A 144,179-nucleotide genomic window follows, 5' to 3' on the forward strand; every position below is an offset into this window, starting at 1 on the left:
ACCCACAGTCCAAAGATGTGCAGGTTAAGTGCATTGACCATGTTAATTGCTCCTTAGTGTCTTATGATCAGACAGATCAACCATGGTGAATGTGTGGGGTTACAAGGTTAGAGCAGCGAAGAGGGCCTGGTTAAGATACTCTGTCAGAGAGTCAGTGCAGACTCAATAGGCTGAATGGCCTCCTCTGCACTGTAGGAATTCTATAGCTGTATGAACCACAGTGAAGGATTTCAATATCATGAAATTGGAGACATCTATATTTTGATCAACAGTATGAACAACAAACATTCCTACGACAGGTTAGCTGATGGTTAAGATTTTCTCTAGAGAAAAGACTCACACTGGTGGCAGCAATGAGCATAAGATTTTAATCTTACATTTCTAGGAGAATTATGGAACAGTGCTTTAAAATGATGCTGTCTGTGAGCTGAGCAGAAGTGCGGGCACTAACACGATACATTATCAATAGCCTGCAGCTCCTCCCAGTAAAGTCTACCATGATTTATTTTTCTACTCTACAAAGCTGCGTGTGATAGATTCCATTGTAACAAACGGACAAACTAACTCAGCTTTATAGCAATTTTCTAATATTAAAAGCCATAAAAGATTAATATGTTTTATTCCAGAGATGAGTTAATTTATTTTCTCGAAGGCGATGGAAGCAGGGTAATAGGAAGCCATTGATTTTGATTACTGCAAGCTGTTGAGAAGAATAATCTCCAACAGAGAAATAGGTTAATTATTGGGTGGTGTTTTTGTCATTACTGGCAGGAATCAGATTGCCTTCTTCATTTCTTTGGTAAAAAAAATGACTCAGAAAAAATGATTCAACAGTAACTATAGATTAGGGAATTAAATTATGAAAACAGGAAATGCCAGCAGCACTCAGCATGTTTTTATTAGTGACTATTTATTAGTGTCACAAGTAGGCCTACATTAACAACTAGGCCTAGTTGCCACTCCAGCACCTGTTTGGGTTCACTGAAGGAGAACTTAGCATAGCCAATGCACCGAACCAGCACGTCTTTCGGACTGTGGAAGGAAACCAGAGCATCTGGAGGAAACCCACAGGGAGCACTTGCATTTTCTGCACAGACAGTGCCTCAAGCCCGGTCTCTGGTGCTGTTAGGCAGCAGGACTATCCATTTGTGCCACTGTGCCGCCCTATGGAGACAGAAACAAAGTTAACAGGTGGAATTTTCTGGTTCCGTTTGTTGCAGGCGGAAGAGCAAAATTGGACCATAAGGCCATAAGACGTAGAAGCAGATTTAGACCACTCGGCCCATTGAGTCTGCTCTGCCATTCAGTCATGGCTGATATTTTCCTCATTCCCATTCCCTGCCCTGAAGCAAAAGGTCAGATATCTACCAGTGGGTGGCTGGAGGATTTCTTGGCCTGTTTCTGCTGGTGCATGAATTTATCCCTGAGTAGGCAGAATCTAACATTAGGCGTAACTCACTGTGAAGGTCATGACATTTTAAACTAATGAAAGCGTCATCGAGATTGGTTGTTGGGGGATCTTGACTTCAACACAGGAATGTCTCCCCTGCCAACTCAGCTGCCTCCTTCTCGAGTAGACTGAGTTCCTGAATCGTACCACTGGTCAGGGATTGTACCCTCTTGTTGCAGGTTAGCTTTCCCTGCATGAAGACGGACAGAATGGAATGTGAAGAGAATGGACAGAAAGGAAGTTGGGAAGAAAGCACACCTGCTGTGCCCTTCCCAGTATGGGCAGAGGATGTGCAGGATGACAGGTGAGATGGTGGTGATATTAAAGTGTGTGTGAAACAATCATGAATGCAGTTGTCCAATCTGCTTTTAGCATGTAAAATCCCTGTGGAGTATAACCCTTAGAGTATCTGATGCCTGTGTGAGAGTCTAGAGTGGAAGTTAGATTCACCCTGGAGGAGCAGATGAGATCAGTCATCCCCTTTCTGTACTGCAGAGTATTTTTTTGTGCCATGGGCACAAGACCAACCTGGTGACCTCTCTGATAGCCACCAAAGTCAAACTCCTGCTGTCATCCCTGGGGAAGAGTTGGCATGCTCAGATTTTTTTGCAAAAGTATACTTTATTTATAAAATCTCTGACAGAAACATTTCAAAGTATTATAACAGAAAAGTACAATGATATTCACATTTTCTCCAGTCAAGATGGACTCTGAGGAGCTTAAATTCCATAATGTGAACATTACATACATTTCAATATTTCTGACATAGAAAGTACAATTGTTTTCAAACTATATAGATTGGTCCTCTTGTCATGCCACTCCGCTTCACATACAGTTAGGATTAGGCACATAGTCTGAGGGATTTTGCATGTTTACCAGTTCATTGAGGTGTTCTCAGATGGCCTAGAGGAGAATTACTGGGGAGTCGAGGCTGATCATGGTACGGAGTACTTGCTTCTCTGGGAGAACAGTTCTTTACCAGCACTCATTGAGCCTGCAGAGTGTGTGTGTGTTTGGTGCCGTAGGAATTCAAATCCATGAATGAATAGCAAGTGGACAAATCAGTACCCCACTGCATGATTCAGCAAGCAGCTCCCTGACATATTTAATGAGTTGATCAACAGGAAACTCTGTCCCATCCACTGCCATACTTGGTCTGAAAAACTGAAATATTCCACCCAACGTTTCTGCATTAGGGCAAAACTCAGGGACTGTGAGCTGCAGCAGGAAAGGAATATATGGAAAGGGTTAAACAGGCAGCACTGTAGCACCCACACTCACTGCAGGCAGACAGGGCAAAATACAAATAATTACATCTCAGATGGCACTAAAACAGTCACACCCCAGGTGGTGTCAGTCCAAGGTTACAACAACCATATGAGAATTGATATCACTTATAGAGGCTCCAAAAGGTCTAAAGGAACAACTGTGCCTCTGAAAACTTAATGAAATATCCAGGAGATGGGACAAATAACACCACATTGAAATCAGTTTGACAAACACAACACTTTGATATTGTAAACAGGTAGACAGATATCCAGAAAACAATGAAAAACTAAAGCACACAAGACAATGGAACTGTATAACGTAATCAAAGAATTGTAACCAATTCAAAGTAACAATATGACAACCTAATGTGAATGTAATGCTTTGTATTGTAAAGAAAGGGGTATCAGAATATGTAAGAGCCAGTGCTCAGTAGAGTAGCTCGGAAGCAAGTTGTAATGACAGCCATGAGTTCTGCTTTCCCTCATGCATGTTGAATAAAGCTGTTTTTGTTGGAAGTTCTGCATGGTCTCGGAAGACTCAGTTCATTCATTCCTTCCTACGGTTTCTGATTGTGATCAGCATCCAGGCTATTTTGTTTACGGAGCTTAAGTGTTGGTCACTGGGGAAATAATGTTGTATACTTCATAAATCAGCCTGTGCCACTCACATGTAATGTGATATTGTGTAATTAGTCAGAAGATAATTTCCTATAGTGACAGGATTATAGCCAGTCTTAGTGATTAGATTTGTTGCTGTTGAACAAACAGTGATGCGGAGCATTTAGCATTGGGGAAATGTTTCACCGACATTTATAACCAACAATAATGACTCAGATTGCAGATCCTTTAATCATCAATTACAGCCATTATTTTAAAGCTCCACGCAATGCCCTGACAGTTCTTTTTGAATGCTTCTTTGAAAATCAGGTGCAGGCAACACATTTCATGTTTTAAGAAATTAGATAAATCTGAGTAGTTCCAGCTTGAATATTTATAAAGGTGAAGATGCAAGCAGCCAAGTAGAAAAGGAGCGAAGGGGGTAGTACATGTATCATAGAGTCTTTGATCCTAGTAGCAACGATTAAAAATCTAATGGGATAAGCAGAATTGACGGATTATTTCCCCTCGCCGTTGCTGCTGGATAGTTGTCTGATGTGGGTGACCTTCACAACATGGCGCTGGAGAGCGGCCCATTGCTGCTGACTGACCTCCCAACATGGCGGTGCTACGGCGGCCGACCGGCGCGAGTCAGTACGGTTCGCCCAGTCCAGAATTTCGAAAAGCTCTCGGGGGCCGGCCCCGGGGCGGGAGGTAGTGGAAGCTGTGAAAGCGGAGCTTAGTCCTTGTGGCCGGAGTTCCAAGGTAGTGATAGAAGAGAGTTAGGAATCTGCTGTCTGGCTTGCCAAGGGGGCTGTCAAGCGGGAAGGAGGAGCTTTTGGTTTGTGTGTGAGGGAACTCTTTCCCTCACAGAGAGAGAGCCCAGGCAAGAATTAAATTTAATACTGAGTGGAACTTTTAGACTTTCTTTCCTAACTTAGGTTTCTTTGTCTGATTTAATGGTTGTTTTCCCCTCTTCTTTTACTGGTTTGTGCTCAGTGTTTATAGCAGGGGGAGATTTTTTATGCTGAGTCCCTGAGAGAAAGCAAACTCCACTTTACATACAAGCTGTTCATCCGGCAGCTAAACTACTCAGTGGAGGAGGGATTCAGTACCATCATACCCTCTCATTTACAAATCCTCCTCTCTGATTTATAAATCCCTCTCTGATTTACATATACCCCTATGGTTTATAAATTCCCCCTCTGAGATCTATCCCCCTCTGATTTACAAATTCCTCCTCTAATTTACACCCCCCCCTCTGATTTATAAATCCCCCCCCTTCCCAGTGTAGCCCCATTCTATGTTGACCTGAAGCTGACACAGGATCTACCCTCTAAATCTTCCACGTCTGTGTGTATTTTTTTAATACTCCTCAAAACAAGCGTACTCAGCCCAGGAGACAGTGATGCCGACCCGTGCGGTGCTTCTTGTAGGAAACAGTTAACATTTCAAATCAAACCGGGAAATCGAGAGGTTATATTTAGTCTGTTGCAATGACTCCCGAGTGATGCAACTCACTGGGGCTGTTTCAACATCCAGTGAAGGAATGCATTCACTTGGCCACAGTCGAGTCGTTACTTCCTAGTCAAGGTTATTATAATCGGCACAGTCACTCGCAATGCTGCTTTTCAAATTTCACCCAGTCCAAAGCGCCTCTTCACAATGGAGCTGCCAGTGAGTGTAATCTCATTTTCATGGGAGTGCGTTACGGTATTTTAATTGGGTTTGTTTGAAACCTGTTTCAGTACTGGATCTGCCGGTGATAAAGTCCAAGGCGGGTGAAACTTTGTATCGCACCCAGAGGGTAAGTGGTTTGTAAATAACGTTTCGAGGACGTAAGTTCTGTTAAGCGGGATGTTAGGCGGAAAAAAAACCCAACACTGTGCTGATAGAATCCCTACAGTGGAGGCATTGAAATACTTAATGTGAAACAAACTGTCGGGACGCCGATCAAATATGCAATCCAACGAAAAGTGAACATAATTTTAAAAACAGCTAATTCAGAGGACGATAAAATATCCCGAACAATCTCTGAAGCCATGTAGTCGAGATGAAGAAAGCGGGGATGTTGAAAATATCCAAGGTTTATTTATACTACAACGCGCGACTTTGAGCTGCAGTTCAAGTTTCAGCCATGCCTGTATTTCTTGGCTTTTACTTGAACTCGTATTGTCTTGCCCACAAAAGAAGCCGGCGCCTGCACGGATGCGCGATTGTACAAAGATCCCTTTTAAAAGTTAACTATCGCAATATTCAGTCAAGTTGGTTCAGAACGTGTGTTCTGCTGTGCTCGTTGTGTGCCTCTGGAAGCTGGGCTTGTGCTGCAGTGCATAACACTTCTTGGAAATCTCGTCACCATTTAATTCCAGAATAAGGCTGAGCCTTATTTCTAACGCTAAATTTAGCTTCCTGCAAGATACAAATCACAATGCAGACAACAAGCTTATGTTATAGGGAGGGAGTACTTTTTGATTTCATTTATTGTTGTCAGATGTACTAATATACAATGAAAAGTATTGCTTTTTGCATGCTATATAGATATAGCTTACCGTTCATAGAGAAGAAAACGAGAGAGTGCAGAATATAGTATTATAGTCATAGCTAAGATGTAGAGAAAGATTAACTTAATGCATTCAAAAGTCTGATGGCTGTAGGGAAGAAGCTGTTCTTGAGTGGGTTGGTACGTGACTTCAGACTTCTGTATCTTTTTTCCGATGGAAGAAGGTGGAAGAGAGAATGTCCAGGGGTGTGTGGGGTCCTTAATTATGCTGGTTGTTTTGCCAAGGCAGTGGGAAGTGTAGACAGAGTCAATGGATGGGAGGCTGGTTTATGCTGGAGGGGTGAGCTTCAGTGGGTCAAATGTCATTTTCTTCTGGGGTGGCAAAGTGGTTAGCATTGCTGCCTCAAAGCGCCAGGGACTCAGGTTCAAAACTGGCCTCGGGTCACTGTGTGGAGTTTGCATTATTTTCCCTGTGTCTGCATGGGTTTCCTCCCACACTCCAGATGTGCAGTTTTGGTTGATTGGCCACGCTAAATTGCCGCATAGTATCAGAGGGACCAGCAGGGTAAATACGTGCGGTTATGGGGATTGTTGTTTGTGGAGGCTCGATGGGCCAAATGAGCTCCTCCTGCACTATAGAGACATTGAGGTTTTGTATTCTGCATCTTGCATGCATGCATGCAACTCTGTATTTTATTGCCCAATTAACAATTGAAATTTGTTGAGAGTCTTGTTTTTTCATTGCTAATAAAAATATAGGATAGATGTCTAATATGTAAAAAAGACATGTATTTATATGAACATTGAAACTGTTGTGCTTTGAATACAGAATACCTACAGTTCAGGAGGCCGTTTGGCCCATTGAGTCTGCACTGACCACAATATCATCCAATCTTATCCCTGTAACCCCAAACATTTACTCTGTTAATCCCCTTGACACTAGGGTCAATTTAGCATAGCCAATCAACCTAACCTGTACATGTTTGGACTGTGGGAGGTAACTGGAGTACGTGGAAGAAACCCAAGCAGACACAGGGAAAATGTGTCTGCTAATAGACATGAGCAGCAGCTAACTAAGTGGGGAAAGTGTTCTGTTCCAGCTTCCCCCACGTCCCCCCCCCCAACTCATCAGCAGTGGGATCGTGGAATTGTCAGCAATGCCAAGGAAATTTCTATTCCAAAATCCAACGCTCAGGTCAGAATTTATTTCAAACCATTATGAACTGCAGCCGGGATTACATACCCTACTTGTGAGCGGTCTTTTAAATCAATGGTACTCTCTCTGAGGGTATGGCAGATGACTCCAAGGAGAACTTGTGTAATGGCAGAATTTCAGGAGGAATGAGAAGTATTTTTCTGGCAACCACCGCCCCCCTCTTTGTAATCCAAGGATTCCCAAATGTAAGTGCCTCCGACTCCGATGTTGGGGCTCATGTGCCAGCACTTAGTGAGCTGCTGCCCACATGAGCGAGGAGTAATTGTGTCTATTAGCAGCAAACGCAGGAATGAAACAATCTGAGGAGGAAGAGTGAGCAGCAGGAAAGTAATTGGTGGCAAATGAACCTGAGTGTTGGCATATGTGGCAGCAGCAGCTGGCCAAGTGGGAGAGGTGGTTGTGGTGGGGGTTGGGGGGGAGCTTTGATGTCAGAGCGCTGATGAATGGTCATCCTGAGCCGAAACGTTGGCTTTATTCTCTCTATAGATGCTGTCAGACATGCTAAGTTTCTCCAATATTTTCTGTTTTTACAACCCTGCGGAGATGCGCGTAGTAAAAATGCTGGCTGATGCGGTGTTGGGTTTTACTTATACCGATATGCCCCGCCACCGGAAATTTGTGAAGTTGCTGCAGTAATTCCCTAACTTGCCGCAATATTCGCTGTGGTATCTCGGCAGCACTCCTGGTAGTTCAGTATTCACACATTACTTACAGGCCTGTGATGGAGTCTCCATTTCCTCAACAGCATCTCACTTCTAATGGAGTAGCATTTGAGGACTGCTTCTGCCTCAGCTTCAGTGTGTGCTGTTAGCGCTAATGTTTTTAACTGTGGGTCAGCTTGCTGGGCTGCTACCAAGGAACATCTATTTATTATCTCCTTTAGAGTCCCAAAACAGGTTTCAGATAACCAGACCAGAAAGTTTTCTGTCTGCAGTGCCACTTCAGCTTCCTCTGACTGAAGTTGTCTGGTCATAGACCTGGTTACTCCACAGTCAGGACAATGCCAGGCACTTTCCATTGCAGCTGTTCAGTCTTCCTGACCTCTATGGGCTTCTCAAAGATCTCTAGGGATGCTATTACCTCTGATCCTGCCAGGCCATTGCCGAGGAGCAGGTAACTGAGTCCGTCAGTCACTGGTCCTGACACAAGGCTACACTCCAGAAACACCTGTATAAAGGAATAGAATATAAAAGTAAGGATGTGTTGCTGCGAAGCATTGGTGAGACTGTACTTGTACCGTTTGGCCCCCTTATCTGAGGAAGGATTTTGTGGCATTAGAAACAGTTCAAAGGAGTTTCAATAGATTGATTCCAGAGATGAGAGTTTGTCTAATGAAGAAAGACCTGAGCAGTTTAAGCCGATGCTCTTTAGGGTTTAGGAGTATGAGAGGAGATCTAATACTCTGGAGTATGGTGGATGTCGGGACATTGAGTAATTTAAAGAGGAGATAGACAGATTTTAATTAGTAATGTTTTGAACAGTTATGGAAACGGGCAGGAAAGTGGAGTTGAATTCATGACAAGATCAGCCATGATTGTATTGAATGGCGGAGCAGGCTTGAGGGGCTAAATTGCCTACTCCTGCTCCTAGTTTAAAGTTAAAGTTTTTAATTATTAGTCACAAGTAGGCTTACGTTAACATTGCAATGAAGTTACTGTGAAAATTCCCTAGTCGCCACATGGCATTGGACTGGGGTGGGCACAGTAACAAATATCACAACACCAAGGTGAAGTCCAACAGATTTATTTGGAATCACAAGCTTTCAGAACGCTGTTCCTTCATCAGGGGAGTGAGGAGCAGCACTCTGAAAGCTCATGATTCCACATAAACCTGTTGGACTTTAACATGGTGTTGTGAGATTTCTTACTGCAGCTTGAACAAGACTGACTGATCCCAGCCAGTTGTAATGTTCTGAGGTTTTAATTTCAAGATTTGACAAGTCTGACAAACAACAGACAAAGATGTATAAGTTTATTCTGGGGTGGTGGAGGTGGTTGGTTTTCCCACATTGGCATAATAGCTGTACCATATGTACTGGTGTCAGAGGCAATTTGTTGTAGAATTGCATACAATCTCCTCAGTCTTCAGACATTAGACAGAGTAGGATGTAGGCTACTTAAATATTGCAACAGTCATTTTCTGATAGATCGGAACTACAATTTACAGTTCCATCTAATTCTGAATGTTAAACTACATGGCAGTACGTTTGTATGTCTGTGTGGAGAACATTTGGGTTTGAACATGTGCCCACGGCTTCAAACTACCCACTCCTAGGATCAAATCTGTCTGAAATATATTATTTTCCAACATGTAATAGAGCATGAAATGGTACATGTGTATGATTGAAGGAGGACATTTCCTCCCACTAATTTTCTTTTCTCTTGAAACTGTTAACGCTCCTTGCAGATGTGTGTGAGTCTCGATGGTGAGTGCAGATAGGCTATTTGATGCTGGGGAATCGCAGCTGAGCCTAATGTCAACCTCACCAGTCAGCAGGGGTTATTGGTGTCCAACCAGGAATGAGAATCCTCCTTGTGTATATTTCTCCCCACCCCCCAACTGATTGACATCAGCTAACTCAACACAGAATGGGGTTCAAATATAGGACATTACTGGGTGAGGTTTAGTGGGCCTATTTGCTATGGGCACAAACCTGGTCATGACCGCTAAATCTTGTGAGAGGGCCATAATGGGATTTGCGCCAGCAAGATCTCGGTTTGAGATCTTCCCACCTTCCTGTCAGCGACATTGAGGTTTATGCCCTAAAGGAAATCAACCTGATTAGCTAGAATTTAAATCTCATTAGAAGTCTTTAAGCCATTATGTCCAGCCACTTTGAATGCTACCCCCCCCTCCCCCACGCGTGCCAATGTGATGTCACGCCTGTGGGAATCTCTACTGGTTTTCAAAAACGAAGACCAGTCATGATAACCACACTGGGGCACAGAGGTGAGTATAACCTCTGCGTGATGAGGGACATGGCTGGGCAGTGGCACCTTGGCGGTAGACAGGTTGGTAGTGCCAGGGAGCCTGTTTGGGGAGGCTCCCCTTATGTGTAGAGTGAGGCCTGATGGTTTGATGGAAAGGTTATACCTACGTTGGGGTAGGAAAACAGAGTCTGTGAATGGAGGATGGACGTAGAGATTGTTGGGGGGTGGGTTTGCCCCGATGCGGCAGAGTGGGCGATCGGTCACCCTGATTCTTGCATGGTGTTGGGGAGGGTGGAATTGGAGGGGATGCCCCGATCTTTGAGTGGTGAGGGGGTTGCCTTCTGTGTGCAAAGGTTGGAGGTGTTTCTTTTATGTGTCGGAGACTTAATGTCCATGGGAGTGGGTTGGGGGAGCCTTCAACTTAACTTTGAGATCGGTGCATCCTTTAAAGTTGGTGCCCTGATCTCTGGAGCCCTGCCTTGCTGGCTCTATCAGGCCCTGCCTCACTAGAGTAACAGCGCAAACCGTGGTGCCTGATTTTTGATGGACAGTGTCTACAGATCTGGTGATAAAACCCGGGCTGTGTTTCTGGATGAAACACGCCAGTTTTCTGTCAGAACCTGACACTCTGCCGCCTTTTTGAAAATTCCACTCACTGTCATGTTCGGCCACTCTCCTGTATTGAGTTCTTGAGCGTAGCTGTGGGCGTGCCTTAGTAACAGCAGACCGGCACCAAGCTAATGAAGAAGGCTTTGGCACTGTGAATTTATGAAAAAGTCAGTTCACTGGTTGCTGTTGAGTCTTACAGTGGACAAAAATCTCCATGCAAGCTGATACTCTTTCATCTCTCACCATCAACTTCCCTACCTAATCTCCTGATTCAGCTCATCACATGATGAGCACAGTGTGAGAAAATGTCACAAAATGGATTAAGGGTAAGGTTGTCTTGTGACTCAGTATGCTGTTCACACCTGCTTACTTGTTTAAGAGATGTTCCTATTGAAGGATTACACCCATTTCTCAGTATTACATGAGTCAACCTCCTCTGCCTTTTTTTTAATTTGGATATTTTATTTGTACTGACTAGGGTGAAAAATAATAAGAACATAAGAAATAGGAAATAGGAGCAGGAGTAGGCCATCTAGCCCTTCGAGCCTGCCCCGCCATTCAATAAGATCATGGCTGATCTGTCGTGGCTCAGTTCCACCTTCCCGCCCTCTCCCCATAACCCTTAATCCCCTCTCTTATCAAAAACCCATCAACCCGCGTCTTAAAAATATTTAGCGAGGCAGCCTCCACCACTTCAATGGGCAGAGAATTCCAGAGATTCACCACCCTTTGAGTGAAGAAGTTCCTCCTCAACTCCGTTCTAAACCGCCCTCCCTTTATATTGAGGCTGTGCCCCCTAGTCCTACTGTCCTTTCTGAGCGGGAAGAGTCTCTCCACCTCTATCCTATCCATCCCATTCATCATCTTATACGTCTCAATGAGATCTCCCCTCATTCTTCTAAACTCCAACGAATACAAGCCTAGTTTATTCAGCCTCTCCTCATAGCTCAACCCCCTCAACTCCGGTATCAGCCTAGTAAACCTCCTCTGCACTCCCTCCAAGGCCAAAATATCTTTGCGCAGTTTCACAAGGGTGCGACAAATTGAATTCCTTTTGTGTAGCTCAAATGGTCAAAGTTGAGTGGACAGCTCAGGATGGCACACTTGAAAGAACTGAGGCTGTATATTTTAGTAAACGACTGAGAAAGGTCAATTTCTAAAGCCATTTTGTGACTCAAGTAGTTACAGCAGAAGAAAAAAATAATATTGCACGATGAACTATCAGGATTGTTGTAAATTTAAGGCATTAGGTTCTGGTAACAATCCTACAAATCTTATGTTTATCTGATTTTTCATCAATTAGATTTGTTTAGTGATTTTCTTTGTTATTATTTTATAATCCACCCAAACATCTGTTCAGGGTAAAAAATATCACTAAGCATCCATCACTATTCTCTATAACAGCTGTTTGAAGTCCCTCAGTAGAATGAATGCTGGTAATTCCGTAACAGATGTCATTATCCTATTACATAATTGAAACCTGGTTATTTTCTTTGTGAGGCTATTGATGACTTGGGAAATATCAGTGGTTAGAACACAGAACTGTAGAGATTGCTGGTGATGAGTTTTTGCAGTGTAGCTGATTTAATATTTTAAAAATTCCTTTGGAGGAAGGAGTAAGGAAGCAAACTAAGAATATCCTTGTTGAAATGTTAACTATTGTTGATAGTCTCTGCCTGGGGGTATACAGAGAATCGGGGCTTCTTGCTTCTGCTGTGAATAATGGTCTGCTGTCACCATATATTCAGTACTGTTGCTTCTTTTTTGATTAGTTCCACTAAAACGCAGCTAATTTTACTTCGTCGTTCAGTTGGCAGATATGGTGAGGCAGAGCAAGATAATAGAACTGAATAGCTTTCATTGCTCCCTTAAGGTAAGCATTACAGAGACAAATATTAATTTCCTTAGACAGAAACAGCTGATGGGGACATATTATTCAGAAGATTTATGCTACTGCCTAAGAATCAGGGAGTCACTGAAATGGTTGTGTGTCTGATATTTTGTGTAATTTGGAGGAAGAGCCAGTTGAGTGCTGTAGAAAGGAAGGTGATTAGGTACGTGCTCTGAATGCAGGGGTATATTGTTAGGCATTCACAGTTAGTGATCTTGCAGTCATGGGATTATGTTATTTTTGTTTATGCCTAAACTAAATGAATAAAAGGAACCAGAGATAAGCATGGGGAAATAATTAGATTTGAATTTCAATAGTGTTCACACTTACAATTCCGATTGTTTTGGAGTCAATTAGGCAACACTACGCGCCATGAAAAGTATGTCCATCACTCAGTAATGTGTTGGATATCAAACAATGAGACGGAGTACAGAAAAGAGATAGAGAATCTCGTAAATTGGTGTGATGATAATAATCTCTCCCTCAATGTCAGTAAAACGAAGGAGATTGTCATCGACTTCAGGCAGCATAGTGGAGGCCACACCCCTGTCTACATCAACTGGGGTGAGGTAGAAATAATCGAAAGCTTCAAACTTCTAGATGTCCAGATCACCAACAACCTGTACTGTGCCTCCATGTCGACACTGTAGTTAAAAAAAAAAAGCCTCTACTTTCTCAGGAGGTTAAAGAAATTTGGATGAAATTACGACTCTCACCAACTTTTACATATGCACCATAGAAAGCATCCTTTCTGGGTATATCACAGCCTGGTATGGTTCCGGCACTGATCAAGACTGCAAGAAACCACAAAGGATTGTGAACAAAACCCAGTCCATCACGCACACCAGCCTCCCATCCATTGATTCTGTCTACGCTTTCCGCTGCCTTAGAAAAGCAGTCAACATAATCAAGGGTCTCACGCGCCCCGGACCTACCGCCTTTGTCCGACTGAGGCCACATACCAGTCGAACCAAGAACGGCTTTTTCCCTGCTGTCATCAGACTTTTGAATGGACCTATCTTTCTTAAGTTGATTTTTCCTTATACCCTGGCTATGGCTGTAACACTACATTCTGCTTCATCTCCCTCTCTTCTGTATGAACAGTATGCTCTGTCTGTGTAGCACGCAAGAAACAATACTTTTCACTGTATCCCAATACGTACATACATAGAGTGGCACAGTGGTTAGCACTGCTGCCTCACAACGCCAGTAACTCAGGTTCAATCCCAGCTTGAGTCGCTGTCTGTGCAGTATCTGCACATTCTCCCCATGTCTGCATGGGTTTCCTCCAGTTTCCTCCTACAGTCCAAAAGACAGGCTGGTTAAGTGCATTGGCCATGCTAAATTCTCCCTCAGTGAACCCGAACAGACACCAGAGTGTAGCAACTAGGGGATTTTCACAGTAGCTTCATTGCAGTGTTAATGCAAGCTTACCTGTGACACTAATAAATAAACTTAAATCATTTGTTCTATAAATTTTTACAGGGTCAACAGCAGGGTTCTGAGGAATGTGGAGGCCAGAGAGATCTTGGGGTTCACATCCACAGATCTCTGAAGGTTACCACTCAAGTGGATAGAGCTGTGAAGAAGTCTTATAGAGTGTTAGCATTTATTAACAGAGGGTTTGAGTTTAAGAGCCATGGGGTTATGCTGCAACTATACTGGATGTTGGTGAGATCATGTTTGGAATATTGTGTTCAGTTCTAGTCACCTCACTTTAAGAAGGATGTGGAAGCATTGGAGAGAGCGCAGAGGAGATTTACCAGGATGCTGCCTGGTTTGGAGGGTAGGTCTTATGAAGAAAGGTTGAGGGAACTGGGGTTTTCCTCTTTAGAGCAGAGGAGGATGATAGGGTGACTTAATGGAGGTTTATAAGATGATGAGGGGGATAAATAGAGTGGACATTCAGAGACTATTTCCTCGGGTGGATGTAGCTGTTACTAGGGGGCATAACTCTAAGGTTCACAGTGGGAGAAATGGGAGGGGTGTCCGAGGTAGATTCTCCACTCAGAGTGGTTGGAGTGTGGAATGCACTGCCTGCTGTGATAGTGGAGTCAGACACTTTAGGAACTTTCAAGCAGTTCTTGGCATGTGGAGCACACCAGAATGATAGGGAGTGGGATAGCTTGATCTTGGGTTTGGACATAGCTCAGCACAACATTGAGGGCTGAAGGGCCTGTACTGTGCTGTACTGTTCTATGTTTTCTATGTGACAATAAATCAAATCAAATCATTTCACCAAGGACAATTCCCTCTACAGTGTGAGGGAAGTTGCAAACTGCAAAACACAGTCACAGTATTCAACAATAGCTGTGATGGTGATGTGATAGTACAGGACTTTATTTTTTGACTGGGAAAGGGCTTTGAATAAACATACCAGAGAGATTGTATGCTTGCTTTTTCAATCAGTTAGAAAAGTGCTGGAAAATTAATGTTTCATATAAGTATGCACTTTCTTTAGCATAATGAATACAGGAGTCAAATTCTAAAAAAAAAGTACTTTTTTTAACTGCTATAATCTTAAGATACAAGTATAGGCAGTAAAATGACTCAGAGAATCTCAAAGGCAATCTACTTGAAGAAAGTAGAGTTTGGGAAATCCTGGTTGAAGAGTGAAAGCATGAACTGCTGGATTTAATCCTGATAATTCTACTTTGTTTTAAAGGTGAGTTAAAGGGTTTCTTTCCCCCTATATTTAATTTCCTTCCTTTGGCTTGCACTTTGGAAAGGAACTAATTTTCTTCCTGGTCAGGGTCATTGGTTATAAGGTAAAAGAGTTCAAGAAGAAGCTCTATCCAGTTTGTTGAAATCCTAGCACATGTTGAACCCTATATAATGTGTATCTTTATGTGAAGGGAAGTCGCATACTGGTTTCTCCTCCTCCTATAGAAAAAATGCAGGATTGAAGATCCAGTTCTGACTTGCTGATAACTATATAACTGAGGCACTGAAGTGATGAACTTAGTAGGTTGTTTTGTCATAACACAAAACAATGGACATAAAATGACATCGCGAGAAGAGTGGGGCTGACATAATTTTACATCAGTGAAGCATTTAAACTGGATTTAATTCAGTTCCAAATCAAAGGAGGCTGTTGGTCATATTTGCATGTGCCAAGTCCAAGTGACTGAGTTTATGCAATCGGTACTGGATAGTAGAGATACAGTGACATCCATCCAACTTGTAAGATGATAGTTTGTGCCGTGGTGGTCAATTCTTGTGCTGAGCATGGCCTGGTGTGGTTCAGGAGCCCCACTCTGGCATGGCAGACTTTGCTGTATTATTTTCAGAAGAAGACAGTGGGCTGAAAAGTTGCATGATTCACTGGCCTCCATTTTCTCTGGGCCCACTTCTTTGCCAGCTGATCTTTTTGTTTCTGCTCATCTCTTCTGGTGCCCTTCCAGTCAACCTCGAAGGGTCATGGCTGTGAGTGACTGCCTCCCAGTTGTCAATTTCAATGTCTGCTATTTTCATATCTCATTGTATGGGTCCTTTATTGTGGACGTCCAGGTAGTCATGACCTCATGACTAATTCACTGGTCTTAGGGTGTACATCCATCATCCATTTGATGCACAACTTGGCAGTGAGTTTTTGCTAATGGAATTGGTACGCTCCAGGAACTCTGAGTTTGTGATCTCTTCTGCCCAGAGATGCTGACGATAAGTACGAGACTGCAAAGATGGAAACTGTTCAACCTTTTCTCCTGTCTAGCTTATGTTGGCCAGGTCTCGCCACTGAGGATGCAGGTTTGATTGACTCACAGTTTGGTGTTCTTGGTTAGTCAGCTGTTGCTCCACACTTTTTTCTTCAGCTTGGATATAACAGCTGTAACATTTACAATGCATTGATTTGTATTGATTTTCACATCAAGTGACAGATGGCTGCTGATTGCGGAGTTGAGATATGTAAAAGATCAACAACTTACACTGTCACATTGTCAATGCTAATTGATGGCAGCATGGCAACAACCTGAACATAGCATTAGCCTTCCTGATGGGCAAACCAATCCTTTACAAGTGAGAGAGAGTCTGTATATTTGCTATTGCAGGTTTTCGTCAGTAAAGAATGCGGGTGTGGTATCATCAGCATAGAGCAACTCTCTGTTGAGCGCTTGACGCACCTTTGCCTTGATCTCAAGTGAGCAAGGCTGACCAGCTTTCTATCGGTTCAGGTACGGAAATAGACAGCCTCTATAGATGTCCTGAAGGCATATGACAGCAGCAAACAGAAGAATATTTAATAGTGTCAGAATACAATCCTGTTTGTCTTCTCTGTGGATCTCATGTTAGCTAACCCTGTCCATATGTTGTCATGGAAAGAGGAGATCAGCTTTCTCCAGCAGCTTAAATAGAACGTCTCTGCTCACGTGGTCAAATGTCTTGGTGAGATTGATGTTTGTTTGTGGTATTTCCCTTGCAGCTACTGGGAGAAATCACATCAATTGTTGGTCTTCCATTTCTGAAACCACACTGGGATTCAGGGTAGAGTTCAGTCAGGATCTGCAATCCGACAAGAGACACTTGGGCAAATACTTTTTCCATGATTTACAGCAGGGAGATGTCTCAAGTTGTTGCAATCACTGCCAGCATCCTTGTCACCGGGTTACAGGATCATAATCTTTGCATCATGCATATCCTGGGGCACTGCCCCCTCTCAATCAGAGACTGAGAAGTTTGTGCAGATGCTGCAGGAAAGCTGATTTCCTGTGCTTGATGAATTCAGTATCATCACCAGGAACTTTGTCAACGGCAAAAGAGTCAATAGCTTTGCCGAGCTCTTCCATAGTTGATTAAATATCCAGCTCTTCCATGATAGAGAATGGTGTCTAGAGCTTCCTTGATGACACTGTTCTCTCTAAAGTACACCTTGAGGTAGTGTGTCACCCAACTCACCCATCTGTTTGCTGCAACCAACGATGATCTCTTCCACCTTTTGTTTACAGTGGTGCTGTTTTCTTGCTGATGAGCACATTGCCTTTTTGATCCCTTCATATATACCCCTCTAGTTCTTGAGTTGAAGGACATTTTGGAAATTCTGATAGTTTTAATGAGCAGTCACTGGCACACTGCCAGTAGTCAGACTTTACTTCAAGCAGCTCTTGGTGCATTCAGAGTCTTTTCAGTTGGATCTCTGTTGTAATTAATTGAGAATGGACTGCTTGTCTTCAATGACAGGTTCCATCACACTGGTGTTAGCCTTGAACCAGTCAGCATTTTACTGATCTTCCTTGTAAGATGTTGAGAGTGCAGTGTTGTAGATGGTGCCGCAAAGTACGTTTCATTTTCTACCTAAGAGTGCCTGTTCAATTCAGATGTAGAACTGTTTTTTATTATCTGGATATACTGTATTGATGACATAGATGACAGAATTTTTGCTTAGAATGGAAAAGCTTTAGGTGTACTTCCTAACCCTGGTGCACATCTGGGAGAGATGTGTGTTACAGTCAGCATTGTGGTAGCTGCATATATTGAGAATGCTGTTCAGAGAGTCACATCTGGTGATGATCAGATCCAGCTAGCACTAATGGCTGGATCCATGTGGCATGATTTGTTCTGAAAGAAGGAGTTCATTTCACAATGTTTGTGGTAGCAGTAAAAGTCAAATAGTCCCTGTCTGTTGTCATTTATCTTTCCCAAATCATGATGACTGAGATATAACAGGGCTATGCCTTCTGGTCTGCACACGCTTGAAATTCCCCCAATAAGTAAAGATGTTCTGTTTGGGGGATTCTGCTAAAAACAGTGTCCAGCTCTCCTCAGAACTGGTTTTTCACCCTGTAGTGGAGCACAGTGTTGGAGCATGAATATTAGTAGGTTAAGTGGACTTGAATTGGGAGGCAAATAGAGAGAAAATGTCCTGACTCATTTATGAGGGGTTCTATCATCAGCTAAAGAGTTCCTTACAGGGAACCTGCACCTTTCTCATACGCTTCCTTTGAATGTTTTAATCGAAACGTAGGAAATAGGAACATGTGAAGATCAATCAGCCCATGAAGATTGCTATGACTGATCCTTTATCTCAATGCCAATACCCCCTTGATGCTTTTAATATCCAGAAATCTAGCTATCTGTTTCTTTCTTGAGCAGCTCTGACAAGGCGTCATCTAGACTCGAAACGTTAGCTCTATTTTCTCCCCAGTGATGTTGTCAGACCTGCTAAGATTTTCCAGCATTTTCTGTTTTTGTTTCAGATTCCAACATCCGCAGTATTTTGCTTTTATTTTTATGACTCACCTTTGGGTCTAATACAATCCTTAATTTCTTTTATTAGCCACAGTTGGGCCATTTTACCTGTTGTGCTTTTGTGTCAGAAAAGAATATGTATATGGTCTGTTGCAATGCATGCATTCCTTCCTTAAATATTAGCTATTGCCTGTCCACCTTCATGCCTTTTAATGAAGTAGCCCAATCTATCTTGGCCAACTCACACCTTATACTTTAATACTTCCCATTGTTTGGGAGTCTAGTTTTGGATCAGACTACTTCACTTTCTATCCTAATAAAGAATTCTATTGTGTTATGGCTGCTGTTCTCTATGAACCCCTTACAACAAGATTATTAATTAAACCGTCCTCATTGCACAGTACCAAATCTAGGATAGCCTGCTTCCTCAGCATTCTGGTCCAAAAAGTCATTCAGTACTGACTGGCAAAGACTTTCATTCTTGGCTGTTTTTACTTGCACTGCTGCTGGCCAGTGGTGCAGGCTGAAACTGAGAAATACACAAAAGCAGAAAGCATACTGACTCATACACCGCACACATCACATCGACCTGTTGGACACACAGTGGAAACACGGGTAAATTGTTAGAGTGGGGGAGCTGGGATGGCACCTGTGTGAATGTTTTTGATTCCAGCTGTCATGGAAAAATCTAGACTGGAACGAAAGTGCCTCTCAAACCTAACCTTGAATCGAACGAAAAGTGGCTGAGCAAGAAGAAAAGGGCACAAGGGGAGGCCATTCTCTGTCCAACCCCAAAAATCTAACTTTGATTTCACTTGGAAGAATTACAGATGCAATTTTTTGTTGCAGAGCAGATACCATATGTGTCAGTATTCTAGTAGATTTCAATAATATTCCAGTAGATAGATCTGGGACCAATGGAAATACACTTTCCTGCTATTTGTAGATACCATGTATTTGTCTGACACTTTCTATTTTTTTGCTCTAGAATACTCATCTCCCATTATGGCTGTGCTGTATCTCTAAAGTGTGTTTTGTTCTCCGCCTCTCTCCATTGAACCATAGAAAAGTTTCAGCACAGAAGAGGCCATTCGGCCAACCTTGTTCGTTTTAGCCTGTGGACACTCAGGTGTCCTTTCTAATCCCATCTTCCCATATTGCTTACAGTGCTTAAGGTGTAGATCTGGGTAATTTTGAAGAGTACCTCCAATACCAACTCAGGCAGCAAATTCCAGACACTTACAACTTTCTCTGTTTAAAAAAAAAACTTCTTCATGTCCCTCTACACCTTCTGCCACTTATCTTGAATCTGTATCCCTTGATTCTAGAATTCCCCACCAAGGAAACCAATTTTATCCTGTCCATTCTGTATTTCTTCCCCTCATAATTTTGTACGCCTCATTCAAGTCACCACTCGGCCTTCTTTGTTCCAAGTAAAATAAACCCAATCTATCTATCCTCGTAGCTACACTTTTCTAGCCCAGGAAACATTCTTGTAAACCTCCTCTGCACTCTCTCTCTCCAGAGCAATTAGGCCTTTCCTGTAATGTGATGACCAGAACCCCACACAATATTCCAGTTGTGGCCTTACCAGCGTTCAGCTTCCTCCCTGAGAAGGTTTGTTCAGCTTGACAAAACTGCAACCTTGGCAACCCCTTGATGTGAATGGAATTGTAATTGCACGAAACCTTTATGATGCCAATTAGTATGCAAATAAAAACTGAATTACTTGAGTTTGAAAAGAAAACTGCTATAGATTCAGCTAACACTGAAAGAATGTTACACATATGGATTTGTTATTGTCACATGTATTATATACAGTGAAAGGCCTGGTTTTTTGTGCACTATACAGACAAAGCATACCGTTCATAGAGAAGGAAAGGAGAGAGTGCACACTGTAATGTTACAGTCATAGCTGGGATGTAGAGAAAGATCAATTTAATGCGAGGTAGGTCTATTCGAAAGTCTGATGATAGCAGGGAAGAAGCCGTTCTTGAGTCAGTTGATATGTGTCCTCAGACGTTTGTATCTTTTTCCTGACCAGAAGAAGGTGGAAGAGAGCATGTCTAGGGTGTGTGGTGACCTTAATTATGCTGGCTGCTTTTCTGTGGCAACAGGAAATGCAGACAGTATCAATGGGTGGGAGACTGGTTTAGGTGATGGACAGGGCTTTGTTCACAATCCTTTGTAGTTTATTGTGGCCTTGGGCAGAGCACCAGAAAGAATGCTTTCTATGGTGCATCGGTAAAAGCTGGTGAGATTTGTAATGGACATACCAAATTTCCTTAGTCTTCTGAGAAACTAGTATGGAATTAGTCATTTAAAAAGACATGTGCTTGATGGCACTCACTGCCTCCTGTGGTGCACCCTTGGTAATTACTTGGTCTTCTCTAACTGCTTCATTTTGAGAAACAATATTTACAGACCTCCAAGATGTATATTGTAAATGATACATTAACTGAGATAGAGGAGGAGAGCAGAGGGTGGAGTTGCTGGTTGGTAACAGGTGATGTCAAATGATTAGTCCTAGGATTAGGTATTCAATATTGTCAGTACCAAATGAATGGTGGCATGATCCTGTTACAGTAAATGAGTGAGAAATGGAAATATTTTTAAAAAAATCAGCCTGTACTGATGTTGCAAAATTAATCTCATTCCTTTCCCTGCACCTCATGCCTACCCTGGGTAAATGGGTGATTTTAGTTTTATGCTGATCCATACAGTCCAAGAAATCTTCAGCATTAGTCATAGGTTGATGAGCTAATTGAGACAGTATTATTAGCTCAAATTATTATTGTGGCTGTTGGGGAAATTGGCCTGGATTCCCATGACTGACTTTGCCAGTGACTCCCACTGAAAGAATGTTCTGTCGATGTTGGACAGGACCAGGTTGACCTGGTTGTGATGTATCCATGTCAGTTGGTCTTCCATCACATGCTTTACGAGTTCACTTATAGCTACAGTGCCTGTAGAAGGTATCTGGCAGAGAGGCGAAGGGCAAAGAGTAATGGATGCAGTCAGCTTTGACAGGAAATCTTTGTTGCTTTAAAATGACTAAAGTTACAGATACCCAGTTTTCAGTCCCATCCAAACTGTTTAATTCCATTGCGAAGTGGTGAATACTCTTGTAAAGATTGTATGTAGAAATAGGACCACCCTACTTTTTTTTGTTTAAACTGAATTTTCTGTTGGTCTATTTGGGCTTAATGAACTTTATCAGCGAACAGCTGAGGATTTTGTGATAAATCTGTCTCTGCAGAGGCAGCTAGGGCATTACTCAGCAGTGCAACTGGCTTCAATGCCTGTGCGAAAGGAGAGAGAGAAAATTGGTCAGGGATAAGCAGGGACTAGCTAGCTAAATATGTGGCAGTTAAGGGAATGGGGGCTGGATGGGATTGTGGCTGATGCCAATTCAATGAGCCAAGTGGCCTCCTGCATTGTAGGAATTCTATGATTCTATTCTAGGATCCTCCTATGGCCTTTGCTAGCAGGGAGTGTGTAGAGATGGGTGAGGGTAGGTTTTTGTTGCAATACTCTCACAATCAAATGGCCACTTGGGCAAGGGACCAGACGTAATTCTTGCAGATGGAACCATATTCCAGAAAAGAATGATTTCCCAAGGGAGGGTCAATGGATAGAATGGAAAAAAATAATTTCAGGAAGCTGCTATACAACAATTAATGAGTAATTTAGATTGTGAATGAAATGATGAGCATAAGGAATAGGAGAGATTATTGAATGATTTTCCATTTATACATATATATACATATATATTATATATATATATATATATATATATTCCATATAACTGTAGCCATAAACAATTTATGGGGGAGAAACAGCAGATGGCCAATTCTAACAAACTCTGCTGGGAAATATCTTATCTGCAGTTTCCCATCTGGTGGGTTTCTGATTTCTTTTCAGCTGTATTATTACAAAGATGGTGAAATAAGCATTTCCCTACAAAGGAGAAAAGGGAAAAAGTCAAATGGGTGAGCCAACGTGAATTTCTTCTTATGGCTGATTAGTGTTAATGCAAAGGACTGACGAATTAGCTACCTGAATGGGATTTCAGGGATCTTACATTGAGGGAAAGAAGGCAGTGTTTGAATGGAGAAACTTGTGCTAAAGTTATTTTTTTCCCCTTAAATATTACTGGGCAGGAAAGCTTCTTTGGCGGGTCATATATAGAACATTACAGCACCCTTCGGCCCTCACTGTTGCGTCAACATGTGAAACCAATCTAACCTACATTTTTCCAATATCCTCCATATGTATATCTAATCACCCTATAAATGCCCTTAATGTTGGTGAGTCCACTACTGTTGCAGGCAGGGCATTCCATGCCCTTACTACTCTGAGTAGTGTTGTGGGAAAATTACTACATTGGAGTCAGACTGGAGGTGCAACAATACAGTTTTATTTAACGAAGCTTCGTGGAAAAAAGGCACTAGCACTCTGCAGTGCTGGGCAGCACCTTCTCTCAACGATACAATAGCAGCAGTCCATCTATTTACCATTTTTATATAGATGACCTGGAGGAGGGGGCTGAGTGTAGGGTGTCAAAATTTGCTGATGACACAAAGATAAGTGGAAAAGCAAATTGTACGGAGGGTGTGGAAAGTCTGCAGAGGGATCTGGATAGGCTGAGCGAGTGGGCGAGGATCTGGCAGATGGAGTACAATGTTAGCAAGTGTGAGGTTATCCACTTTGGCAGGAATAATAGTAGGAGGGATTACTATTAAAAGGGTGAAAAGCTGCAGCATGCTACGGTGCAGAGGGACCTGGGGGTCCTTGTGCATGAGTCGCAAAAACCCAGTCTGCAGGTGCAGCAGGTGAATGGGATGCTGGCCTTTATAACGAGGGGGATAGAATATAAAAGCAGGGAGGTCTTGCTGCAACTGTACAGGGTACTGGTGAGGCCGTAGCTGGAGTGCTGTGTGCAGTTTTGGTCGCTGCACTTGCGCAAGGATATTTTGGCCTTGGAGGGAGTGCAGAGGAGGTTTACTAGGCTGATACCGGAGATGAGGGGGTTGGACTATGAAGAGAGACTAAATAGACTGGGTCTGTATTTGTTGGAGTTTAGAAGGATGAGGGGCGATCTTATAGAGACGTATAAGATAATGAAGGGGATGGATAGGGTAGAGGTAGAGCGATTCTTCCTGCTCAAAAAGGACAGCAGGACTAGAGGGCACAGCCTCAAGATAAGGGGGGGGGGGGCAGCAGTTTAGAATGGAGTTGAGGAGGAACTTCTTCACTCAAAGGGTGGTGAATCTCTGGAATTCTCTGCCCGTTGAAGTGGCGGAGGCTACCTCGCTAAATATACTTAAGTCACGGGTAAAGCGGGAAAGTGGAAATGAGCCACTTCAGATCAGCCATGATCTTATTGAATGGCGGGGTAGGCTCGAAGGGCTAGGTGGCCTACTCCTGCTCCTACTTCTTATGTTCTTATTATGTTCATCTTTATACCCTTTACACAATAGATGGACCGGACACTATTAACACATTGTTGTAATCAAATAGGTGAACATTGTTTAACACATCATTATGAACAGGTACAGACATGAGCATTTCAATATTGCAATGTTCGATGAATGAATGGATACATTCCCCTTTAACAATGACTTAGTTTTGGTCTATTCATATAGTAATTGGTTTTCCTGCATTTATGTATTCCTGTTCCTACTTGTGGCTGACCTCCCTATCAGACCCCATTGTCCCAGGACTATCTATCTTTTAAGGTGCCTGGCTTCCTGAAGTATTTGTTCCCTGTATGTTTAATTCAAATAACTGTCTGTCCTGTGGTTTAAATTTCAAGTAGTCGTCTGCATTGAAAGTCATGCCTGCTTAATGTCTATTAACCCTTCATATGCTGGGCTGCTATTTTTATGCCAGGTATCCATCCTTATGGGTTTTTTTCCTCTACAGTAGTAATATGGAGGGATATTTGAGCTGAACCCTCAATTTAAGCCTTTGTGTTTTGGACACAATATCAATTTTGGCAGTTCAGTATTCACAGACAGCATTATTGAAATTACTGTCTGTACTTGTTAGAGCAGGGAGAGGCAGGGAATTCCCCCCCCACCCCCAGCCCACCCAAAAAATACCATGTTGCAGTCCTGTTTGCTGCCTGAGATCTAACTCAGTTATTACAATCAAACTTTTTTTGTGCTTTAGTAATTCATTGCTGCTTACAGTTGCAGAGCATTCAACTCTCCCCAATCCCTCTGAGTGGTTTCAGCAACACCTGCAGTTCTAGTCATCCAGTGACCAACTACCCTGAAGAAATTACTCAGAGTTCACAAACAAGACCAGGTATCAAATACATTTTTCCTTTTTTTTAGACGGCTTTTTCAATAATTGGAAATTTGAGCTAAAACTAGCAAATGCTGGAAACATTTAGCAGATCAGACAGCATCTGTGGAGAGAAAAGAAAAGTACAGGTTCATGTTTCATGAGAAGCGTATATCTTACTATTGGCTCAAAGTATTACCTTGAGCCCAAATACACTCATACGATGAAAATATAACAGCAAGCATTTCAAATGCTTATCGACCTTTTGTGCATTTCTGTAAAGAATGTGCTGTCAGTGCTTTTATTTTTAACCAGCATTTTAAAATAATCTTGTGTACTTGGGTCTTCCCCACATTCTGTAATGGTGATGCATACAATACTTTAATTTTCATCATCTCATGTTCAGTGGTCCTTCCGGCATATGCACCTTGCTATCCAGTTACCCTGCTCTCACATGCAGCGCTCTGCACGTCGCCTTCCTGTTGATATAAACCATGAAGCAGTCATGACTACATGGGACTCTGCTATGGACCTGATTCTGTGCCCATGCAGCCTTGATGAGTATTGATGAAACTTGGCCGTGTAGAGTGGCTAGTTAAGAGCTTTAATTGAGTTGCAGATTCTGAATCGGAGTTATCAGGTTGCTATTTGTCACTTGTTCAAGTGACACAATGATAATTATATGCCATGTTATATTACATGAACTGATGCTCATGCATGAATATATTACTGAAAGGCATATCCATTCCCATATGACTGCTTGAATTTTCCAAAATATGATTGGAAAATTATTTTAAAATGCCTATTTTACATAATTTATCTGCAATGTTATCAGGACTTCCAGAGACATCAGACTGAAAATAACATGATTTATTTTTCACTGCATTAATGATTTAATTAAAATAATTTCCCTTCTTGGGCATGATGGCACTGTGGTTTAGAATAGTACATCATTGGTTTCTGTACACATTCCCTCTGCAGCTAACTCCTAATTTTGTGGCAGTGTTGCAATGAAGTTGTGAAGTAAAGCTGGACATTTCCTTCTTAAGGAGAACATGTGGGCCAAATTTTACTGTGACATGCTTCCATTTCTGTCACTGTCTTACCACAGGGAAATGCGACACTTATCTTCTGAGTAGTGAAGCAGCAGTATCACAAACAGCAGTGAGATAAGGGATGAAACAATCTATGCTTGGTTGAGGGACAGATATTGGTCAGGACTTCAGAAAAGTTTCTGGCACTTCTTCAGATAGTGCTATGGACCTTTTATGCTCGCCTGACAGAGAAGACAGGATCTTAGTTTAACGTGTTATCTGCAAAAATGTCTCTGACATTGCAACATTTTCCCAGTACTACACTGAAATGTCAACCTAAATTATACATCCAAATCTTTGGAGTGGAGCTTAAACCTACTACCGTCTGAATCGGGGACCTTCACACTAAGAATCAACCCCACTGCAGCTAATTCCTTGATGCCCCTATTGCAGCAAGAACTATGTGCTATAATTCATAGGCTGCTGTTTCTGGGTTGTTTAAATAACAACAGCAATTTACATTTATATAGCATCTTTAATGTGGTAAAATATTCCAAAATGTTTCACAAAATTTGACAAAGATCATATTGGGAGATATTAAGGTCAAAATTTTGGTCTAAGAGGTAGGCTTTAATGAGGAGAGAGATTAGAGAAGTGGAAAGGGAGCCCTAGAGGGGGATCAAAATTATTTTTCTTACCCCTCCGCTAGCTGATTCTATCTTTGCTCTTCTTTCCTTCTGTCTCACAGAAGTGTGGCTTTATCTGACTTGCAAACTCTTCTTAAAAACAAGTTGCTAAGATATACAGTGAGATTAAATCTTCTGATGATTGGAGAGTTGAAAGGCAGAAAACAAAATTACAAATAGCAAAAACTAGACTGGGCCACCCTCATTTGTCAGTACTTTATAAATTGTTATGGATAAGTGAGTTTATTGTCAGCTAATAATTTAAAAGAAAGGATGAAAGTAAGAACTTATGAAATTGTGCTGTATGTGAGAGAGACGGAGACTTTACCTTGTGACCTAATTTAGAGATCTGATTGTTTTTGAAATTATGAATTTGTTGCCACTTCTAGCACAAAGCATCTTACTAGAGAAAGAGAAACCAGACAGTGGAAGTTGTGTTAAGAACCCCACTGATGTTAAATGTGAGGGTATTCCCAATCTTGGAAGGGAAACTTGGAACATCGGTTCTTGATTGTTTACTTTGCAGTTTGGTGTAATGTGAGGAAAGAGACGAAACTCAGTGAAGAAAGCTCCAGTCTTCTTGTAATTATTCAAATAAAGCACATTTGTTAAACTATAAAGCACACAGAACAAAAATTGCACTTAACTGCAATAATGGCTACACACGCCATTCAAAATCTCCCTACTTCCCTAAAATCCAAAAATATGCCTCTCCCAAACAGCATCCCATAGTTCTTAGCACTATGAGCCAAATCCAACAATAAATACTGTACAGGTTCTGTATCTTACCTTTGGGAAATTTTCTTCTTCATAGTGGCAAATAGCTAGGGTTAAACTGCAATCTCCAGGCAACAGCTTGTTTTGGGAAAGAGCTCAGCTTCCAACCAGATGTGGCTGTGATTTTTTTTTTCCCCTGCTAGTTCTTCTTCTTTTACAAGACCATTGTGCTGAAGTACTATTTAATGCTTTTGATCTCGTCTTATCTGAACAACTTGCCTTAGAAGTCCCTCCTACTAACATTTATACATTAGCCCTCCATCTTACATTCCAAAGAAAATGAAGATGCAGTGTTTTTTATTGAAATTAGCCCAAGGAATGAATTATCTTTCTACCTTGTTTTAATTAAAACAAATCAAGAAGCTAGGATAAAATGAAGATTAAAAAATTGGATAAAAGGGAATTGATAAGGATTCAGCTGCAATGAGGGTTTTTGATAAAAGTCTCATAACAGGGTAAACAGATACTTACCACAGTTTTAGCATTTAAGTTCATTTTTTATTCGATTGTGGGACATGGGGCATCGTTGGCCAGCCAACATTTATTGCCAATCCCTAATTGCCCAAGGGCATTTGAAAGTCAACCACAATTCAGTGGCTCTGAAGTCATGTGTAGGCCAGACTGGGTAAGGATGGCAGATTTCCTTCCCTAAACAATATTAGTGAACCAGATCGAGTTTTCCAACAATCAGCAATAGTTTCACAGTCATCAGTAGATTCTTAATTCAAATTCGACCATCCACCACAGTGGGATTCGAACCTGGATTTCCAGAGCATTAGCTGAATTTTGGATTAATAATCTAGTGATAAACCACCTGGCCGTTGCCTTCCCATGCACCATTAATTCTTAGTTCTCCATTTGAAGTTCTACCCTCTTCATCTTTAACTCCTGTTATTCTATGCCATATTATTCTCCACTTCACTTTGGTAAGTATCTGTTTACCCTGTTATGAGACTTTTATCAAAAACCCTCATTGCAGCTGAATCCTTATCAATTCCCTTTTATCCAATTTTTTAATCTTCATTTTATCCTAGCTTCTTGATTTGTTTTAATTAAAACAAGGTAGAAAGATAATTCATTCCTTGGGCTAATTTCAATAAAAAACACTGCATCTTCATTTTCTTTGGAATGTAAGATGGAGGGCTGAGGTACACTGTGCAGAACAGCAATAAGGTTGAAAAGAAAATTTTGAGGATTTGAAGTCTAAAGGGGGGAAAACAAAAGATTTAAAATACAATAGTGTCTTCATTTCAACACAATGGAAGAGAGATTAGGAGTAAAATAAGGGAATTCGGAGTGAATGCTGAGTGACAAACGGTCTGTGAGCACCACCTCCGTGGCTTATAGATCATAAAAATGCACATTAAAGTATCGCACAGAATCATGGGGGTTAAATTGGATAGTCCCCAAACATTGGTATGGGGGATCATGATGTACAAACAGTTAACTCGCACTCGTTCAGTGCAATGCAGACAGCACGCCAACTTTGTTCGGCTCAGCTAACTATCCTGTTTATTAGCTGTGTGCATCAGCAGAGGCCACAAATGTATATAAATTGCTAGCACCAGTTCAAACCAGTCTGCATCTCTTAAACAGAATGTGCATTTTGGCTGGAACTTGTGGTGATGGCACTCATTTTGGAAGTAAATCTGATCTGGGAAACAATAAAGGCACACAGAGAATGGGTTCCCAGGTTTTCAAATACTGCACTGGAGCCTGAATTGAAGAAGGTGGAAACTGGAAGACATGTCTGAACTGCTTCTAATCCATTTTCATAATTCGTCAATAAAGAGCCAAATTCTGTTCACAATATTCCAGGTGTGGTCTCACCAATACCCTGTACAACTGAAGTATTAACCTCTCTACATTTGTAATCAATCCCCCAGAAGCAGTCCAATAGTTAGAGCTTGTTAACCTGATTATTCCATACTGTCTGCTTCCTGTGAGCTCACCAATCCTTTACCTGTGCTAAAATCCCTTGTGCTCTTGATATGGCACCTTATCAGATTCCTTCTGCATCTGCAGATTTCCCTTTACCCACCCCACTCATTACTTCCCAAACAACCTTTACTGTATTAGTTAAACAAAATTTCCCTTTCACAAAGCTGTGTTGGCTCTACCTGATCACATTATGATTTTCTAAGCATCCTGTTGTAACCTCCTGGATAAAGCATTTTAACAATTTCCTCATGACCAATGTTCAACTCATTGGCTTTTAGTATCCAGCTTTCTGTCTCTCTCTCAAATCAAGTTATTACATTGCTTATTTTCCTAACCAATGGAAGACTTCCAGAATCTAAAAAAAATTGGAAGTTTATAACCAATGCATCTACTACCTGCAGCCACTTTTTTTTTAAAGACTCTAGGGTGCTGGCCATCTGGCCCTGGGAATTTGTCAGCCTTTAGGTCGAATAGCTTTCCCAGTACCTTTTCCCTATGATGATTATTTTCCTCCCTGTTCTCACCTTTTTGATTTTTTAGTATCTTTGGTAAGTTTCAGTCTTCTAGATAAACACTAGACACAAAATACCTGGTCGATGCCTCCCTTGTTCCCTTGTTTTCATTATCAATTCCCCAGGCTCACTCTCCAGAGGACTAACTTAATTACTTGTTTAATAATTCTTCTTCTACTTACATACTTGTAGGAAGTCTAGCTGCTTGTTTTTATATTATTAGCTAGTTTTCCCTGTCACTCAGTGTTCTCCCTCTTTATTTTTTTAGTCAGTTTGCTGGTTCTTAAGATCTGACCAATCTCCTGACCTACCTTTGCAGATTTGTACAGTATTTCTTTCAATTTGGTGCAATTTATATAACCTTTTTATTAGTTACTGTATTAACTGTACTGTATTAGTTACTGTATTAACAGTAACTGTTAGTTGCTGAGAAGGATGCATTGTAATTGCAGCACATCCTTCACAGAGTCTTTCGTTTTTACTGGGATAAATCTTTGCTGGGAGCTATTAAAAATCTCCTTAAAAGACTGCCACTACTCTTCCACTTCCTCCCTTTTGAACTGACTTCCTAGCCAGTTTGCCTGAGGGTGATGTACCTGGGCAGAGATGACCTGTGACTAAGTGATGTGCATGCAGCTGATGATACCTGAACCATGGAAAAGCCTGAGATCTGTGAGAAGCTAATTTCACTTGCCTGTCTCTGGTAGCAGAGTGAGAAATATAATTAGCCGTCATTTAATAGGGAGCCTCAATGACTTTCTTTATTTTACAGTAGATGACACGCCTCAGGATATTGTAAATATATCCAGCTCCAGCTAAATTAATGTTGCCATAAAATGTGATCCTTGTCCCTTTCTGAGATGGCAGCTGTGGCAGATTTCAGTGAGAATGTCCTTGGAAAAGGAAACACTGTAGGGCATCTTAATACTTGACTATGGCAGAGCAATGCTAATTGAATGTTAGGAGTACATCGCCCAACCCTTGGTCACAGGTGTGGGCTGCAGAAATCTCCAAGAGGAAATAATGGAGACAGTGATAAAATTGTGTGATGTTATTTAATGGCAAATGATAGAACAAAGAAATGTCCACTAAAGGCAACCTTTCCAAGAAACATAGTACAATTTGTACTTGTGTATCATCTATAACATACTTAAGAGTATGTAGAGGTATGACTAATGACAGATAAAGCTTTTGATGGCACACGTTTCTCCTCGAGCCTCAAGAATAATTGATTGTCAGCCATCTGTGACTTCCTCATTTCCATAAATTATATTTCTATGTTTCAGCAGAATATAGTATTTTTTTTGTTTCCTGATTTCTTTTGTGACATTTTATTACTTTCCCAGCACTTTGTGGGGCGAAGGGTTTGGTGGTTGGAGGGGTGATAAGGGGAAATTCACTGCATCTAATTAATCATTTCAACAATAAATGTGCATTTGAGTGTTTTTCTTTGTTTTGGATTCTTGCAGAAATTATGTCCAGTCACCCAGTCAGTATTATTGACAATGGCAAACGCAACAAGAAGAAGAGAAGAGCAAGGGCCACAGACAGCTTTACTGGGAAGTTTAAAGGTCAGTGACTTTATTTTGATGACTTCTGATATCTGTTGGTGTGACATTTCAAAGTTTAACCTGCAGCATTTCCTTGAAGATAATATCACAAACCACTTCCCTGCGTGATATTAGGTCACTGAGAATTCCTGTATGATGTGTCATACTCAGTTGTAACTCACCATCTGAAATAATCTATTTGCTGAGGGGCAGACTCAACTTTTGTGTCACAGTCCTAAAAAAAGATATATAACATTGGAAAAGCTGTCAGCTGGATGTAAGTAGAATCCATTACTGTCAAATCTCACCTTAGACTTGCTAAATGTTTAAACCTCACTGAAAAAGACAAATTATTCAGACAGGAAAAGATGAATACTCAACAAGTAATTTATTCTCACTCCATTTGTGAAAGAAGTTTAAAAAGAAACTTCAAGTTAGCTAATGGAATGTTACATACAGTAAATAATATTTAATACTTAGTGATGTCTTGGGCATAAGAAGATCTTAGGTTAGTCTGACCAACCCTCTCAAGCCTCCAATTAGGATTCTGGAGTTAACAGCCCTAAGCAAAAATTCATCCGTTCCTTATCTTAAAATCTGTAACGGTTTTCTCCACCATCATTTCTAATAATAGCCTGTTCCATAACTTTATCAGTGTCTTATTATAAAAGGTTGTCTAAATTTCTTACTCTCCTTTGACTCTTTTTAACTGAAAGATTTTATTCTTTCCTTGAAATTCTATGCCTGATGATCTGCCCTGCATTCAATTTTTTCATGTCTTTGAAAATCTTCCTTTTTATTAAATTTATCCTTGTACTATTCTTCGAATGGCATTGCCCATAGTCCTGTGCAGAGAGTCAAATATCAGGATGGGTAATCCTTCCCTCATACTTTAGTCTTCTGATTTGGGGTGTCTCCAATAATTTTGCAACTTGGGGACTAAAACAGAGCAAATTGTCTCCCCTGAGTTTGATACCATTATAACATCATCTTCCCTGACTTGGTCATGTTCTTAGCTATACACCTCAATGGTTCACATCATTAACATCCCCCAATTCTTTTTTGCTTTGTTATGGGTTTGATTCCTGACTTGGATCACTGTCTGTGGGGAGTTTGCACATTCTGCTTGTGTCTGCATGGGTTTCCTCTGGGTGCTCTGGTTTCCTCCCACAGTTCAAAGATGTGCAGGTTAGGTGGATTGGCCATGCTATATTTCCCCTTAGTGTCAGGGTTAGCTAGGGTAAATGCATGGGGTTATGAGGATAGGGCGTGGATGTGATTGTGGTCAATGCAGACTTGATAGGCCGGATGGCCTCCTTCTGCACTGTAGGATTCAATGATTAATATCTCAGTACTCTGCAACATGCAGTCCCCTCTCTGCAAATCAGCTCATTTGATCCAGATCTCTAATAGTATTCTCTCCACTGTGTTAGTTTGATACCATCTTCAATTCTTGAACAACATTCTGTTCTATAACTCATTTGATCAAAATGATAAACAGCTGCCCCAGTGATAGACCCCATGGTACTCTACTTGCAACTGGTTTCTACCCTGTTAGCTGGAATATTGTTTACTTTTCTGCTATACTGCAATTCATCCCAATTTTGTCTTTTCTCTCAGTCAAGTGCACTTTGAGCAGTCTTTTTTTTTTGAAATACCAAGGAACTCCTGCAATCCAAGTAGATAATTCCTCCGTCTTCCCCTCATGTAAACGTAAAAAGACCTAGTCCTGCTGCTTTTGTATCCATGTTAACTTTCTCTAATCAGATCTTGTCTGTCCAGATAATTCAGTATCTCCCATTAAGGCCTTGAATATTTTCCCACCGGGAAGGCTTCTAAGCGAGCTCATTCCTTGCATCTCCGCTCTCCTTTTTATATGGAAAAAAAATAGAAATGGGATGCATTTGGCCACATTCCAATTGTACTGATCAGATTATAAGACATACAAGTACTTTGTGAAACACAACCACTGAGTGCCCTTTTACTGAAATGTGAAAGCACTGGAGATTTTGTATTATCTTTTAACTTCCAAATCTTTGGTATTACAAGAAATAATACAAAGGTTGACAGCCTCCCTCTTTCTCTCACATGCTCCCCTCAGATTCTCTTTCTTTCCCTTGTCCCCATAGTAAAACAGATACAATGAAGATTTCATACTTCTGCCACTTACTTGTCCTCAGACATTACCTCCTCACTGGGTCATTTTACTGGTGGCAATGTACTTCTGCAGACTTGCTTTACTTTCAACACGTTGTTATTGCCATTTTATATACATCCAGTATATTCTTACCATATTCCCTCCTGTAACTCAACAGTTTCAGATGCTCTGATGAAAGATCATTGACTTAAAATGCTAACTTGTATTTTTTCTCATCACAAATAGTACCTATCCTGTTGAGAGTTTACCAGCAAGTTGTTTTTAGTTCAGATTTCCAGCATCCACAGTATTTCGTGTTCCTTGTTTCTGATGTTTCATTGCACACTATCGTATGATTTTACCCTTGTCTTTAATTTGGGGAAAAACTGGCTCACTAACATTAAAAACATTTCTTTTGAAAACATCCTCACTTCATCTCCACATCTCCATCTTTCCTCTTCATTTTAATTGGGAGCAAATCCAATATTGCCTCCCTCACAATGGTTTCTTTAATTAAGAAAAGTGTCTTGAAATATTTCACAATAAGCTTCTCGCCGAAACTTCGACACTTTCTTCGACCTCCCAAAAAATTCTATGATGACCAGTTAAAAATTAATCCTGTTTTTGTTTTTCCTTCTTTGTCCTGAGCTTGTTTAAAGTGTCCCTATGCTATTTCTTATTTCCTTCTCTTTTGCAATATATCAGGTTGCCCCAACACTGTGTGATCCCATAGTTTATATTTCAGTCTTTACTGAAGTGTACATAGCCACTGCAGATTTATTCCCCCTTTCTTATAACCTGGGTCTCCTAATCTCTGGCTATTTACTTGTTCACTATTAATCATTGGTTCTAGCTCATTCATTTCATTTCTTGTACTCCTGGCATTTATGTAAGCATCTCATGGACCATTCCTTGCTCTCTTGTGAGGCTTGTCTGCTTCCTTCTTAATTGGTCCTCATTATTATCTTTCCTCCATGCCTCCCTAGTTTATTTATTTGATTGCCTGAGATCCAGCTGTCCAAAAATATGAACCTCTTCCTCTATGTCCACAGTGAAACATTGACCTACTTCCAATGACTCCCTTTCTAATAGGCCCAGTAAGTGGCATAGGGAGTAATTAACGGATATGTGAATAATGCAATAGTGATCTATTAACAATTGTATCATTCTTTTTTAATCTGGCTCAAGTAGGCAAAAAGTAAAATACTAGAATAATCTAAAACTTTATATAATAGCTCCTAAATGGAGTATTTTTCTGATCATACTACTGTAGCACTGCTGTCTCACAGCAGCAATGATCCAGGTTCGATTCTAGGCTTGAGCCATTGTCTGTGTGGAGCCTACGCATCCTCCCCGCGTCTGTGTGTGTTTCCTCTGGGTGCTTCGGCTTCCTCTCATAGTCCAAAAGATGTGCTGGTTAGGTGCATTGGTCATGTTAAATTCTCCCTTAGTGTACCTGAACAGATGCCGGAATGTGGCAACTAGGGGATTTTCATAGTAGCTTCATGGCAGTGTTAATGTAAACTTACTTGTGACAGTAATAAATGAACTTAAACTTAAAAACTCCTTTGGGTTTTCAGACATACTCTTAACTAATGATTGTGTATTTAACAGTACTTCTCAAAGGATCTTTCAGTTTCTAAGATTGCCTTATTTCATGACTTTGAATATTATGTCCCTCAAACCTGAAAAGATTGTGGATCCTTAATTGCAAAGGATCCTAAAATCCTAAAATCTGTGTATATATCATGCCAGTATTTCTTCAAACCTGACACCAGGGAGATCACAACGAAAAAAGACTTTGCAGTGCTACATCAGGTCAGGTCATGTGCACCATTTTGGTTTCAGTAGTGCCCAAACTGTCCACAATGAGCTTTAAAGAGGAAATCATGACAACAATACTAGACAAAACGCATTCACTGGAATTTTTTGCCAAGTGGCAATCGTCGTTGGATTGCTGCACTGCTCCAAATTTTCCACAGCTCAACATTGCTCCACATTTCTTGTTGGGTTGCGAACCTGGCTCTTTTAGAAATACAGAGTTCAGCATCCATTGATGGCACAGCAGTGGTTAATAATGCTGTCTCTCAGTACCAGGGACCTGGGTTCCATTCCAGTCTTGTGTTGCACGTTTTCCCCATGTGCTCCGGTTTCCTTCTACAGTCCAAAGATGTGTAGGTTAGGGGGATTAGCAGGGTAAATGTGTTGGGTTTTTGGGGTGGGCCTGGGTAAGACGCTTTTGGAGAGTTGATGTCAGATATAATGGGACAAATAGTTGCCTCCTGTAGCGTAGGGATTCTATGGTTGCAATGCAGCATTTTGTGTCCAGGGAAGACAAGACGCATCTCTTTACAGCACTAACTGCAGTATTGTAATCTTAAATTGCAGTGTGAATGTTCGTAATGGGAAGGTGAGGTGGGTAAGATGGCAGGGTGGTACCTGGTCGGGGGACCGCGAGCAGTCATCAAGTTGGAGATTAGTCAGATCAATGAGAGAGGTAGGGATGGGGGGGAGGTGGTTAGTTGAGTCAGGTTGAGGAATTCGACTAGGATATTTTTCGTCCAACATTTATAAGAAATAGGAGCAGGAGTAGGCCATCTGGCCCTTCGAGCCTGCCCCGCCATTCAATAAGATCATGGCTGATCTGTCATGGCTCAGTTCCACTTTCCCGCCCTCTCCCCATAACCCTTAATCCCCTCTCTTATCAAAAACCCATCAACCCGCGTCTTAAAAATATTTAGCGAGGCAGCCTCCACCACTTCAACGGGCAGAGAATTCCAGATATTCACCACCCTTTGAGTGAAGAAGTTCCTCCTCAACTCCGTTCTAAACCGCCCCCCCTTTATCTTGAGGCTGTGCCCCCTAGTCCTACTGTCTTTTTTGAGCGGGAAGAGTCTCTCCACCTCTATCCTATCCATCCCATTCATCATCTTATACGTCTCAATGAGATCTCCCCTCATTCTTCTAAACTCTAACGAGTACAAGCCTAGTTTATTCAGCCTCTCCTCATAGCTCAACCCCCTCAACTCCGGTATCAGCCTAGTAAACCTCCTCTGCACTCCCTCCAAGGCCAAAATATCTTTGCGCAGGTGCGGCGCCCAAAACTGCACACAGTACTCCAGCTGCGGCCTCACCAATGCCCTATACAGCTGCAGCAAGACCTCCCTACTTTTATATTCAATCCCCCTCGCTATGAAGGCTAGCATCCCATTCGCCTTCCTGACCACCTGCTGCACCTGCAAGCTGGGTTTTTGCGACTCATGCACAAGGACCCCGAGGTCCCTCTGCACCGTCGCCTGCTGCAGTTTTTCGCCCCGTAAGTAATAGTCCTTCCTACCATTCTTCCTACCAAAGTGGACCACCTCACACTTGCCAACATTAAATTCCATTTGCCATTTCCTGGCCCATTCGCCCAGCCTATCTAGATCCTTCTGCAGACTCTCCACACCCTCCGCACAATTTGCTGTTCCCCCAATCTTGGTGTCATCAGCAAATTTCGACACCCTACACTCGGTTCCCTCCTCCAGATCATCTATATAAATGGTAAATAGCTGAGGCCCCAGCACCGACCCCTGGGGCACTCCAGTAGTCACCATCCGCCAATCCGAATAGCACCCGTTGACCCCCACTCTCTGCCTCCTATTTGACAACCAATCCTCTATCCACGCTAACACCCTACCCCCAACTCCATGTCCCTTGACCTTCTGCAATAACCTCTTGTGAGGTACTTTGTCAAACGCCTTCTGAAAATCTAGAAAGACCACATCCACCGGCTCTCCTCTATCCACCGCCCTAGACACATCCTCATAGAACTCCAGTAAATTTGTCAGACACGACTTCCCTTTAATGAAACCGTGCTGCGTCTGCTCTATCAAGCAATTCCCTTCAAGATGCCTCGCAATTTCCTCCTTAATGACAGATTCTAACATTTTACCTACCACAGACGTTAAACTAACCGGCCTATAATTCCCTGCCTTTTGCCTGGCACCCTTCTTAAACAACGGCGTAACATTAGCCGTTTTCCAATCATCCGGCACTTCCCCGGAATCCAGCGACGTCTGGAAAATAACCACCAAGGCATCCACTATCACCTCCGCCATTTCTTTCAGAACTCTCGGATGCATTCCATCCGGTCCTGGGGACTTGTCCACAATCAGCCCCTCCAGTCTGTCGAGCACCGCCTCTCTAGTAACAGTAATGTCATTAAGACCCTCCAGTCCTACCACCTTTCCATCGCTAACACCCGGCAAATTATTCACGTCCTCCTCCGTGAAGACAAACAAAAAAGTTATTCAATACCTTAGCCATATCCCCATCCCCTACCACTAGGTCCCCTTTCTCATCCTCTAAAGGACCAACATTCACCCTAGCCAGCCTCTTCCTTTTTATATATTTATAAAAACTCTTGCTATCCTTTTTTATATTAAGCGCTAGCCCAGCTTCATAGTTTCTCCTACCCTTCTTTATCAACTTCTTTGTCAATCTTTGTTGACATTTAAACCTCTCCCAATCCTCTTCTCGCCCACTACTCTTAGCTACTCTAAATTCCTCCGCTTTTAATTTAACACTTTCCTTCACCTCCTTCGTTATCCACGGCTTATTACCTCTCCTCCTACTATCCTTTTTGACCATCGGAATAAATTTCTGCTGAGCACCAAGAAAGATCTCCTTAAAGATCCTCCACTGCTCCTCAACAGACCCTCCCTCCAACGCGCTCCCCCAGTCCACATTCGCCAATTCTTCTCTCATCCTACCGTACTCCCCTCTATTCAAACAAAGGATGCGTGTCCGGGAACCCACTTTCTCCTCCTCCATCTGCACCAGAAACTCCACCATACAATGATCACTCTCCCCAAGAGGATCCTTCACCGCAAGGTCCCTAATTCTACCCGCCTCATTACATAACACCAGATCCAAGATAGCTCACTCCCTCGTCGGCTCCAACACACAATGTTCGAGGAAACTATCCCGGCAGCATTCCAAGAACTCTTCCTCGAGCCCCCCGCGTCCAACATGGGTCGACCAATCAATATGCAGATTGAAATCCCCCATAACTACGGCCGTCCCATTCCTGCACGCCGCACTTATTTGCGCGTTAACAGCCCGCCCCACCTCCAGATCATTATTCGGGGCCTATAGACGACACCCACCAGCGTCTTCCTCCCTTTGCTGTTCCTAATCTCCACCCACAACGATTCCACCCTCTGCTCCTTGGCTACAATATCATCCCTTGCTACCACCCTGATGCTATCCTTAATCAGCAGAGCTACGCATCCCCCCCCTTTTCCCTCCTGCCTACCCTTCCTAAACACTTGATAGCCCTGTACATTCAGCTCCCAGTCCCTGTCACCCTGCAGCCACGTCTCTGTAATGGCCACCAGATCGTATCCATTTGTGTCGATCTGCGCCACCAGCTCATCCACTTTATTCCGAATGCTTCGTGCATTCAGATAAAGCGCTTTCATCCCAGCCTTCACCTGGACCCTATTTGCCGTAATGCCACCAACCATACTCACGCCCCCTACTCCCTCTATTATTGGGACATCCTCGGCCTCTTCCCTTACCTGTACCCTCTCCTTAACTTTAGACCTCGTAACATCACCTACCCTCGCACCCTCCCCCCCCCCCCCCCCCCCCTAATTAGTTTAAAGCCCTGTCTACAGTCCTCTTTACTTGATTCACCAGCACTCTGGTCCCAGCACGGTTCAGACCAACCCCATCCCGCCCGAACAGGTCCCACCTACCCCAATACTGGTGCCAGTGCCCCATAAATTCAAACCCATTCCTCCCACACCAATCCCTGAGCCACCCATTCACTTCCTTTATCCTGTCAACCCTACGCCCGTCTGCACTCGGTTCAGGCAGTAGCCCAGAGATAACCACCTTGTCGGTTCTACTTTTTAATTCCATTCCCAGCTTTTCATACTCCCTCCCCAGATCCTCAGTCTGCATTTTGCTTATGTCGCCGGCACCCACATGTACCACAATGACCGGATTCTCACCCTCCCACTCCAGGTTCCTCTGCAGCCCAGCTGCGACATCCCGTACCCGAGCACCAGGCAGACAACACACCCTTGTGTGCACTTTGTCATTGTGACAAAGGACAGTGTCAATACCCTTAACCCCACTATCCCCAATCACTACTACGTTCCTTTTCCCCCTCTCTTTGCCTATGTCCTGCTGCATCACTGTACCGTGTGCAGTTTGCTCACCAACCTCATCTGCCTCGTTCTCGTCCAGCCTGGAAGCAAGAACCTCAAACCTGTTATGCAGATTAAGAGGCTGAGGCCTCCGCTCCTCACCCCCCCCTTCCTCCTCCCAGCAGCCCCCTCTTGTCCCTGACCCTTAGAGTTAGCCAGTCTAGGGGGGGGTGGATGTCTCTTGCACCCCATTGACAATGGCACCCTCTCTCCCCTTGATGAGCCTCAGTGTCTGTAGCTCAGAGGCCAGCTCATCCACCTTGAGCTGGAGCTCCTCCAGCAACCTGCACTTACTACAGACATGGTCACTGGGATGGACCCTGGAGTCCACCAGTTCCCACATCATACAGAAACCACACATCACATGCCCCTCCATTATTCACTGTAGTAGTTTTGAAAAAAAATTTTTTTTGTTTTTTTTTGTCCTGGGTGTTATTCAGCTAAGTCCCTCGGAACTGTCTGAAATCTCCAACTCTAGCTTGGAGTCAGAGACATTCATGACAGGTCCCAGTGAGCAGGGGAATTGTTCGTCAGCATTCTCCCGGAATTGCCTTGGAAGATCAGTGTATTACCTCTGGTTGTACGTTCGATGTTTGAGGACCCAGAAGCTCTTTTCTTCAGTTTTTCTTAGACCTCCCAGGATTTTACTAGCTCCATCATTCTAGCCAACCTGTATTTATGGTTGCCCTGTCAGTCTCAGCCTCTAGTTTATCCCTTTCCCAACACAGAATCATATTTTCCCTTTCAGTTCCATTCTGAACTCTGGCACCTTGGAAGCAATGAATCACCCTGGCCTCTTGCAACTGAACATTGTATCAGCTCAACTTACTATAGAGTTCTCGAGGTTAGAGTGTTGTTTCTAGACCTACCTGTTCCTTGATCCCCTTCAAAACAATTATTAGCCGCCCACGATAGTTCCATTCTTTTCTACAACTTTCACAGGACCGCACTGTTCCTGTTTGTTTTTATATGTAAACAAGAATTTGGATCACAAGGTTTCAGAAATGTTGGACTGGCTTTATTGCCATCTATGCTGATATTTTTATCCAATTACCTAAACATTCCCACTGATTTTATCAAACATTGAAAACAAATAAACCTAGAAAATAAGTTCAAGCTGAGCGTGCAGATACAGTTTGAAAAACTACAGGCAGAATTCTCGCAAAAATGTTGAAGTGTTGTCCTCAGCGGGAAACCGTCTGATTCCTGCTGGGTGGTTTAGTGCAATTCAGTTTGCAATTCAAACTTTTGGGGCCTGGGGAGATTCTCACTGGTCTCACTCACACTTAGAATTGTTTCTGGAGTGAGGTCGTAATGACATCAGCAAGGCTGGCACCTTGAGGGATGCACCCAACCACCAACCACCGCCCCCCCCAAAAAAAAACTTGCTGGACCAAAAACCCCTCCCCTCACCCCCTTTAAGTGACACCCTGCTGTGGGGTCACCTCCCCACCCTTCAGAAGCACCCCCATAGCTGGCAGTCCCACATTAGCAGTACTAGGGCACTACCCAGCCATCCCCCAACTTGCTGAGGGCTTCAGTTTCCTTAGAGTCTCTCTGGTGTGGCTGTAATGACTCGTTTCCATTTGTGGAGACCAGTAGTGATTCGAGCCAGGTTCCAGCTGCGCTTGAGGATTGGGAGAATTGCGGAAGCCAAGAGAATGTGCCTCCAAACTGACACTCTGTATTTAAATGATTCTTTAAATATACAAGGGTGTGAACTGGATTATATTGGGCCATGGGGGTTCTGGGAGAATCCCAAAAGGTGTTCTCACCAGTGCTAACCATGCTATGACCCCTCCCCCACAATTATCCAGCCCTAGAGCGATTTGCGCATGAGCATGGTGGGGGGACGCGGTGTGCATGGTGAATGGAGCCGTATATGATTCTACAGTTAATGGCCTTTCATCTCGGCTGCTCTCTCTGCTACTTCTCAACCTAGCTAGAGGATGTTGATCCATCAAAATCCATGCTGAATCACAAGGCATGGCATACAACAAAAGTTAAATTAAAATTACTCAATTGAATCTCATTCAAACTATTAATTTACAAGATATTTATTTTCAATATTTGAAATGTTATTTTTGCTACTTTATTTAACTTCTACCAAATGTAGCAATATTAAACTGAACTTGGAGCAATGATTTCTGTATGTGAAAGGAGGGGGAGAAAAGTAAAATGTTGGACATTTGGGTGAGTACAAGGCAGCAATCCAGTCTTGGGTTTCGGATAACCAGTAAATCATTTTACAAGATCAGGAGATAAATGCAGGTAAGGCTATTTGACCCATCTGGTGCATCTGCGTAAAAACAATTTAGTTTTCCATCCTCCATTTTAGCATTAGCTATGTTCCAGGAATTTTTGCTTCTTCCTAAGAAGACAAGTAAAATTTGAAACCTGTGTAAAGAACTTAACCTACACAGACTGCCCCTATTGTCAGAGTTTAACCTCAAGTACTGTTTCAAGTTAACCTTTGCTATCTTGTAAACGTCTGACTTCCAAGACTGCAAAGCTAATTTTGTCCAGGCTTTATTCATAACTCAAATCCCCTGATACTAGGAATTGGCTATTTAAATTTGATTGCATTCCTTGAACTGAGTGACAAAAATTGGATGCAGTACTCGGTAGATGCTGATTAGAGCACAGTAATTTTCAGTGACTTGCACTCTACGGATTTATCTGTTAAGATTCAGTATTCTGCATGCTTTGTGAATTGCTGTTCTGCTAGCATAAACACATCTTTAACTGCCAAGCAAGTTGTCATGTGTCTTCCCTTTTCTAGTTCTGACAGTGAAAACGTTAACCTTTTTTTATCGATGTTGATGGGCCTCCTGTACTTTCCTGGTACTTTGAATTTTTCAGTTGCTCATATTTTCCTAATCTGGCATTCGGAGCACGTATCCTGTCTCTCCTTCTGTTTTCCCGTGGCATTATTCTCCAGGTTCTTGCTCACTCTTATTGCTTGCTGATTTCTTTTATTCTCTCAGCTTTGAGAAAGCACTTAACCTTGCTCATTGTGGAACTGAAAAGGTAACAAATAAATAACAGGACTAGCCGTATGAATACTCTGGTTACAAGAGAAGGTCAGAGGCTAGGAATCCTGTGGAGAGTAAATCACCTCTGACTCCCCAAACCCTGTCCATCATTTAGAAAGCACAAATCCAAACGCAATGGAATATTGTCCACTTGCCTGGATTAGTGCAGCTCCAACAGTACTCAAGAAGCTTAATACCACCCAGGACAAAGCAGTCTTCCACAAATATTCACTCAGTTCACCATCGACACAGTGATAGCCGTGTGTACCATTTACAAGATGCACTGCAGGAACTCACCGAGACTCTTTAAGCAGCACCTTCCAAACTCATGATCATTACCATGTAGAAGTTCAAGGGCAACAGACACGTGGTAACGTCGCCATCTGGAAGTTTCCTTCTAAATCATTCACCATCCTGACTTGGAAATATATCGCAGTTCCTTCACTATCACTGGATCAAAATCCTGGAACTCCCTCCCTAACAGCTCTTGGGTGTGCCTACACCACATAGACTACACTGGTTCAAGAAGGTAGTTCATCACCAACTGCTCAAGGGCATCTAAGGATGTCAATAAATGCTGACCTGGCTTGCAACACCTGCATCCTATAGATTATTTTTTTAAAAAATCATATCAATATGAGGGCCAAAGAGGGTGCTTGTGCCTCAGCCTTATTCTATAGAAAATGGCTTTCCATTTTGATAGGTGTGTTTCCAATGCATTGTGATGTTTTCATGATAGTTTTACTTAAGAAAAGCTTGGGATCAGAAAAGACTACTTGGCCTATCAATTTTTTGAAAGTTTACACTGGCCAATGACCAGACCAATTCCTGCATGTTCTGGTTGTTATTCTAAGCTGTACTTTTCCTTTACAATTATTTGTGGTTGGTTATGTTCTGATCTCATTTTGATCTGTTCACTTTGATTTTTCAATATAATGTCTTGTTAAAAGCACTGACAATATTGTGACTACTCTGAAATAATTGTGTATTAAATAATTTATTGCATTGGCAGATTTGTATAAGCTGACTGATGAACAACTAGGAGTAGGATCCTATGCCAAGGTCCAAGGCTGTGTCAATTTGCACAGTGGAAAAGAATGTGCTGTAAAGGTAAGGAACAAAATTACATCACTGTTTCTGATACATCATGAGCAATGGAGGATGTGGCTCCTGAAGAATAGCCTGTCAATGTATACTGTCATCTTTCCTACTATTCTTTAAATGGCTCTGGCTTGTTTGACACTTGAAAAAAAATTACATTTGAAACAAATCTTACCACCTGCTCTGATACATTGATTGACAAGCACTCTATTTTCAAATTAGCAACTTCTGTTCTTTCCTTCCCAGAAAGAGATCTGTTGTGTGGACAGCCGTGGCCATTCTGAATACTTGGTTGAATTTCAAGTACTTAATGGTTTTCAGCACAGTTGCTGCCCCACTGTCAAGCAGTCTGAAAGGGCTTGGCTGGCAGGCCAGTAGATTGGGTGGCATGAGGTTTAGGGACTCTTTTAAAGACTGTTCGGAGCTGGGATACTGTATGGGAGAATTGAGATGGGCTTTTTCATTGATCCACTTCCACAACGACATTGCTCACGTGCTCCTGTGCAGCTTGTAAACTGTATGGGGTGCTACGGAGATATAGTGCTTAGCACTGCTGCCTCACAGCGCCAGGGACCCGGGTTCAATTCCTGGCTTGGGTCACTGTCTGTGTGAAGTTTGCATATTCTCCCTGTGTCTGTGAGGGTTTCCTCCGGGTGGTCCGGTTTCCTCCCACAGCCCAAAGATGTGCAGGTTAGGTGCATTGGTCATGCTGAATTGTCCCTTCATGTAAATACACGGGGTTATGGGGATAGGGCCTGGGTGGGATTGTTTTTGATGCAGGCTTGATGGGCCAAATGGCCTCCTTCTGTATTGTAGGGATTCTATTTCAATCCCAACCCCAAAAGTGGCACGAAAAGTCATAGGTGTATAGTTTGCAAGCTGTGAAAGTGCATAGGTTGGATTTTCCTGAGTCCACTGTAGGATTTGGTCCTTGGTGTTTATAATACAAACTGGAAGCTTCCAGCATCTTGCTGCTTCTGTCTTGGGTTAGACTTTCCATACTCTGTGGCAGATGTGGTGTTTTGCCATAGTTAAAATCATAAGGGCTATAAGAACAACTTTAGCCTGTCTGTGAACGTAATACATCTCTGCATCGCTGTCTAAGTTTGAGGCCGAAACCCTACCATCTCGCCCACCCCTGAACTGGGGCAGGCAAGGTTCCCAGAACAGAAATCTCCATTGGCTTCGGGCAGGATGTTATGATCTTGCCTGAGCGAGGCTGTGAAATCTTGTCCTGAGTGTCTGATGTGGCTCAGTGCATAACACCTGTGTCCTCCTGAATTAGAAGATTGTGGATTAATGTCACACTTCAGAGAATTGAGCTCACAAGTTAAGTTTATTTTTTTTATTAGTCACAAGTAAGGCTTCCATTAACACTGCAATGAAGTTACTGTGAAAGTCCCCTAGTCTCCGCAGTCCAGTGCCTGTTCGGATCAATGCACTTAATCAGCACATTAGCAAAGGGGTAAACATTGTAGAACTACAGGCAAAAGAGTTGGTCCAATTGGATAGGCTTTTCAAAAAGTTGACATTAGCACAGTGGATCTATTGGTATGATTGGAAATCCTATAGAAAGGAGAACCTCCTTATATTTGCAAAGCCTATAGAATCACTTTTAATATTATGGGGCAAATTCAAGCATCAATAAATAGTTTCATCAATGGCAAATAGAAATTTACAAACCCAAGAATCCTCCTGCATTTTCTAATAAAGGCTTCAAAGAAAGCTCCCCCACTTATTAAAAGATTACCAAAGAGTAGAAAAATCAAGGCTGACAGTGCAGTTCTTGAGGGTAAACTGTTGGACTGCTTTTTGTTTTCTAATTTGTTTAGTTACTTTAAACACTGGAGCACGTATGTGTTGGATATAACAATTCATAATCAGCTCTTTATTGTGACATGACATTTCAGGATTTCATTGTGACTAAATCGGTCTTTTGAGCTGTTAGTCTGAGTACAACATCGAGGGGTCTCTCCGATCTCTAATATTAATTCTGCCATTGATTTTTTTAACTTCAATTTGAAGGTGGTATGCGTGCATATAATAGATACGTAAAAGTGTCATGAGCATGGAGTTAACGAAAGGAACATAGCTCTAAGCATTCTATTGGTATGGCCCACTTAACTATTTTGTTGCTATAAACCAGATGGAGTGGCATTATGTTTAGCACTGCTGCCTCAGTGCCAGAGACCAGGGTTTGATTCCAGCCTTGGGTGACTATCTGTGTTTGCACGTTCTCCCTGTGTCCTCCAGGTGCTCTGGTTTCCTCCCACAGTCCAAATATGTGCAGGTTAGGTGGATTGGCCATGATAAATGTGCTAGGTTACAGGGGTTGGATGAGGGGTGGGCTTGGGTAACATGCTCTTTTGGTGTAGGCTCAAATTGGCTGAATGGTCTCCTTCTGCACTGTAGGCATTCTATGATTCTTTGCACAGTCTCACCTAAACCAACAGGGCATGGATGAGTGAGTTTCATACATTCCATCAGCTCCTCATCCTTGCCTTAAGCTAACTTACACAATGCAACCCAAGCTCAGGAGAAAGCTGTTTTTACTTAGGCTGTACGTAGAATCAACGCACACTAAGACATCAAGTTATTCGGGCAATATGAACTCTCAATCATGCAGGCTGCACTATCAGAGATGCATTAAAGCCTATCTGCTTTGTGTGAGTGTGAAAGATTCCATTACTAATTTGAAAGCAATCCAGTAGTTATCCAGATCATATCGACCAATATATATCCCTAACACCCAAAATCAGATTGTTTGCCCATTATTAACTACATTGCTGTTTGTGGGACTAGCTGTCTGAAAAGTAGCTGTCAGTGTAGCTGACTGTACTTCATCATGTTGTTAATTGGTTGGAAAGTCCTTTGGGATGTGCTGAGGTTATGAAAGATCTGTACAAGTAAAGTCTGTCTGCTTTTCTGCATTCTGTACACTGCTGCTTTGTCATGTTTTATATTATTATTGTATAATAAATTAGGTAGAATGTGTCAAACTGTGGATAATTACCATGAATTAAGTAAACATTAATCTTGAAGTTCATCTTAAGATTTATGTTCCTCTTCAATCAAGCAGAGAAAATACAGGCCTATCTAAAAGGTGCAAAGCAGTCTTCTGTTTAGTTAATGTGATTTTCTGAATAAAGATTGTGGTAAATAAGATTGTTACCTAATACCATCCAAGAATGTATCCATTGAGACTTGATATGTGCTTACTGTGACTCTTGGATCTTCCAAAATCAAGAGTGTTAGTCCTGTTCCAACATATTGTTGTGATCCCAGCTGATGTTACTATTGGACAGTCAGGGGCCAGAATGTAACTCTGGCTTAATAGACCATAACCGTTACCTTTTTTTTTTGTTCAGAGGCATGGATGAACAGTTTCACAGGACTGCTAATTAACTTTTACTTAACTTAAAATGCATTAAACATGAAAAGATTGATTATAATTCAAGGTCCTTCACCCCATCTATATCTTCAAAGATGTATGCAGATTTTTAAGGGTAACACCAGTTACAAAATATATCTTGCACTATAATGTCCTTGGGAAGCACGCTGTCCATATAAATTAACAGGCCAACTGTGGTCAGATGCACCTCACTCTGAAACCAAGTTGCAGATGCCACTCAATATAACTTTTGTGGATACTATGTGAGCCAACTGGTTTCACTGATTTCCACATGAGTGTTTCCAAACTCCATTCTCAAAAAACTATGCCTTAGATTCTTCCCTCAAACAATGCTTTTTCTCGGATGCCTTTGCCAAGGATTTCAGTCTTTCCTTTCTGTATCCCTCTGCCTTGGATTGGTGTGTGCATTCAAGCTCCCACAAAACCAGCCCTCCCGCAAAAACACCACTGCTTCACAGTTTGTATTAAGATGTCACCAAACTTTTGATTTATCTCTGATGTCTGGTTTCTCACTTTAAATCTGGTTCTCGCAGCCCACTGTTTAATGCAGAGCACTTTCTCCGCTTTTTACTTTACCCAACAGGATCGTCATAAAAATCATAAGAATTAGGAGCTGGAGTAGATAATTTAGCCCCTCGGGAACATAGGCATTCGGAGCAGAAGTAGGGAAGTTCAGTCCTTCGAATCTGCTCCAGCATTAAGTCAGATCATGGCTGATCCCTTCCTGGTCTCAAATCCATCTCCCCATTTGTTCCCCATATCCCCTTATTCCTTTTCTCATTTGAGCCTGCTAGAGCCTGCTCCACCAATTAATATGACCATGACTGCTCTCATCTCCGCTTCACTTTCTTGTCCATTGCCCTTCAAACCCTTACTAATTAAAAATCTGTCACCCCTTCCTTAAATTTACTCTAAGCCCTGGCATCCACCACACTCCACAGAATTCCACAGACACATGACTTTTTGGGAGAAATAATTTCTCCTCATCTCTGTTTTAAATCTGCCCCCCCTTATCCTAAAACCATGACCTGTTCCAGATTGCTCCACAAGAGGAAACTCCTCTCCACATTTACTTTATCAGTGTACCTTGTGCACCTCCATTAGATCTACTTTCATTCTTCTAAACTCCAATAAGTATAAGCTTAAACTGCCAATCACTCTTTTTTAAGACAAGCTTTTCATTTCTGGATTCAATTCTGGAACCTCCTCTTAACTGTCTCTAATGCAACTACAGCCCTGCTCAAATAAGGGAAGAAAAACTGTGCACAACATCCTAAGTGTAATCTCAGTAATGCTTTGTACAGTAGCAGCAACACTTCACTACATTTATGTTCAATTCCTTTAGCAATAAGTACTAAAATCTGTTTGCCTGACATATTAGTTGCTGTACCTGCATACTAATTTTCAGCAACTCATGCGGAAGGACACCCAGGTCCCTCTGCACTGAAGCACTCAGAAGTTTTTTTCCACTAATAATAATTTGCCAATTTGCCTTTGTATTCTTCCTGCCAAGATGGATAACTCACATTTATCCGTGTTAAACTCCATCTGCCAATTTTGCCACATTCATGTGTAAATTTCTTATTTCATATCGCAGCTTACAATTCCACCTATTTTAGTCTCATCTGCAAATTTGGCTGTGGTACCTACTATCCTTGTATCCAACGAATATAGAGCTTGTTCAACTTCAACTTGTTGTTCATTCCTTCAACTTACCTGCTTTCCTGAGACATACTTTTTGTCCAACTCCCTGGTTTCTGGACTTACTTCTGTTCTTTTGGGAAGCTTGCTTCATTGTGTCCTCTCAGCTGTTTTTGGGTCTAGTTTAAAACTAAATTCAAAAATTATTTCTAACCTAGATGGCACTTGTTTGCCAAGCAATCATCCAGCCTTTCTTTAAGCTGTTTGTTTTCCCATTGTAAATCTTTTAATTACAATGCAAGCACAGATTAAAGTGGCCAAAGCCCACAGACATGCAGGCACCTATGGGTAATATGAAGTTAACTAAAGTTTCAACCCTTTTCTTGCACAGAAACACAGAATTAAACTTAAAGCCAAAGCTTATTTCTAATACTCTCAAATACAAATATAGATGACGCAAAACCACCTTTGTTTCCTGACAGTATACAAGATGCAGATTCAGAAAAAATGTTCCTGATGATGGGGGCATCCCGAGCTAGGGGTCATAGCTTGAGGATAAGGGCTAAATCTTTTAGAACTGAGGAGAGGAGAAATTTCTTCACCCAGAGAGTGGTGAATGTGTGGAATTCACAGACAACATTTTGGCCTCAACCACTTTCTGTGGCAGATTTCAAGAAAGAAGTCTCACAACACCAGGTTAAAGTCCAACAGGTTTCTTTGGTAGCAAATGCCACTAGCTTTCGGAGCACTGCCTCTTCGTCAGACGAGTGGGGAGTTCTGATCACAAACAGGGCATATAAGAAATAGGAGCAGGAGTAGGCCAACTAGCCCTTCGAGCCTGCCCCGCCATTCAATAAGATCATGGCTGATCTGTCGTGGCTCAGTTCCACATTCCCGCCCTCTTCCCATAACCCTTAATCCCCTCTCTTATCAAAAACCCATCAACCCTCTTCTTAAAAATATTTAGCGCAGTAGCCTCCACCACTTCAACGGGCAGAGAATTCCAGAGATTCACCACCCTTTGAGTGGAGAAGTTCCTCCTCAACTCTGTTCTAAACCGCACCCCCCTTTATCTTGAGGCTGTGCCCCCTAGTCCTGCTATCCTTTCTGAGCGGGAAGAGTCTTTCCACCTCTATCCTATCCATCCCATTCATCATCTTATATGTCTCAATGAGATCTCCCCTCATTCTTCTAAACTCTAACGTGTACAAGCCTAATTTATTCAGCCTCTCCTCATAGCTCAACCCCCTCAATTCCAGCATCAGCCTAGTAAACCTCCTCTGCACTCCCTCCAAGGCCAAAATATCCTTGCGTAAGTATGGCACCCAAAACTGCACACAGTACTCCAGCTGCGGCCTCACCAATGCCCTATACAGCCGCAGCAAGACCTCCCTACTTTTATATTCAATCCCCCTCGCGATGAAGGCATACACTCAGTTTACAGAACACCGATTAGAATGCGAGTCTTTACAGCTAATCAAGTCTTAAAGGTGCAGCCAATGTGAGTGGAGATAGCATTAAGCTTAGGTTAAAGAGACGTGTATTGTCTGTAAACTGAGACTTATTGTGTTTATCCCAGTCCAATGCCGGCATCTCCACATCATGAGTTCAAGAAGACAGATATGGCTTTTGTGGCTAAAGTGATCAAGGGATATGGGAGAAAGTGGGATCAAGACATTGAATTTGATGATCAGTCATGAATGGCGGAGCAGGCTCAAAGGGCTGAATGGCCTATTCCTGCTTCTACTTACTGTGTTTCCATGCAGAACAAGAATATTTTTGTTTTTCTTATTTTATCATGATAGAACAGTAATTGAAAGCACTTTGTCTTCTCCCCTGCAGGTTATTGAGAAGAAGGCCGATTTGAGCCGAAGTAGGGTCTTCCGTGAAGTTGAGACTTTATATCAGTGTCAGGGAAACCAGTAAGTTTCAAATCCTTAAATAAGGGAGCTGTGAACAATGATATTGTATGGAACTGATGCCCTATCATACCTGACAAACATTAGTACAATCTTAAATAATATTAACAATACCATTTTATTATAGATATTTCTCTATCCTCCCTTCTCCTTTAACTTTGTCTTTCCTTTCCTGGTTCAGTCTTTTCTCATTAACTTATTTTCTTGCTCGCCTATTTATTCTCTTCTGTTTGTTTATTTGCAAGGTAGGAAGAAACACTAGGCCAGACCATTAATGAGGGTGTAGGCCAGAGCTGCTCCATCAGTGCGAGGGTTTAAACTGGAATCAAGATGGCCAGTGACTAAGATGATCAAAGAGTTGTCAGAGTCAATGCTATGTTGAGATTATTGCCGTAGGAAAATCTTATGAAGCTTCCATTGGAACAGGAAGAAATACCAGTTATGCATAGCTGCCCAGAGAGGGGGAGATGCTTGCAGTCTGAGTTGATCAGAAGGAACCTAGATAAGCTCCTCCCCAGTACTAGATTCAAATTCACCTTGGGGATTTTTCCAACCCTCACCATATCACAGATTTGCATTTCAACATGCCAGTTTAGGAGAAATCACAAAAAGGTGTTCAACTAGGGACAGCATGTTGGCACAGTGGCTAGCCCTGCTGCCTCACAGCACCAGGGACCCATATTCAATTCCCGGCTTGGATCACTGTTTGTGCGGAGTTTGCAAATTCTCCCCGTATTTGGGTGGGATTCCCCTCCCCCACAATCTGAAAGACGTGCTGGTTAGGTGCATTGGCCATGCTAAATTCTCCCTCAGTGTACCTGAACAGGTGCCAGAGTGTGGCGACTTGGGGATTTTCACAGTAACTTCATTGCGGTGTTAGTTTAAACCTATTTGTGACGCTAATAAATAAAATAAATAAACAAACTTTTGTGGTGCTGTCCTGCATGTTTTTAGTAACTCTATATTTCTTGCCTTGCTGCTGCGTTGACATTTGTTAGCGCTTGGTCATGTCACACACCATTCTATCATTGCTATCCTCTACATTTTGAAGGGTACATAATTAAATAATTCTCCATTTTACCTTACTGAAGATGAGATGCTTTTTACCTTGACTACGGTAAGACATCGAGGAAGTATGTCAATTTTCTGAAAGCTAAAATGTATAATATTCGCAAGTTTTTATCAAGCTAAACCTGACAAACATGCCATCATATTATTTCCTGCTGAAAATGTGTGGCCATGTTCACATGCCTTTACAGCAGTAATGGAACTTGAGCAAGTATTCCACAATGGCACTGAGGAGAAGAGAAGAGAGAGAGCCTTGCATGGTTTTATTTGTGAATATGGACTGGGCCTTCACAATGGTGATTGTTTTTATAAAACTTACAGCATGCACCTCTGTCGCACTTACTAATCTGTGAGCAGTAAATGGGCACAACTGTTGTTGGAATTTCATTTTGCTTCCAAGCTTTACCTGAGTCCCAGCAAAATCAATTTTAGTTAAAACTGCATTATAACTTTTCTAATAGAGATGTATTGAGGGAGTTTGAAATTGGGAAATGGTTTGTAGCTAATGAGATAGAAAAAGTAATATAGGCTGCTGTTTTGATTGTCTAAACCTCTTATACAGGCCACACAGGAATGAAATGTATGTGGAAAGAGCCAGTTATATTTTCAAATATTATCATAGAAACTCCCTGGAGAAATATATACTGTATGAAGAAAGGAAATCAATACATGATAAAATGTTTTAATTTATTTCCTATTCAATTGGAGCAGGAAGCACTTTTTTTTTCCCCTGGTTTTATCATCTGTACTAAGAGCCCTTGAGATTTAAATTTATTTCTTTTTCTGTAGGAACATTCTAGAACTGATTGAATTTTTTGAGGATGAAGCACAGTTTTACCTGGTGTTTGAAAAAATGCGTGGAGGTAGGTCATATCCATTGCTTCAGCAACAAATAATGTGCTGCAAAATGTTGTTGCTTTTCGCTTGGTGGCAAAGCACGAGTGAGCTAATGCATTATTACACAGTAGGGCAAAATGAGGCTTTGCGACCTTTATTTTGCTTCCTCCCTTCCAGTTGTGAACCCCTTTAAAAGGAAAGATTAAACCCAGAGTTGAGAATGGGATGTTTTCTTACAGGAATGGGCAAATCATTCTCTTATATCCCATCCACCTATTTCAAAGTTTTAATAGTGTCTCTGTGTTAAATAAATGCAAATCTTACATCCATCCACTTCTCTTTCTGCCCTTCTGGCCTTCCACCCTCTCATAATTAATATTTGGCACAAGAGTTTGGGAACACAGCAGCTGGTTGTGTTTTTGTTACTGATTCAGGTTTGGACCCTGGGCAGATGGAGAAGAGGAGGATACGAATAATTGTTGAGTAAGGCTGAAAAGAGATCATTTGACTCCTCCAGCTCATCTTTCAACGAAAATATGCTCTCTACCTCTGCTCATCACTGCTTCTTATGATTGAATAATTCCAGAGATCTTGCCTCCACTAGCTAATCTGAAATATCTAAAGCAGTATTTATCATTTTGAGAGGCAAATTAGTAGCAGAAATTAGTTCCAAATGTTTGTTTTTGACTGGACACCTTTTATCTCCTTTTCCTGCAATATGTTTTGGTTGAAATTATGTCCGGTTTAATTTTTTTCTATTCCACTTAATCTTGTAGACAAAGCATGGCAACATAGAGATTATATTACTGTCTCAGCATCTTAGAGGTCAGGACTGATGAACTAGAGATGAATCTCCAAATCTCACCATACAAGCTGACAAATTTAAATTTGGTTAATGAAATAAATGAGCTGCTGGGTTCTTGAAAGAACCCATTTGGTCCACTGTTGTGTCCTTTAGAAAAAGAAATTTGCTAGCTTTACCTAGCCTGGCCTATACGACTTCAGATCCACAGCAATGTGGTTGACTTTTTAACTACCCAATGAAATGACTTAAAAAGCTCCTCAGTTTGATTTGATTTATTATTGTGAAATGTATTAGCATACAATGAAAGGTATTGTTTCTTGTGCGCTATACAGACAAAGCATGCTAATAGAGGAGGAAAGCAGAGAGTGCAGAATATAGTGTCACAGTCATAGCTAGGGTGTGGAGAAAGATCAACTTAATGCGAGGTAGGTCCATTCAAAAGTCTAATGGCAGCAAGGAAGAAGCTGTTCTTCAGTCAGTTGGTATGTGATCCCAGACTTTTGTATCTTTTTCCATCAAACCATGAGAACATAAGAACATAAGAAATAGGAGCAGGAGTAGGCCATCTAGCCCTTCGAGCCTGCCCCGCCATTCAATAAGATCATGGCTGATCTGTTGTGGCTCAGTTCCACTTTCCCGCCCTCTCCCCATAACCCTTAATCCCCTCTCTTATCAAGAACCCATCAACCCGCTTCTTAAAAATATTTAGCGAGGCAGCCTCCACCACTTCAACGGGCAGAGAATTCCAGAGATTCACCACCCTTTGAGTGAAGAAGTTCCTCCTCAACTCCGTTCTAAACCGCCTCCCCTTTATCTTGAGGCTGTGCCCCCTAGTCCTACTGTCTTTTTTGAGCGGGAAGAGTCTCTCCACCTCTATCCTATCCATCCCATTCATCATCTTATACGTCTCAATGAGATCTCCCCTCATTCTTCTAAACTCTAACGAGTACAAGCCTAGTTTATTCAGCCTCTCCTCATAGCTCAATCCCCTCAACTCCGGTATCAGCCTAGTAAACCTCCTCTGCACTCCCTCCAGGGCCAAAATATCCTTGCGCAGGTGCGGCGCCCAAAACTGCACACAGTACTCCAGCTGCGGCCTCACCAATGCCCTATACAGCTGCAGCAAGACCTCCCTACTTTTATATTCAATTTTATATTTTATAATATTTTTATATTATGAGGAATGCCAATGAAAATAAAACCAGACATGCCAACTGGTATTACCCCAGGGATGAGACACCACAAAGACACAAGCAACCCAATCAACCCTGCAAAGTTCTCCTCACTAACATTGTACCTGAATCAAATTGGGAGAGCTGCCCCAAAACTGGTTAACCAACAGCCTGGCATAGTCATAAACTCAGGCAATGCAGCAAACCCCTCTGTCACCATCCCGGGCTGTATCTCTGCTCAATAGTATACATTTATATAGGCAGGAAAGAGGAAGAGAGTGGCCCTGGGAGTCCTCAACATTGATTCTGGATCCTATGAAATCTCATGACATCAGATCAAATTTTGGCAAGGTAACCTCTTGCTAACCTATTGCCCTCCTTCAGGTAATGAATCAATTCTCCACCTTGTTGAGCACCACTTGAGTACTGAAAGTAGCAAAGACACAGAATTACTTTGGGTGGGAGACTTAAAAGTCTACTGTTAAGAGTGGCTCCATAGCATCACTTCTGACCAAGCTGGAAAAGTTCAGGAAGACATATCTGCCAAACTGGGCCTCCTGCAGTTGGTGAGAGAACCAAAGAGTGAAAACGTATTTGACCTCATCCTCCCCAACTTCCCATAAGAAATAGGAGCAGAATTAGGCCACTTGGCCCATCGAGTCTGCTGATCCTCATTCTCCTGCCTTTTCCCCATAACCCCTGATCCCCTTCTTAATCAAGAACCTATCTATCTGTCTTAAAGACACTCAACGACCTGGCCCCCACAGCCTTCTGTGGCAAAGAGTTCTCCCTATACAGATGTTTTTGTCCATGACAGTTTCTCCTACCAATACTCGTACTATGTTGTGTGCGTTATCGTTTTTTTTTAAATGCAATAAATTTAGAACAGATGTAACGACTCAAAACTGAGCATCCATGGGGCACTGTGGTGAGTGGTATCATACACCATGACAATCTGTAACCTCTGGACCTATCATGTTATTTCCTCTACCATGACCAGAAAATCAGGGAATCAACTCTAGTTCAATGAATGCAGAAAAACATGCCAGGAACAGCACAAAGCATATCTAACAATGAGGTGCCAACCAGGTTACTCTTGTCATATTCAGTAATCACCAAGCCAAGTAACAGCTTCCGCTGTTGAGACCTCCGCAGGAGACAGTCTGCAATGATGTGGTGTGAATCATTGATTGAGATGCATCACAATCGAGTGAAGCTATAATGCGGAAGTATATGATGCAGCCTGCTATAGATTGAGCTAAGCGATCCCACAAACAACTGATTGGATTAAAGTTCTGCTGTCCTGCCACAACCAAACGTGAATAACGGTGACTAATTAAACAACTAATGGAGGCACCACAAACATCCCCATCTTCAATGATGCTGGAGCACTAAAAATAAGACTGAAGCCATTGTGTTCTCCTCTGCCAGAAGTGCTAAATGGCAGATCCATCTTGGCCTCCCCCTGAGTTAATACAGAAGCTGGCCTTCAAATGATTTGGTTCAGGCTGATTCTACCTGCTTTCAGGAAACAGCTGAATGCAGTGGCTACAGCAAAGGCAACAGACTGTAACAACATCTCAGCAGTGGTACTGAAGATTTGTTCTTCAGAACTAGCTGGGACTCTCGCCAAGCTATTCCAGTATAATTACCACAGTGGCACCTCCGTGACAAAATGAAAAATTGTTCAGGTATGGCTTATCCATTTAAAAAAAAAACAAGTTGGAAAAGCTGGGGTTGTTCTCCTTGGAGTTAGGGAGATTTGATGGAGGTGTACAAGATTATGATAAGTTATTCTTTGTCTATCTTTTCTAAACCTATCATTAGCTGATAGTACAGGAACCAGAGGGTACAGATTTAAGTGTTTGAACAGGCTGGATTTAATTTCTGTAGAGAAGAGGAGACTAAGTGGTAACCTGATAGAAACAGTAAAAAGTCTGACAACACCAGGTTTAAGTCCAACCGATTTATTTGATAGTAAACTCACTAGCTTTCGAAAGCTAGTGAGTTTACTATCAAATAAATCGGTTGGACTTAAACCTGGTGTTGTCAGACTTTTTACTGTGTTTACCTCAGTCCAATGCCGGCATATCCACATCGTAACCTGATAGAAGCCGTTAAGCTTATGGCAAGGTTTGATAGGGTAGACGCGGAGAAGATATTTCCATAGTTGGGCAAGAGTGGTGTCACAAATATAAGATGGTCTCTCATAAATCCAGTAGAAAATTTAGGACAAACTACTTTACCCAGAGAATGGTAAGAATTTGGAACACTCTATTGTAAGGTAATCGAAGCAAGGAGCATAGATGTGTTTAATGGAAACTGGATAAGCACATGGGGGAGAAAGGAATAGAAGGTTATGACGAATAAAGCTTACGTGAAGCATAAAGACTAGCATGGACCTGTCCCATTTCTTGGTGTAACGTCAACACATTTGTCTTCATGAACATGTAACTTTTAGTAGTCTGTATAAATTTGCACTTGTAATTTTTTTTCTCTCCTGCTTTTGAGAGTTTCAGTAACTGAAGAGTGAATGCTGCTAACATTATGAATTATGAATCATTTTGCTCAATTGTTGAGAATATAGAATATACAGATAGGCTCCCAGTTCAAAGTTAACCAAATGCAATAACTTATCCACATTAAATTTAGGCCATACACATGGGAAATAATGAGATCAGCAACTGATTTCTGTATAATTTCAGGCTTTGGGTGAATAACTGCTTAGCTGTGCTATCATGGTTTGTCACATCATTCAGGTCCTCAAGTAGAATAGAGCTTAATGGACCGTGCTTTGTTACACTGTGCATAACAGATTCATTGGTCCCTTATCTAAACTGTAGCTTTTGTAATTATTATAATTTCTTTCAGCCTCAAGTAATATCTTGCAGTGGCAGTTACAATCTGTCCCTGCATGCCTCATGCAGCAGCTATTGTGGTATTAGAATATATGATTGGGAAGCATCATCTGTATGGTGATGTCGCAGGCTAAATGAGTTTATGATTACACATTGGACACAAATTAACGGTTCCACAAGCAAGATGTAAATAAAAGATTTGGTGCCACGCCTGACATTTGAGTATTATTCAAAAGAACAGTTGGGGCAACTGGTAGCAATTGATGAGTGCCAGCTCCACAAATTGTTTTGCTGAATCTTGTATTACTTGTGACTACTTCTGTTGTAAATTAATTACCTTAAGTGGCTGAAAGAAGAGGCTGCATTTATTCTCTCCTACATTAAAATCCAATTTTATTTCTGTACTACGTTTTCTCCTGGTTTTTAATGATGGAAAAATAGACCTGGCATAATTTCCACTTTGGAAGCTGTATCATATAAACCCAATCCCATTGTTTTTTTTTCCCCTTGTCAGCAATTAATGAAGTTGTATGCAATTTCTATCACCCAACACATCAGCAACACTGAGCACTCAGGACTCTTGCGTTTCTTCCAGTTAACAATTAATCATAGTGATGAGAAAAGTTACACTGGGCAGCTGGTGTAATCAGATGAAACAAAATGCAAATTGATGTTTTAATGACAATCCCACGTTAAGCACTTTAAACAGTTAAATAAAGCGTCTCGTCTCAACAAGAAGTAGTCTAATCCTGGTTGCTTTGCCAAGGTTTTAACTAAGATTATTTGTGGATCTAAGTTTTTATTTAACTAGGGATTACAGAAGGATATGATTAGTTTCCGGAAGGAACTGTGGGGCTTCAACTATTTTACTGTATTTGTTTGCATAGAAAGCCATATTTTCAAATTTGCCTATGACACAAAGATAGGTGTCACTGTAAGCTGTGTTGATGGAAGCTTCAAATTGTAAAACGACGTTGATAGATGAAGTGGATAGACAAAACTGTAGAAATTGGATTTCAATGTAGGCAGATGTGAGGGAGAAAACAGGGCACATTCTAAATGGTGAAAAGCCAGAAACTGGTGCAAAGAGACTTAGAGGGCCAAGTACATGGATCATTAAAATGTCATTAACAGGCACACAAAATAATTAAAAAAGCTAATGGATTGCCAACCTTTAGATCTAGAGGGCTGAAATACAAGGGAATAGATGCCATGCTTCAGTATGCAAAACCCTGGTTAGAACCACACCTGGAATATCGTGAGCAGTGCTGGACACTACATTTTAGAATATGGAAGGAGTGCAGTGTGGATTCATCAGAATGGATCCCCAAAGGTTAAATTGTGAGGTGGAGGGAAGATTATATAAATTAGGGTTACATTCCCTAAAATTTAGAAGGTTTGTTGGTGATTTAATCAAAGTTTTCATGATATTAAAGAGAAGAGATTGAGTTGATAGAAATTACTTCCATATCTTAGGGAGCTGAGGAACGCAGAGCACTACTAAAGTTAAAGATGGGGGTCCCGTTATGTGAGCACTACTCTGCTTTTAATCCTTTTTACTTATCTTGATGCACAGCCCATAAGTGCTTAACCCTGGAGAGAAAACTCCATATTAACATCGCTGGAAGGTTTCTAGTTAAGCTTTGGGGCAAAATGCCGAGTAAAGTCAGGAAAATCCTCAGTTGAAAGAAACAGGGGGTGATTCTCTCAGCCTGGTGCAGCACCGCAGGCTGGAAGACTTGAGCGGAAGCTGTGTAGTGGGCTTCCCTCAAGACACTGTGGCCTCCGCACGTCTCTGACTGCTGGAAGTCCGTTGTCATCAGCTCCGCATCAGAAATTGCCGTGGAGCTGAATAAATTATGTTAACCCTAAGTTAAATATCATTAGCAATCCTGGGACTGAAGTCTGTGGCCTGCTAGTGTTTCCCCCCCCCCTCCAAAGGAGGTCAGGGGTAAAGACTGTACCCTCTGGGCACTACCAGCTTGGCAGTGCCAGCCTGGCTCCCTAGCACTGCCCACAGGGCATTGGGCAGTGCCTTGGGGTGGGGCCTATAACAGCAATCGGTGGGAGTGGAGGTGGGAGGATTCCACTGCTACCCCACACTAGGGATCGGTGCCATCGGGGTGGAAAGGGAGTCTGCTGTCCTCTCTGGCGGAAATAGACCCCATCCACATATTTTTAATGAGATTCACACTTGGAGTCTCTGTGATGCAGAGTGCAGGAGGGAAATTCATTTTGAAAATCCCAAGGAAAAATTGGGATTTATTCCAGTTTTTACATGAATTCGGCACTTAGAATTCTTTTGGGAGAATCCCACCTGCAGTTGGAGTTTTGCCTGCTCACTTAACCTATCTATATCCCCTTATAACCATGTTACACCCCTTCACAATATATTTTCCTATGTATCTTTGTGTGGTCAGCAAATTTCACACCTGTTCCCTTCATGCAAGTCATTTATATAAATTGTAAGAAGTTCCAGCACTTATCCCTGTGGCACACTAATTGGCACATCCTGCCAACCCCAAAGAAACAACCAAGGGGTGGTGGGGGGAGGGTCACGGGATGTAAGTGTAGGAGCGGCTGTGTTTTCATGAGCTCTGGTGCTACTCATCTTTTAATCCATGTTTTATCCTGATGCACAACCCATAATTTTATCCACTGCTGATGTATGTAAACTGTATTGTGATCGTGGAAGATCCAGGCTAAATTTTAGTAAAGGGAAGCCAAGTTAAATCAAGATAATCCTTCTTTGATCGAGACGGCCGGATTGGGTTCCAGATCGCAGTGACGGTTTCTCCGGTGAGCAGGCCTGCGCTTTGGTGATGCTGTTGGCATTGAAGGGATGGACGATGGTCTCAGCTCCCCAGCATACGCTTTTGGTGCTCATTTTGATAAACTGCAAGATGTGCTAAAGGAAATGGAGAAGAGAATCCTGTCAGAGGAAAGAATGGTTTGGGGTCAGTCGAAGACTGTGACTGCTGGACTTGTTGCCATACCCTCTCTGTTCATCGAGAAGGGTCAGAGGCGGCTCGACGTGTTGGGTTCTTGCCGCTTACCAGGGCCTAGGCTTCTCTTTGCTGGGGTTTAGGGAGGATGACATGGCAGAGGTGCTGCAGCTTCTGTGAGACTTTGGACGGATCCTGGATGTTGCTCAATGATCCTGTTATGGTTTTGGTCTTTTCAACCTGCATGGATGGTTACATTATCCTGCAGTTCGTCATTAATCCCAAACCATGTTCCCTTAAGATTATAATCCCGATTTTGTGATTCTGACTTCTACCCTGACAAGGATGTACATCAGCACAGACATGTTCATCACCAGCTGGTTTTGCAAAGATCAGGGGTTTTTTTTGATGATATTCATCCACTGGTGTGCTCTGATGGAGGAACAAGGGAGGCAGTAGTTTAATTGTTTGTGGATCTCCTTTCCATTATGGTGGAGCATACTAAATTGGTTGTATCAGATGAGTGTTAACTGCATTTGCTTTTATGCTCGTTAATTGATTCTGTCATCGTTTATAATTTATTTAATTAAACAGAAGAAAAATTAAAAGCTTGCGAAGTGCACTTAGACTGCTTGACTTCTTGTCCTGTGACGTCGCTTGTGATGTATCACCCCCTCTCCCGTTGTGATTTGCTGCCCTGTCACTGCCTTTGTTTCCTGTGTCGATTTTCTTTTAAAGGTTTTTCTCTCCCACTGTGCTATACTGTTCTACTGCCAGTTAAATGGCCTTCTCCTGTTCTTGCGCTCCTAAAAATAGAAAGATCGGGTAATTTTTATCATGACGCTGTTTAATTCCCTGGTCAGCAAGTGAATGGATATTGAAATATTTATTTGGGACTGCAGTGAGAGCTGCATTGATTTTGCTGCTGCAAAGCTGCGTGCCATCTTCTTCTACTGTGTCTGGGCCTCCTGCATGGGTCTGTTTGAGTGTTGGTCACAAACCTTCCAGTAATTTAAAAATTAACGTCCCTATGGGAATTTTGACTCTTGCCTTTAGACGTTAAAAGAAATGACATTTTGAAAGCAAAGTGCTGGAAATATTCAGCAGTCTGGCAACACCAGTGGAGAAAGAAACAGAGTTAATGTTTTGACTCCTATATGACAGTTCTTCTAATGAAAATGTATTTCTTTTCCTATTTACAAGCACTTGCAGCATTCTATGCGAGCATTGTGGAGATCAATAGCTTTCCCTGTGGGGGATGCAGACGCAAACAACCATTCATTACTCTAATCCAACCTTTCTCTGATGCTTGGGTTAGAGCTGCACACACTATCAAAAATCTGTATCCTGGAAACACAAACATAAAAAATAGGAGCAGGAGGAGGCCCTTCGGTCTTTCGAGCCTCTTCTGCCAGTCAGTATGATCATGGCTGATCTATCGCAAAAACATTCTCCCGTGCTCTCCGCTATATCCTATAACACCTTCAGAGACTATATATCTCTCTCCTCTTAAATATATTCAGTGACTTGGCCTCCACAGCCTTCTCTAGTAGACAATTCCACAGGTTCACCATTCTTTGAGTGAAGAAGTTTCTCCTCAAACCTGTCCTATAGCCTACCTTGTATTCTGAGACTGTGATTCCTTGTTCTAGACCCCCAAGCAAGAGGAAACAACATCTCTGCATCCAATCTGTCCAACCCTATCAGAAATTTCAATTAGATCTCTTCTCATTTTTCTAAATTCCAGTGAATCCTGGCCCAATTGACCCAATCTCTTCTCGTATGACAATCCTGCCATTCTAGGATTCAATCTGATGAATATTTGTTGCACTCTCTCTATAGTAAGTATATCCTTTTTTAGATGAGGAAAACAAACCTTCACACAATACTCCATGTGAGGTCTTACCAAGGCCCCCTCTATAAGTGCAATAAGACATCCTTGCTCCTGTAATCAAGTCCTGTATTACTCTTTGAAAATCCTATTAATATAATACTACCACTTTTAAATAAACTCTGCATTCTAGGTTCCATCTTGACCCACATCCAGAGAAGAAAGCACTTTAATGAGAGGGAAGCAAGTATTGTTGTGAAAGACATTGCATCTGCCTTGGATTTTCTGCACACCAAAGGTAAGGTTTGTTAGTGCCAAAAGAATTAATCAAATATGTTCTGAGAGCAGAGTGATTTTGATGGTTGAAGTGGGGCAATGAAGGTCTGTACTTCAGAGTATCTATTGAATTGTGCAGTAGACTGTGGGAGACTGCGGAGTAGTGATAATGTCACTGGATGAGTAATCAGAGACCCAAGCTCTGGGAACTTGGGTTTAGATCCTACCACAGCAGCTGGTCAGTAACAAATCTGGGATTGAAAACTAGTCACAGTGAAGATTGTAAAATATTGATTTTTGTAAAATTCCATCTGATTCACAAATTCCCTTTTGGGGAGGAAATCTGCCATCCTTAGCTGGTTTGGCCTACGTTTGACTTCAGATCATCAGTAATGTGGTTTAATTTCAACTGCCCTCTGCAGCCATTCAGTTAGGGATGGGCAACAAATGTTTTTATTCCTTCTTGGAATTAAAAACAAAGACTTGATCTGCAGGAATAGGATAGGCCTATTACCATTCCTGCAATATCAGCATAAACTGCCTACACTGCAGGAATAGGCAACTGCCTATAATAGGCAGTAAAAACTGCCTATTATAAGTGTTATTGGTGAAAATGAGGTTGAAAAAAAAAAGTGCTGTCATATGACAAAGGAATAAAGTTGGGAACAGCCTGAGTGGATCAAACAAGTCAGCAAATATTATCCTTGGCTCAGAGGTCACAAATCACAGGGAATGTTCAGACGAGTCAAGAACTGCACTGCCGTACAATACGGGCAATTGAAGGGTATATTTGGAATGATAGGGAAAATAGGTGTTTGTTGGAAGCTGTGATTGACAGATCTAAACACCTCAAAGAAGGGAACAAAAATGTTGCAAGTCTTTAGCTAACTAATTGGTCAGGTGGACTGTAAAGAGAGTAAGAGTTCCTTTTTAAAAAAGGAAACTAATGATTTTTCCATACAGCAAGGCAGAAAGGAGACCTTGGTGAGACCCACTTGTTGAGAGAAATGAAAGATTGAAAGGCAAAAGGGGGGAGTGACTAAAGAATTGAATAGGAATTCCAATGTGATACATGAGCAGCAAATGCCAGGCAACATTCCAGCAGGACTGCGCACTTTGCAATTAAAAAGACAACATGTGATGATAATAGGACGTGCTGAAAATGAAATGTTTTAACAGAAAAGCAGTTCAGAATTTTAGTTTGGGAAACCGGAGGGGTTGAGGAATATAATGAAAGGTGGCTAGATAAGGGTTGATTTGTCAAAATGACAAGCCTTTTGGCTTAACTGCCTTTTTCTGTTTCTATTAGCCACAGGTGTCCTACTGTTTGTAAAATGAGCAAGTGCACGTGTCCAAATACATATTTGGTTCATGACAAAAATTCAAATGTTTTGTGATTGCTCTCTTAACTTGAGACTGTTTGCCTTCTTAAAGCACCCACCAACTGTTCTTGTTTATAATACATCCGTATTGGGTTTGGGACTGTTATTCTTCTGAGTGGTGGGTAGCAGTCCTGCAGTTAAAGCAGCTTGATGGGACTGCAATACTTTTTCATTTACTGTGTTGTAGGTGAGTAGTATAACTTTAGCCCTGCAGCTAAAGACTGGTCATTATTTATTCCCCTGACTAGTTCTATCAAACAATCAGCTCCATGTTAATGCTACAAAGTCTGATTTTTAACTCTGGGCAGCAAGTAGTTAAACACACACACATAGGCACATACACACACACAGATATTGATGGTGGATAGCACAAATGCTGCCAGATACTCAGCATTAACGTGGCCCCCATTCACACTCTGGTCAGCAATACCTGACCATATTGTAATAATCTGCCCACTCTATTCTTGCTGTTTGGATAGAATAATTTTCTGCCTTATGGTTCTTGAATACATTCAGTGGGATTTCTTGTTGCTAAGTCTTGTCCCACCTGACTTTAAAACTTCGACACTCGCTGAGTTTGCAGACTATAACTGGAACACTTCCATGATTTCTACTGAGCTGTTCCTGTAAATTGGTGTCAGAGTGTGAAATTCCAGAACTGTGGGAAAAGTTGCACCTGAACTTTCCCAAGCTGCTATCCATCTGCCAGAGTCTCTGTCCATTCAGATGAGCTTTGCCTCCTGGTTCTCCCTCTTGTGCCTTTCTTTTCTAACATACCCTGATTTTTCAATTTGATCATTTTCTTTACTGCCAATCAGTGATCTGGAAGTAAAACACTGGCTGAAAAGATCTTACTAAGGACTGCTGCTGCTATTTAGTTGTCCATGTTGAAATGGTAATGCTATTCCATTGTTCATGCAAGATTCTTTTAAAGAATGGCAGCAATATCTTGACATAGCAGTTAGTTCTTACATCTCCCCATTTCATTGAGAGCCACCTTGCGATTTTAGATAAGAGGTACAGAAAATCTACAGGTTCCTGAGGCAAGTCGATGAGGAGGAGGTGGCCTCGCTGCAGAAAACCAGTGATGGATGGGGGTGCTGGTCACAAAGCAGGATAAAAGAAACAAGGCTCAGAGAGGACTCGTGCTTTGGGACAGAGTGATCATCACATGAGCAGAGCTCTCCAAATGTATAATCTGCAAGTGTTGGGGAAATAGAGGGGGAGTTTTGGCATGGCATAGAAACCAGAACTTAGAAGTAGGTCCTTTTTTGAGCCTGCTCCACCATTCATTATGATCATGGCTGACCATCAAATCCAATATCCTGATCCCCCCACCCCCCAAGAGCTATTTCTATTTTTTATTTAAATCATGCGACTTGGTTTCACTACATTCTCTAGTACTGAATTCCACTCATTCACCACTCTCTGCGTGAAGAAATTTCTATGAGATCCCTTCTCACTTTTCTAAACTCCCTGTAATATAATCCTAACCGACTTAGTGTCTCTTCAGATAACAGACCTGCCATTCCAGTAATCAGTCTGGTAAACCTTTTGCTGTAGTCCCTCGATAGCAAGGACATCCTTCCTCAGATGACACCAAAACTGCACGCAGTACTCCTGGTGTGGCCTCACCATGCTCTCTACAATTGCAGTAAACCATCCCAATTCCTATACTCAAATCCTCTCACTATGAAGGTCAACATACCATTTGCCTTCTTTACTGTCTGCTGTATCTGCATGCTTACTTTCAATGACTGATGCATGAGGACTCCAAGTCGTGCTGAGTATCCACCTCTTTCAATTTACACCCATTCAAATAATAATCTATCTTCCTATTATTGCTGCCAAAGTGGATAACTTCACATTTATCTACATTTATACGGCATTTGCCATGCATATGCCCACACATTCAGGCTGTCCAAATCACACTGAAGCATCCATACATCCTCCTCAGAGCTCACCTTTCCACCCAGCTTTGTATCATCTGCAAATTTGGAAATAATGCATTTAGTTCTCTCTTTCAAATCATTAATATATAATGTGAATAGTTGGGGTCCTAGCACAGATCCCTGCCGTACCCTGCCTGCCAATCAGCAAAAGACCCATTTATGGTAATTGAAAGGAGATGGCTGGAGAATTCAGACAGATGTGATAATCTGACAATGTGCAATGCCATATTTGGAAATGGGGACTTGATACTCCAAACTGGGAAGCAACAAAGGCAATACCCTCCCCATAGAATTTAGCACTACAGATTTAGCTTCCTAGAAATATCAGTGCTACAGGTGGCAGTGTCTTTCCAGACTGTTGATTCCGGCCTGTGTGTGCCCTCACCTGAGCGTCAGCAGAGACTGCCCATCTCTTGTGAACATGCCTTACCGTTAGTTATTAAGTCATGGTGTTGCTGAGCTTCTTTGCACATGGCTTGATCCCCAAGGATTGTCAGCAGACCTAACTGGTACTTCTCAATTGATTGCCCATCGTTGCATCAGGTTGTTCAGCTGTTCATCGGGATAGAGGATTACATTGTGTTCCATATTGATGGAGCTGCAGAGAGAGCAGTGCAATTTGTCCCCATGAGATTCCCTCAAGTGCAGGAGGGTCATCGATTGTACCAATGTGACCGTCTGACTGAACAGCGAGGAAAATTGCCCAACAGGAGAAAATTCTACTCCAATAATGGACAATTCGAGCTGTCAGCAAGAGCTTCATGCAGGTGTGTGCACAATGTCTTGGCAGCTGCAATGACTCCTTCATTCTAATCCAATTGAAGATGCCAGAGCTTTTCATGGGCCAGCAGAAACTTTGTTGCACATTGTTTGGAGACAAGGGTATCTATTCAGGAAATTGCTACCAAGGTGCTAGAACAGATATAATCTCATCACAAGGACCACCTGAAACAGGCCATTGGAATTCTGAAGGTGTGCTTCCAGTTGCTGGCGCTTTGTCCCTTAGGGGTGTCTCAAATTTGGTGCTGTGCTGCACTCTCCATAACATGGCCACCCAGAGAGGTGTGGACTTTGAAGAGGAACAGTCACAAGAGAGGCACACTACTTTGGAGGAGGGTGCTACATGGTGCAAGATGCTCCTCAAGTCTGGCTGAGGAGTCAAAGGCCTGATTGGAATGTGAGGGAGCTCCCTGCTCCCTGAATGTCCCTAATTCTGGAAGTAAGCTTGAAACTCAACCTCTTCTGAATGAGAGGTTACTTTCAGGATGAAAACAATGCAGATTATTTGCCTAGTCCGACACAGTGAGTGGAACAAAAGTGTCCAATGGCCACACATCAAACCTGGACAAAAACATTCCACTTCTTCCTTCTGTTGCCTTAATGTCATCAAAGATTTGAAGCACAAGTCTGGGGCTATTCAAAAACTTCCTTTTATTGGATTGTGATCATATCACATTATATTACCATGATTAAATGCTACCTCAGTGCAACTATGGATGCAGCAGTGTGCTTTCATGGCTGTTCCTATGCCATGTTCTTCCTGCCTTTTGAGGCAGGAGTAAAAGCAGATTGCTTGCTTCTGTCTCCACCCATCTGGGATGTCTGTGTTCTCTCTCTCTCTCTCTCTCTCTCTCTTGCTCTTACTGTCTAAATGATGCTTCATTCATTGGAGTTAAGGTGGCAGGTGATGATGGTGCCCCTTGAGAAGTGGTCTCATCAACATGAACTGTGACTGTCTCTGCCCTTTCATGATGTGCATGATTGTCAGAGAGAGCTACCAGCTGAGAGGTGCAACTGGCAGCCACTCCATTCTTTTGTGATCATCAGTGTCAGTTCTCTACCAACAGCTGAGTCTGGCTCTGTCACTTCCCACTCATGTGAAGTGCTGATCACTATGTGACCACTCATTCTAAACATAAATGAGGCCCCACTGAGGGGAGTATGCTCAACTAATGTGCAAGTGTAGATCCTTTCTCCAGTACGAACACCAATTACTTCTGCATGAGTTGCCTCCAAATGTAGTCTGTGGCAAACTGAACAAACTGCTTAGGAAGGCTTGCCTCTGTCAGCAGCTGTTTCTGCAGCGATGTCACAGGATATTAGAACTTTTGCTTTGGCATGAAAAAAAAACTGGGGAGAAAAGAACTCCACATCCAGAGCATTTCACACTGTCTGGGATGGATTCCCATCTCACCATCATCCACTGCTGGATGTCTGGTCACCTTTGGCTATGTCTCCTCTGTGGATGTTAATGAAATATGGGACAATCTGTCCACCACCTGAACAAGCCCTTTTTCTGGATCTATGTGCTCCTTTTACCCTGCAAGGTCAAAGATGAATGAGTTAAGACCATTGTGGCCTCCTTCACCATTTCCAGCTGTGTAAGCACATTGCTGTCTTCAGTTTTGATTCCATTATAATTGCAGACATTTTCCACTTTCAGGAATACTATATTGCTTCAGGCCATGCAGGTTGTGGGTCTCTCGTCTGGTTAATGGTGCTGCATTGAAGTCACTGAAGTCCGTTTGGCACTGCACCAATCTCCTCTTAACAATGCTTTAGAACTGACTTCACTGGCACATCCAGCCTTGCCTCCTTGTTCTGGCTAACTAGCCTCCTGTTGCTCTCCAGGAAGAGGGTGCATATCTGTGATGCCAGTGCCTCCAAGAGCACCACAGTGGAGGCATCTGTGAATTAAGGGCAGGCCTTCTATGAGTGCCTGATCTGCTGACCCACGTGTCTCAACTCTGTTCCACCACGAGATAAATATGCAACTACATCGGTAGCTACTGGTCTCCCTTTTAAATTGGGTCCAGTTCCAGCCTCCTCCCTGTCATTATCTCTGTTAATTCCACAGCGATTAGACCACTAATTGGTCTGCTTGTTTTAAAAAAAAAAAATTGTGTCAGGTAAGAAAAGATAAGAAAAAAAATTGTGTCAAGTGTCTGGCGCCGGGAGGTGAGGTCAAGATTTGGACATGCCGCTCATGCCAGGATCCTGATCCTGAATCATATAATGAAGAAATACAGCTCTCCTGGGCTTGCAACAAGCAGAATGCCTCTAATTTAAACTATCAACATTTCATGTTAGTCGTAACTAATTATAGATGAATGCCATCTGTAACCCATCTGGTTAGGACTGTTGACCTTTATGCTTGTCGAAGAAAACAACTTGGAAGTATCCCAGTACATATGAGGTGGCCATCGTCTGTCTGAGGGTATTTTCTAACTCTTGAATTAGGTGTATCAAGGTTTATGTTTCAAGCTTAGTTGCATCAGAAAGGGTTCGGAAGCGAATGGGAGAGATAATGGCTGCGATTCTCCTGAATTGGGACTAAGTGGGTGGCACAGTGGATAGCTGGTTAGCACTGCTGCCTCACAGTGCCAGGGACCTGGTTCGATTCCTGGCCTGGGTCACTGTGCGGAAGTCTGCACATTCTCCCCGTGTCTGCTTGGGTTTCCTCCGGGTGCTCTGGTTTCCCCCCTCAGTCCGAAAGACATGCTGGTCATGTGCATTGGCTGTGCTAAATTCTCCCTCAGTGTACCCAAGCAGGCATCGGAGTGTGGCGAGTAGGGGATTTTCACAGTGACTCGATTGCAGTGTTAATGTAAGCCTACTTAGGAAATGAATTAAACTTTAAGTGCCCACGCCAGTGGGAAAGCCAGAGGTTTCCTGCTGGCGCCACCAACGATTTGCACTCACAATTCAGAATATGTTAATGGACCAGTTCTCCCTGCTGCATGTTTCATGCAGGCTTTCTGAAGCCTGGTGCCTGATTCACTACAGTCAGGATTCAGCTGTCAGCCCTCTACAAATGGGAGCAGTATGTCCACGCTCTCTTTAGCAACACACTCTCTTCAGCCAGCAAAATGGCTGGGAAAAGGCTTGCTCCCCAATTTCTAGTGTCAGAGGTGGAGAGGTTGCTGGAAGCTGTGAAGGAGAGGAGGCCACCTTCTTTCCGTGAGCTGGCAGGAGGCTGCCTTCAGCCAAATAGGTGGAGGCATGGTGGGAAGCGGTGACCGTGGCAGTGAGTGCCACGAACTTTACAAAGAGCGCAGGCATGCAGTCCCGGAAGAAGATGAACAACCTGCTCTGGTCTGCAAGGGTGGGGGCCCACTTCCCTGCTCTGGCATCATGTGGACACCCCCTCCCTCCTGCCACACACACACACACACACACACACACACACACACACAATGTAGTAGCAAAGCTGGAAGTGATGGTGGTATTGACTAGGAAAAAATAGAGGAAGTATTGGAATGGTTGGAAGCACAGCAATTTGGGTATGTCAAACTTAGACAGCAAATTCATTAGGGCAATCAATTCCATGCAGTGTTAAATTTTAAGGTGCTGTGACTGAGAACCCTGGTGCCTGGTGTTCTCTTATGTAATTGACTGTTTGTTTGTTCTTGTCAAGGTATAGCACACAGAGATCTGAAGCCAGAGAATATCCTTTGTGAATATGCCGAACAGGTAAATGTCTATTGCACCAATTTACCCTGTACGACATGAATGCCTTTGAACAAAAGCTTATGCTGCTTGTCTGTGTCACCGAGAGATTCTGAGCAGTCCAGTACATTGCTTCTATTCCGTGCACTCCATAAGGGAGGGCAGTTCCCTGCTTTTTTTTAAATGACTGTAATAGAGTCAGAGATTTACAGCATGGAAACAGGTCCTTTGGCCCAACTTGTCCATGCCACCCTTGTTTTTAAAACCCCTAAGCTAATCCCAATTGCCTGCATTTGGCTCATATCCCTCTGTACCCATCCAACTATCTATCTAAATGCTTTTTAAAAGACAAAATTGTACCTGCCTCTACTACTACCTATGGCAGCTTGTTCCAGACACTCACCACCCTCTGAAAAAATTGCCCCTCTAGACATTTTTGTATCTCTCACCTTAAACCTCTGCCCTCTAGTTTTAGAATCTCCTACCTTTTGGGAAAAGATATTGGCTGTCTAGTTGATCTGTGCCCCTTATTATTTTATAGACCTGTATAAGTAAGTCCCAGTCTATCCAGCCTCTTCTTTTAACTCAAACCATCAAGTCCCTGTAGCATCCTTGTAAATCTTTTTTGCACTCTTTCTGGTTTAATAATATCTTTTCGATAATAGGTTGACCAGAATTGCACACAGTATTCCAAGTGTTGCCTTACAAATGTCTTGTACAACTTCAACAAGACATCCCAACTCCTGTATTCAATGTTCTGATCAATGAAACCAAGCATGCCAAATGCCTTTTTCACCAGTCTGTCCACCTGTGACTCCATTTTCAAGGAGCTATGAACATGTATCCCGAGATGTCTTTGTTCTGTAACTCTCCCCAATGCCCTGAGCTGCTGAAATGGTGAGCCGTCTTGATTGTTAAAATATGACTGCTCATTTATTAGGTTACTGTGATTCTTTTTTTTAAACTTTCAAAGTATTTTATTTCACAGATTTTGGACCATTTATTAGTTTGGGCTAGTAAATGGAAAATGCTGAGATGAACAATAGTGGGGGTAGGAAATATGAAGTAAAGGCAGATTCAAGGGAACAGATTGCAAATGGGGTGGCTTATGCAATGCCCAGTGACAATGGGCTTGATGCCAATTTGTTGTCAATTTCTTTGACCTGTGATTTCAAAGTAAGCCAAAATGTTGTTTAAAATTTGAAGTTTATTTATTAGTGTTACAAGTAGGCTTGCAATAACACTGCAATGAAGTTGCAGTGAAAATTGCCAAACTCCACCTGTTTGGGTACACTGAGGGAGAATTTAGCATGGCCAGTGCTCCTAGCCAGTACGTCTTTCGGACTGTGGAAGGAAACCATAGCACCCGGAGAAAACCCATGCAGTCATGGAGAATGTGCAGACTTTGCACAGTCACCCAAGCCGGGAATCAAGCCCTGATGCTGTGAGGCAATAGTGCTAATTGTTGTGCATCCAGGAGAATTAGATTAAATACTAACATGTTTCTTACCCATTTTACCGTGTGGTGCTGTAAACCTGATAGTTGGGTCTATTTGTATGGAATTGTGATATGATATCAAAATGGGACATAGCATCCCCTCACATCCATACTATCGTCTGTTACAGCCTGGTGAAGCTTTGTATACTGAGCAATGCTCTTAACAACTGTCTTTCTACATGAAATTATGTTTTTTTCCCCTTGTGTTTCCACCATTGGGTAAATGAAACTATGTTCAGAGAGATGTTTTAGTGATAATCCCAACGAAATTGTCTCCTTTTGCACATTTCATTAGTTTGCTTTGAAGCCAGCTATGCTTGTAGATGTGTAGGAACATGCAGCTGCACATGGTTCGCTCACCTGCTTACTGTGTTGTGGCTGTAGTATTTTAAGACCTTTAGAGTCATGTCTTATTTGCATTTTCTTTATACTATTGGAAGACCCTTGAACACTGCTTTACTGGTTTCAGTAACTGCTGCCATTATATGGTTTTAACTTTGTTTAAGACCTTGTCCTACTTGCTGGAATAAGTTGGTTACTTCCTTGGTCCCAAAAAGTTACTCGTTTGGCTATATTTTAGTTTAATTAAAATGGAAGAATGAGAAGAGTATATGATTTCAAGATGAAATTATATATAACTGGGGCCGAAGGGATCTAGGGAGAAGGCGGGAACTGGGTATTGAATTGAATGATCAGCCATGATCGTAATGAAAGAAGGAACATGCTCAAAGGGCCGAATGGCCTCCTACTTTTTTTTTATGTTTCTATGAAAAGGAAATAGGTTAAATGAGTCACTGGAGGCTTTTCATCATCTTTATAGTTTCTTTCATCTGCAATGCAGTAGAGATTTTTTAAAGAAATCCTGTCTTTTTGATTGAATACAATAAACTGTGATAACTTGCTCGAGACTGGAGATTACACTTATAGGGAGAAACCAAACACTTATTAAATAAATTCTCTTGTTCTGCTGAATTAAGATTCACCAGACGTGCTGGACAGGTGCATTGGCCACGCTAAATTCTCCCTCAGTGTACCCAAACAGGCACCGGAGTGTCGTGACTAGGGAATTTTCACAGTAACTTCATTGCAGTGTAGTGTTAATATAAGCCTACTTGTGACACTAATAAATAACCTTAACCTCAATTAATCCTTGTTAAAATGATACTGCATTTTAGTTAAATATGCATTAGTTATTTTGTGTTGTAGGATATTAACAATGGGATGAATGCATTTCCACTTGGCTAGTCATTGGTCAGTTCTGGTAAAATTTGTACTTTTGCCTCAAAACGTTTGGGGTCATTAGCTCAGTGGCTAATGTGGTGCAGAATGACACCAGTGGCACAGGTTCAAACCCCATACTGGCTGTGCTAGTTCATGCCTCCTTGCCCCCATGCTTGATGTGGCGTGGTGCCATGCAAACTATATGCCCGTGGTCCCTTGTGGACTGTAGCTAATTATCTTAATGATGTAAAGTGAATTGCTTTGGGGCATATTTTTCTGAGGAGATTTTTAAATTTTTGCAAATCAGGAGGGCTTCTTTGACACCCATCATACTGTTTCTGCAGGTTATAAAGGAGCAAGTGCCTGAGTCCTTTTTCCAGTTGAGTTGAGCAGGAATATACATCCTTGCTGTTTTTGAATGCTGTTTTATGAGCTGGCTTGCAAATGCCATTCTCAGTTCCTGCTAGGACAGCTTGACACTAAATAAAAATTGCTGTCTCTTTTCTCTCCTCTCTCTGTGTCTGCCCATTTTTCTCTCTCTCTCTCTCTCTCTCTGTTGCTCTCCCTTTTTCTCTCTCTCTGTTCTTCTTGCGCTCTCTCGGTGTCACTCTCCCTCCGTGTCACCTTCCCTCATTCTGTTGCTCTTCCTTGCTTTCTGTCACCTATGCCTCTCTCTGTGTCCCTCCCCCTCTCTCTCCGACCTTGCCCTTCCCCCTCCCCCTCTCTCTCCGACCTTCCCTCTCCCCCTCTGACCTTCTGCGACCTTCCCTCTCCCTCTCTCTCCGACCTTCCCTCTCCCTCCCTCTCTCTCTCTCTCTCTCTCTCTCACACACATTCTGTCTCTCTCTCTCTCTCTCTCTCTCTCTGTCTATCTCCCTGCTTCCCTTCCTCTCTGTCTCCATCCCTTTTTCCACACTCCCATCTCTAGATATCCCCAGTGAAGATTTGTGACTTTGACCTTGGTAGTGGGGTGAAGTTGAGCAGTGCCTGTACTCCTATAACAACTCCTGAGTTGATGACTCCGGTAAGTAAGTGTGATTACAGTTTCTGTTTTTAATCTGTGCTGCATTTCCTGAACTAAATTACTGCAATTATTTCTGACATTCAGTGTAGTAAATTTCCAAAGGTAATAATGACATGTTTTCCATATCCCTATCTGTGACTTGCCTGCCTATTTTATAAGTACACCTTGCTTGAAGCGCTTTATTGTCAAAACTCTTGAGCTCTGATTTTTGCTCCCGGTTGTGCAGGTTTGGGAGAATTCCTGCCTTTGCATACCTGACCTTTAAAGATGGTTGCCTGCAGTCCTGTTTTTGCTATATTTTAGTTTAATTAAAATGGAAGAATGAGAAGAGTATATGATTTCAAGATGAAATTATATATAACTGGGGCCGAAGGGATCTAGGGAGAAGGTGGGAACTGGGTATTGAATTGAATGATCAGCCATGATCGTAATGAAAGAAGGAACATGCTCAAAGGGCCGAATGGCCTCCTACTTCTATTTTTTTATGTTTCTATGAAAAGGAAATAGGTTAAATGAGTCACTGGAGGCTTTTCATCATCTTTATAGTTTCTTTCATCTGCAATGCAGTAGAGATTTGCAGTGAGGGAGTGGGTTGGATTGGAAGTTGTGTCCACCACTCCTAGAATGAACGCAAAGATGCTGGGTGCAGAAGTGGGCCAGCAAAAAGCCCCTGAGCCGCCCGTTGTGGCAGAAGTCATAGAGGTTTGCAACATGGAAACAGGCCCTTCAGCCTAACCTGTCCATGCTGCCCCTTTGTTTTAACCACTATGCTACTCCCAATTGCCTGCGCCTGGCCCATATCCCTGTATAGCCGTCTTATCCATGTAACTGTCTAAACACTTTTTAAAAGACAAAATTGTATCTGCCTCTACTATTACCTCTGGCAGCTTGTTCCGGACGCTCACCACTCTGAGTGGGTATTGGGTATTGAGTGGGTATTTTGACATTGATGTTTGTATCACCTGTAAAAACTTTGCAACTCTATGTAATGATTTTGGATGGGTCAATCAGTGCTCAAGAATAATGAGTCCATCGTTAGATAGAACATGTAGAAAATACCATTGCACAGATGTCAGAAGTGGAACATTAGGCCATCTTTTGGGGTATAACTAATGGTGAAGATGTTGACACTTATATTACCAAAGAATATCTCGGGCGCACCTGCACAATTAAATGTAGAAATCTGTCCACGTTGCAATGCTGCTCCAGAGGTTTTGCTGTATTGGTATCTCACCAAGTTACTCGGTATTGAAACACATTGAGAAGGGCATTAAAATGTAGTGCTTGCCAGAAGAAGTTAGAGTTAGTCCAGTCGAGTGTAAGTGAATGTTAATTGAGTGCTGGGTCCCAATTATTGCCAAATAACCCCTCTGGCACTAACATTGAACTTTTACAAATCAATATTCTCATTCCTTCCAATCTTAATTATTTTAATTCCTGTTGGAGATTTTTCCAAAAAAATTACTTTTAAAGTAAAGTTTATTTGTTAGTCACAAGTAAAGCTTACATTAACACTGCAATGAAATTACTATGAAAATACCGTAGTCGCCACACTCCAGCGCCTGTTGAGATACACTGAAGGAGAATTTAGCATTGCCAATTCACTTAACGAGCAGGTCTTTGGACTGTGGGAGGAAACCAGATTATCTGGAGGAAACCATGCAAACTCAAGGAGAACATGCAAACTCCACACAGACAGTGGCCCAAGCTGGGAATTGAACCCAGGTCCCTGGCACTGAGGCAGCAGTGCTAATGACTGTGCCACCGTACCGCCCCATTTTCTTGCTGTCTCTTACCTCTGTCTTACTCCCTTCATTCATTTCCTCCTTTACTTTCTGTACATGATTTGACTTTGAGTTAACTATTCAAGTTTATAATTCCTGATTTGCATTCTGCATATCGCAGGACCGAGTCTTCAATCTGGCCAGGGACTCTCATCATTGGCTGCCCTGTTCACACAGGTTTCAGATACTCTGAGGACAGACTGCAAAAGCCCCATAGAATCTCAGTGGGCAAGTGTAAATGTAATGAACAACTAGCGCCATTTTCACAGCTGACATCAAAAGCCGGGACATTGGCTGAGATTTTCCAGTCTCGCCGCCAGCTGAAATCGCCATAGCCGGGATTGGAAAATTTGGCGAGCAACCAAAAGTCTGTTCCAGAAAATCCCTTCCGTTTTTTTTCCCAGCTACTTCATTAGTATGATTTATTTTTACCGAGGGTTTTCAGTGGAGGAATCTGCTACTGGAGCACAGCATTGTTTGGTAGACCCATTTAAAATTCATGCTGATAGGTCTGTCTTTATGCAGTCTGGTTTAACATAGCTTTACCTCCTCTGACTCTATTCTATCAAGATGCCCTGTGGTGGTCACTTGTGCATGATTAAATTGCATTTTCCATCTGTAGACATCAGGTGTGTTCCTGACAAATTGAATTTAGTGCATTTAGTTTTTTTTTATTGCCTGTTTTTTAGTTCATAAATTTAGATTTATTATAAAATAGTAAGTTGCATAAAACATAATCATCACCGTCAATATGATGGGTTTGTTGGGGGAAAGTTATTTTCGAGGCAATGCAGATTTTCTGTCTCCGGCTTCAAACCTCCAAAATGCTACAGGGGAGGTGATGGTTTACTGGTGTTATCACTAGACTATTAGTCCAGAAACTTAGCTAATGTTCTGGGGACCTGGATTCGAATCCTGCCACGGCGGATGGTGGAATTTGAATTCAATAAAAAATATCTGGAATTAATCTACTGATGACCATGAAACCATTGATTGCTAGAAAAATCCATCTGGTTCACTTAAGTCCTCCCCTAGTCTGGCCTACAAGTGACTTCAGAGCCACAGCAATGTGGTTGACTTAACTGCCTCCCAGGGCAACTAGGGATGTGCAATAAATGCTGGCCCAACCAGCGATGTCCACGTCTCACAAATGAATAAAAAAACTCAGCCTAGATTATTGGCATTCTCAAACCCAGTCTTAATGCTAGGTTTGAAATTAATGCTGAACTAGTTTGGTTTTCATTTTCTAATAATTGCATTAATATTCTTAGTGTGGTTCTGCAGAATACATGGCTCCTGAAGTGGTAGAGACGTTCACAGAGGACGCATCATTTTATGATAAGCGTTGCGATTTGTGGAGCCTTGGAGTAATTCTGTACATCATGCTGAGTGGCAACCCACCTTTTGTAGGGAATTGTGGAACAGACTGTGGCTGGGACAGAGGAGAGGCCTGCTCAGCGTGTCGGGTAAGGCAATGTAACATATCTGCAGGTGATGATTTATCAAATCATAGAAAATCATGCCTTATCTGTAGAAATAATAATATCGTTCTTCAGGGGAGGTTGTGGTTTTATCATTGGAATAGTAATCCAGACACCCAGGGTAATAGTCTGGGGACCCAGGTTCGAATCCCACTGTGGTAGATGATGAAATTTGAATTTGAAAAGTCTACTGATGACCATGAAACCATTGTTGATTGTCGTTCAAAAAAAACCCCATCTGGTTCTCTAATGTCCTTTAGGGAAGGAAACCTGCCTGAAGACAAAATGCTGGAAAATCTCAGCAGGTCTGACATCATCTGGAAGGAGAGAAAAGAGCATTGACAAAGGATCATCTGGACTCGAAACTTCAGCTGTTTTCTCTCCTTAAAGATGCTGCGAGACCTGCTGAGATTTTACAGCATTTTGTCTTTTGGTTTCAGATTCCAGCACCCGCTGTAATTTGCTTTTTTGCTATCCGTACCTGGTTTGGCATGTGACCCCAGATTCACAGCAATGTGGTTGACTCTCAAATGTCCTCTGAAATGGAGGGCAGTTAGGGCTGGGCAATAAATACTGGCCAGGCCAGCGATGCCCACATCCCGCAAAATTGAATTTTTGGAAAAAGTAAATTGTGTTTATTAGGGTGGAGGATGTTAGAGTTACAGAAATATGATGCTCTGTTTGACATGAATATTCTCAGTGGAGTTTAATGGTACAAGTATCGCTGTATTCCACGAAACAGCTTCGCAAGCACGTTGATCAGATTAATACCACACATTGTTGCAGTTTTTTTCGTTTCCGTGGAAACTGGTATTGCTGCCAATGTCCGAAGCTAAGTTACATCCTGATTGGATATTTCAATCTCTTCAGTCTCCTCACCTTTAGCTAACATCAAACCTCATTTCTAAGCACATATGGAGCTTTCTCGCATCACCTATAGTGCCGCCTTCAATGCTACTTTCTCTCTCAATTCTTTGCTAACTTGGCTAGTGCTGCAGTGTCCCCTTTCTCCTCACGATGAGTCGCCTTTGCTGGGAAGTTTACAGTAGTGTCTCTGACACCCGCTGTATTTCTCTCTGTTATTCACTAATTTTGATCCACCGAGCTTGTGTTGAATTACGAAATATTTCTTACTGTGTAAATTTGCCTTTTCCATTTGGCCATTGGGGTTGATGGTCACCTTTTTTCTTCAACTTCTGTGCTTGCTGTTTCTGAAGTATTCTTTCTTGCATTTCCCTGGGTGAATATATTTTTTAAGAACATTGCCATATTAATAATAACACTGATATTGTGAATTGGAATCCCAATGAGAACTTTTAAATACCATGCATTTGAGGAGATTTGTTATTTATTGACAAGTGACCTTTTGTTTTAAAAAACCTTCAACCTGATCAAACATTTCTCAACTCCAATAGCAAACAATCTGTTTACAGGTCTTTGATACTCTTAAGAGCTACACATAGGTTTTGGAAATTAACTCAGTCCCTTTCCCTCTGCAGTTTGTGGCTTGGACATCTACCAGGCCCATAGGACCCTCATGGGTTCTCAACTCGGCCTCTTTGCAAACTTTTTTAAAACTTTTTCGAGAATGTTACTATTGTCACGTTTTCTTTATTGCATTTGGTTAATATGTTTTAATTATTTTAGGATCTTTCTTCTTTGTTTCTTCGGGGTTAATTTGCAAAGCTGGATGCCGAATCGAGCGAGTGCAGCAGATTTCCTTCCTTAAAGGACATTAGTAAACTACTTGGGTTTTTAATGACAATCTTTTAATTCCATGGTCACCATTGCAGATAACAGCTTTTTATTCAAGGTTTTTCCCCAACTGTCAGGGTTGGGATTTGAATTCCAGTGTCCAGATTATTGTTATGAGTTACTAGCCCACTGAAAAATCACCAAGCTGCCATACCAGGTAGGACGATGGTTCCATTCGTGCTATCTTTACGTTGTTTAACTGGTCATTTTCTATGTAAGCACCTAAACAGCGAAGGTTGGCATTGTATTTTCAATGCAGGGTCTCGTAGCCAAGCCATATCATGATGTTCACACAGATTAACATACCAGTGGGCAGTGGGATCAGAAGATATTGACTGATGTTTTCTTTTACTACCCTGGAGCTCCTGTTACTCCAGGGGATAGCAATGACAAAAATTTGATCTGATTTTTGTGACTCAGCTACTCAACCAAGCGAGCAATTGGAAGAGCTTTGGTATATTTTGTTCAAGGTACAGCACCCAGTTCAAATACGATGAAATAAAAACAAAGCGCTAGAAAACCTCAACAGGTCTGGCAGCATCCATGGTAAGAGAAGCGGAGTTAATGTTTTGACTGTGTGACTCTGTTTCCCCTACTGTGAGTGCACCTAACACTACACAGATTGTAGCTGTTCAAGTGGTTCACCTTGCCAGGCACGTATTAGGGATGGGCAATGACTCCTGTTTTTTTTTTCCATTGAAACTGACATACCAGGAAGGAATCTCTCCATGGAAGCTGCCAGACCTGCTGAGTTTATCTAGCATTTTTTTTTTTTTGTTTTCATTTCAGATTTCCAGCATTCTCAGTATTTTGCTTTTGAAATATAATGGATGTTTATTTGCCCGCAGAACATACTGTTTGAGAGCATACAAGAAGGCAAATACGAGTTCCCCGAAAAGGACTGGGCTCACATCTCAGACGGGGCCAAGGATTTGATTTGCAAGTTATTGGTGCGTGATGCAAAGGATAGGCTCAGTGCCTCACAAGTTCTTCAACATCCTTGGGTGCAGGGGGTGAGTGTGCGTAGCTGAAATGTGATTATTTGACGGGATGGTTTAATGCATTGCCGTTTCATTTGTAGATTGTGATTAGGGACATAAAGGACTGAATTGTACATGCTCCCAGTGGGATTGTTTTCCGTGGGGGTGGGGCATATAAAATGGAGTGTGAGCCTTTTCCACCAGCTTCCTATCCACCCCCGAGCACATCCCCCTGTAATACAGGGGAACAGGTGGCTGCAGAAATCAGCCCGTCATTTTAAATGAATATTAAGGGTTAATTAGTTTTATTATCAAGCCAGTTGACCCTATAAATATGCTCCCAACACCAGATAACACTTGGCGTGAATAGTAGGGTGGGAGCGAGAAGTCCAATTTCTAAACTTAAAGGGCAAGAAGGAAGTTGGGGAAGTGGGGGTCACTCTTCAGAACCTTTCCTTTGCTGACCACAGAGTGGCCCCATCCCTTAGATTGAATCCCCTCCCCCCTTGCTTCCTTACCAGCTCAGTCCTTTTAACAGACCCCCGCTGTGCCTCTCCCTAACCTACCGAAACCCTCCTAGCCCAAGACCCCAGACTTAACAGCCTCGGGGGCCCAAAGCCATGGGATCCACTCTTCCCTAGCTGTCCTGGCAGTGCCACTGATGCTGCCTTTCTGGCATTGTCAGGAGTGATGTAGCTGCTGCTGATGGCCAGTTCAGTTGGCCTACAGCTTCAGAAGGCAGGACCTCAATCCCAACAAGGGGCAGAAATCCCACTCGGCTCTCATGAATCAGCCCTGTGGTGTGCTTGGTTACATGATGTGGAGCGTGTCGGCTCCACACTAATGTGATATCCTTGAAGTAGAATGGAAACGGAGGAGTTCACACATCCCCCACTCCATCTGGATTGGGTGGCATGCCTTATGAGGACAGGTTGAGGGAGCTAGGTCTTTTCTCCCTGGAGAGACGAAGGATGAGAGGTGATCTGATAGAGGTTTATAAGAAGTTGAGAGGTATAGTTCGGGTGGATTCTCAGAGGCTATTTCCCAGGGCTGAAATGGTCACTACGAGAGGACAGAGGTTTAAGGTGCTGGGGAGTAGGTACAGAGGAGATGTCAAGGGTAAGTTTTTTCCCTCAGAGGGTGATGGGTGAGTGGAATCGGCCGCAGTCGGTGGTGGTGGAGGCAAACTCATTGGGGTCTTTTAAGAAACTTCTGGATGAGTACATGGGATTTAATGGGATTGAGGGTTATAGATAGGCCTGGTAGGTAGGGATATGATCAGCGCAACTTGTGGGCCAAAGGGCCTGTTTGTGCTGTAGTGTTCTATGTTCTACCTTGGCACCATATTATTCAGCCCAGTGTGGCAAGTGGGTAAGTGGAGCTCAGTCCTCAAAAAGATCAGCCATGATCTCATTGAATGGCAGAGCAGGCTCGAGGGGCCAGATGGCCTACTAGTGCTCCCAGTTCCTAATACACTTTTTAATTGTTTTATTTGTGATTTCTGGTACAGGCACATTAAGAAACAATTAAAAGGCTAATGACTCGTGAAAACTGAGTCTCCACATTGACACTCACAGCATTTCCTACCTTACTCTCCGTCAACATGTGAATCATTGTGTGCTATAGCACAAACATCCATCTCACAAAATAAACACTTCTGTCTAAGCTGTTCTGTGACTGGTCAAAAAAAAAATCAATTCCGTTGCAACATCTTCACCCATGCTTTTCAGTTTGAAGTTGGTTATACAGTGCAGAAGGAGGCCATTGGGCCTGCACCAATCGCAATCCCACCCAAGCCCTATCCCCATAACCCTGCATATTTACCCTGCTAATTCCCCTGATGCTCAGGGGCATTTAGTATGGCCAATCCACCTAACCCCACATGTCTTTGGCTAGCATGATGAAAAGGAAAGCAAGAGGTGCTCAATGCAATATTGTTAAACAGCTTCATTACTCAGTATTAAAGAATACTGAGAATAATCCAAGGTGCATTTAATTTAAATGAAAACTATTCTGCCATAAAATACCCCTGTAATTTTGCATTCATCCATTCCAAGTGTTACTTCATTGGCTTTAATTAATTTTTGTATTGCATACAAATGTACAGCAATTCTAAAATGCACGCCCCTTTGTGAACTTCGTTAATCACCTAGCAAAATATTTTTAAAAAAATAAATTATATATTCCAGTGCTAATTCTCTTTCTTTGTAGAATGCGCCAGAAAGACGTCTGCCCACACCACAACTACTACAAAGGTAAAGGAGCTTGCTAATCCTTCCAATTAATCAGATTCTAGGAATCAGCCTTGCGGTTCTTTGTATTGTTTCCATGACTTGACTGTACCTTGGGAACCAGAAATAGATGTGGTAATCTTGATGTGGTTTGATCAGAGAACTATATAGTTTCATTATGACTTTCCCTGACTTGTACTCTGCTGTATGGTTCTATAATTGCTCCTTCTATTGGCTTTGTTATTTCAACTTAACCTTGTGCTATTTTAATGCCATTCATAGAGTCAGTGTTGCTCATTTGTCCTTTTTACATGCAGTCCTTCATTTGCTCGCTTACATATTTTGTCATTTCCTAGCTACCTCATCCAATTTTACTGCCCCTACCATTTTGGTATAATCTGCTAATTTGACCAGTTTGCCGTCAGTGTCTGAATCCCAGGTCATTTCTTTAGGGAGATTGTAGTTGCCGGTGTTTGTTTTGTCAGCTTGAGTAAGGACACAATGTGAGGCTGTTTCCACTGTGCAGGTATAGAGTTTGGTGATTTCCCCTTTGATATCAGTCATCAATGCTGAAAAGGCTCCTTTCCACTCTGTCTTAGCCTCCTGGGAAAATAATCGTGTTTTCTTGGAGATTTATTTTATTTGGGGGCTCTTTTAGCCTGTTTAAGACTTCAATCTATCTCATCTATATCAAACTCATTAATTCTGTTTAGTTTCTCTGCTCAGAGAAAGCATATTGTTCGTTACTTCCTCCAAGTATTCACAAGGGAAACTATCATTCAGAATATTAATGATCTCGTGCACATCCTCTTTCAAGCCTGTTTGCATCTTTTATGGTTCTCACATCTTCTCTGGCTGCCCTTCAATATGTGCAAACATACAGGCTGCTTGTAATTTTCTGCTTGACCTGCCAAGTTTGTAATGGCAGATATCAAATCACATAGTTAAGTTAAAACTCGAATTTAATAATAACTGGACAATGTCTTAACTTCTGTTACATTTCACAGTAATGCCTTTTGCTTTCTTTGCATTTTGAGGTTATATTATGCAGTGCCGCTTATCAGTGTGTAGATGTATTTAAAGTGTTGACTTGTTCCTTCTCCAGAAATAGCAGCACAAAGGACTTGACGGATTTTGCTGCAGAAGCCATTGCCTTCAACAGGCAGCTTTCGCAGCAGGATGAGGAGATGCAAGGGGAACAGGAAGCCATCATCAAGACTGTTTGTTCCATGCGACTTTCGCCTCCCTCCAACTCTAGGCTTGCTAAGCGCAGGGCCAAGGCACAGGCTGAAAGAACCCCACAGCGGCAGTTATCCACTCCTACGATGAGCATCAGTGATGGGACTTTTTGATACATGGCTAATAGATTTCATCCAATGCAGAGATGTTCTGATGTAACACATTAAATGGAATGGAGCAGAACTTCAGTCTGTGAAAGTTTTGTCTTAAAATGAAACATGATGTTGGTGCTCAACCTATAGCAGCTTGCAGATAGCTCTGTTATTTTTGTATTAGGAGAAATTATGGGATTATATTTTTAAAATAGTACATTGTTACAAATATATTTATTTTTATCTTAACACATGTCCATTGTTTGAAATACTTTGTACGTTGAACTTGCTTGAAAGATATAAATAAACATAAGTTGACTCAGGGATTCAGCAGAAAGAAGGCACTAACTCTTCAGGTTAGTGTGAAGCATTTACTTCATGGCTGCCTGATATCAATCAGAGTAGAGTATCCACCCTGCCCATTATGTATAAAAATGCACTTTTCCAAGTTGCACATAAAGTTAAAAGTTTAAAATTTGTTTTTAGTCAGAAGAAAGGCTTACGTTAACACTGCAATGAAGTTACCCTCGTCGTCACAGTCCAGTGCCTGTTTGGGTCAATGGACTTAATCAGTATGTCTTTCAGAATGCGGGAGGAAACTGGAGACAGACTGGAGGGACAGATTGTGGACAAGACTGGAGGGACAGATTGTGGACAAGACTGGAGGGACAGATTGTGGACAAGACTGGAGGGACAGATTGTGGACAAGACTGGAGGGACAGATTGTGGACAAGACTGGAGGGACAGATTGTGGACAAGACTGGAGGGACAGATTGTGGACAAGACTGGAGGGACAGATTGTGGACAAGACTGGAGGGACCGGATGGAATGCTTCTGAGGGTTCTGAAAGAAATGGCGGAGGTGATAGTGGATGCCTTGGTGGTTATTTTCCAAACGTCACTGGATTCCGGGGAAGTGCTGGAAGATTGGAAAACGGCTAATGTTACGCCGTTGTTTAAGAAGGGTGCCAGGCAAAGGGCAGGGAATTATAGGCCGGTTAGTTAAACATCTGTTGTAGGTAAAATGTTAGAATCCGTCATCAAGGAGGAAATAGCGGGGCATCTTGAGGGGAATTGCTTGATAGAGCAGACGCAGCACGGTTTCGTTAAGGGGAAGTCGTGTCTGACAAATTTTCTGGAGTTCTATGAGGATGTGTCTAGGGCGGTGGATAGAGGAGAGCTGGTGGATGTGGTCTGTCTTGATTTTCAGAAGGCGTTTGACAAGGTACCTCACAAGAGGTTATTGCAGAAGGTCAGGGGGCATGGAGTTGGGGGTAGGGTGTGAGCGTGGATAGACGATTGGTTGTCAAATAGGAGGCAGAGAGTGGGGGTCAATGGGTGCTATATGGATTGGCGGTTGGTGACTAGTGGAGTGCCCCAGGGGTTGGTGCTGGGGCCTCAGCTATTTACTATTTATATAGATGATCTGGAGGAGGGAACCGAGTGTATGGTGTTGAAATTTGCTGATGACACCAAGATTGGTGGAACGGCAAATTGCGCGGAGGGTGTGGAGAGTCTGCAGAAGGATCTAGATAGGCTTGGTGAATGGGCCAGGAACTGGCAAATGGAATTTAATGTTGGCAAGTGCGAGGTGGTCCACTTTGGTAGGAATAATGGTAGGAAGGACTATTACTTATGTGGCGAAAAACTGCAGCAGGCGACGGTGCAGAGGGACCTCGGGGTCCTTGTGCATGAGTCGCAAAAACCCAGCCTGCAGGTGGTCAGGAAGGCGAATGGGATGCTGGCCTTCATAGCGAGGGGGATTGAATATAAAAGTAGGGAGGTCTTGCTGCAGCTGTATAGGGCATTGGTGAGGCCGCAGCTGGAGTACAGTGTGCAGTTTTGGTCGCCGCACTTACGCAAGGATATTTTGGTCTTGGAGGGAGTGCAGAGGAGGTTTACTAGGCTGATACTGGAGTTGAGGGGGTTGAGCTATGAGGAGAGGCTGAATAAACTAGGCTTGTACTCGTTAGAGTTTAGAAGAATGAGGGGAGATCTCATTGAAACATATAAGATGATGAATGGGATGGATAGGATAGAGGTGGAGAGACTCTTCCTGCTCAGAAAGGACATTAGGACTAGGGGACACAGCCTCAAGATAAAGGGGGGACGGTTTAGAACGGAGTTAAGGAGGAACTTCTTCACTCAAAGGGTGGTGAATCTCTGGAATTCTCTGCCCGTTGAAGTGGTGGAGGCTGCCTCGCTAAATATTTTTAAGACGTGGGTTGATGGGTTTTTGATAAGTGAGGGGATTAAGGGTTATGGGGAGAGGGCGGGAATGTGGAACTGAGCCACGACAGATCAGCCATGATCTTATTGAATGGCGGGGCAGGCTCGATGGAGCAGGAGTAGGCCATCTAGCCCTATTTCTTATGGAGCACCTGGAGAAAACCCACACAGATATGGGGAGAATGTGTAAACTCCACACAGACAGTGACCCAAGCCGGGAATTGAACACAAGTCCCTGGCACTGTGAAGCAGCAGTGCTAACCACTGTGCTATTATGCTACCCCAATCACGTGCCAGTCAAGGCCCAAATCTCGCAATATATCAAGGCCCACCTGGCACAGGCAAGCATTGTCCACCATCCTAACATTTGCACAGATCTGGGCTCAGTCTGCAGCTTGTGTGTCTCTCAGCAGCTACTTCCAAGATCATAAATGAAAATTGAATGCATTATCCACTTTGAGAGGTTTAGTGGTGTAATAATTTCAGCAGAGGGAATCCCTAAAAGCCACATTGTATCGCAATATTGATGTTATTACCCTACTGGGACTGAAAATTTCAACCACCTTTATATTAAAACGCAATCAGTTTTTTAAGATGTACATTCATGCCAAAATTAATACAGCACATTTGGCACTTGAATTGTTCCCAGTCTCTGCATCTATCTGTAGTGTTATAGTCTCCTTTAAACAGTGATGGACATGTGGTGAGTAAGATCTTGTCAACTGAGGAAATATAAAGATAGAGCTTTTTGGCAAACTTTATGTTTTGCAATAGGTATTCTTGTAATGCAAGAGTTTTAATGCTACTCTTTTAGAAAACCATGTTTGTTTGATGAAAGGATGCAATATTTCAAATGATAATAGTGTTTCCAGAGCCTCAGTACATTCAACAAATAATTTAATTTTTGTATATTTCAATGATGTATATCATTGTTTATATAATGTCCATTATAATATTCAACGTGCACCCAGTGTGATTAATACCTTGTTGCCATTCTTGAAACACTTCCAGTGTAAGTTGTTCAGTAATGTGTGCTACTTCTCAATTGTGTCAAATTGCTTTCCCTTGTGCTACTGAGCAGATTTGGTAATATTTTCAAAAACTAGGTGCAATCATCAAGTTCTTCCACCTCGGGCTGTTCATATTTGTTGGCACTGGGACTTGCGCCCAAAGCATTGGTTTGTCTACAGTGTTCTTTCCAGATTTAATACTACAATATAAAGACATGATTAGATTTCCATCACGAAATTAGGATCCGTATAGCAGAATACTGGCATTCTCAAGTTTTTCTTCTCCCTCATGCTCTGAAAGAAAAATTCTCAATTTCATGACTTAATGGGAAAAGGTAATGAGCGCAAAGAGTTGTGCTCAAGGTATTCAGTAGGGTAACGGAGCAGGGTGAATAAAACGCAACCTGTTTAAACACTCATTGCAGTTCCTGCATGGAAGTGTTTTAGCAATATGAGAATACTTTTCTTTAAAACATAAGATTCTATTCAGATTAAAAATAAAGGCTTTTGAAGAAATAATTCCTGTTCCAGTGCTATTAAACCTCGCATATTACTCCCTGCACTGCATTTTCTAATTTTTTTCTTTGACGACCATTTAATGGGATATCAGCATTGCTGGCTACAGCAACATTTTTTTATTGCCCATCCCTAATTACCCTTAAACGGATGATAGTGAGCTGCCTTGTTGAACTGCTGCAGTCCATGTGGTGTAGATATACCCACTGTGCAATTAGCTGCAATTTATAGGGAAAATAATTTCAATGGTTTTTGTGGTTGAGGGTTGTAATGAAAACATTGCTGGAGGATGGATAAGTGGCGAATGTTCTTCAGGCTTTCCAATTTCCTGCCTTTGTTGAAAGTTATTTTCAATTATTAATGGTCATAGCCACCACATCACAATTTTTCTTTCAGAGCATGAGGGAGAAGAAAAACTTGAGAATTCCAGTATTCTGCTATACTGATATTATGAATTTCTTTCCAAAGCAAAAAATTGGCAAGAGCACATTTTCCTCCATGCTAAACACAGATATAACATCTTAAAAAATTTGATTGGGCCATGTTTGAGAGTAATTGTGCCTCCCTATCTTAGATTGCAATACTAAAATGTTGCTGCTTGAATTAGACTCAACCATTTTCGAAGTTAAATCAGGTCATCAAACAACAACTGTGAAGGGATGTGGGTGTAACCGGCTAAGCCAGCATTCATTACCCATCTCTAATTGCCCTTGAAAAGGTGGTGGTGAGCTGCCTTCTTAAGCTGCAGTCCATGTGCTGTAGGTGCACTCAACGCTATTAGGAAGAATGTTCCAGGATTTTCACCCAGCTACAGTGAAGGAACGGTGATATATTTCCAAGTCAGGATGGTGAGTAGCTTGGAGGGGAATTTCCAGGTGGCGGTTTCCTGAGTATCTGCTGATCTTGTTATTCTAGATGGTGGTGGGTTTGGAAAATGCTGCCTAAGGAACCTCGGTGAGTTCTTGCAGTACATGGGGTAGATGGCACACAGGCTCTACTGTGTGTCAGTGATGGAGGGAGTGAACGTTTGTGTAAGGAATGCCAATCAAGTGGGCTACTTTGTTGTGGATGGGTGTAAAGATTCCAGTGTTGATGAAGCTGCACTCATCCAGGCAAATGGAGAGTATTCCATTATACTTGTGACTTGTGCTATGTAAATAGTGGACAGGCTTCGGAGAGTCCGGAGGGAAGTTACTCGCCTCAGTAATCTGAGCCTTTGACTTGTACCTGCTGCATCTCTATGGCTGGTGCAGTTCAGTTTCTGGTCAATGGTAACCCCAGAATGCTGATTTCATCCATATGCTGATTCTCAGTATCATGTTTATTTTGTACATGGGATTGGAATGTTGGGCCCAGTCAACAGGTACATATTGTCAGAGAAAAAAGTTGACATTATTATTTTCATTTCATGAAAATGCTAATAAGTCTCCTTACTTGTTTGTAGTACTATTTTAAATGATTTCCATCTAAAAGGTTGTTATTTTTCAATATTGTACCGTACAAAATAGAAATGAGTTCACATAGTTGGAATCAAGTTATGCTGTGTAACGTGGGCCCCAGGTAATAAAACAAAAGGATCATTCCTTGCCCTTCTTTCACCATTTAGTTGATGTAGGCTTCACTGGCAATTGGCCATTCTTAATTGCCCCAAGATACAATTGAGGACATTTATGAACCAGATTTTACCTCAATCCATTGTTGATGTTATCTTTTTATTCCAGATTACATAGATGAACTTAGCATTTCCAACTGCAGTGCTGTGATTTGATCTCACTTCTTTAGGTTAATAGTCCAAGCTGCTGGATTATTAGTCCAATGGTATAACCATTGTGTTACCATACCTATAAGTCTTCCAGTTACTGGTTGAAGTTGCACTGAAAGAGGGAGGGGACAAGTTACCTGCTTGTGCACTCCGTCAAAGCCCAGAGTCTACCAAAGAAAACCAGGGGAGTAGTAATATGATTGTAAGGCCATTTAGGCACATCAGCCTCTCATTAGATTATATAGTTTTGAAATTTTATTTCATTTAAGCTGCCCAGGAGAGAGTGGAAATAAATGTGTTTAATAATCTAATGTTCCTGCTTTGATTGTAATCCGCTTTTCCCAATAAACTGAAATTACTTGTTCAATAGTGTCCTTTCGTAAAATACAATTGCACCTTATTGGGTATTCAAGCACAAATTTTCCTTAAAAGTGCAATTTTTTTTTAACAGCTTCTGATTTTTCAAGCTTTGGATAACCTGGGACCTTGAACAGTGATTTTTTTTAATCTGGAAGAAGGAAGAGTTGAAGGATGTGTGCATTGTTAGGATTCCAGCAGATACAATTGGACAAGTCAAATTCCAACCTGGCTTGACAGATCCTAACTTTTATCCTTTGTTTTGAAACATGGAGGATGGCTACTGAACAGAGTCACAGGAGTCTGCTGATGAACTTACGAAAGATTTGCTCCTAGCTCGTCCTTAGATTAACTCCTCCTACTACAACTCTACCCTATTTAACTTTTGCAGATATATACAGATTTATACCTTATACTCTACTGTTTGCAATAAGTATACAGTCCAGAACTGTGACTGGTCACACCCTACTCCAAAACCCAGGGTGGAATTCTCCCAAAATACGGCAAAGGGACAGGTTCTGGCTGAAAATCAGAGATTTCTGTCCAGAGAAACAGGTAGGTTTTCTTGCCAGATCTTATACCATTTTAAAGATGAGGGTATGGTTTACATTATCATTGTGAGGAGCAGCCCTAGAGCCAGCTCCACAAATTAACATTAAAGACCTTCCCCCAATTTGGTTCTCCCCCAATCGCTGGCATTGGCACCTCTCCCTCTGCCCCCTGCCCCTGCCCCATAAAGTGAATCCCCACTATAGGGTTGTAGACCCTGCCTCCTTTAGGCACCAACTCGGCACTGCCAGGATGCAAGGCCATGTCCCTGACAACCCTGGGTCTACACTGACTTCTGTTTTCGGAAACCATTAGTAATTCCTGCTGACAACATCACACCGGTGGGAGGAAATGACAAAATCAGAAGGAATAGTGTAAAGCCACCATTGAATATTTAAATGTATGTCAATCCATGGTAATCAAGTTGGTGTGTGTGAACCTGATGATGTTGTCAGTGGTGGGGGTGAGGAGCGATCTCATTCTGAGAGCCCTGTGGTGCAAACAGGATTGGAAAATTACCCCCCACTCCTGAATGATAGATGCCACAATATCAACTTCTATGGATCTCTCATCAACTCTCCGCAGGCACTTGTTACACTGAACCAACTGGTCTCATGGAAACTCTGTCCTTCACAGGAGGGTTTCCAATCTTTGCTCTCGAAGAACTTGCCTTGGAATCTTCTCTCAAATGACACTTTCATTTGGACATCTTCATCAAGGATCGTTCTCCATGTTTTGATCTTCCTTTGTGATGTACCTTTCCCCTTGATCACCATGTATATTTAAGCTTCACCATCCAGGTACATTCTTGGGTACTCAGACCACTGCTCCACAAGCCCACAGTTTGGAGTTGCCAACCTTTGGTTCTCACTGGATCTTCTGTCTTCTCGTAAGCCCACAGAACAAGTTTTCTGCCCTTCTTCCTAATTCGGAGCCTTTTCTCTGCTCCTTACTTTACATCACTGAACAAGATCTGATCCCTGTACTTGTCCTTTGACTTACCTGTCTAGCTGGAACTTTGTCCCCATTCCCTGGTTTCTGTGACTTTCTTCTGTTGTTTTGGGAAATCTGTTTTCTGCTGTTTGTTCTCCTGTGTCCAACTTCTCCTGACACCTATTTCCAAATGGCCTAAAATTGCTTTCTGTTTCTTCCAGTCTCTGTAGGTCTCCTGTTGCTAGGCACAGCCCAGTTTTTCTGCTTTGTTTTAACTTCTCTAAACCACTGAGACTCATAAAACCTCATTAAAAATAAAGATATACCAACAGAGCTTTAGACTTGCTGGCTCGATCTCACAGAGACAAACTCAAAATGAAACTAAACCTTGGTTTCACTCTTTAAACCCACAAATAAAAATTTTAGGTTAAACTTAAAGCTACAACTTGTTCCTAACACCCACAAGTACATATTACTTAAAACTATCTCTTGCCTACATAAACCTGTATTACTGTCACTAGAGAGGTAGTGCTTGATAGACTAACGGGACTGATGGCGGACAAGTCCCCAGGACCGGATGGAATGCATCCCAGGGTTCTGAAGGAAATGGCAGAGGTGATAGTGGATGCCTTAGTGATTATTTACCAAACTTCGCTGGATTCCGAGGAAGTGCCGGAAGATTGGAAAATGGCTAATGTTACACCGCTGTTTAAAAAAGGTAGCAGGCAAAAGGCAGGGAATTGTAGGCCGGTTAGTTTAACGTCTGTAGTTGGAAAAATGCTTGAATCCATCATCAAAGAAGAAATAGCGAGGCACCTAGAAAAGAATGGTTTGATAGAGCAGATGCAGCACGGATTCGTTAAGGGGAAGTCGTGTTTGACAAATTTATTGGATTTCTATGAGGATGTGACTAGTGCGGTAGACAGAGGGGAACCAGTGGATGTGGTGTTTCTCGATTTTCAAAAGGCGTTTGATAAGGTGCCGCACAAAAGGTTGCTTCAGAAGGTGAGGGTGCATGGAATTGGGGGTAAGGTGTTAGCGTGGATAGAGGATTGGTTGTCTAATAGGAGGCAGAGAGTTGGTATCAATGGATGCTATTCTGGTTGGTGGTTGGTGGTTGGTGACCAGTGGAGTGCCGCAGGGATCGGTGCTGGGGCCTCAGCTATTTACCATTTATATAGATGATCTGGAAGAGGGGGCTGAGTGTAGGGTAACAAAATTTGCTGATGACACAAAGATGAGTGGAAAAGCAAATTGTACGGAGGGTGTGGAAAGTCTGCAGAGAGATCTGGATAGGCTGAACGAGTGGGCGAGGACCTGGCAGATGGAGTACAATGTTAGCAAGTGTGAGGTTATCCACTTTGGCAGAAATAATAGTAGGAGGGATTACCTGCAGGTGCAGCAGGTGGTCAGGAAGGCGAATGGGATGCTGGCCTTCATAGCGAGGGGGATTGAATATAAAAGTAGGGAGGTCTTGCTGCAGCTGTATAGGGCATTGGTGAGGCCGCAGCTGGAGTACTGTGTGCAGTTTTGGGCGCCGCACCTGCGCAAGGATATTTTGGCCTTGAAGGGAGTGCAGAGGAGGTTTACTAGGCTGATACCGGAGTTGAGGGGGTTGAGCTATGAGGAGAGGCTGAATAAACTAGGCTTGTACTCGTTAGAGTTTAGAAGAATGAGGGGAGATCTCATTGAGACGTATAAGATGATGAATGGGATGGATAGGATAGAGGTGGAAAGACTCTTCCCGCTCAAAAAAGACAGTAGGACTAGGGGGCACAGCCTCAAGATAAAGGGGGGGAGGTTCAGAACGGAGTTGAGGAGGAACTTCTTCACTCAAAGGGTGGTGAATCTCTGGAATTCTCTGCCCGTTGAAGTGGTGGAGGCTGCCTCGCTAAATATTTTTAAGAAGCGGGTTGATGGGTTTTTGATAAGAGAGGGGATTAAGGGTTATGGGGAGAGGGCGGGAAAGTGGAACTGAGCCACGACAGATCAGCCATGATCTTATTGAATGGCGGGGCAGGCTCGAAGGGCCAGATGGCCTACTCCTGCTCCTATTTCTTATGTTCTTATGTTCTTACTATTTAAAGGGCGAAAAGCTGCAGCATGCTACAGTGCAGAGGGATCTGGGGGTCCTTGTGCATGAGTCGCAAAAACCCAGTCTGCAGGTGCAGCAGGTGATCAAGAAGGCGAATGGGATGCTGGCCTTTATAGCAAGGGGGATAGAATATAAAAGCAGGGAGGTCTTGCTGCAACTGTACAGGGCACTAGTGAGGCCGCAGCTGGAGTACTGTGTGCAGTTTTGGTCACCGCACTTGCGCAAGGATATTTTGGCCTTGGAGGGAGTGCAGTGGAGGTTCACTAGGCTGATACTGGAGATGAGGGGGTTGGACTATGAAGAGGGACTAAAGAGACTGGGTCTGTACTCGTTGGAGTTTAGAAGGATGAGGGAGAATCTTATAGAGACATATAAGATAATGAAAGGGATGGATAGGGTAGAGGTAGAGAGATTCTTCCCGCTCAGAAAAGATAGCAGGACTAGAGGGATAGCACAGCCTCAAGATAAGTTGGAGGGGGGGGGGGGGGGGGGCGCAGTTTAGAATGGAGTTGAGGAGGAACTTCTTCACTCAAAGGGTGGTGAATCTCTGGAATTTTCTGCCCGTTGAAGTGGTGGAGGCTACCTCGGTAAATATATTTAAGTCACAGGTAGATAGGTTTTTGACAGACAAGGGAATTAAGGGTTATGGGGTGAAAGTGTGAAAGTGGAACTGATCCACTTCAGATCAGCCATGATCTTATTGAATGGCGGGGCAGGCTCGAAGGGCTAGATGGGCTACTCCTGCTCCTATTTCTTATGTTCTTATGTTAACTCCTGCTCCTGATAGATTTTTCATGATTAGTTGCGTGAATCTCCCAACTAAAATAAGGCAGGATCACACAAGTTGAGTCTTCATTTGTTTCATCATGTATACATTATCTCCCCGTGGGAACACATGGCCAGAAAATGTTAGGGTACAGATTAGCAAGGATTGAGATTTAGAAAACTCATAATGCACAAAAGTACAGCTGGAGCTTAAAAGAACTAAAATCAACAAGGTTACGAGCATAAAGAATTAGATAGCTCCCTACTCCTCTTGTAAAAACTACTCTACAAAGAATAACTGCAGGCTATATGGAATTTTTGGGAAGAATCCCAGGTACTAGTCTGCCCCTTAACAATCCTTTAGTGTACTGGTTTAGCTAACATCTGGAGTATTGTGCATCTGCCTGTTTTGGAATCTTGATTACACAGACTAGAGGATCAAAACCATTCTAACACCCCATTGCAAAGTATATTTTGGAGTCAGCTTAATCCCAAAGGCATCAGGCCTTCTTCCCCTTTCCCCCTAAAATATTCATTAGACAACTGAAGACCCCTCATTAAGCAGACAGCAAGAACTTCCAAGTTTTAACACAACCATACATGAGAACACTAGTACACTAACTAGTACATTGCAGGGTCACATCATTGACACACTTATTATGTTACATTTGTAAATGCTTAGCAGCAATTGCTTTTATTTCTTCAACCAATGTAGGTGGGCACTGTGCCATGGAAAAACAAGATACATTCAGTTATGTGGTAAAGTCATTCCAGTAGCTAGAATCGTAAGGCTGATGCAGTCACCATTTAGTTTCTTTTTGGCGGGGGTTCTATGTTTTATTTTTAGGAGATAGTCTCTTTAAGAAGTACATTACTCTAAGATTTGACTTCTGAGCAAGCACCTGACTTCCAGTAAATGATCATGTGACCAAGTTACCCAGGAGATAAACAATAGAAAGCAAAGAATCAACAAGAAGTTAATTATATGGTGAGTAGATTGTGAGTGTGGCTTTTGGTCTCATGATGTACTTTTAGTTTTTAGAAAATCTGGCTGTGGAGTAAGGAACTTCTCTTTCCAGCAGAATTCTTTTGAAATTTGCTGTGCCAACTAAAAGTGTTTAAAGCGCTTGTTAACTGAAGAACTCGTAATTAGACTTCTGGAATAGCCAAGCTGAGAAGGGAGAGATGGGTCTAGATACAAGACTCCAGAGTTAAAGAATATTAGAACCAGAAGAATTCTGACCTAATGTGGCTATGCTTAAGCTGCTAGCTACACCTGTGTTGAACTTGAAGTTGAAATCCATGGGATGGTTGGAGGAGATTTGAAGGGAAATATTGCCAGTAATAAGCTAAAGACCCAGGAAATCTCAACCTTTGTATGAATCTTGCAATGTTCCAGCGAAGCTCAATGCAAACTGGAGGAACAGCATCTCATCTTCCGGTTAGGCACTTTACAGCCTTCAGGTCTCAACATTGAATTCAACAACTTCAGATAATTTGTTCTACCCCACCTTGGCTTCCTTTGTTTTCGTTCTATTTTATTTAGTTTTTCTAGTGTTCTCTACCTTTTATTTCTTTATTGTCTTTCTTAATTTTTCTTCCCCCCCCCAACTCTTTCCTCCTACTTCATCCCTCTTTCCTTACCTTTTTCCTCCTGCTTCCCCTTCTCTACCTTCCACTTCTGTCCCATCTCCCCCCTCCTCCCCCAACATCTTCATCTGTCACAGTTTACAGCTTCTCTGCCATTAACACCCTTTGTTCTCTCTATGGACTGCTGTTAGCAGTCTTTTCCCCTGGTTTCTATGGCTACGACTCACCTTTCATTCCCTCACCCTGCCGTATAAATATCTCCCACTTTTTATGCCTTTTAGCTTTGACAAAGGGTCATCTGTACTCGAAACGTCAGCTCTTTTCTCTCCTTACAGATGCTGCCAGACCTGCTGGGATTTTCTAGCCTTTTCCCTTTTGAGTGTAGATGTAAATTTGAGTTAATAATTTTGGATTCAAGAATGTGAGAATGAAGTCTGTTCACTGAACTTTTAATATTTCTAACTTATCTGACCAATTAAGACAGAGCAGTTGCTAGAATTCATGTTCTTGATTTTTGTTCAGTAAAATTCCTTTGATTTACACTGTGAACCTTGTGGCTAGATTATTTTAGTAAATACCTGAGGATGTAATTATTAAACTAGATACAGTAAGTAAAGTATTTCCTGGATTTCCAAAAGATATTTGATAAGGTGGCACACAAAGAGTTAATGTGCAAGATATTGGTTCATGTTTGGGGGGGTAATATAGGTACCATAGGTAATACAGGACATAGGAACCACACAAAACAACTACTTGGTTATGGAATTGTGGAAGGCATCAGTTACACTGAAGTTGCATCCCTTTGCCCTTGTCCTTTCGTTCACTTACAGCAGTGCATTTGGAGTTCATGTAGCATATTAAAGAGAATGTTACTGATTTGGGAAGTGCCATGGGCTATTGGTTGGGCTGGAGACATCCACACAGGGATAGACAACAAGGCAGCATTATTTTAAAAATAGACTGCTGTTTTAAGCACTTTTTCCACAAATCACAAACATGCTTCCCAAAAGGCCATGGAAACTGGGTCAATTTCAATTTTCATGACTGAGATTGATAGATTTTGTTAGGTATAAGCGTCAAGGGATATGGAACCAAGGCAGGTAGATGCAATAGAAGTACAGATAATAAGTACAAGATAGGCTTGAGAGGCTGAATGGACTCCTTCTGTTCTTATGTTTTTCCTATGCAGATTGAAGGTGGTGTCTAGTTCTTAGGTCGAGGAATGCATCTTACAAAGTTCCACGAGATGGTGATCGATGGCATTGTGATACCACCTCATTAGAGTTGCATGGCTCATAGACTGGTAGAATGAATTAATCCTATTCCAATCTATTTATAATCCCAGTAGGACAAAAGAAGCGATGCCTTCAGTCCATGTGCATGATCGAGAATGAAAATGAGAAGTGGGTTTGTAGGAAGAGAGGAGAACATGGTTGCAAAGGCAGTGTTCTCTGGCCTATATTGGTGAGCAATGTAGAGACCACAAGATTTTGCAGCCGTAAACCATCTGGCCCATCAATCCTGCTCTGCCATCGCGGTTGATCTTGGGCTGCAACTTCACTTTCATGTCTGTTCCCCTTAGCCCTTGATTCCCTGAGAGACCAAATATCTGATTTGATTTCATTTGATTTGATTTATTATTGTCGCATGTATTAACATACAGTGAAAAGTATTGTTTCTTGTGTGCTATACAGATAAAGCATTACCATTCATAGAGAAAGAAACGAGAGAGTGCAGAATGTAGTGTTACAGTCATAGCTAGGGTGTGGAGAAAGATCAACTTAATGCAAGGTAAGTCCATTCAAAAGTCTGACAGCAGCAGGAAAGAAGCTGTTCTTCAGTCGGTTGTTATGTGACCTCATGTACTTTATCCCGAAGGAAGAAAGTGGAAGAGAGAATGTCCGGATGTGTGGGTTCCTTAATTATGCTGGCTGCTCTTCCGAGACAGCGGGAAGTGTAGACAGAGTCAATGTTGGGAGGCTGGTTTGCGTGATGGATTGGGCTACATTCACGACCTTTTGTAGTTCCTTGCAGTCTTGGGCAGAGCAGGAGCCATTCCAAGCTGTAATGCAATCAGAAAGAATGATTTCTCTGATGCATCTATAAAAATTGGTGAGATTCATAGCTGACATGCCAAATTTCCTTAATCTTCTGAGAAAGTAGAGGTGTTGGTGGGCTTTTTAAATTATAGTGTTGGCATTGGGTGACCAGGACAGGTTGTTGATAATCTGGACACGTAAAAACTTGAAGCTTTCAATCCTTTCTACTTCATCCCATTAATATAGACAGGGGCATGTTCTCCTTTATGCTTCCTGAAGTGGATGACAATCTCCTTCGTTGTGTTGGCATTGAGGGAGAGATTATTGTTACCGCACCAATCTACCAGATTCTCTATCTCATTCCTATACTCTGTCTTGTCATTGTTTGAGATCCGACCCACTATGGTGGTATCATCAGCAAACTTGAAAATTGAATTGGAGGGGAATTTGGCCACACAGTCATAGGTGTATAATAGAGAGCTGAGAACACAGCCTTGTGGAGCACAAGTGTCGAGGATGATCGTGGAAGAGGTGTTGTTGCCTATCCTTACTGATAGTGGTCTCTGAGTTAGGAATTTCAGGATCCAGTGGCAGAGGGAGGTGCTGAGGCCCAGGCCACACAGTTTGGAGATGAGTTTCATGGGAATAATGGTGTTGAAGACTGAGCTTTAGTCAATAAATAGGAGTTTGACATAGATGTCCTTGTTGATTAGGTGTTCCAGAGTTGCGTGCAGGGCCAGGGAGACAGCGTATGCTGTGGATCTGTTGCGGCAAACTGTAGTGGATCCAGGTAGTCCAGGAGGCTGGAATTGCTTTGTGCCATGACTAGTCTTTTGAAGCATTTCATAATGATGGATCTCAGAGCCATCAATCAATAGTCATTAAGGCACGCTGCTTGGTTTTTCTTAGGAACTGGGATGATGGTCATCTTCTTGAAGCAGAGAGGGACTTCAGATTGTTATAAGGAGAGGCTGAAGATGTCTGTGAATACTCCCACCAACTGATCCACACAGGATGCGAGTGCTTGTCTGGGTACCCCATCTGGGCCAGTCACTTTCTATGGGTTGATCTTCGAGAAAGCTGCTCTGACATCTGCAATGGTGACCTCAGGTACAGGTCTACCCCAACCTTAAATCTTGAAAAAGATGGATCTTTTACAACCGTCAGGAACAGAGAATTGTAAAGAATCACAATCCGTTGAATTATGTTATACTCTAAAGCATCATTATAAGATGAAAATTGAAAACCTGGTAGAGGTAAAGATGCGGTCAGATAAAAGATGTATTTCAAGAACAAATAGGCAACCGTCGTTGTGAGAATGAAAACTATACAAATGTATTGATGCACGCTGTGCTGGAGATTAGAATTACATTTTATCTTCTCACCGTAATAATTCACAATACTTCCTTTGGCACAGCTTGCTTGTATGATGAAGGACTGTTGAAGTTAAAATGCCCAGCGTAATTCTTACCTTGAACAATGTATACTTTCAATTTTCACAGGAACTAAGATTAGCGTTGATTTATGCAGTTTTGTCAGCAAATTAAATGGTCAAGAACAATGTATTGCAAATAATTACATTGGTATTAAGGATCTTTTCATGTTGCATTTTTTCAAAACGTAAAATCTCTTTTCTGCCTGCTCTCAATTTTTGATTGTACGTTTTCCTTATTTTTAAAAAATGTTCCTTGACTTCATAGAATTCTGTGGCAAACGGCCGGGAGTGTGTGTGGTAATGACTCAGGTTGGTTATCCCTTTAATTTAGTTTCCAGTTTATTTTCTAATCCTTTATGCCAGAGCTGAGACTGTGACATCACAGTGTTTCAGAACAAAGGAACTGCATCTGCAATTCCTCATTCATAAATTGAGATTGATAGGTTTAGAGAATCAAGGAAAACGCACCTAGAAGTTGGGGTGCAGACTTACCTTTATTTAATAATTGGCAAGATGGGCTTGAGAGGCTGAATGGCTCCTGCTGTGCTTATATTTTTATTCTACAGGTTGAGGTAGAAACCAGAATAGACCGCTCTTTGCCAGGCATAACTAAGTACAGATGTCCTACTGCATTTTATACAGGGCCTCGGAGAGACCACACCTGGAATATTGTGTGCCCTGAACTAAGAAAGGATATACTTGCTATGAAGAGTGTGCAGTGACGGTTCACAAGGCTGATATTGGGCTTGGTGGAACTGTCCTATGAAGAGAGATTGGTTTGACTGGGCCTGTACTCATTAGAGTCCAGAAGCTTGAGAGGACACCTGATTGAAATGTACAAAATTCTAACAGGGCTGAACAGACTGGATACAAGGACTATGTTTTCCCTGGTTCTGGAATCTAGAACTGGATACAAGGTCTCAGGATATGGCACAGGCCACTTCGAACTGAGATGATGAAAAGAATTTTCACTCAATGGGTAGTGAACCTGTGGAATTCTCTGGATAAAAACAAATTACTGCCGATGTTGGAATCTAAAACCAAAAGGAAAAAATGCTGGAATATCTCAGCAGGTCTAGCAGCATCTGTAAGGAGAGAAAAGAACTGCTGTTTCGAGTCCAGATGATCCTTTGTCAAAACCTGTATAGCATCTTCTTCCTTTATAAAGGTAGATGAACAGTACTCATTTAATACATCTGCTATTTATACTGCCTCATGTGCAAAATCCTCTTTTTTATCCCTAATCAGCCCAACTCTTTCTTTTACCCTTCTTTTATTGTTCATACGCTTATAGGAGACCTTGGGATTGCCTTTTAGTATCTTTTCATGCTCTCTCCCTGCTCTCTCATTAGTTTTTTCACTTCTCCTCTGATCTTTATGTTCAGTCTGATTCTCTATTGTATTTTCCACCTGACATTTGTCACACACACATTTCTTCCTTTTCATTTCACCTCTTTTTCTCTGGTCATCCAAGTTGCTCTGAATTTATTTGTTCTACCTTTCCCCTTCAAGAGAATTTAGCTTGACATTGCTTGAAGTACTTTCTCTTTGACAGTAACCAATTGTTTAGTCACTGTCTTACCTGCCAACATTTGATTCCAACTCATTCAACTCAGGTATATTGTCGTCACAAGTACACTTTCCCCAAATTAATTATCCTTGCACTGGATTGCTCCTTATCCTTTTCCATGGCCAACCTAAATCTTATGATACAATAGTTACTATCCCTAAATGTTCTCTCACTGCTGTTTGATCCCACTTATGTCAACTCATTCCCTACAACCAGATCTAACAGCCTTCTCATTGGACCGGAAACATATTGCTGTAGGAAGTTATCCCCAATATATTCCAGGAACTCTCAATCCCCCTTGAACCTTTGCACTATTCCTATCCCAGTCTAAATTTAGATAATTGAAGTCCCCAATATAAATACTCCATATTTCTTGCACTCCCTGTAATTTATTTGCAAATTTGTTTCTCTATGCCCCCTCCACTAGTTAGTGGTCTATATACTTCACAAATTAATATTATTGCACCTTTTTTATTCCTCACCCTTAACCAGAAAGATTCCTTCCTTAGATAAAAGCAAATTACTGCAAATGCTGGAATCTGAAACCAAAAGAGAAAATGCTGGAAAATCTCAGCAGGTCTGGCAGCATCTGTAGGGAGAGAAAAAAGCTGTCGTTTCAAGTCCAGATACTGCCAGACCTGCTGAGATTTTCCAGCATTTTCCCCATTGGTTTCAGGTTCCTTCCTTAGTCTTGACTGGAATGTCTTTTACCACCAGAACTGTAATGTCATCTTTAATCAATACCGCTACTCCACACCCTTCCTTCTTTTCCTGTCTCTCCTAAACACCTCGACCAAGGCCTAATTAACACCCAATCCTGCCCTTCTTTGAACCAGGTTTCTGTTACAGCAATATCATAATTCCATTTGTCAACCTGTACTTGTAGTTCACCAACCATATTAACCACACTCTAGATGCATATACATGTGTGATTTAGGCTTTTTAGCTTCTCTCTCACTTGACCTCAGCTTACTGACTTACAAATCCCACTCCAGTTCTCTTCCCACATCTAGTGGTGCAGGAAGGCAGACTGTTGTCTGTATTCATAGCTTGTAATTCTCAGAACAGATCGTTAGTCTTCCCACGAGCTTCAGGGGTGCAACTCCACGTGAATCGTAACTGACCTGGAGTCCGTCCCACTCTTACTGTCAACCGGTGACATGTTTGGAAAGATTTTACTGGTTGACACACTCACCCTGTTAGGCCGTGTTATGAACACACCTTCCTTGACCCTTCACACTTCTCTAATTCCCACCACCAGTTTTCTCTTCTCCCTAAACTTGCCCTCAGGTTCCCATCACCATGACAATCTTGTTTAAACCCTCCCCAGGAGCACGAGCAAATGTCCCTGCAAGGATATTATACCCAGTCCTATTCTTCTTGTACACGTCTCATCTGCCCCAGAACTGGTCCCAGTGGGGATAATTGAGGTACAGTCTAATGCATCCATTAAGAACAAAACAAATAAATGTAAAAAGAAATTAACTCAGAGCAAATTAGTGAGATTACTTTTGGATTGTTGTAGCAAAAAATCCAGCACAACCTGTGAATGATCTCCATGGTTTCTCCCCTTAAGCTACTCTTACATTCATGTTGCACCTGGGGGCGGGATTTCCCTCCCTCCGCAATAAATCCACAGCAGGGGGTGGCCATTGGCAGGAACGGGAGATCTCGCTGGCAGTAACAGTGTTAACAACGTGGAAATGTTTGCAGACCTGAAAATTCTGGTTGTTTTTTATGATTTGTATTATATTCAAATCAAGCGAAGTTATGGGGTTGAATTTCTGGAAGGATTTTGCTCATCTGTCGTAACTGGAAACACTGAAACAATGCTTTTGGGCTTTCCAGGATTCTGCTGAAGTTACAGCAATTAAGGTAGAGAAGCTCCATGGAAATTTACCCCCACTAAAACAGCAACTTATACTCTTTTAATAAAATCAGAAATCAGTGCATTAAACGTGTGCTGTGCACTGCTCAGGGCCAATCTACCTAACTTGCACATCTTTTGACTGCGGGAGGTAATCACAGGGGGGAGTGTGGGTGGTAGCGACAGTCCCTGGTGGGGCACTGTAATTGAAACAGAACATCGAAGTGAAATTTAACCAATTCAAATTATGTCATTCCCAGGGTTGACGATGCACCCTGCCTTGCAATGCCCACTGTGTGCACTGGAGCGTAAACGGCAGCTGATATTTCCAAAAAAGCATTTTACACACTTCTGGCCAAAAGGCTCAAAGCTTTATGCATCTCAGGTTAAACCTTGGGATTGGTCAAGAAATTGGCTAAAGGTCAGAAAACAGCAGAGTCATGTTGACAGGAAGAGGAGCACAGAGTGAAGCGCCCCAAGGATTGATGTTTGGATACTTTAGCGAACATAAATGATCGACTCAAACCCAATTTGCAAATGATCCTAAACAAGGAGAGCCTGTTCAATCCAATTAATTGATTCAATTAAATAAATGGGGAATAAGAAGGTAATCCCATTCCATGCTCTGTCTGCAGGCAGGTCCGATGCTCATTGTTGATGTTTAATCCTGCGCTGTTTCCTTGGCATTTTCTGTTTCTGTTACTCTCAGGGGAAGGGGAAGGAGGCACATCCCAAATCTACCTCAGCCTGGACAGGAATTAAACCTGTTCTGCTGAGATTATTCTGAGCCACGTACTCCCTGACTGAAATTATTGGCCCATACACTATCAGTAACAGTGACCATGCAAGTAACTGATTGTCATAAAGCCTTCTGGACTCAACATTGAGTTCAACAACCTCAAAATATGAACTCCCTCCTAAACCTTGAACCACCTCCCCACCTTTTAAATCCCTATTTGTTGACGAAATGCTACCCACTCTGCCCCCAACCTTCCCCACAGGGCCATCTATCACTTGTTCTTATGTTTTGCTTTCACAAAATGCTGACCTTTGTCCTGCTATTAACACATTCTACTATCTTACCTTTATGCTATGACCAGCACCTGTTGTTAGTCTTTAAGACTATCATTAATAATCCACTTTTGAGTTGTGCTCATAACATCCTTGGGGTGGCACAGTGGTCGGCACTGCTGCCTCACAGTGCCAGGGATCCAGGTTCAATTCCGGGATCCAGGTTCAATTCCAGCCTCAGGTCACTATCTCTGTGGCGTTTGCGTGAGTTTCCTCTGGGTGCTCTGGTTTCCTCCCACAATCCAAATGTGTGGGGGTGAGGTTGATTGATAAATTGCCCCTTAGTATCATGGGGATTAGGAAGGTAAATATGTGGGGTTACAGGGATAGGGCAGGACCTGGGTGGATTGTTGTTGGTGCGGGCTCAATGGGCCAAAATGGCCTCCTTCTGCACTGTAGATTCTATGATTCTATAAATCTCACCCAGTTCCCACCTAATCCTGATCTTTTACTCTGAGCCACCTGCTCCACCCTCTCATATACAGTATAAAATCCATGACATCTCTCTCTATCTTTTGTTCTGAAGAATAGTGCTCTGCACTTGAAATGTTAATTCAGTTTCTCTCTCCACAGATGCTACCAGACATGCTGAATTTTTCCAGCATTTTATAAATGACCTGGATGAGGAAGTGGAGGGATGGGTTGGTAAGTTTGCCAATGACACAAAGGTTGGAGGTGTTGTGGATAGTTTGGAGGGATGTCAGAAGTTGCAATGAGACATAAATAGGATGCAAGACTGGGCAGAGAAGTGGCAGTTGGACTTCAATCCAGATAAGTGTGTGGTGATTCATTCTGGCAGGTCGAATAAGATGACAGAATATAACATTAAGAGGAAGACTCTTAGCAGTGTGGAAGATCAGAAGGATCTTGGGGTCCGAGTTCACAGGACGCTCAAATCAGCTTCGCAGGTAGAGGATGTGGTTAAGAAGGCATATGGTGTACTGACCTTAATCAATCGAGGAATCGAGTTTAGGAGTCGGGAGATAATGCAGTAGCTGTATAAGACCCTGGTCAGACCCCTCTTGGAGTACTGTGCTCAGTTCTGGTTGCCTCATTACAGGAAGGATGTGGAAGCAATAGAAAGAGTGCAGAGGAGATTTACAAGGATGTTGCCTGGATTGGGTGGCATGCCTTATGAGGATAGGTTGAGAGAGCTCGGTCTTTTCTCCTTGGAGAGACAAAGGATGAGGGGTGACCTGGTAGAGGTGTATAAAATGATGACAGGTATTGATCAAATGGATTCTCAGAGGCTTTTTCCCAGGGCTGAAATGGTTGCCACAAGAGGACACAGGTTTAGGGTGTTGGGGAGTAGGTACAGAGGAGATGTCAGGGGTAAATTTTTCACTTAGAGGATGGTGTTGCGTGGAATCGGCTGCCGGCAGTGGTGGTGGAGGTAGATTCGATAGGTTCTTTTAAGAGACTTTTGGATAAGTACATTGGACTTAGTAAGATAGAGGGTTATAGGTAAGCCTAATATAGGAATGGACATGTTTGGCACAACTTGTGGTCCAAAGGGCCTGTTTGTGCTGTAATTTTTCTATGTTCTATTTCAACTTTCCAGCATCAGCAGTATTTTGCTTTTATATTATAGTCATAAAAATCCATCTGGTTCACTAATGCCCTATAATAAAAAAGCAAGTCTGTTGCTTACCTGTCTGGCCAACATGTGACTCTAGATCTATAGCAATGCGGGCAGGAAGATGGAGATAAGGCTGAAATGAGATTGGCCATGATTGTATTGAATGGCAGGGCAGGCTTGAGGGGCTGAATTGCCTACTTTTCATTCTTCTTTTCTTATGTAGCTTATTCTAACTGGCCCTCTGCAAAGTCACTCAGTCGTATTGAAGGGCTATGAGAAAGACCAACATGAATAAAATTGGAATGCCCAATAAGCATCAACACGGCACCAGATAGAACAAAGGTACACCTCCCCAGATGACTCTGCAAAGCCCTGTACGCAATCGTTTAGGGATTTTGGATAAAATTGGGACAGCTGTCCCACAGAATAATTCAATAACAGTCTGACATAGTTATACTCAACAAATGTTACTTTACAGGCTATATGCCAGGTTGCTTTATTTGCACCCTTGGGTATGTCCTGTCCCACCAGAGGTGTTTGCACCGTGGTATAAGTTCAGGAACGGTGACCCTGGAAGTCCTCAACATTGACTTTAGGTCCCTTGTCATTGCATCAAACATGAACAAGGAAATTTTCTGCTGATTGCCACCTACCACCCTTCCTCCACTGATAAAGTAGTATTCCCCCACGTTGAATACCATTTAATAATGTTACGATCCCAGCTGGTGTCAATATTGGAGACGTTAGAATCCAGAGTGAAACAAGGCTTGGTTCATCCTAACTTTGTTTTAGAAACTGTGGAAGTCAGTTACTAACATTCCAAAGAGTCTGTCAGCATACTTCAAAATGTTTATCAAACAAGAAAACAGCAAATTATATTACACGAGACACGTTGGAAAGATTGCAATACAAATCCCAGAAACTGATTCAAACTCACACTATTCCTTTTATCCCAGCAAAACCTAAAGGCACAAAACCCTAGTGAAAATTTTTTCACTATCTTAACATCAAGGGTTCTAGCTTGGGTTAGCTCAGTTTCAAATAGTTTTCTTCTGGCAGACTTCTGAGCATTTACTAGCTGTTTCTTTTTTCAGCTAGTATCTCTCCCTGAGTCACCCAAAATCCATATGCTAAACTCAGTATTACCTCATCTTCAGAGTAAATATGGGTTTGGGGAACTCATGTTTGCTCTGAAGGTGAGGTAATACTGAGTTTAGCATATGGATTTTGGGTGACTCAGGAAGAGATACTAGTGGAAGAAAACAGCTAGTAAATGCTCAGAAGCAGACTTGCAGGATTTTTTATTAGTTGGATTACTTTTGCTATCCTTCTCTGGTATGCACCAAAAAACTGAAAGCCCTTTTGTATTTCCTTGTTTCTCTGTGTCTTGTACCCCTACTACTAGACCACAAGAGATTTTTCCCTACATTATCAGCTTGGAGGGCCGAAGGGCCCATTCTGGTGCTGTACTTTTCTAGTTCCAGAAGCTGGGTATTCTGTGGTGAGTGACTTCCTAACTCCCCAAAGTCTTCCCACCATCCACAAGACACAAGTCAGGAGTGTGATGGAATCCTCTTCTATTGCCTGGATGAGTGCAGCTCTAACATGCAGGAAGGTCAACATTGTCTCCGATAAAGCAGCCAGTTAAATTGATGTGCCAGTTTGAACCTCCCTGGTAGCAACCTTGCCCGAGGTGGGTGAATATTGGCGACATCTGTTGACTTAGCAGTGGTGAGTAGTCAATAATATTAGATTAAGGCACTAATGACAGATCAGTGCAAAACTTCACAAGGATCCTCCCAGCACTGGCGTGGACTCCCACTGAATGTTGAGCCCCAGATCTCTGTGAAGGTGGCCTCTAGATGGCAGGCTGAATGGGACTGCATGTTTAAATGATGGGACCAATGCCACACTGATAATCTAAGCAATTCCTCCTGAGGGTTTTCTCCTCCACTTTGACAGCCCTACTGCAGTGGGAACGCTTTGTTTTTGAAATGATATGCATGCTTCCAAGGGTATCTCCATTTTGAGGCATGCTCACAAGCTCCTTTCTGCCTGAGCAACACCTTACCCTCCTGGTGAGACTGCAGCCTCAGGAACCCCGTCTCCCCCAACACAATCCTCTTTAATTGGATGGAAGACATGGAGTGGTCAATTAGGAGGTTGTCTACCAGAAGATCATGTTGGAGTGCGTAGAGTCGTTCCATACAGGGTCAGGATCTGGAATATATTCCATCACAAGATTCTGACACACCCTCACCCAAACATTAACTCCAGCCAGTATCTCAAAGGTGAGGTCCCTCCACTAACATGACAGCAAAATAGAACATCCACAAGATTGTGATGTTAGTGTACCTTTAAGAATTTTTAAAAAATCATGTTATCTGCAGCTATAATAGCTTTGGATTCTTTTATTGTTGCTGGGCTGTCTGGAGAAGTCATTTTATTGCTGCTTCAATGGTTTAAATGGGGGTTTTGTTTATTTTTACTCTGGGATCTTTTATGACCTTGTATTGTGAAGGGCAAGATTGGTTGCAAGTCAAAGTCAGGTAGTTTCCCCACCCCCACCCCCACCCCCAGAATTCAGGGACTTGCTTTCAGTTTTAGTTTAGAAGAGGGTGGACATTAAGCTGAAAAGAATTGTTTCTCTCTCTCTCTCTCTCCCTGTTTTTTGGAAATTCTGCTGTTAGTCAGAAGCAAGGTTTCTGGCCTCCAAACTGTGGGATGTCCTGTTTAAACCTCCCAACTTTTCAATCCTCCTTTATAATACGCGTTAACAAACCACTTTTTTTTATTCAAGGCTCTGGTGATCCCTCCTAATATCTCCTCCTTTGATATGACACCTGGTGTGGAAAGATAGTGGCCAAAACATCATGGCCATTCATACCTGTGGGAGTTTCCATTCTGCTGAACGGAGTTTTGTTTGGGCATCAAATTCTCTGACTTTACTGCAGCTGCAGCGTGGTGTGAACGGCCAGGAAGTAGACAAATAGTTGAAGGAGTTTGGCGAAGAAATATCATAGAATTGTTACAGTGCAGAAGGAGGCCATTTGGTCCATCATGACTGCATCAGCTCTCCAAATGAGCATCATGGTTTAGTGACATTACCCTGTCTTTTCTCCATACCCCTGCACATCATTTCATTTTCTAATTCCCTCTTGAATGCCTTGATTGATCCCATTTCCACCTCACTTCCAGGCAGAGCATTCCAAACCACTCGCTGTGTGAAAAATATGCTCGAGACGTGTGACTGAGGGGCAACATATATCTTCAATCACCTTCACGTTGCTGCGGCTTCAGATTTTTAGAAGATTGAAGCATTGAGTGAATAGTGTGGAAGCTGCATTGCAGATGTAGTAGTATATTGTGAATTGTGGGCTGGGTGCTGAGTGTGTGCATTGTTCATTATGTGCTCCCATCTCAAGGACACTTAGGAATGAGCAACAAATGCTGGCCTTGCCGGCAATACTCACATCCCATGAAAGAAGATGTATTTAAAGAAATATCCTGAAGGGAGCTCATTAACCCGATTGCCAACATTTGCGCTATGTTCTGGCTCTCAAAGATTAACAATTTGCTCATGTCTTCCTTTGCCAGTAAAATCTCAAGCCTCTTTTCATCAAACGAGACAGTTCCAGGAGCTCCTCGAGTCATACTGCCTGCTAATACAGCCTCCACATATTGCTTGTTTTTGTTAAGAATACAGTGGCATTTCCAAAAGGTCTGCAATCCTGATTCTCCACCTTAGGGGAGGTGATGGCCTAGTGGTGTTATCACCAGGTTACTAATCCAGAAACTCAGCTAATAGGAACCCAGGTTCAAATCCTGCTATGGTAGATGATGTAATTTGAATTTTATAAAAAAAATTTGGAATTAAGAATCTATTACTGACCATAAAACCATTGTCAGAAAAACCCTTCTGGTTCACTGATGTCTTTTAGAGAAGAAAATTTGTCATCCTTTTCTGGTCTGGCCTACATGTGATTCCACAGCCACAGCAATGTGGTTGACTCTCAATTGCTCTCCAAGAGCAACTAGGGATGGGTGATAAATGCTGACCAGCCAACCCCTGCGCAAGGATATTTTGGCCTTGGAGGGAGTGCAGAGGAGGTTTACTAGGCTGATTCCGGAGTTGAGGGGGTTGAGCTATGAGGAGAGGCTGAATAAACTAGGCTTGTACTCGTTAGAGTTTAGAAGAATGAGGGGAGATCTCATTGAGACGTATAAGATGATGAATGGGATGGATAGGATAGAGGTGGAAAGACTCTTCCCGCTCAAAAAAGACAGTAGGACTAGGGGGCACAGCCTCAAGATAAAGGGGGGGCGGTTCAGAACGGAGTTGAGGAGGAACTTCTTCACTCAAAGGGTGGTGAATCTCTGGAATTCTCTGCCCGTTGAAGTGGTGGAGGCTGCCTCGCTAAATATTTTTAAGAAGCGGGTTGATGGGTTTTTGATAAGAGAGGGGATTAAGGGTTATGGGGAGAGGGCGGGAAAGTGGAACTGAGCCACGACAGATCAGCCATGATCTTATTGAATGGCGGGGCAGGCTCGAAGGGCCAGATGGCCTACTCCTGCTCCTATTTCTTATGTTCTTATGTTCTTATGACACCCATGTCCCACGAATGAATAAAAGAAAGTCGGTGATATAACATTTTCTGTGCATGAGGAAACCATGCAGGGAGTTTATTTGAATTGTGTAAAGGGATGAATCCTGTGGAATCCGAGGTGATCTGACCATTACCCCATAGCACAGGAATAGACTCCGTTACGACACAAAATATATACAGTATTTGCATTTGAAACAGTGCAGGAAGAGGTAAGAAGACCATCTTTGAAATATGACAGGGTTAATAATGTTGACAGAGTATGTCTGACAAGATTGCTGTTGTGAATGATATTGTTTTACAGAGCCATGAAGATTAGGAAGGCTGTTGCTTTAAATCAGCAAAGGATTTCCTTGCTCAGAGAGGAGAAGTGTAACTTCCTGACAAGTGTAACATATGGTTTGAACCTCAGAGCTCAAGCTATATGAAATTAATGAACCATTGTGAATAAAATATTCCTTTGTATCTATGGTTCAGGGGAGAATAGCCGATTTATTGCAGAAAAAAAGTTACAAAGACTCACTGAGCCAACCAAATTCCACTGCAAAATGGAATTACATCCCCAGATGTAATCAGATCACGATAGGCTCTTCAAATAAAACATTCTGCCAACATCTCAGTTTCCACAATTCAGTATTCCCTATCCATCAATTATGTAACTCCAACTAAATTCGGTGGGGCTGCAGGAATAGGGCATGGGTGGGATTGTGGTCAGTGCAGACTTGATGGGCCAAATGGCCTCCTTCTATACTGTAGGGATCTGTGATTTTATGACTACAATCTGCACCCTCTCCTTTCCTTTGTTGCTATGTACTCAATGAACAGTATGTTTTGTCTGTGCAGTGCATAAGAAACATTACTTTTAACTATATCCCAATACATGTGACAATAATAAATCAAATCAAATTACAGTCATACTGGATGAAAAAAATCACAAACAGCATAAGCACGGTCTCTCAATGTGCACTACAGGTGCCCACCGAGAACATAATTTCTTAAACTGGTCCTAAAGTGTTAACATTAGAGTACTCGCAGCTTTGGTGCAGCACGAGTTATATAAAAGACGGAAACTTTCATTGTGCCTTTTACAACCTTGGGGAATCACTGTCGGTTCAGTATTTTTTGAAGTGTAGTCACCGTTCAAACATTTTGAAATGAGGTGAGGAAAAATTTCTTTACTCAAAGAGTTGTGAATCTTTGGAATTCTGTACCAAGAGGTTTCCAAATGCTGAGACATTGAATATATTCAAAGCCAAGATTGTTTTTTTTTGAATACCAAGACATAATCTGGGGATACACCAAGAGGCTGGAGTTGAGGTCACAATCGAATTGAATGATGCAGCAGGCTCACCGGCCGAATGGCACGCTCTAGATCCTATTTCTTTTCTTATATTAACTGCAACTGAGCAAAACTGAACAGAGTGGAAAGCCAATGTTGTATGCACTCCTGTCATTTCCCAGTCGACAAGAAAAAATAAACTTGGTCCCAAATGTAAGTTTACGGACACTTTTCCTTGTTGCACAGTTTTAGAGTTTTTTTTATAATTAAATGTTGATACTTAAAGCTCTAAATCTTTAATCCACTTTTTTCTCTCTTGGAATTTTCTCGCTTTCCCTTTTCCCTTGAGTTCTGCTGGGCTAAAGCTTGACAGATTTTCTTTGTGATGCAAGGGATTTGTGTAACTACTTTGCGCACAGTAAGGTCTCCTAAATTTGGATAAATGACTAAACAGTCATTTTATTTGGTTGAAGGATAAATATTTGCCAGGACATTTTTGCTCATGTTTGAATAGTACCATGGGGTCTTTTGCACTTCCACACAAGAATGACTATCTGTACATTGGAAGGTGAGTTGAGGCAGCCCAAATTCAGTTTACATAGAATTCTTAAAGCAAGTGGACAGAGAGTCTCAAATGTGACATCAGTGCAGTCCAGGTTTAATTGCAAGCTCGAATGATGAGAAGCCAGTTTTTCACACTACCATGTCTTCCAGTGCCCATTATTGTCAAAATTACATAAAACTACAAAATGCATCATCAGCAAATGTCAATGTTGTAAAACAATTCAGGTTTTTAATAACATACCCCTAATTGTAAGGACTTTTCGATCTGCAGTCAGCATGTTTGTTTTTAATGAGCCAGTGCAAATGTGCAATCAGTTGTTGAACAAGACTTACATTCTCAACCCAGGGTTCCGGCAATACTGCTCATTAACCACTTAGCATTTTTCACGGTAAAAGCCTGATAAGAATTTCTTCCATTTTATTATGGCATCCCTTGTGATGGATAACATTTTAAATTGACAGAATCACAGTATTTGCATTCCTCTTCCCCAACAGAACCTTTGGAGGAGATTGTTGAAATGGTCAGAGAGCCATGGTAACATTAAACTCTGCCGTGTTTATTTGATGGACAACACCAATACATCCTGCATGAATGGGCTGCAAAGTTGATTGCTATGGCAACCCGTTACTGTAGCAACCACTGCAGTAACTCGGTGCTCCTTTAGCAGTAGTGTGCAAAGAATACAGTATCTGCCTCAGAGTTCTTACTTCAGCCAATGAAGGGTAAATCAAAAGTATTATAGATTTTTAAACATTTTGACCCATTATGATCACATAGATTCTTTAAAAACGAGAGACACTGCATGCACTATTGGATAGTCCTGCTATCAGTGTTTTCCTAAGTACAAGCACAAAGGAGAGGTCATTGCTCATTTTTTCTTGCCCCGTTAAGTTAAAACCTAGTAGCAGAGAGATAATTTCCTTCCAGACAAATTATTTGTGTTGGCGCATTTTATGGAAGAAATTGAAATAAGCTTGAAAGCCAGAAATGAGGAAATAAGTTGGTTTCTTTGTACAGATGGGACTGTGATCTTTCCATAAAGTTTCCCCATATAGGTCAATGCTCAGCCTGTGACGGCTTTCACTTTACCTTTTGGCCCTTTGCTGTAGCTTTGCCTGACACATATGTGAACATGGCCGATCGATGTTCAAGGGAGGCGGAGAACAGAAAATGCTGGAAAATCTCACCAGGTCTGATAGCAACTGTGGAGAGAGAATAGAGCCGACGTTTCGAGCCCAGGATGACCCTTTGTCAGAACTGAAATGGGATGTTATGCTAAGCCCAATGATTGGTTGGCATGATAGCACATGGTTAGCACTGCTGCCTCACAGCTCTAGGGAGCCGGATTCAACTCCAGCCTCAGACCACTGTCCGTGTGGAGTTTGCATGTTTTCCCCGTGTCTGCATGGGTTTCCTCTAAGTTTACTTATTTATTCACCACAAGTAGGTTTACATTAACATTGCAATGAAATTATTGTGAAAATCCCCTAGTCACCACACTCTGGAGCTTGTCAGGTACACTGAGGGAGAATTTAATATGGCCAATTCACCTAACCTGCACATCTTTGAAACTGGAGCACGTGGAGGAAACCCATTGAGAGAACGTGCAAACTCCACACAGACGGTGACCCAAGTCAGGAATCAAAACTGGGTCTTCCAAACGTGTGCAGGTTAGGTTGATTGGCCATGGTAAATTAACCCTAGTGTCGGGGGATTAGCAGGGTAAATATGAGGGGTTACGGGAACAGGGTCTTTGTGGGATTGTGATTGGTGCAGACTTGATAGGCCAAACAGCCTCTTTCAGCATTGTAAGGATTCTATGATTTTTCAAAGATGTGAATTGTTGAATTTGTTCCTTTAGAAATCGTTAAAATATTAAGGGCTAACTATCCTTTTGGAGCAATTTTATAGTCGTGTTTTTGTGGGAAGGTCAGAGAGACTGGTTAGCTCAGTTGGCTAGGTGGATAATGGGTGGCTCAGATTAATGCCAACAACGTGGGGTTCAATCCGTCTGCCTCTTCACTCTACCCATAGTAAAAAAATCACAGCACTTTACTGTGATGTGGTAAATAATCTCCATGGACCTGCTTTGAAACAGAGAGCTCGAGAAGAAGATGAGGAAGTTGCATATGGTAGACTTAAAAAGCACTGAAAACACCTTCAGCACCAGAATAAAAACAATAACTTACACTTATACTGTAGTAAAACACCACTAAGTGCTTCCCTGGGGCATTAACAGACAATATTTGACATTGGGCAAAATGGTTGGTTTTAAGGAGCTTCTTAAGGGAGGATATTGAAGTGGGGAGGCAGAAAGGTTTGGAGGGGGAAGGGATTCAGGGCCTCAGCCTCTGAAGGCACTGATACCAATGATCGTACCTTTCCCTTATTAAATTGCAGGTATGAAAAAGGCCAGAATTTTACATTTGCAAAGAGCTGGAATGGTTCAATACTGGAGGAAGTCACTGAGTTAGAAAGGGTGTGAGTTCATTAAGGAGTTTTGAAAACACGGATGAGACTTTTAAAGCTCAAACATCGCTAGACTGGAAGTGTATGCTGTCAGCGGACACAGGAGTGATTGATTTGATTTACTATTGTCACATGTATTAATATACAGTGAAAAGTATTGTTTCTTGTGCGCTATACAGACATAACATACCGTACATAGAGAAGGAAACGAGAGAGTGCAGAATGTAGTGTTACAGTCTTGGCTAGGGTGTAGAGAAAGATCAACTTAACGCAAGGTCAGTCCGTTCAAAAGCCTGACAGCAGCAGGGAAGAAGCTGTTCTTGAGTCAGTTGGTATGTGAACTCAGACTTTTGAATTGTTTTCCTGAAAGAATGAGATAGAACAGAGGATGTCTGGGGTAAGTGAATTGGTGAATCGCATTTGGTGCGAGCAGCAGAATTTTGGATGTGTTCATGTTAAGCAGGGTGGAAGATGGGAGGCCGATCAGGAGTGCACCGGAATCTAGAAGTATCATTTGATTTCAAGTAACAAAGGCACGAAGAAGGGTTTCAACAGCAGCTGGGTTGAGGCAGGGGTTGAATCTGGGGATATTACATAGAGGTAGAAGTAGGTGGTCTTAGTGATGGAATGGACATGTTGGAAGCACATCTCGGGGTCAAATATTACATTTTGGTTGCCAAATAATTTAATACTGTGAAAAATTACATGGTAGAAATGCACTCTGCACAAGTTTGATGCTTAATTCTAGAATACTTAATTCTAGTAATACTATATCTAGTATCTAGAATATTTAATTCTGGAATTCTAGAATAATTCTAGAATTAAGCTCATAGCTTAATACAGTATTGAGGAAATGCTGCACCTTTGTGACATCTTTTGTCAAATTGTTAAATCACAGTAAGCAGTCATGAGATTAACCTTCCTCTGGTCCATCCAAAAAAACTTTTTTTAATTAATTCACAGGATGTGGATATCACTGGCTAGGTCAACATTTATTGCCCATCCATAATTGATCTTGAAAAGGTGATGGTGAGCTGCCTTTCTTGACTGCTGCAGTTCATGTGGTGTAAGTACATCCATTGCGCTGTTAGGGAGGGAGTTTGAGTGACAGTGAAGGAGCTGCGATATTTTTCCATGTCAGGATTGATGTATGGCTAGGAGGGGAATTGCTACTCTTGTCCTTACAGGTCACAGGTTTGGAAGCTGCTGTCAAAGGAGACTTGGTGAGTTGCTGCAGTGCACCTAGTCGATGGTACACACTGCTGCCACTGTGCATTGGTGGTGGAGGAAGTGAAGGTGCTCGATTGAATGCCAATCAAGTGGGCTGCTTTGCCCTAGATCGTGTCAAGCTTCCTGAGTATTGTTGGAGCTGCACTCATCCAGGCAAATGGTGAGTATTCCATCACATTCGTGATTTGTGCCTCGTAGATGGTCAACAAGCTTTGGGGAATCAGGAGGTAAGTTCCTTGCCACAGAATTTCTCTGATCTGTTCTTGTAGCCACAGTATTTACATGGCTAGTCCAGCATGTGATCAATGGTACCTTCTAGCATGTTGATGTTGAGGAATCCAGCGATGATAATGCCATTGAAAGTCAAGGGACGATGGATAGATTCTGTCTTGTTAGAGATGGTAATTATCTGACACGTGTGGCATGAATGTTGCTCGCCACTTGTCAGCCCAAACCTGAATGTTGTCCAAGTTTTGCTGCATTTGGGCACCAACTGCTTCAGTATCTGAGGAATCCTGAATAGCACTGAACATAGTTAATCATCAGTGAACATTCCCACTTTTGATATAATGATGGAGGTAAGGCCATTGATGCAGATAGTTGGGCCTAGGACACTATTGAGAGAAACTCCTTCAGCGATATCCTGGGATTGAAATGATTGATCTCCAATCACCATAACCACCTTCCTTTGTTCTAGGCATGACTCCAATCAGTGACAAGTTTTCCTCATTGACTCCAGTTTACATAGGGTGCCTTGATGCCACACTCGATTAAATGCTGCCTTGATATCATGCTGCCTTGAAGTCATCTCACCTCTTGACTTCAGCTCTTTTGTCTAGAGAGAGGGCAGGAGCCAAGTAGCCCTGCTGCAACTCAAACTAAGTGTTAGGGAGTAAATCATTCCTAAGCAAATGTTGCTTCATCGCACTATCAGTGTCCCACTTCTATCGCTTTGCTGATGATCGATAGTAGACCGATGGGATGTTAATTGGCTGGGTTAGATTCATCCTGTTTTTTGTGGACCGGTCAAACCCTGGCAACTTTCCACATTGCCATAATGTTGTAGCTATACTGGAATAGCTTAGATAGAGACACACCAAGTTCAAGAGCGGTACTATTCAGTACTATTGCCAGAATGTTGTCAGGGCTCATAGCTGTTGCAGTATCCAATGCCTTCAGCCTTTCTTTATATCATATGAAGGGAATTGAATATTTTGAAATGGTGTCCTGGCAGTAAGCCTCTGAATTTCTACTTTGCAGTTTATTAATGGAACTTACAGGAGTTGAACAAAGGTACTAATGAGTTCCTAACTGTGTTAATCAATTAAGTTGTGAAAAGCTAATGGAGAGGAAAATTGAGTGAGACATCTTCAAACCTGTCAATTTTATGTTATCACAGTTGTTGAAAGTCTTGCCTTCAGACCTGTTGTATTAGTTGCTTGGAAATGAATGGGAACATAGATTTAAACTTTAGATATGGCTCTTGGTGCTTATTACTATGCATCTTCCTGACTCACAGAGCCAAAAGACTTGGGTGTTCCATATAAGAAGTAACCTGTATTCTATCTTTATTACATAAACAAAACTACAAATGCACATTCCTGTGATTTGCAAAGTGAATTTCTACATCATTTGTGTAGATCACTTTATAGTCATGTTGCCCAAGGCTAGTCAGTACATTTGTAAATTGCAGTGAATAAGATATTCTTCCATTTGAATGTTTCCATTACATGTTAGACTCATCATCAAGTATAATGTACTCATTCAAAGCCTGCAAGTTCATTGGCTGACGATTTCTTTGCGTGCTCCTATACCCATAATGTTACAAGAAGTGTGACAGAAATCCTACATACATGCAGAAGCAACCTCAAGGAAATTTGTACCCAACTATTTCTATTGCTAGTCAATTGCACAGCTAAAGATTTATGGTGGTTTGCAAATTAGAGTAAGCGTTACAAGTGTTTTTCATGATCACATGCGAGATAGAGAATCGGGTGAGTTGGTGTGACGACAATAATCTTTCCCTCAATATCTGTAAAACAAAGCCATACCAAGCTGTGATACAACCAGGAAAAATGCTTTCTATGGTGCATCTGTAAAAGTTGGTGGGAGTCGTAGCTGACATGCCAAATTTCCTTTGTTTTCTGAGAAAGTAGATGTGTTGGTGGGCTTTCTTAACTGTAGTGTTGGCACTGGGGGACCTGGACAGGTTGTTGGTGATCTGGTCGCCTAAAATCCTGAAACTCTCGACCCTTTTTACTTCGTCCCTGTTAATGTAGACAGGGGCATGTTCTCCATTACACTTCCTGAATTTGACGACTATCTCCTTCGCTTTATTGATATTGAGGGAGAGATTATTATTGCCGTACCAGTTCACCAGATGCTCTCTCATTCCTGTCTCATCATTGTTTGAGATCCAACCCACTACAGTGGTGTCATCAGAAAACTTGAAAATTGAGTTAGTTGTGATATTGAGTTAGCCATATATATTATGTTGTAAGTGACAGCAGCAGTCTGATGCTCAAGGCTCTGTATAGCAGATAGGATACTCTGAACTTGAGGGAGTGCCTACCTCATAGCTCATCAGGTAAAGTGTAAATAAAACAGTTTGCAGAAACCTTCCTGAGTCAGACCACAGTTACTCAAGATCAAATATTCCACGCAACCAATATACGCAACAAAGAACATTCTCCACAGTAGTTACTCATGCAACAAATCAGGAAGGGAAAATTCTGTTAGTAACAACCAAAGTATCGGGGGGAGAGAGGGGGATGGGTGGGTGAGGGGATGCCTGAATTTCATGGTTGGCATGCAGGCACTGCAAGTGTATGTAATGTCTGCTCTTACCCAATCATGCGCTGAATGGCCAATTAAAGATGAAAGTGGGAAAGGTGTTCCACGAGAGGCCCAGGCTGGTTTGCGAGGAGGGACTGCTTGCGTATCCTCTGTCAGGCTGTGAGTGAGTGATGAGAGATACTGTTTCAAAAGATGGGACGGGGAGACACCTCATGAAGAAAACCTGGAGTTAGGTGGTGGAGCGAGTCAGCAGACAAACAGCCATGCACAGGGGCTGGCTGCAGTGTCAGAAGGCGGTCAATGACCTTCTCTGCTCTGCAAGGGTGTGCAAAGAAGCCACCTGGCGTTTGGAATGAATGGTATGCATTCGATGTGGCTGGGAGATGGTACCTGAGCAACTCTGGCAGCAGTGGAACTCTGTGCCCAGCAAGGCTGTTTGGGAGTGGGTGGTGTTGAAGGGCTCAGACAGGAAAAGTGCTACAATGTGTTGGTCAAAGATGTTAGGAGCAGCAAGTACATCTTCAGAGGAGAAGAGAATGAGCAATACTTGAGAAAGGAACCCAACAGATGGTGTCGCTTCCATATGTTGCTCTGCTCCTGTTAGGGGGGGAGCATATACTAGCGATGGTATGCAAGCAGGATGCGAGATGTGTTGACTGAGGAGATGCAGTAGTTTCTAATGAAGAGGGTGAGAGCAAAGGGAATGCATGTTTAACAAAAGGCAGGCTTGTGATATGCTGGGCTGAGGGGCAGGGAATGCAAGTTTATGGTGACTGCTCATTTAATATCCTGTATTCTTGGATTCGTGCCATTCTGCCTCTGTAATGTTCCTGCCTATCCAGCGCTGTTTTCCACCTCACAGCTGGCTCATTGTTCAGACTAGCCAAAGATCCAGACAGTCCTTCATCAACCGAGAAGGAGGAGGACTGACTCTCAGGTGGTGGGTGCATCATCATATTCTTGTCTTGCAACTTGTACTACCTACAATACAGGCAGTTTATCGGTGGTGTGCCCATCCTTCCAGATGCTAATCAGACTGGGTGCAGACAGCACAATTTACAGGGCAGCTCCCAGAGGCTGCAACTGCATCCTGGTGATTTGAGACAGGCTCAGGAACCTTGCCAGCTCAGAATCTCACCTTAAATTCCCTTTAGCTGCAAACTGAGAATCCATCAATCAGACAGGCTAAGAATTCGCTGCAAAAGAGATGAAAAAACTGCAGTTAACTTTTTTCTAATGGAGCAAATAATTCAATTGATAATTCATCTCCATTCTCTCCTTTCAAAGAAACAAAAAACAAAAAATAATACAGCTCAGGAACAGGCCCTTCGGCCCTCCAAGCCTGCACTGATCATGTGCTCCTAACTAGAGCATCCGTTTGTAGCCCTGTATTCCCAGTCTGTTCATGTGGCTATCTAGATAAGTCTTAAACGATCCTAGCGTGTCTGCCTCAACCACCTTGCTTGGTCGTGCATTCCAGGCCCCCACCACCCTCTGTGTAAGATACTGCATATCTGTGTTGAATCTTGCCCCCTCCTTACCTTGAACTTGTGACCCCTTGTGTTTGTCATTTCTGACCTGGGGAAAAGCTTCCCACTGTTCACCCTGTCTATGCCCTTCATAATTTTATAAACTTCTGTTAGGTCGCCCATCAACCTCTGTCTTTCCAGAGAGAACAACCCTAGTTTACTCCATCTCACCTCATATCTAAGACCCTCCATACCAGGCAACATCCTGGTAAACCTTTTCTGCACTCTCTCCAAAGCCTCCATGTCCTTCTGGCAGTATTCCAAATGTGGCCTAATCAATGTTCTATATAACTGCAACATCATATGCCAACTTTTATAGTCTATGCCCCGTCCAATAAAGGCAAGCATGCCATGTGCCTTCTTCACCACCTTTTCCACCTGTGCTGCCACCTTTAAGGATCTGTGGACTTACACAGTAGTGATTGGAGATAGTGGGGTGAAGAGTATTGACACTGTCCTTTGTCACAATGACAAAGTGCACAGAAGGGTGTGTTGTCTGCCTGGTGCTCGGGTACAGGATGTCACAGCTGGGCTGCAGAGGAACCTGGAGTGGGAGGGTGAGAACCCGGTCGTTGTAGCACATGTGGGTGCCGGCGACGTAGGCAAAGTGCGGACTGAGGATCTGCGGAGGGAGTATGAGAAGCTGGGAATGGAATTAAAAAGTAGAACCGACAAGGTGGTCGTCTCTGGGCTACTGCCTGAACTGAGTGCAGACGGGCATAGGGTTGACAGGATAAAGGAAGTGAATGGGTGGCTCAGGGATTGGTGTGGGAGGAATGGGTTCAAATTTATGGGGCATTGGCACCAGTATTGGGGTAGGTGGGACTTGTTCGGGCGGGATGGGGTTGGTCTGAATCGTGCTGGGACCAGAGTGTTGGCGAATCGAGTAAAGAGGACTGTAGACAGGGCTTTAAACTAATTAGGGGGGGGGAGGGTGCGAGGGTAGGTGACGCTACGAGGTCTAAAGTTAAGGATAGGGTACAGGTAAGGGAAGAGGCCGAAGATGTCCCAATTGGTGGCGTTACGGCAAATAGGGTCCAGGTGAAGGCTGGGATGAAAGCGCTTTATCTGAATGCACGAAGCATTCGGAATAAAGTGGATGAGCTGGTGGCGCAGATCGACACAAATGGATACGATCTGGTGGCCATTACAGAGACGTGGCTGCAAGGTGACAGGGACTGGGAGATGAATGTACAGGGCTATCAAGTGTTTAGGAAGGATAGGCAGGAGGAAAGAGGGGGTGGCGTAGCTCTGCTGATTAAGGATAGTATCAAGGTGGTAGCAAGGGATGATATCGGAGCCAAAGAGCAGAACGTGGAATCGTTGTGGGTGGAGATTAGGAACAGCAAAGGGAGGAAGACGCTGGTGGGTGTCGTCTATAGGCCCCCGAATAATGATCTGGAGGTGGGGCGGGCTGTTAACGCGCAAATAAGTGCGGCGTGCAGGAATGGGACGGCAGTAGTTATGGGAGATTTCAATCTGCATATTGATTGGTCGACCCATGTTGGACGAGGTGGGCTCGAGGAGGAGTTCTTGGAATGCTGCCGGGATAATTTCCTTGAACAGTGTGTGTTGGAGCCGACGAGGGAGCAAGCTATCTTGGATCTGGTGCTATGTAATGAGGCGGGTAGAATTAGGGACCTTGCGGTGAAGGATCCTCTTGGAGAGAGTGATCATTGTATGGTGGAGTTTCTGGTGCAGATGGAGGAGGAGAAAGTGGGTTCCCGGACGCGCGTCCTTTGTTTGAATAGAGGGGAGTATGGTAGGATGAGAGAAGAATTGGCGAATGTGGACTGGGGGAATGTGTTGGAAGGTAGGTCTGCTGAGGAGCAGTGGAGGATCTTTAAGGAGATCTTTCTTGGTGCTCAGCAGAAATTTATTCCGATGGTTAAAAAGGACAGTAGGAAGAGAGGTAATAAGCCGTGGATAACGAAGGAGGTGAAGGAAAGTGTTAAATTAAAAGCGGAGGAATTTAGAGTAGCTAAGAGCAGTGGGCGAGAAGAGGATTGGGAAAGGTTTAAATGTCAACAAAGATTGACAAAGAAGTTGATAAAGGAGGGTAGGAGAAGCTATGAGGCTGGGCTAGCACTTAATATAAAAAAGGATAGCAAGAGTTTTTATAAATATATAAAAAGGAAGAGGCTGGCTAGGGTGAACGTTGGTCCTTTAGAGGATGAGAAAGGGGAGCTAGTGGTAGGGGATGGGGATATGGCGAAGGTCTTGAATAACTTTTTTGTTTCTGTCTTCACGGAGGAGGACGTGAATAATTTGCCGGGTGTTAGCGATGGAAAGGTGGTAGGAATGGAGGGTCTTAATGACATTACTGTTACTAGAGAGGTGGTGCTCGACAGACTGGAGGGGCTGATTGTGGACAAGTCCCCAGGACCGGATGGAATGCATCCGAGGGTTCTGAAAGAAATGGCGGAGGTGATAGTGGATGCCTTGGTGGTTATTTTCCAGACGTCGCTGGATTCCGGGGAAGTGCCGGAAGATTGGAAAACGGCTAATGTTACGCCGTTGTTTAAGAAGGGTGCCAGGCAAAAGGCGGGGAATTATAGGCCGGTTAGTTTAACGTCTGTGGTAGGTAAAATGTTAGAATCCATCATTAAGCAGGAAATTGCGAGGCATCTTGAAGGGAATTGCTTGATAGGGCGGACGCAACACGGTTTCATTAAAGGGAAGTCGTGTCTGACAAATTTACTGGAGTTCTATGAGGATGTGTCTAGGGCAGTGGATAGAGGAGAGCCGGTGGATGTGGTCTTTCTGGATTTTCAGAAGGCGTTTGACAAAGTACCTCACAAGAGGTTATTGCAGAAGGTCAGGGGACATGGAGTTGGGGGTAGAGTGTTAGCGTGGATAGAGGACTGGTTGTCAAATAGGAGACAGAGAGTGGGGGTTAATGGGTGCTATTCAGATTGGCGGATGGTGACTAGTGGGGTGCCCCAGGGGTCGGTGCTGGGGCCTCAGCTATTTACCATTTATATAGATGATCTGGAGGAGGGAACCGAGTGCAGGGTGTCGAAATTTGCTGATGACACCAAGATTGGGGGAACGGCAAATTGTGCGGAGGGTGTGGAGAGTCTGCAGAAGGATCTAGATAGGCTGGGCGAATGGGCCAGGAAATGGCAAATGGAATTTAATGTTGGCAAGTGTGAGGTGGTCCACTTTGGTAGGAAGAATGGTAGGAAGGACTATTACTTACGTGGCGAAAAACTGCAGCAGGCGACGGTGCAGAGGGACCTCGGGGTCCTTGTGCATGAGTCGCAAAAACCCAGCTTGCAGGTGCAGCAGGTGGTCAGGAAGGCGAATGGGATGCTGGCCTTCATAGCGAGGGGGATTGAATATAAAAGTAGGGAGGTCTTGCTGCAGCTGTATAGGGCATTGGTGAGGCCGCAGCTGGAGTACTGTGTGCAGTTTTGGGCGCCGCACCTGCGCAAGGATATTTTGGCCCTGGAGGGAGTGCAGAGGAGGTTTACTAGGCTGATACCGGAGTTGAGGGGATTGAGCTATGAGGAGAGGCTGAATAAACTAGGCTTGTACTCGTTAGAGTTTAGAAGAATGAGGGGAGATCTCATTGAGACGTATAAGATGATGAATGGGATGGATAGGATAGAGGTGGAGAGACTCTTCCCGCTCAAAAAAGACAGTAGGACTAGGGGGCACAGCCTCAAGATAAAGGGGAGGCGGTTTAGAACGGAGTTGAGGAGGAACTTCTTCACTCAAAGGGTGGTGAATCTCTGGAATTCTCTGCCCGTTGAAGTGGTGGAGGCTGCCTCGCTAAATATTTTTAAGAAGCGGGTTGATGGGTTTTTGATAAGAGAAGGGATTAAGGGTTATGGGGAGAGGGCGGGAAAGTGGAACTGAGCCACGACAGATCAGCCATGATCTTATTGAATGGCGGGGCAGGCTCGAAGGGCTAGATGGCCTACTCCTGCTCCTATTTCTTATGTTCTTATGTTCTTATGTACACCCAGATCCCTCTGTGTCTCTATACTTCTGATGGTTCTGCCATTTATTGTATAGCTCCCCACTGCTTTAGATCTACCAAAATGCATCACTTTGCATTTATCTGGATTAAATTCCATCTGCCATTTCTCCACCCAATTTTCCAGCCTATCTATATCCTGCTGTATTCTCTGACAATGTTCATTACTATCCAGCAATCTTTGTGTCATCCGCAAACTTATTAATCAAACCAGCTACATCATCTTCCAAATCATTTATATATATCACAAACAGCAGAGGTCCCAGTACAGAGCCCTGCAGAACACCACTGGTCACAGACCTCCAATCAGAAAAAGACCCCTCCACTGCTACCCTCTGTCTTCTATGGCCAAGCCAGTTCTGTAGCCATCTCTGATCCTGTGAGATTTAACGTTTTGCACCAGCCTGCCATGAGGGACCTTATCAAATGCTTTACTAATATCCATGTAGACGACATCCAAGTCCTTCCCTCATCAGTCATTTTTGTCACCTCCTCAAAAAACTCAACCAAATTTGTGAGGCATGACCTCCCTCAAACAAAACCATGTTGTCTATTGACAGTGAGACTATTCAGCTCTAAATGTGTATCGATCCTATCTGTAAGAATCTTCTCCAACAATTTCCCTACCATGGACATCAAACTCTCTGGCCTATAATTACCCTGGGTTGTCCTTGCTACCCTTCTTAAATAACAGGACCACGTTTGCTATCCTCCAATCCTCTGGGACCTCACCTGTGTTCAATCACAAAGATTTCTGTCAGAGGCCCAGCAATTTCATCTCTCATCTCCCTCAGTGATCCAGGACAAGTGCCATCTGGCCCTGGGATTTGTCTACCTTAATGCTTCCTAAAACATCTAACACTTCCTGCCTTGTAATTGCGGTTTGTTCTAACAGGTCTACACATCCCTCTGAGACACTACCAATCAAGATGTCCCTCTCCTTTGTGAATATTGATACAAAGTATTCATTTAGGATCTCACCTACTTCCTTGGGTTCTAAGCATAATTCCCCTCCTTTGTTCTTGAGAGGTCCGACTCTTTCTCTGACAATCCTCTTGTTCCAAACGTATGTATAAAATGCCTTAGGATTCTCCGTAATCCTGTCTGCCAAGGACATTTCGTGACCCCTTTTTGCCCTTCTAACTCCCTGTTTGAGTTCTTTTCTATTTCCCTGTATTCCTCCAGTGCTTCATCTGTTTTTATCTGCCTGGACCTTATGTATGCCTCTTTTTTTCTTTTCGATTACACCCACAATTTCTCTGGTTATCCACAGCTCTCGAATCCTATCTTCCCTGACCTTCTTGTTTATAGGCACATGCCTGTCCTGCACTCCTATCACCTGCTCCTTAACATGCCAGATGTGGATTTATGCTCGAACAGCCTCTCCCAATCAACAGCCACCAAATCCTGCCTAATCCAGCCGTAGTTAGCCTTCCCCCAATTCAGCACCTTACCCATAGGACAACACTCATCCTTTTCCATGACTATCCGAAGGTTTACAGAATTGTGATCACTGTTTGCCACATTTTCCCCCGTTGAAACTTTGATGACCTGACTGGTCTCATTTCCCACTACTAGGTCGAATATAGTCCCCTCTCTAGTTGGACTATCAACATATTGTTCCAAAGAACATTGTTCCTGGATACATTTTACAAATTCTTCCCCATCCGGACCCCCCAGCCCTAAGGGATGTCCAGTCTATATGAGGGAAGTTAAAGTCTCCCACTACGACAACCCTATTTTTTCTACACTTGTCCAGAATCTCCTCACATATCTTTCATTTCCTTTATTTTCTTCACATACGATACATCAATTACATGCTCGCCAACCTCACTGAATAATTTTCTTACATGTGACCAAACCCTCTGTGCTTTTTAAATAATATTGCTTCTGAAATAAGTTTAACATCTGTGCAATGAGAACAGAAAATGCTGGAAGCTCAGGCAATATCTATGGAGAGATACTGAGTTAATGGCCTGGATTTTTATTATCAAAGTGGGTAGGGGAGAATCAGAAAAAAATTACTCAGCCCACTCCCCTCGGAAGAAAGTGCCTGGGATCTTCCTGGGTACGGGCTGGGTTGGGCCAGCTGACCCGGGAAGAATTGTAGGGCCAGCCATGGGGTACTGGGTGTCCAGACAGCCTGTTTAAAAGGCCAACCTCACTGCCATGGGACTTTGTTCCAGTTAAAAACAAAACACAAAGACCCTCCAACTCTCAGCCATTATACCTCTTTCACCTCCCAAATACTCCCCAGGCCTTCATGCCACCTCAGGCTTCCCACCCATGCACTGGGGGGGGGTGCGATGAAGTCACAAGGTGCCCTGGTCATTATGCCTGCTATTATCTGTCAGAGTAAGAAGTCTCACAACACCAGGTTAAAGTCCAACAGGTTTATTTGGTAGCACAAGCTACAAGCTTTTGGGGCACGACTTCTTCATCAGGTGACCCACATGATGAAGGAGCAGTGCTCCAAAAGCTTGTGGCTTGTGCTACCAAATAAACTGTTGGACTTTAACCTGGTGTTGTGAGATTTCTTACTGTGTTTACGCCAGCCCAACGCTGGCATCTCCACATCATGACTCTCAGGCAGAAAGACAGAAATCCCAGATAGCTATTTCAATATGGGAGCACGTGCCACAGAAGTCATATTGTGTGAATGACAGTTCACGCTCTCTGAACTCTGCTGTCAAATTCACAGTGTTTGCAAAGTAGTTTCAAGTTCTGTGGTTTTTCTTTGGTACTTCAAAGGTCCTGGATAATTGACACTTTTATTAGCTTGCAGTGCAGCCTGCCTGCCTTTTCAAGCATAGGGGAAAGTTATCAATAGATTACAGCCAAAATTCTCCCATCTCACTCACCATGGGAATCATAGTGGGCGAGACAGGAAATTTAGCGGAACATTTGAAGGTATAGCGAGCTTGGGTGGGAACTTCTGGTCTTGGGATGCGCTCGGCTGGAAAATTCTGCCCGACTTTTCTCAAAGCTTTGTTGATTTGATTTGCATTGGTATACAGTGAAAAGTATTGTTTCTTGCGCGCGATACCGACAGAGCGTACTGTTCATAGAGAAGGAAATGAGAGAGTGTAGAATATAGTATTACAGTCATAGCTAAGGTGTAGAGAAAGATCAACTTAATGCAAGGTAAGTCCATTCAAAAGTCTGACAGCAGCAGGGAAGAAGCTGTTCTTGAGTTGGTTGGTACGTGACTTCAAACTTTCGTATCTTTTTCCTGATGGAAGAAGGTGGAAAAGAGATTGTCTGGGATGCATGGGGTCCTTAATTATGCCGGCTGCTTTGCTGAGGTAGTGGCAAGTGTAGACAGAGTCAATGGATGGGAGGCTGGTTTGGTGATGGATTGAGTTACATTCATGACCTTTCTTTTGTATATTCCACTATACACAATAGATTCATTAGTTCTAGAGCGGAAAGTGTACAATGGGCCAAATGGGCAAGGGAATGCCAGAGATTGGCATAAGGGGCCATAGGGTTTCAGTGCATTGGGGGCACTCCCAAAAACTAAACTAGAAAAATGATAGGTAATTCTGGAATAGGGATCCTCTCTGAAATTGTTAAATGGCGTCCAATTCAACTTGGTGAAAATCCAGGCCTATGTTTCAGGCTGATGACCCATAGTCAAAATGTTCTCAGAGTCATTGACTTGAAACAGTTAACTCTGTTTCTCTCTCCACAGACACTGCCCAACCTGCTGAGTATTTCCAACATTTTCTGTCTTTGCTTCAGATTTCCAGCTTCTGCAGTATGTTGGAACATCTTTGTAACCCTGCTTGATTTTCTGCTTCAGGCTAAACTTCTGCTTTTCCTGCTACCTGCTGATGCAAAGCTAACTACCATCACAGTGAGTTGTCTGAGTCAGGACATTTGAATAATTATTCATAGCTCCTTGTACAGCTTTGGTCTTGTGTAAAGGACAAGTCTAATGGGGTTACACGGGGTGAAACATCTGGCTGGTGGATTAAATTTAAAGTGATGGGTGCAATTCAAGTGACGTCTTCCATATGCGGGCAAATGTTAGGGCTGTTAAACTACTGGGGAGAACAAGTGGCAGCAACTTGTAACTGAATCCCAGTGCAATCCACATTACAGGTATGCAGGGAGGGCGGTGGGGGAGCAAGATTTTTGACAGTGCTTGTAATTTACATAAAAATGCTATGTTCCCAACAGTGCTTAGAAATAGGAGTTAGGAGTAGGCCATCTAGCCCCTAAAGTGACCCACTTACTGGGAATGTAAGGGTGGAGGTGAGGGAATGTGAACCAGGAGGTTAAGTATGCAGACTCAGCTCCTCAAAAAAGGCACTTGTGATTTTCTTTTCCCCCTTCTGTATTACATATTTTGAAAGAGGAGACACTGGCTACAATTAGCCGGGGGGTGGGGAAGAATGGCCTCACTTTGGGACAGAGCTTTGGAAATTATTCTGAGCAAATGACAGGGTCGCTTCTCGGCCTGTTGGCTAAGATGTAAATGAGATCGAGCCTTGGAGGAGGTGCAATGCCTGCTCCAATCAGCTTGGATCATGTAGATCAAGCCCGAGACGCTTGTCCTGTCAGTGTGGATTTAGAATGTCTCACTTGCTGAGATTTTGGATTGGACTATGATTGGATTGAATTGGATGCATTAAAAAAACGACAGTATAGCTAAGATCAAGAGCAGTTTTACTGCCCTGTACTTGATACAAGTCAATGAGGTTACACTGAGGCTTCATTTGCAGTATTTTTTAAAAATTCCATCTACACCTTTTGGCTCAGATGGAGCTCGGATCAAGCACTGGAGGGGGTGTAATGCCTGCTCCTATCAGTTTGGATCTGGGTTGACCGAGACCAGGACAGGAAATGGGCAGCCTGTTTTGTCAGCTTGGATCAGGAATGTCTCTCTTGTAGGGACTTTAATTGGACTTTGGATATAAAATGACAGTCTAATGGAGGCTGGGCATCGATGGCTCAGGAATCATATTCCTAACAAAGAAATCCATCAGGAGAAGGGGGTGGCAAAATCAGTCAAGACATGGAGATGCCGGCGTTGGACTGGGGTAAACACAGTAAGAAGTCTCACAACACCAGGTTAAAGTCCAACAGATTTATTTGGTAGCAAGCGCCACTAGCTTTTGGGACTTTGCCCCTTCATCAGATGAGTGGGGAGTTCTGATCACAAACAGGGCTAAATCAGTCGATACAGTGTTTGTTGCCTCCCTCTCACCCGAGGAGAAATTCAATAGTTTTAAGCTTTTTCTTGGTTTAATCAGTGCCCTGTTCTCCCGTTCACACATATCAATTTAGCTCCATTGACTGCATACTCAAGTACAATGGCTTCTCATTTGCATGGATGTCTAGCACAAGAATAAGACTATCCATATTCATGCATGATACATCTTTCACCTACTTGGGAAACCTGGATTTACAAGGTTCTCCTTGTAAGTTCACACAGCATGAATGACGAGGAGAATGTGGAGGAGGCAGCTAAGAAGCAGGCAAAACATCAAGGACCACTTCAGGCTACACCACTGATACAGATTTTTGGATTTGTGCCACCTAAAAGCTGTTTACCAAAAACAAAAAAATTGATTTCTGAGTGCAAGGAAATCTACAATGTATGTACTTAGGTACGTACTTAGGTGCTGCAGTAGTGGCTCATTGCAGTAAACGCCTGGTAAGATTTTTGCAGCACATTACACATGTCAGGTAGTGTGGTAGGATTAATTACACAAACAGCATTTTGCCAAATCTTCATGATTGCATGAAATGAAGACCCACAACCCCGCATTGGGTGCCATTATTTTTGGGTGGCAAGGTGGCACAGTAGTTGGAACAGCTGCTTCACAGTGCCAGGGACTTGGTTCAGTTCTTGACTTGGGTCACCATCTATGTGGAGTTTAAATGTTCTCCCCATGTCTGTGTGCGTTTCCTTTGGGTGCTCTGGTTTCCTCCCATAGTCCAAAAATGCGCGAGTTAGGTTTACTGGCTATGCTAAATTAACACTAATATCAGGGGGATTAGCAGAGTAAATATGAAGGGTTATGGGAATAGGGCCTGGGTGAGATTGTGGTCGGTGCAAACTTCTGCACTGTAGGGATTCTATGATTCTATCAGAAGGAAGGCAGTCCATTCTCGGGCAGGTACCCAACTTTAAGCTTCTAAAATAGCGGGAGGCACCAACTCTGTGGGTGGAATTTTACTGGCATGTCCGCCTGAGATTCATACGATTCATAGGCCCGTTCTCCAAGCCTCGCCGGCCTCTGGAATCGGACTTGCTGGTAAAATTCAGGCCTGCATATAGAACATCAGCATGCTGTGCAGCCCATTGAAATGGAGATATGCAAATACTTGACCTGTATGTGCAGGCTAGTACTCATTCCTATTGCACTTACATTCCCTAATAAGTTTAACATTCACTCAGGCATTCTATTGCAAAGGAACTTACTGTAAGTACCACAATGCCTGACATGTTTAATATTCTGCAAGATCTTACCAGGGGTCTGCTGCAGATTGAAATATATCTTTGTGTTTCCACTGGGATAGCTGTGGCGCAGAATTTTGCAAGGACTGAGGCTGTATGGCAACACAGCGATCAATCCATTAATTCCAGGAATTGAGTTAGAGCAAAAGGAACAGACACACAGCATGAATGACGAGGAGAATTTGGAGGAGGCAGCTAAGAAGCAGGCAAAACATCAAGGACCACTTCAGGCTACACCACTGATACAGATTTTTGGATTTGTGCCACCTAAAAGCTGTTTACCAAAAACAAAAAAATTGATTTCTGAGTGCCATCATTTCTGAGTGCAAGGAAATCTACAATGTATGTCAGCTAATATACAGTACCCCATTACCCATATCGTGTAGTGAGATTTAGCTATTGCATAGAACTTTAGGTGGTACCTACTGGGTCATCTAGAAGGGAACAACCTCCAATGAGGGGACAAATCTTCTCTCAGGAACAGGGTAGCTTTCAAGTCCTCGGACTTTGATCTTTGTGATATATTTCTGATTGGATTGACCACACTGGGGGATCATCTTGACTGGACTCTGATACAATATTTTGTTGCAGCTCTGCATTCTGCCCTTGCAAAGCTGGCCAAACATGCTGACATAATGCCCAATTGTAGAGACACAACTGCAATAGACATGGATGTGGGAACTGTCTCTCGGCGCACTATTCGTGCCAGCCTTTAGGATCACTCACATGGTCATAGAATCATAAAGACCCTACACTATAGAAGGAGGCCAATCAGCTCATCGAGTCTGCACCGATAACAACCCCACCTAGGCCTTATCCCCACTACATCACACATTTAACTCACTAATCCCTCTCACCTACACATCCCAGGACACTAAGGGCTAATTTAGTGTGGCCAATCAACCTGACCCGCACATCTTTGGAGTGTGGGAAGAAACTGGAGCGCCCAGAGGAAATCTACGCAGGCAAGGGGAGAATGTGCAAACTCCACACAGACAGTGACCCAAGATGGGAATTGAAGCCAGGTACTTGGAGCTTGGTCTTGCAAAGGCTGATAGTAAGTGGGCTCTAACAGATAATGATGTGGCGATGCTGGCATTGGACTGGGGTAAGCACAATAAGAAGTCTCACAACACCAGGTTAAAGTCCAACAATTTATTTGGTAGCACAAGCCACAAGCTTTCAGAGCACTGTTCCTTCATCAGATGAGTCACCTGATGAAGAAGCAGCACTCCAAAAGCTTGTAGCTTGTGCTACCAAATAAACCTGTTGGACTTTAACCTGGTGTTGTGAGACTTCTTACTCTGACAGATAATAGCAGGCAAGATGACCAGGGGATCTTGTAACTTCATCGGAAAAAGAATTGAGCTATCTCCATCCAATTTATTTTCTCTCAGATGGTTGTGAAGGTTTGGAATTCTTGCCTCAGAAGGGATTGGGAGCAGAGTCATTCAGTATATTTAAGAGAGAGGTACATTGATTCTTGTGAGGCAAGGGCACCAAAGATTATTGGGGGGAAAGGGGGATGGAGGTGGGAATGTGAAGTTCAGGACACAAGCAGATCAGACATGGTCTTATTGAATGGCAGACTAAGCTTGAGGGGCTTAATGGCCTACTTGTGCCATTGTTTGCTTGTATTTTGTGTTTTGTTTGCTTGTATGTTCGCATCTGAAAGCCCAACTCCTCCAGAACTGTAGCCCAGATGGATGAAGCACTCCCTGCCCCACAAATTCAATTCTTACACACTGAGATGTGCTAATTAATGTACTGTTCATTATCAACAGCAACCTAACAATTTCGTTCCGCTTCTGTTAGCTCAAATGTATTCATGTCAAATTAGTAAGAATCTTCCAGATTGTCAGCAATAATACTCCCTTTCTTTTCTTCCCTTTGCATGTGTTCATCCAGTGAAGTAGGAAGCTCACGGAACTCATGCAACTGAATAATCACAGAGTCAAAGAATCATAGAATTCCTACAGGGCAGGAGGAGGCCATTCAGCCCATCAAGCCTGCACCAACAACAATCCCACACAGGCTTTATCCCCGGAACCCCATGTATTTTCCCTGCTAGTGCCCCTGAAGTAAAGTGCAATTTAGCATGGCCAATCTACCTAACCTGCACATCTTTGGATGTTGGAGGAAACCGGAGCTCCCGGAGGAAACCCATGCCGACACGGGGAGAACGTGCAGACTCCACACAGACAATGACCCAAGGCTGGAATTGAACTTAGGTCCCTGGAGCTATCTATTGTGCCACCGTGGAAAGGACATGATGCAAAATGTGGCCATGATCTGTCCTATCTGTTTGCAGCTCTGTATGAAAGCTTGCTTTCAACCTACAGCTACTCAGAATGGGATGAAGAATTGCAAGTCTGATTCTGTTGGTTAACTTTCCCTTATTTACATCATTGTCCCAATATGAGACAAATCAACACTGTCTATTCACAGAATAAAAAGATTAGCGCTTTCATTAAAAGCAGACAGAGAATATCATACAAACACAATAAGCAATCATCTGTTAAAATCACCAGCAGTTCCCCTGACAATTTTCTCAGTGCCTGCAACCAGTGTGCAGTGGAATGTTGCATTGGTTGCTTGAATAAAAACTATAGGCTCACAGTTAAAAAGAAAGAGTAAATTGCAGACTCTAGAGCAATTGTAGAAAGTACTTTGGTAGCCTGAATTACAGGTTTGTGTCCGGACTGGTGCAGAGTATTAACCAGATATAAATGGAGAATATTGTATCCTCAAATGTAGACTGTGGATTTGTTATAGGTGGAGATTGTACTTGCAGACATGAACAATATTTCATTGTTATAGATGGGAAGCATGTCACTGAATTGATAGAGTGCATATATTTCTGTTGACTCTTGGGGTGTGAGTGTCACTCACAAGGACAGCATTTATTGTCCAACCCCAGTTGCACTTGAACAGGAGGTGGTGAGTTCTCTTCTCTCTCTTTAGTTCTGAAGAGCAGTCATCTGGACTTCAAACAATAACTCTGTTTCTCTCTCCACAGGTGCTGCCAGACCTGCTGAGTTTATCTAGCATTCTCTGTTTTTATAACAATTCAAACCGTAAGAGAAGAGAATGCTGAATTATTGGCAAGTGAACTCTGTTTGCAGAAGTGATGCCATGGAGAATGCAGCAGAGGGTAGCTAACTGCCAAGTTTTTGTTGGGGTGGCATGGTGGCACAGTGGTTAGCACTGCTGCCTCACTGTGCCAGGGACCTGGGTTCAATTCTGGCCTTGGTTAGAACCAACACTGTTTGTGTGGAGCTTGCACATTCTCCCTGTATCTGCATGGGTTTCCTCTGGGTACTCTGGTTTCCTCCCACTGTCCAAAAATGTGCGGGTTAGGTTAAATGGCCGTGCTAAATTGCCCCTTAGTGTCAGGGAGATTAGCAGGCTAAATATGTGGGGATATGGGGATAGGGCTTGGGTGGGATTGTGGTTGGTGCAGACGTGATGGCTTCAACTTTTGTTGAATTGGAAAAAAAATGCATGGACAGGCTCTGCAAAGAACAGATCCTTGTGTGCATTCATAAATGAGCCACAGTGAGTCTGACTGATAATCTGAATGCACTTTGCATGACGGGAGGTGGAGTCAGAATGGTTTGTCGCTGGACTGGTAATCCAGAGACCTAGGGTAATCCTCTGGGGACCCAGTTCGAATCTCACCATGGCAGATGGTGATGTTTAAATTCAGTAAAAATCTGGAATTAAAACTCTAATGATAACCACGAAACCATTACAGATTGTTTTAAAAACCCATCTGTTCACTAATGTCCTCTGGGGAAGGAAATTTGCCATTCTTACTTGGTCTGGCCTACACTTGACTCCAGATCCATAACAGTGTGGTTGACCCTCAAGTGCCCTCTGAAATGGGTTAGGGATGGGCAATAAATGCTAGTCCAGCCAACGATGCCCCCAATAACAAAAGGGGACTTGGCAGTTAACTGTTCTCAGTTGCATTTTCCATGCCAATCAGAATGCACTTGCCAACCAGACAGCACTCTGTTCTCACGCAGTATTAATTGTTGCTCTCTTTACTGTCGCTTAATCTTGCGAGCTGTCCTCGTGAGTGCAAAATGAAACGTTTCAATGGCATGTCTCTTTTTTTCAGAGACAAGTTCTGTTTCCAACAAATAACTATTCACGCTTTGAATTGATTTACATGCATTGAGCCATTAAAATATGAAGAACAGAGGTTGCTGGCAAGCAGAATTGCAAGGCTTTAATGGATTTCAGAGGCACCATCAACATAACCTGGACATGTAGAATTGAAATGAATGATTCAATTGATATTTCAGAGATTGGATAAATATCAACAATCCATTCCTAGACGTCCAATATTTCTTGTATTATGTGGGGATTTCATTTGCTGTGGCTGTTAGAACTAATGGATATACTAATTTATTAATAGAGGGGGTACTAACTACCAAAAAAATAGAGCTAGCAGTACAAAGGTTTAATGCACAGAAATGAATTGACCTTGACATTGGCAAAAATGAGGATTTTAGTCTTTTTTTAACATATTTTCTTTGTTTTAAGTATTTTGAAGAAAGATGCCATCTTAAAATAGCGTACCTCCAAGGAAGCAAAAAAAAGCTTCTCTTTTAGTTGTGGATAAACAATATAAACAACAAGACACAGTTGCTTAATGACTGACACAGATGTCTGGGCAAAGAGACAGCACACTTGAGTGCAAGAATTAACAACATGTAACACCGGTCTGCTAACTAATCACATGATCTGATCAGGAAAACACATACATACCAGAGCCTAAACATGTAATTATGTCTGAAAACAAGCATGTAAAGCAGCAAGGTACACACTGCAACATGGACTATATGGAATTGATGCAGGCAGCTGACTATACCAAGACAGGCATGCAGCCAGGGTTACTGTGCTGCTGTTGATTGCATGCCTATCTGGAGGGTTGAAAAGTTAGTGGAGTCTTTTCCACTTAAAGGCAGTCTGTCCTTCTTATCAGGGTTGCATGCTTTGATTGTGGACAGCATTCCAAGGTGGGAAAACTGCTTCAAGAGGTTGGTCCCTTAGATTTGCTTTGGAGGCCCTGCTCCAAAGTGGACTCGAAGAGGGCAATCTTCTCAGTGTGGGGAATGGTATGTTGGGGCAGACAACATACCAAGCAACAGCTAGGCCACCAGTGGCCATCCCCTGCTGTACCTGCATACTAGCTTTTTGCGATTCACGTACCAGGACACCTCTGGGGTAATCTCTGTACCCCAGAGTTCTGCAATCTCTCTCCATTTAAGTAATATGCTGTTATTCTATTTTTCCTGCCAAAGAAAAAATGTTCACGTTTTTCCACGTTGTACTTCAACTGTCAACTTTTTTGTCCACTCACTTTGCAGGCTCCTTACGTCCTCTTCACAACTACTCTCCTACCTATCTTTGTGCCATCAGCAAGTTCAGCAACAATACGTTTGTTCCGATCATCCAAGTCATTGAAATAGATTGTGAATAGTTGAGGCCCCATTATTGATCTCCGTGGCATTCCAGTTACATCTTGACAAACCGAAAATTACCCATTTATGCTTACTCTGAGCTGAATAGGTTGCCATTTAAGAGAACAGATCAGAGCCAGCCATGTCACTATGAGTGTAGAGTCATGCCTAGGTCAGACCAGGTAAGGATGGCATATTTTCTTCCCTAAAGAATATTAATGCACCAGTTGAGTTTTTATGACAATCATTTCATGGTCAGCATTACTGAGACTAGCATTCAATTCCAGGTTCTGATTAATTCATTGAATTGGAATTACACGGCCACCCTGGCTGAATTTGAACCCCTGCCCACAGAGGATTAACCCAGGCCTCTGGATTATTGGGGTGGCATGGTAGCACAGTGGTCAGCACTCTTGCTTCACAGCTCCGGGGACCTGGGGTCGATTCCCGGCTTGGGTCACCGTCTGTGTGGAGTTTGCACATTCTCCTCCTGTCTGCGTGGGTTTCCTCTGGGTGCTCCAGTTTCCTCCCACAGTCCAAAGATGTGTGGGATAAGTTGATTGGCCATGCTAAAATTGCCCCTTCGTGTCCTGCGATGCTTAAGTTAGAGGGATTAGTGGGTAAAATATGTAGGGAAATGAGGGTAGGGCCTAGGTGGGATCATGGTCGGCAGACTTGATGGGCCGAATGGTGTCTTTCTGTACTGTACGGTTTCTATGATTCTATTGTCCCAGTGGAATACATTATGCCACCATCTCCCTCTCCTCATGAGCTCAAATGCTGAAGAAGACTGATGGGTTTATTTGGTGCACAGGGAAGAGAGACTTCAAGTTTCAGAGTGTCAGACAGCTTGGAGAAGACCAGCTCCAACTTGCGTTCATGGACTTCATGCAAAGTATTGAGATCCTTCTGTCAGGCCTGCTGTGAGTGGTCAGCTTGATAAACACTGAAATAGGGCCAACCAGGATGGGGTCTGATAACATTTCTGATAATCATGTGGAAGTAGTGGCATAGTGGTATTGCCTCTAGTATTCCAGAGACCCTGGGTAATGCTGGGTTCGAATCCCACCAGGGTAGATGGTGAAATATGAATTCAATAAAAATGTGGAATTAAAGTTTAACGATGACCTTGAAACCATTGTCATAAAAAAAACCATCTGGTTCACTCATGTTGTGTAGGGAAGGAAATCTGCTGTGACTGTCACCCTCTCAAGGTCAATTAGAGATGAGCAATAAATGATGGCAGTGCCAGTGATGGCAACACCCCATGAATAAAACAAAATTGACGACCAAGTGCTGGCAGGAGCTGGTGGTCATTCCATTCCATTGTTTTCATGCAGAGGTGCAGCTCCAGAGGAGAGCCCTTAGTGCTGTGGGACAGGCATCTGCAATCATGTCTCAGGGTGCTTATTCCCCTACTATCCACTTTGCCTTGTCAGTGTCATACAAGCTGGGTCAGATGACCCTGATCAAAGCCATGATGTTGCAATCTGCAGCTGGGCCCTCAAAACCCAAAGCTACAAGAGGTCGCTCATCATGATATCATGGTCAAGAGCTTCAAGCTTTTATGTGCCCAGATCACCAACAAGCTGTCCTGATCCCCCCATGCTGATGCTATAGTTAAGAAAGCCCACCAACGCCTCTACTTTCTCAGAAAACTACGGAAATTTGGTATGCTATCCACGACTCTCACCAACTTTTACAGATGCACCATAGAAAGCATTTTTTCTGGTTGTATCACAACTTGGTTCAGCTCCTGCTCTGCCTAAGACAGCAAGAAACTACAAAAGGTCACGAATGTAGCCCAATCCATCACGCAAACCAGCCTCCCATCCATTGACTTTGTCTACACTTCCTGCTGCCTCGACAAAGCAACCAGCATAATTAAGGACACACGCACCCTAGACATTCTCTCTTTCACCTTCTTCCATCAGAAAAAAGATACAAAAGTTTGAGGTCATGTACCAACTGACTCAAGAACAGCTTCTTCCCTGCTGCCATCAGACTTTTGAATGGACCTACCTCGCATTAAGATGATCTTTCTCTACACCCTTGCTATGACTGTAAACTACATTCTGCACTCTCTCCTTTCCTTTTTTATGAACAGTCAGTTCATAGTGGCTTTGTCAGTATAGTGGCAAGAAACAATACTTTTCACTGTATGTTAATACATGTGACAAAAACAAATCAAATCAAATCACAGACTCATTACTCGCAATGGAAGCTCACTAGCCTCGTAGTCATTTTAAACTTAATTCCATTTCTCATGTCACCATTGTGTGATATAACCTCTCTGAATTAATAGTCCAGTAATGTAACCAGCCAGCTAATGTACCCTGTATCACTGCTGAGACTGGGAAAATTACTTTCCACTGTGTGAATGCATTAAAGTTCCTTTCATTCATTCGAGTGCTTGGGGTTTGAATCTCAGCCTTCACATTTCAAGCATTTCTTTTTCTTGTTGTTGGTGCAGCAGAGATTTATTTGGTATGTACGCCAATCTGGTGCAGTCCTAATTACAATCAATTAAAAAACCTGGCACAAATGCATGAACGTATGGCAAGCGTAAAGTTGACGCATGGTGTTTAATTACCTTCAATAACAGCCCCTGTTAGAGCACAAAGTTGTGACTCAAGGCTTTTCTACAATGTTCGATAAAACAAAACAATGACAGTTTATGTGGTTAATAGGATGATTGACATCACATATGGACTAACAATTAACTCTTACATTCTTAATTATATTAGAAATATCAGCCCTGCCTGCAGTTCATATTCATTTGCAGATCCAAGAATTACAATTGGGGTTTGAATGCAGAGATAATGCTTAACTATAGAGGGCATAGAATCATAGAATCACTACAGTGCAGAAGGAGGCTATTCGGTCCATCGAGTTTGAACAACCATGATCCCACCCAGGCCCTATTCCCATAACCCCACATATTTGCCCTTCTAATCCCCTGACACTAGGGTCAATTTAGCATAGCCAATCAACCTAACCCGCACATCTTTGGACTATGGGAGGAAACTGAACTACCTGGAGGAAACGCACACAGACACAAGGAGAACGTGCAAACTCCACACGGTCACCCGAGGCCGGAATTGAACCTGGATCCTTGGTGCTGTGCAGCAGTACTGCTAACCACTGTGCCACCCAATGCAATTTATTTTAAAATAATAACACTTCAATTAAAATAAAAGTTTAACAGTAAGAGATCAACGAGGGGTTAGGAGAAATGTCTTTGTGCAGATTGTAATTGGAGCACAGGATGTCTTGTTGCAGGGAATGGCTCCAACAGAGGCCAGTACAGCTTTTGATGGATGGATGAGTACTTGAAACAACACTTACATTTATTTAGCACCTTTTAATGCAGTCAAACATTCCAGCATGCTTCACTGTAGCGTTGGCAAGCAAAGTCTGACACACAAGAAAATATTAACACAAGAGACCAATAGTTGGGCGAGACTTATCTTTTTAGGAGCAGAGAGGTTTAGGGAGGAATTCTTACCTTACTTTCCACCTCAGCGTCCTTCACATTCAATGGACCATCTTCTACCATTTCTATCTCCGCCGCAAAGTCACTACAAAATCTTTCTTCTGTTCCTCTTTCAGCATTCTCAATGTTCCTTCCATGGCACCCTGGTCTGGACTTCAATAACCCCCCAATCCCTTATTCCCTTCCCACTGCACCTTCCTGTGCAAGGGCATTAGATGCAACACTTGCCACATTACCCCTGACAACTATGCCACAACTGTGCAACCATTGCCAACCCGCCACCACACCAACAATCCTTCCAGAAATTTATTTGTGCTTCTTTCACTTTGGTGTAATGTATTTGCTGCCCACTATTTGTCCTTCTGTCTATTGAGAATGCTAAATGCAGATTTGATAACTGTGCTGAACACCTCCATTCAGCGCCCCTCTACATAACCCCAGCCATGTCCTGATCTTTCTGTCCTTGGCCTTCACACTTTTACAATGAAGCTCAATAGAAGATGAAGGAACAGCGCCTATCATTCGATTAGGTATTATACAACCTCCCAAAATTAACATCTTTCAACTTCATGTCACAACTTCTGGCCCCATTTTCTTAGACAGCACTTGTTGGTAGTGGTTCTGCTGTTGCCATTTACACTTCCTCTAGATTCATCTTTTGTTTCTTTACAGGCATTTGACAGGCCAGCAGTGGACCTTCTTCTAGAGTCAAGGACCCAGGGATAAAAGTCCCACCTGCCAAAAGCTGCCAGCCAATCAGAGGCCTGTAGTTCCATTGATTGACAGCATCTCTGAGGGGAGTGATTGCTGCTGCTGGTACCCATCCAAGGCCTAGCAGCATCGCTGGATACCAAGCCAGAGATGGCAATGTGTTCACAGAGTGGCACTAACACCAGAAGTGGGAAGAAATTCATAACTGGGCATTAAATGGATATTCCTTTTTCCCCTCCCCCAAAATTGACAGGGCCCTTGACCCCTAAGATCATGGATGAACCCCAACTTGACTGTGCATATTACATTTCCTGCAGATTTGATTTCATTCCTTCCAGAACCATTATAGGGTTCCCTTTGACCTTACTTTCCATCGCACCAGCCTTTACATTCAATGGACGATCTTCCACCAGTTCTATCATCTCCGACATACAAATCATAACTTTCCACCCACTTTCAACATTCTTACGGAAACATTCCCTCCATGGAAGCCTGATTTTGTCCACGTAAGAGGCAGTGGGGTGGGAAGTCCATCCAGGGCCTTCCCATCATTCAATCCATTGGACTGGAGGCATCCACCAACCACCTACCTGATTAAATCCCCCACCACCCCCATCATCAAACCTGCCACAGGCAAGGGCACAAGATATTGCCCATTGTATCATGGCTTTTTGAAATGGCTACAGCAGTTTGGGAAAACGATTTGGAGGTCTGCATAATAGCAGGTTAATGCAGTGTAAGAAACATATCTACTGAATTTTTTTCAACAAATGGGTTGGCAGAATTTTGGATACACTGGATCGGACCCACCAAATGAGGACCTTGGTTTATAACCAGTCGGATGTCTATGTAGCATAACTTAACATACGTCACATCAGTGTGAAGAGTCCTAGACATATTTCCAACAGATCCATGAGGCTCAAAGTGGGAATTCATCTCCCTTGGCCTGTTCCATCCATTAATTAGATCATGAATCTACCCCAACTCCACCTCTTCATCTTCCCTGACAAACTTACAAAATTCCAATTGATCTAGCATTCACAACTTTTTGGAAGAGTGTAATGGAGCACATTCACAGACTTAGCCAGGACTGGCAACACTGACTCCCCCTCCCACCCGCCTTCACATGTCTTGCACCAGTCTTCTGCCTAAGAAAGGACTCCCCCTGCCTGGGGTAATTACCCACTCAGTCCCAAATTGGTCCCTCAAGCCAGGTGATCATCTTTTGTGATGTTGCCCTTAAAGGGACCCTCACCACAAAGAGAAAGACAGTTCCAGAATGTCTGAATAATGGTAATTCATTAGTTGCAATTTTAAGGTTATTCTGAATGCCTCCACTCATGAAAATAGCTTCTCTGTATCTATCCTATTGAATCCTTTTATTGTCTTAAACACTTCAATTCAATCTACCCCCCTCCAACATCCATTCAAAACCCAAACAAACCATGTGATATTTCCTTTGCATTTTGATAAATTATACTGATAAAAATAAAAGTATTTCACAGTCAAATCTGACAGAAAATGTCTGCAGCTAAGTCTTTTTATTTGCAAAAATATACTTACAAAATATCTGAAACAAACTTTACAAAACATCTCAAATTGTCATTTCAGTAAAGCTGCAATGATATTCACATTTTCTATAGAGATCATAAAATCATAGAATCACTACAGTACAAAAGGAGGCCATTCAGCCCATCGAGTATGCAATGGCCACAACCCCACCCAGGACCCACCCCCACACATCCACCCCACCAGTAGCCCCTGACATCAGAGTCAACTCAGCATGGCCAATCAACCCAATCCACACATTCCCGAGCTGTGGGAGGAAACCAAAACAGACATGGGGAGAAAGCACAAACCCCATGCTGATAGCGACCCGATTCCAGAGCTGAACCCGGGTCCCTGGCACTATGAGGCAGCAGCGCCAACCATTTTTCTTGTAAGTACAGTTCTGAGGAACTGTAGATAGAGAAACATATGAAACAGAATTTACCCCAGGTTCAACCGTGAGGAAGAGTCACAATCAAGATGTCCTCTGAGATGCTTCAAAGCAGGAATGAAAACATAGAAACATGGAAGATAAGGGCAGGAGGAGACCATTCGCACCTGCTCTGCCATTCATTACAATCATGGCTGATCATCCAACTCAATAGTCTAATCCTGCTTTTTCTCCATTACCTTTATCCCATTTGCCCCAAGTGCTATATTCAGCCACCTCTTGAATGCATTCAATATGTTGAAATCAACTACTTCCTGTGGTAATGAATTCCACAGGCTCACCATTCTTTGGGTGAAGAAATTTCTCCTTGCCTCCATCTTAAATGGTCTACCCTGAATCCTCAGACTTTGTTACAGAAGGTACAACACTCTTTAAATTATATGCATTGGAATGATGTACTCTGAGATGTTTCAACACAGTTACATTTACTGTATTTAGTCAAGATAAAGCTGACAGTCCTAGAGATTTTACACGGTTACCAGCTCCTTGATGTACATGGTCTGCAAGCTAGGTTTTTTATTTGCAAAAATATACTTTGACCGAAATATTCTATCCTCGTTCTTTGCTGGGATTTTCCGGTAGTGCTGAAAGTGAATAGAGCTTTTGTTGGAACACCAAATTTTAGGGCAGCATGGTGGCACAGTGGTTAGCACTACTGCCTCACAGCGCCAGGGATCCAGGTTCGATTCCTGGCTTGGGTCACTGTCTCTGTGGAATTTGCACGTTCTCCCTTTGTCTGTGTGAGTTTCCTCCGGGTGCTCCGGCTTCCTCCAAAAGACTTGCTAGTTGGGTGCACTGGCCATGATATATTCTTCTTCAGTGTATCTAAACAGATACCAGAGTGTGATGACTAGAGGATTCTCACAGCAACTTTATTGCAGTATTGATGTAAGTCTACTTGTGACACTAATAATTAAACTTTAAAAAAAACCTTTTCTGTTCTCGCTCGCAACAAGTCTCACCATGAACAAGGTTGGAAAATCCCATCCATTATTGATAAAATATCTGAAAGAATGTTACAAACATTTCAAAATGGCTATCACACACAGTGCAATTCAGACTTCTACACACATCATGTTGCAGTATAAGAAGCTTCAATACAATCAAAGACACATTACAGACATCTCAAAGTGGTCATTACAAATGGTGCAAAAGTATTTAAGTATTATACATAGATCAAATTGCGCTCTGAAGTGCTTCAATATAACTATGATACATGTAATATTTACTGTATACATTCACTTGATATTCTACGAGTCAAGTTTTAAAAAAATTATTCCTTTCTCAGAGTTACAAAGCCAATGCTCAGAGTGTCCAGGGCAAACCCCCAACCCATCTCTTTCCTTGCTCCAAAAATCAATTCACAATCAAATTGAATCCAATTCATGGCCCCCACAAGAGACACATTTTAGACCCAAGCTGACAAGAACAGGCATTACACCTGATCTTGGGCTTGATCCTACTATTCTTGATGTTAACCAAAAGGCCACTTGAATTGTTTACAAGCCAAGGTTTTTTTTAAAAATGTTATTCCTTTCTCAGAGTTACAAAGTCAATGTTCAGAGTGCACAGGGCAAGCCTTTAATATGTCTCCTTGCTTACTCTAAAAACCAATTGAACCCAATTCATGGTCCCCATAAGAGAGATAAACAAGATCAAAGCTGACAAGTAAAGGCATTGCACCCCATCTTGGGCTTCATCTGATGCTTGATCTTAGCCAAAAGGTCGAGAAGTGATGCAAACCAAGAGTTTTTTTTGCAGAAATATACTTTATTCATATAAAATCTGAAAGGCACATCACAATACATTTCAAATTATTATAACACTAACGTGCAATGATATTCACATTTTCTCCAGAGATCAAGATTCATTCTGAGGTGCTTCACTTTAGCATAGAATTATAGAATCATTGAATCCCTACAGGGCAGAATGTGGCCATTTGACCCATCAAACCTGCACTGACCACAATCCCACCCATGTCCTATCCCCATAATCCATGCATTTATCCTACTCATAATGAGAACATTACGAGCAGGATTTTCTGGCCGCCCTCGCACCAAAACCAGAAAATTTAGCCCGAGGCCAATGCACCCTTGCATGGTCTGTTCCCCATTGCCTACTATGGTTCCCATGGTGGGTAGGATGGAAAAATTCTGGTCCACGTATATTTCAATACGGACAGTAAAATTATTTTCAAACTACATACATTGGTTATGTTGCAGTCCCAGGTGCTTCAATAAAGTTGCCCATAAACGACACGCTTAAGGAATTAAATAGAGAACAAAGAAACAAGGAGGGACACCAGAAAGTGCATAGACACCTCCTTTCAGCTGAGCACAGTCTTTCCTTTAAGTATTTCAGTTTGCGGCAGACTGGTTTACTGATTGCTGATCAGCAAAGATCATCTTTCATCTCCTTGTGGTTTCTTTAGATGACTT

The 144,179-nt window shown here is 42.5% G+C and overlaps 1 protein-coding gene across 5 annotated transcripts; it reads left to right on the forward strand.

Annotated features, from left to right (window-relative positions):
* The first annotated feature begins 4,040 nt into the window (after positions 1-4,040).
* Positions 4,041-84,480, forward strand: LOC145348323 (MAP kinase-interacting serine/threonine-protein kinase 1-like). Of its 5 annotated transcripts, none has more exons than XM_080196522.1 (13): positions 4,890-4,992; positions 24,845-24,962; positions 31,361-31,462; positions 43,826-43,923; positions 50,810-50,889; positions 52,744-52,817; positions 62,596-62,700; positions 70,430-70,485; positions 74,109-74,204; positions 77,260-77,454; positions 80,073-80,237; positions 82,416-82,459; positions 83,541-84,480. In XM_080196522.1, exons 1-13 carry the CDS (start codon positions 4,981-4,983, stop codon positions 83,785-83,787), a joined length of 1,392 nt encoding a protein of 463 aa, XP_080052648.1. In that variant the 5' UTR covers positions 4,890-4,980; the 3' UTR covers positions 83,788-84,480. The 5 variants fall into 5 exon arrangements, with proteins under 5 accessions (XP_080052650.1, XP_080052652.1, XP_080052648.1 ...); XM_080196525.1 differs by lacking the exon at positions 4,890-4,992 and adding an exon at positions 5,021-5,122; XM_080196524.1 differs by lacking the exons at positions 4,890-4,992; positions 24,845-24,962 and adding an exon at positions 4,041-4,080.
* The last annotated feature ends 59,699 nt before the right edge of the window (positions 84,481-144,179 follow it).

The sequence above is a fragment of the Carcharhinus amblyrhynchos genome, chromosome 9, assembly GCF_965287045.1.
Source record: "Carcharhinus amblyrhynchos chromosome 9, sCarAmb.v2.hapA, whole genome shotgun sequence".
Taxonomy (NCBI): domain Eukaryota; kingdom Metazoa; phylum Chordata; class Chondrichthyes; order Carcharhiniformes; family Carcharhinidae; genus Carcharhinus; species Carcharhinus amblyrhynchos.

Bases quoted from the DNA above. Each gene is read 5' to 3' on its own strand.
- LOC145348323 (XM_080196522.1), top strand. The intron at 77,455-80,072 runs GTAAGGCAATGT...ATTTGCCCGCAG, and splicing joins AGGCCTGCTCAGCGTGTCGG to AACATACTGTTTGAGAGCAT. The intron at 82,460-83,540 runs GTAAAGGAGCTT...TTCCTTCTCCAG, and splicing joins ACACCACAACTACTACAAAG to AAATAGCAGCACAAAGGACT.